Source organism: Chiloscyllium punctatum, chromosome 9 (genome assembly GCF_047496795.1).
Source record: "Chiloscyllium punctatum isolate Juve2018m chromosome 9, sChiPun1.3, whole genome shotgun sequence".
In the NCBI taxonomy this organism is placed as follows: domain Eukaryota; kingdom Metazoa; phylum Chordata; class Chondrichthyes; order Orectolobiformes; family Hemiscylliidae; genus Chiloscyllium; species Chiloscyllium punctatum.
The window spans coordinates 127,260,006-127,379,900 of NC_092747.1; the positions used below are offsets into that span (position 1 = coordinate 127,260,006).

Genomic DNA, 119,895 nt, shown 5'->3' on the forward strand with positions numbered 1-119,895 from the left:
TTAAACTCTTCCAAAACAGACATCCAAGAAACTGTCATACTAACATTATCCTTAAACTTATAGATCAACAAACAACTCCTTTGGGACCTGATTTTCTATTCTGTACTTCTCTCATCTACAATATGGGAGATGAGTTAGTGGATTGTTAGGTTTTAGTTACAAAAGGAATTACACAATTTGATAGAAGTTGCAATATTAAGGAAAATACATTTAAAATTAGACAAAATATAAAAAATTAAACAGCAATCACATATCAATTAATATTCAAAACTGAGTTTGTATAATTTCGCAAATATATTACAAACGTAAGTACACTAGAAATGAGGTTACAATCATAACACAAATTTGATCATTCAAAATCTGGTAAGCAGGATCAATATTTTGATCCTTACTACAACGTTGTAACAAAATAAATCCAAGCTTACATGTTTCAATATGCATGTACATGTAAATTTGATGTTTTTGGCTGTGCCACAATATTCAATTATAATGGTTACATCTATAATAAAATAGAAGTCTTTTTTAACAAAGCATATTGAAGGATATATTTAATTTCAGTGTGTGATTACAAAAATTAAGCTTTTTCATGAATGCACATATTAGCCTGTTTCACAAAATATATTTCAGAGACTTTTACTCTCTTGTACACCATTCTATCAGCCAAAAACTTTTGAATTAGTTTCTAATATGTCAAGGTAATTATATCTTTGTTGCTCCTAGGTTTACAGTTCAAAGATTTTGGAATGTTTGCGATCACAGGTGAGAACCAGCTATTTGATATTGCATATGGCAGTTCTTGATAGTTTTATACTGACAGACAGAGAGAGAGAGATTGAAAGAGAGATAGAAAGTAAGAGTGAGAGAGAGAAAGAGAAAGAACATGAGAAAGATAGAGAGAGAGAGATACACAACACAAAAAGACACAGGTGTCAGGACAAGGACAGGGAAAAGAATCTGCAGTCATGTTATTCAACCTCCATGTGCTTTTTTCCAAAATTAAAGCTAAAAAGTTTGCAATTTTTCCTAGCAATATTTATGATTCATCCAGATGTCAATGTCAACAGTCATTCCTTATTGTATATTATTTGCAAGAAAAAAATATCAAAACCTATTAGAAGAGATTGTTGTCTCTCAAAACTATGATTAATAACCATTATTTCCTTTCCAACAGAACAATTAGCATTATAAAGTGTTTCAAACAGATACCAACCAGAGTAAAAAAAAATCCCTTTTAAAAACAGCTTCTCTGCATTACTCAATTGGCTTTCATGTCTTTGAATGGACTGTCATCTCCAGTTTCCCAACCTGATTGCTATTCAGTAATTGTACTGGAAATATCAACATTTGGATGTCAGATAAGAACAATGGTTCAATATGATGGTCCCATAATGCTCACATGTTAACACTAACTCCCTCACATGGTTTGTAAATAAGCATAGATCACATTGATGAGATACAGGAAGGCAACTTGTGCTCACTGAATTTCAATGCAGCCAGCATTTATAGCATCTACTGAAGTAAGCAAAAACTGGAAACAAAATTGTTGGAAAAATATTATTTGCAAATTCCGAAACATCTTCATGGTCACTGGTCACACCAGTTAGTAAGATAACAGGGAAGTTGATAACTCTCAATGTTATTTATCCACAGCAGTATAGCAATTTCATACAAGAGGTAAATGTGTTGTTAAGTTCAAATATCCAAACGTCGGTGTCTGCAAAGCCTTTAGCTCTACATAAACAGTAGCTTGTTCTCTGCTTCACTGTTGAAATGCATAGAATAGTGTGAGGCTGAAATATTTCCATGATAAATGCAAACTAAACACATTTGCAGAAAGTTAGATCTTGTTAGACTAAACAGACTATGTTTAAGATTGTTTTAAATGTTAGTTACTTCCATTCAATCTGTCTGATGCCCTATGAAAAATTTAAAAACCTAAACATCCAGGAACAAGTCTAACAAGTGGCTGACATCACCTGCACAACAAATTATAGTCCACTATGTATTTTGATGCTAGTGTCAGGACGATAAGGTTTTGTTGTTGATCTGTGAGAGGGTGCCAGAAGTATTAAGTTTCTTAGAGAGGAATGAATAAGGTAATTGATCAAAGGGACAAATCGCCTTGCTTGGATCAAATTTAATATGCAATGTTGCACATAATTCTGAACACCAAATCTCTATATGATTTTGTTCTTATTTTCTCAAGGCTATGACTATGTTTACTAGTTACTAATTCGATCAGTCAAGGAAACAAATGTAAGTGAGACTGTGACAAATCTGTAAGTTGGAAACTGTTTGCAAGATCCTCACTCCTTATTGTTTCTTTGGAATAGCCACAATTATGTCTATCAGTTCTTCATTTATGATACTATATTTAAACTAATCATTGTACTTGTACAAGAAAAACAAAGTCTGCATTATCCTTAAGTCACATGTGAAAATTATTTCCTGTCCTCTGCCTAACCTGAGGAACAAACACAGAAGGAACTACATATAAGAAAATATTTTACTGTCTTATTGATCAGATAGATTTTTCAGACACTTTTAGTTGATATTTTCAATGGGGATACAGAGGAATATGATAGTAGACACTTCTAGTTCTTAGTATTAATAATGAGTTTAAAAGTTAATTAGAACGGGCAGAAAGGTGAAGTTGAGGCTAAGATGAGATCAACCACGATTGTATTAAAACGACAGAGCTTTGCTTATTCCTGCTCTTAGTTTTCATGTTCTTACGGTAGTTAAAAGTTAACAAAGTTAACTTTACTACCTTTAGTCATTGAGGTAATAACTTTCAAAAAGTGAAATTGGTTTGAGCTAAAGTGCATTGCAAACCTAAAAAAATTTTTTCAAAATTTTCACCTCAAAATAAAGTCTACACTATACAATAAGTTGCAAGTAGAATTTCATGGTCATCAGCTGGTCTTGTTTCTTCAGTATTTTCCTTGAAATTGTCCGTAATGATCAGGAGTAAGGCTCTGATCCTTCTGTGTGCCACAAAGAGCTTGTCCTGGTTTGGTACTTGAGTTGGAAACACCATTTGATATGACCTAGAAAACAACAGACAAGGATATTCACTGTACCATACAGTCATAGAGCCTTACAGTATGGAACTCAAAGTTTGGTAGAAGATTTGTAGCTCGGGTGCTCGTTGTTGTGGTTCTGTTCGCCGAGCTGGGAATTTGTCTTGCAAACGTTTCGTCTCCTGTCTAGGTGACATTGTCAGTGCTTGCTCCCAAGCACTGAGGATGTCACCTAGACAGGGGACGAAATGTTTGCAAGACAAATTCCCAGCTCGGCGAACAGAACCACAACAGTATGGAACTCACCCTGCGGTCAACCAGTTCATGTCTAATATAATCCCAATCTAAACCAGTCCCACCTGCCTGCTCCTGCCCCAAATCCCTCCAAACCCTTCCTGTTCATATGTTTATCTAAATATGTTCTAAATGTTATAATTGTACCCACATCCACCACTTCCTCAGGAAATCCATTCCACACACAAATCACACTCTGTGTAAAATATTTGCCTCTCATGTCTTTTTAAAAATCTTTTCCTCTCATCTTAAAATTGTGCCCCCTTGTCTTGAAATCCCTCCTCGGAAAAAGACAACTATCATTAACTCTATCTATACCTCTCATTATTTTATACACTTCTTTCAACCTCCTATGTTCCAGTGAAAAATGTCTCAGCCTCTCCTGTCTTTCTTTATAACTCAAACATTTCATACCTGGCAATATCCTGACAAATCTCTTCCGAAACCTCTCCAGCTTGATAATATCCATCCCATAACTGGGTGACCAGAACTGGTAACACTATTCCAGAAGACGCCTCATCAATGTCCTGTACAACCTTAATATGACTTTCCAACTCCTATACTTAAAGGACTGAGCAATGAAGGCAAGCGTGCCATATGCCTTTTTAAGCATCCTGTCTATATGTGACACAAACTTCAAGAATTATGTACCTGCACCCCTAGGTCCATCTGTTCTACAACACTTCCCAAAACAATACCATTAATTATATAAGCCCTACCCTTGTCTGTTATATGAAAATGCAATATCTCGCATTTATCATTGTAAATGAATAACCAATGTGCTGGATGATAATGAGCTAAACCACTATATTCAGGGCAGCAGATTGGAAGAAGTTATTTCTGCTAGTTGGAAAATCTAGGACTAGGAGTGGAGTCAAAAAACTACAACCCAGTAACTCCTCATGTGGCTTTGCAGCATCTTTAAACACAGGTGAGATGCCAGAGGACTGGAGGGTTGCTCACATAGTCGCCCTGTACAAGAAGGATAGTAGGGATATTCCAATAACTACAGACCAGTGAGTCTGACGTCAGTGGTGGGAAAGTTGCTGGAGAAGGTACCAAAGGATAAAATCTATTTATATTTGGAAAAGAATGGGCTTATCAGTGATAAGCAACATGGTTTTGTGCAGGGGAGATCGTGCCTTACCAACTTAATAGAGTTCTTTGAGGAAGTGATCAAGTTGATAGATGAAGGAAGGGCTGTTGATGTCATATACATGGACTTTAGTAAGGCATTTGATAAGGTTCCCCATTGTAGACTAATGGAGAAAGTGAAGTCACATGGTGTGCAGGGTGGTAAAAACAATAACTGCAGATGCTGGAAACCAGATTCTGGATTAGTGCTGCTGGAAGAGCACAGCAGTTCAGGCAGCATCCAACAAGCAGCGAAATCGACGTTTCGGGCAAAAGCCCCGCAGGGTGTTTTAGTTAAGTGGATAAAGAACTGGTTGAGCAACAGGAGACAGAGAGTAGTAGTTGAAGGGAGTTTCTCGAAATGGAGAAAGGTCACCAGTGGTGTTCCACAGGGATCAGTGTTGGGGCCAATGTTGTTTGTGATATACATAACTGATCTGGAAGAGGGCACTGTTGGTCTGATCAGTAAGTTTGCAGATGACACGAAGATTGGTGGAGTAGCAGAAAGCATAAAGGACTGTCAAAGAATACAGGAGAATATAGATAGACTGGAGAGTTGGGTGGAGAAGTGGTAGATGGAATTCAATCCAGGCAAATGTGAGGTGATGCATTTTGGGAAGTCTAATTCGAGAGCAAATTATACAGCAAATGGAAGAGCCTTGGGAAAAGTTGATGAGCAGAGAGATCTGGGAGTTCAAGTCCATTGTACCCTGAAGGTTGCTGCACAGGTGGATAGAATGGTCAAGAAGGCATATGGTATGCCTGCCTTCATAGGACGGGGTATTGAGTACAAGAGCTGGCAGGTTATGTTAAAATTGTACATGACATTGGTTCGGCCGCATTTAGAATACTGTGTACAGTTCTAGTTGCCACATTACCAAAAGGATGTGGATGCTTTGGATAGGGTACAGAAAAGGTTGACGAGGATGTTGCCTGTAAGGAAGGTGCTATCTATGAAGAGAGGTTGAGTAGGTTAGGATTGTTTTCATTAGAGAAAAGGAGATTGAGGGGGGACCTGATTGAGGTCTACAAAATCATGAAGGGCATAGACAGGGTGCATAGAGATAAGCTTTTTCCCAGAGTGAAGGATTCAATAATGAGAGGTCACACTTTTCAAGGTGAGAGGTGAAAAGTTTAGGGGGGATACACATGGCAAGTACTTCACACAGAGGGTGGTGGGCACTTGGAATGCTTTGCCAGCAGAGGTATTAGGGCCAGGCACGGTAGATTCATACAAGGAGCATCTGGACAGATGCATGAGTAGGTGGGGAGCAGAGGGGTACAGACGCTTAGGAATTGGGCGATAGGTTTAGACAGTGGATTTGGGTCGGCTCAGGTATGGAGAGACCAACGGCTTGTTCCTGGGCTGTTAGTTTTCTTTGTTCTTTGTTTTATTTTATAAACTGAGAGAATTGGTACAATTGTGATATTAAAGTATAAAATTGAAATGTGGATAAGTGAGGAAAGTGTTGCATCTAAAAATAAAAGTGACTACAGGAAAACTAAAGTATTGTTACTCGGTTGTCCAGCTCTTTTCCACTGCATCATTTTCCCTTCATTGTTACTCCCATTAAAAATAAGTCTAACCACATTATAATTTGGCTCAATGACTAGGTAAAGTGCAAAGAAACCATCCAGTACAGCTAATTAGACCCAGATATATGTGATGGTGATGCTTCATAGAACTAGATACAATAATAGCACCTGGAAGATTAGCCTATGAATCATTTGGAAGAAATGATCTGGAGTAAGAGAAACACTTTACTCACAAAAGGAGATGGAATTTGTAGCAGGCCATTCGATGGACTTGTCTGGACTATTTCTTTGATATCTAAATTATGTTGGAGAAGAAAAGCAGTTTTAAAATTTTTAAAAGATATTTCAGCATGGATTTTCTATAAGTAATCAAGCATCAATGTAAGCTAAACTAATATTTTGAGATTATAATGAGCATTACAAAGAGATCTGGGTGTTCTTGTACACCAGTCAATGAAGGTAAGCATGCAGGTAGTGAAGAAAGCTAATAGCATGCTGGCCTTCATAACAAGAGGGATTGAGTATAGAAGCAAAGAGGTTCTTCTGCAGCTGTACAGGGCCCTGGTGAGACCGCACCTGGAGTACTGTGTGCAGTTCTGGTCTCCAAATTTGAGGAAAGACATTCTGGCTATTGAGGGAGTGTAGCGTATGTTCACGAGGTCAAATCCTGGAATGGCAGGACTACCTTAAGCTGAAAGACTGGAGCGACTGGGCTTGTATACCCTTGAGTTTAGAAGACTGAGAGGGGATCTGATTGAGACATATAAGATTATTAAAGGATTGGACACTCTGGAGGCAGGAAACATGTTTCCGCTGATGGTTGAGTGCCGAACCAGAGGACACAGTTTAAAAATACGGGGTAGACCATGTAGGACAGAGATGAGGAGAAACTTCTTCACCCAGAGAGTGGTGGCTGTGTGGAATGCTCTGCCCCAGAGGGCAGTGGAGGCTCAGTCTCTGGATTCATTTAAGAAAGAGTTGGATAGAGCTCTCAAGGATAGTGGAAACAAAGGTTAATGGAGATAAGGCAGGAACAGGATACTGATTAAGGATGATCAGCCATGATCATATTGAATGGTGGTGCAGGCTCGAAGGGCTGAATGGCCTGCTCCTGCACCTATTGTCTATTGTCTATTAATTATCAGGTGTGGTTACCTGAATACCATAATTTATGCCTATGATCCCATCCCAACCCCAATATTCCCATCACTACCACAGCTCCACTTTTGCCTCAAAGTCCTGGAGGAACAACTCAGAAATTGAATACACGGACCTCCCAGTAGCACAGTGAATACATGTACCATATTACTCAGTAGCATCCTTACACAGGACTCAACACATAAATGCAATGGCTACAAGAGCAGGTCAGAGGCTAGGAATACTGCAGCAAGTAACTCACCTCCTTACTCCCCAAAGCCTGTCCACCATCTACAAGGCACAAGTCAGGAGTGTGATGGAATACACCTCACTTGCCTGGATGGGTGCAGCTCCAACAACACTCAAGAAGTTTGTTGCCATCCCTTGATTGGCACCACATTGGTACCACATCTACTTCCTCCACCACCGATTTTCAGTAGCAACAGTGTGTACTATCTACAACGTTCACTGCAGAAATTCACCAAAGATCCTTAGACAGCACCTTCCAAACCCACAACCACTTCCAATTAGAAAGACAAGGGCAGCAGATACATGGGAACACCACTCACCATCCTGACTTGGAAATATAATGCTGTTTCTACAGTGTCGATAGGTCAAAATTCTTGAATTCCCTCCCTAATGCCATTGTGGGTGAATCCACAGCAAGTGGGCTGCAGTGGTTCAAAAAGGCAGCTCACCACCACCTTCTCAAGGGCATCTAAGGACAGGCAATAAATGCTGGCCAGTCAGCAACACCCACATCCCAAAAAATGGATAAATAGAAAAAAGTACATCAGGGTGTTCCACATGTCAAATGTTAGAATAGGTCGGCTAGTCTCAGACAAAGCATAAGTTCTGTAAATATGGTAATCCTCACCTCATTTGGGTTGGCAAAGTGGGGCAAATTGATTAGAGCTCCCAATTTTGATGGCCATTGAGAATGGTCAGGATTAGAACAGCTTAAATACATTTCATTGATGAAACTCTTGGTAACATACAACTTCAGGTGACAACCCCAGCCAGTGTCACAGCCTTCAGAGAAGGAGGGTTAAAATAAACAAGTATTTCAGCTGCTGTGTCAGTAACCGGTATTGTTTTTTGCATGATTCATTGAAAATAACATTTGTTAAATCTATATTCCTTATCATTTCACCATTACCAATTGAATTCCATATAGACACCAGGAATTTTGGGACAGTCTTATGATCTTTCTATTCCAGTATTAGTCCTTAATCAAAGTGCACTTGATCAATGTGGATAAAATTAATGTAAGCCTCATCATAGTATAAGCAATTTATTCTTCCTTTTCAGATAACCCAATTAACTTCCACACTAACAGTCTCAAGAGGAAATCATAGCCAATTTGGTAATTTAAGTTTAAGGTTAACTCTAAGTTCAATGCTGAATGAATGGGCTAAATATAGTAATTATGCAAAGTTCATAAGGACTACCATTAATATCTGTCAATATTAATACTTAGGATTATCTCCATTATAGAGATTCTGGATGTATGAGTCCATGTTCTCTTCATTTCTCACACTATTCACCATATCCCCATAAACTACTTGAACCTCAGTAATTCTTTCTCTAAAATTATCCACCCCCAACTGCATTTATTAACTTTAAATCATTATATTGATTACATATAGCTTGGGGCAAGGTGATGAGGCAGACCTCATAACTACCACAGTCTTTAACGGGAGCTGATGGTGTCATTCTACATCACACACTAGCTATCTGATGACCCCACAACTATATGTAGTAGCATCCCTATTTCTCAGCAGGACATAGATTACTGACTAACTTGCCTGTCGATAGAGGCATTCAAAACATAATTATGCAGTTTTTAAAGAAAAGAAGGACAATGTGCAGGCTTGTGGGGATGAAGCAGGAAAATGGCACTAAATAGCTGTCTGTTCCAGGCACGGCGGGCTGTATGGCCTCCGCCTCTGTTGTAACAGTTCGGTGATTCTGTGGTTCCCCCCTCCAGACAAGCACTGCTGTAAGTGACTGGAAGCAACTATCAATAAGGTTGAATGCTAAGCCATTGTGCAAGGATTTGGATCTGATCACTGAAAGCTTGGTTGACAAGATAAGTTTTGAGTTTTAAGTTAATAAATGCAGTTGGAGGTCAATAATTTAGATAAAGAATTACAGAGGTTCAAGTAGTTTATGGGGATATAGTGAACAGTGTGGGAAATGAAGAGAACACAGACTCATACATCCAGAATCTAGAAAGGATCCTCCAATCTTGAATTTGAAGATATAGTGAAATGATGTTATGGACAGATTGGATGATGAAGACTTTAAATTCAAAGGGCTGAGAGACACTGCTTCATTAATTTTAATTGTATGTTAAAGTGCAACTAATTGTTATGCTATCTATAAATATTTATTATAATGACAATTGACATTTTACAGCAAAGTCAGTCAACAAAGTCTATTTAAAAAAAGCTTCTACAAACTACAGTGACCAGAACATATCATCAAAATGATTGTTATGTCTCCCAATCAAAGCAGGATGACTTTTTCCATTTAAATGCGCTGAGTGGATGACAATTACATCTCCAAATCATGAGTGAATGACAGTTACGTAAAACAAGCTAATACATTTTGTGGCAAAATATCACAAACGGGATATTTACAGATAAACTGTATGTGAAATCAATTCCAGTCACTTTCAATAATGCAATCTCCAGATGGAAGTAACAGGGGATCTTTCCAAAAATCTCCACTCTGGTAGCTGATTGGTTGTGCCAAAGCCGGAAGAGTTGGGGCAATTATACTGGACATGCAGAGAAAAGCTCCAGCTCATGTTACTGCAAGTTTCATACACAAGCTTTAAACAACAGCATGCATCCACAATATTGGGAAACAGCTAAAAAAAATAACAAAAATATTTCATCAAAGTTCAAACAATTTTGGGAACTTTAACTCATTACACCTTAATTTAGGTTTGAGTTGTATATGTGTGAGTGCAAACATTTTAACTGAAGAGTTAAATGGGATTAATTTACTTACACTGCAATCTTTGATTGAGACGGTCTAATGACTGAAGCAGCTGTTGTTCTTCAAATGACAGTGCACTGAGACCTAATTGTTGAACTTTGTTTTGAAGAAAACTGTATCGTTGAGTCTCTATTGTCTCCATTGCCGAAAGGATGTCACTGTCTAGAGCAGATGTTTCAACCATGTTTTCTGCCAGCATAAATTGTTCAGTGCTTTGTGAAACTGCTGAGAAGATAAGAGAAAAACAATTAATCTGTTAGGCTTTTTAAATTCTAGCTTTCTACCAAGTACTTTTAAACAACATGCTCAGATGCATTACAACTCCTCTGGATTAGATGGGATTTAAACCCAGGACCTTCTGGATCAGAGGTAGCGCCACTACTCTGCACCACGAAAGTACCTAGCTTTCATGCTACTAATACATAAGTTGAAAGTTAGGAAACCTGGTCACAAATAACAGTTAAACAGAAGATTAGTGTAAAGTGATACTTTAAATTCCTTTACTAAGCAAACTTTACATAGAAATTAAACTTTATAATTGTTTATTAATCTTGTAAACAAACGGCTTGTAAAGGAGGAAGCAAGACCTGGTCAATCAGTCCAGTCCAGTTCAGCACGGGCAGTGCAATACCCTTTCTTTGACCTCCTTCCTGACATTTTCAAGTTAAAAGTGATTCGCTTGTACTTCTTTCAATCTGGTATACTGCATTTGCTGTTCACAATGTTTACAATGGTGAGACAAAGCACAGATTCAGTGATAATTTTGTGGAACAACTCCATTCATTCCCCAAGCACAACCCTGGGCTTGTCATTTTAAATTCTTAGCACCAATCTGAAAGACCTCTCTCCTCAGCAACTCAAACAAATATCTTCCCCTTTTTGCTCTTACTTGATCTCTTAACTCCCAGTCAATATATCCTGCCTTTGCACTTGCTTAAAATCTGTTACATTGATAGCTCTTTCAATTAAAAGACTTTCTAATATTAACATGATTTTTCTCTCTTTAGAGATGCTGGTCGACTTACTGAGTATTTCCAATGTTTCCTGATTTTATTTAATGTTATATTTAATCCTAGTCTCTACCTTCTATCTCATAACTAATTATCAAGCTTTACCACAAGTTCAATTCCATTCACAAATGATAACATTTGTGGATAACTTAATCAAATCTCATCTGAAATATACAGACACAAAATCTACAGCTGTTTCTTTATCCATAATGTCAGTGAACACCTCAAAATGTTAATAAACTATTCATATTTGATCTACCCGTTACAAATCCAAGCACTGTTGAAATCACTAAAATAAGCACACAAATCTTAAAGGAATGAACTCGAAACTTCAAAACCCACATTAAAGTAATAGTGCATTGAATTTTTAAAAAATAGTATTTTAGATTTACTTGCTGGACAGAAAAAAGGACAGTCAGTTCCCTTCCACTAAATAAAGCTGGTTTTTGATTGGTCAGATAAACCAATGTGTAGACAATACCAGACACTATATCTATGAAACATTATTATCTTTGTACTTGTAAGCACTCAGAGTGTGTGGTATTAGTGAAAGAATGCAAATGTTCAAAATAGTCTGCACTTGATAAGCCAACATCTGTTTTCTTTTTGTAAAATATAAATGGCACCTTCTTCAGTGTTTTGAGCAGCATTTATTGTTAGGACTGGATCAAAAGTACTTGGAAATGGACTAATCTGGATGTTCTGTAAAACAAAATTAATTTATAACATTAGTAAGTTATGGTAGAAACTAAAGTAACAGTAATTGTATCAAATTACCAGCAATTTTATTCAATAAGATTCTCTTTCATAAATCTTTCAAATAGTTAATGTTGATGAGCTACCAGAGAATTCAAAAATTGACTACAACAACCATAATTAATTTACTTTTTAGACTATGGAGATTATGTGGCTTCTCATATTGCACCCAATTCAGTTTTTAATCTAATTGTTTTAAATATATTACTGATGTAGTTTTGCACTGCATTGTGAATGTTGTAAAGGGCATCAGAGGATATAATTATATGTGCAGCAGAAAATTTAAAAGAACAAAATAATTCCACCAATAGTTCAAAGGCTTCTGTGAATCCACTTTGGTTAGGGTCGCAAAAGTATTTAAGTTATGCATCTCTCTATGTGCAGATTATTTTCATCTCCTCGGCTGTTTTGTCTCTCTGTATTGCAAATCATGAAATGGCTTTAGAGATGCAGGAACTACTGTTGTGGAGTTGAGGCTTGGCAGCAGGTGTGGAAGTGGTCAAGTAGTACTTAGGCACAGTGGGTTGGCATTTCTTACGTGATTACATGATTGCCAGTACTTTACAAATGCATACATGAGATAACAGTGAATTTTGTAGCAGGATTGGGCAGGAGGTCAGGGTAAGCATTCTGGATATTTACAGGATACACAGACAGGCAGTAATTTTCCTTAGATCTCAAGCACCACCTGTGTTCTCAGTATGAACATTTACAGCAAAAGATTCTGGCCTTTCCACCTTTAACCAGCTAGACCTCCACCCTTGGCCAGTTCTTTGCCCTATGTCCACTGAACTGCAGTCATCACTCTGGTCATCTCCCATCTAACTTAAGACCACTGCCATCGCAATCATGGCATGGATGAATGCTCCCGAAAAGGACAAAGCAGTGGTTACTCATTCCAAAGTTCACAAATATGGCTACTTCCCCTGGTGAAGCCACTTTCATACAATCATTAATCTGAAAGCATGTATTTCTGGTCCATTGGGAACTTAGAAGTGGAACTAAATTCTGATGAACTGGCGTGTTAATGACCATGTAAGACACTGATGATTTCTGTTGGTAAGCTCAGTGCACCTTGACAGGTCAGAAAACCTCAATACAAACTTTCATCCTGACATTGGCCATTTGCCCAGTTAAAATCTCTTTGCTTCCTCCTCCAGAGGGCAGGACGATATTCCATCTATGGTGATGGTATGGGTTTTATATCTTGATCACATATATCTTTACATCTTTGATTTCTTACCATACTCCTCTAGCACCTCCTTGCAACACCTCACCTTAATTAACCTCTCATTTAATATTCTTATGCTCTATTGTCCTCCAAGTCCCAGCTTGAGTTTCTCCCCAAGATGTCCTTCCTCTTTTCCTTGACTTTTGTCCTGTCTGAGTTCTTCTCCTCCATGATTTCAATTTCCTTCATATATTATCTTGTCCTTCCTCCTCTAAGTTCATTACACTTCAATAAAGGCAAAATGCTGTGGATGTTAGAAATCTGAAGCAAACACAGAGAATGGATTTGGATGTGAGCTTAAGAAGTATAGTTCGTAAATTTGCAGATTACACCAAATTGGAGGCGTAGTGGACAGCAAAGAAGGTTGCCTCGGATTACAACAGGACCATGATCAGATGGGCCAATGGGCTGAGGAGGGGCAGATGGAATTTAATTCAGATAAATGCGAGGTGTTGCATTTCGGGAAATCAAATCTTAGCAGGACTTATATGCTTAATGGTAAGGTCTTGAGGAGTGTTGCTGAACAAAGAGACCTTGGAGTGCGGGTTCATAGCTCCTTGAAAGTAGAGTCGCAGGTAGATAGGATAGTGAAGAAGGTATGCTTTCCTTTATTGGTCAGAGTATTGAGTACAAGAGTTTGGAGGTCATGTTGCGGGTGCACAGGAAGTTGGTTAGGCCACTGTTGGATTATTGCATGCAATTCTGGTCTCCTTCCTATTGGAAGGATGTTGTGAAACTTGAAAGGGTTCAGAAACAATTTATAAGGATGTTGCCAGGGTTGGGGGATTTGAGCTACTGGGAGAGGTTGAATAGGCTGGGGCTGTTTTCCCTGGAGTGTTGGAGGCTGAGGGGTGACTTTATAGAGGTTTATAAAATCATGAGGGGCATGGATAAGGTAAATACACAAGGTCTTTTCCCTGGGGAGGGGGAGTCCAGAAATAAAGCGAATAGGTTTAGGGTGAGAGGGGAAAGATATAAAAGAGACCTAAGGGGCAACTTTTTCACACAGAGAGTGGTGCATGTGTGGAATGGGCTGCCAGAGGAAGTGGTGGAGGCTGGTACAATTGCAACATTTAAAAGGCATTTGGATGGGTATATGAATAGGAAGGGTTTGGAGGTATATGGGCCGGGTGCTGGTAGGTGGGACTAGATTGGGTTGGGATATCCGGTTAGCATGGATGAGTTGGACCAAAGGGTCTGTCTCCATTCTGTACATCTCTATGACTCTATCTGGCAGCATCTGTGGAGAGAAAAACTGAAGAACAGTCACAGTAGACACTATTTCTCACTCCACGGATACTGCCAGACCTGCTGAGTTTCTCCAGCTTTCTCTGTGTTTGTTTCATTACACACTTCAATCCTCCCAAATAATTACTTCCACGTTAATTTGATCATACCCATAACTCATTTCCAATGGACTCTCTAATCCCATGTATGTTTTACTCCCTTGAATTCCAGTCACTCCCTGGCACAGCACATATCAATGTATGCTCACTTCCATCCAAGGATCACAAACTTCAGCATATCATAAAATCACTACAGCATGGGAAAAGGCCATTCAGCCCATCAATCCACTGATGCCTGTAAAAAAGCATCCCACCCACACCCAAACTCCCACCCCATCGTTGTAACTCTGCATTTTTCATGGCTAGCCCACCTAGCCTGCATATCCGTGGACAATGCAGGGCAATTTACCATAGCCAATCTATCTAAACTGCACATCTTTGGATTGATCTGATCTGATCAATACCAAGTGTAGCTGACTATTAGCAAATCTGACAGGATTGCATCAGGTTCCATCAGCCTCAATCCTCCTTTAAAATTGACTTGAGGTTTAATTAGCTAAATTTCTCAAGGAAGCCCCAGAATTCAACGTGGTGGACTAAAACTCATATTTATACTTAGTCAGTCTTGCTAACATTTGGTGTTCTTTCAATTTATTAACGGCACATCTTTATTTGGTTAAAACTATATCCAATACTAAATTCTGTTGTTTCCATCATTGTGAACTCTTAAAAATTATTTATTTGATGCAGCTTTCTGTTATTCAGTCAAAGCAGCATTAAATTTATTCATTTTATGGAACAGCATAGTGATAAAGTTGTTGGTCTAGTCCCAATGAGCCAAATAAGGTTCTGGAGACAGGAGTTAAAATACTTGAAGGCAGCTAGGGGAAATTAATTTTGGAAATGAATCCATTGAATGAAATACTTTTTTCATTAATAGAGTTCATGCAACAACCAGATTGTGATAAAATCCATCTGGTTCATTAATGTAGTTTTGGAGAGAAAATCTTCTGTCTTTACCTGGTCTGACCAACGTGTTACTATAGAAGCACAGCAATGTGATTGATACTTAAATCCCCATTGAAGTGGTCTGCTAAGCCATTTAGACAATGAAAACAAAACTCAGATAGAAATGTTGAAACAGAATGAAACCAGAGTACACTCGATAAACCAGAGTAAACAATCCAAACAACAAACACAGACCCTAGGAGAGCCACTGTACAAATACCTGGGAACCATCCAGCATCAATCACAGAATGGTAACAGTACAGAAGGAGGCTATTTGACCCATGATGTCTCTGCCAGAGCTATTCAATTAGTCCCATCTCAATCTTTAACAGACCACATAACTGAGCCTCCACAGTCCCTGAGACAGATTCATTGCCCCCTGAGTGAAGAACTATGCCCTGATCTCAGTTTTAAAAGGTCTGCCCCTTATTTGGAGAACTATGTCTCCCAGTTCTAGACCCTTGGCCATCCTGCATCTTTCCTGCTCGTCCATGTAGGAATTTTGTATCAAATACTGAGAATGCTGAAGAAACGACTCTTTGTGTGGAGTATGCACATTCTCCCCGTGTCTGCGTGGGTTTCCTCCGGATGCTCCGGTTTCCTCCCACAATCCAAAAATGTGCAGGTTAGGTGAATTGGCCATGTTAAATTGCCCGTAGTGTAGGGGAATGGGTCTGGGTGGGTTACGCTTCGGTGGGTCGGTGTGGACTTGTTGGGCCGAATGGCCTGTTTCCACACTGTAAGTAATCTAATCTAACTTGAGAAGCCCGATGGGAAGGCAGGAGTAGACTTTAAAAACTTACCTCAGGAGTTCAGCGTTCTTCATTTTCTCAGCATAAGTTGCAGTGGGAGGAGTGACAGCAAGAATCAGAGGCCCAACAGAAGGTAGGAGTAAAGATTAAAATCATACCTCATGCTCAGGCAGAGCTCACACTGAGCAGGAGTGGACAAGGGACTGCTGGGTAAGTGAGGCTTTATATTTGGGTGGTTGCTTTACCAGAAACACTACTCGGTAAGCATCTCCCACCCATCCTCCTCCTCTAACCCCAAAAACAGGTTCAGTGTGTCAGCATTGATAAGGTGACTAGTCTTTTTTTCCCTCTCTTTTAGTTTGTTAGTAGGCCCATTGGGTATTCAGAACAGTGGGAATGGAGATTAGGGCAGCTGAGTGTTCCTCCTGCAGAATGTGGAAGGCAAGGGTCACCACAAGTGTCCTTACCAACTTCATCTGCGGGAAGTGCACCCAACTCCAGGTCCTCGAAAACAGCGTTAGGGAACTGGAGTTGGAACTGGATAAACTTCTGCCAGTATCAGTGGTAGAATCTCCCTCTTTATCGTCATTTAAGCGGGCATTGGATAAGCATATGGAGGTTATTGGGCTAGTGTCGGTTAGGTAGGCTTCAGTCAGCGCAACATCGAGGGCCGAAGGGCCTGTACTGCGCTGTATTTTTCTATGTTCTATGACTTACGGTTTGTGTGTTGCCTCCCAGGTGCAAGGATTCGTGGCTCTGATCGTGTTTTTGAGATCCTTGCTGGGGAAAGAGAGCAACCCCAACTCGTGGTCCACAAAGGCACCAACGACATAGATTGGAAGAGAAATGGGGACTTAAGGTAGAAATTCAGGGAGCTAGCGTGGAAGCTCAGAGCTAGAACAAACAGAGTTGTTATCTCTGGTTTGTTACGTGCCACGTGCTAGCGAGGCGAGGAATAGGGAGAGGGAGGAGTTGAACATGTGGCTGCAGGGATGGTGCAGGAGGGAAGGTTTCGGATACCTGGATAATTAGGGCTCATTCTGGGGAAGGTGGGACCTCTACAAACAGGATGGTCTTCACCTGACAAGAGGGGTACCAATATCCTGAGGGGAAATTTCCTAATGGTCTTCGGGTGGGTTTAAATAAATTCAGCAGGGGAGTGGGAATCGAAATTGTAGTTCGAGTATAGAGAAGGTTGAAAGTAGGGAGGTCGAAAGTAAAGTTTGCAAGACGCCACTGGCAAGCAGGAAGTTGGTTTGAAGTGTGTCTACTTTAACGCTAGGAGCATCTGGAATAAGGTAGTTGAACTTGCAGCATGGGTTGCTACCTGGGAATTTGATGTTGTGGCCATTTCAGAGACATGGATAGAACAGGGACAGGAATTGTTGTTGCAATTTCTGGGACTCAGGTGCTTCAGTAAGAACAGAGAAGATGGTAAAAGAGGTTGGGGTGTGACATTGTTAGTCAAGGACACAATTAGAACTGCAGAAAGGATGTTCGAGGATTCCTCTACTGAGGTAGTATGGGCTGAGATTAGAAACAGGAAAGGAGCGGTCACCCTATTGGGAGTTTTCTATAGGCCTCCGAATAGTTCCAGAGATGTAGAGGAAAGGACAGCAAAAATGATTCTCGATAGCAGGGAGAGTAACAGGATAGTTGTTATGAGGACTTCAACTTCCAAATATTGGCTGGGAATACTATGGTTAAAGTACTTTAGATGGGTCCGTTTTTGTCCAATGTGTGCAGGAGGGTTTTCTGACACAGTATGCCAACAAGGGGCGAGGCCACATTGGATTTGGTACTGGGTAATGAAACCGGTCAGGTGTTAGATTTGGAGGTAGGTGAGCAGTTTGGTGATAGTGACCACAATTCAGTTATGTTTACTTTAGTGATGGAAAGGAATGGGTATACACCAGAAGGCAACAGCTATTGCCAGGGGAAAGGCAATTACGATGCAATTAGACAAGATTTAGGATCGGGAAAGAAACTGCAGGGAATGGGCACAATAGAAATGTGGAATTTATTCAAGGAATAGCTACTGGGTGTCAGACAGGGAGGATGTTGTCGAGCGCAGGAGCCATGGTTTACTAAGGAAGTTGAATCTCTTGTCAAGAGGAAGAAGGAGGCTTATGTTAGGATGAGATGTGATGGCTCAGTTAGGGCGCTTGAGAGTTACAAGGTAGCTTGGAAAGACCTAAAGAGAGAGTTAAGATGAGCGAGGAGGGGACATCAGAAGTTGTTGGTGGATAGGATCAGGGAAAACCCTAAAGCTTTCTATAGGTATAAAAGAGATAAAAGAATGACTAGGGAAAGATTAGGGCCAATCAAGTATAGTAGTGGGACGTTGTGCGTGGATTCAGAGGAGATAGGGGAAGCACTAAATTAATATTTTTCATCAGTATTCACACTGGAAAAAGTATTAATGTTATTGAGATTAATACTGAGAAACAGGTTACTAGACAAGATGGGTTTGAGTTTCACAAGGAGGAGGTGTTAGAAATTCTGGGAAGTGTGAAAATAGATAAGTCCCCTGGGCTGGATGGGATCTATCCTAGGATTCCCTGGGAAGCCAGGGAGCAGATTGCTGAGCCTTTGGCTTTGATCTTTATGTCGTCATTGCTTACAGGAATAGTGTCAGAAGACTGGAAGATAGCAAATGTTGTCCCCTTGTTCAAGAAGGGGAGTAGAGACAACCCTAGTAATTATAGATCAGTGAGCCTTACTTTGATTGTGGGTAAAGTGTTGGAAACGTTTGTAAGAGATAGAATTTATAATCATCTAGAAAGGAAAAAGTTGATCAGGGATAGACAACACGGTTTCGTGAAGGGTAGGTAGTGTCTCACAAACAAAGAACAAAGAAAACTAACAGCCCAGGAACAAGCCGTTGGTCTCTCCATACCTGAGCCAACCCAAATCCACTGTCTAAACCTATCGCCCAATTCCTAAGCGTCTGTACCCCTCTGCTCCCCACCTACTCATGCATCTGTCCAGATGCTCCTTGTATGAATCTACCGTGCCTGGCCCTAATACCTCTGCTGGCAAAGCATTCCAAGTGCCCACCACCCTCTGTGTGAAGTACTTGCCATGTGTATCCCCCCTAAACTTTTCACCTCTCACCTTGAAAAGTGTGACCTCTCATTATTGAATCCTTCACTCTGGGAAAAAGCTTATCTCTATGCACCCTGTCTATGCCCTTCATGATTTTGTAGACCTCAATCAGGTCCCCCCTCAATCTCCTTCTCTAATGAAAACAATCCTAACCTACTCAACCTCTCTTCATAGATAGCACCTTCCTTACAGGCAACATCCTCATCAACCTTTTCTGTACCCTCTCCAATGTGACCACATCCTTTTGGTAATATGGCAACTAGAACTGTACACAGTATTCTAAATGCAGCCGAACCAATGTCATGTACAATTTTAACATAACCTGCCAGCTCTTATACTCAATACCCCGTCCTATGAAGGCAGGCATACCATATGCCTTCTTGACCACTCTATACACCTGTGCAGCAACCTTCAGGGTACAATGGACTTGAACTCCCAGATCTCTCTGCACATCAACTTTTCCCAAGGCTCTTCCATTTGCTGTATAATTTGCTCTCGAATTAGACTTCCCAAAATGCATCACCGCACATTTGCCTGGATTGAACACCATCTGCCACTTCTCCGCCCAACTCTCCAGTCTATCTATATTCTCCTGTATTCTTTGACAGTCCCCTATGCTTTCTGCTACTGCACCAATCTTCGTGCCATCTGCAAACTTACTGATCACACTAACAATGCTCTCTTCCAGATCATTTATGTATATTAGAGAGAAAAGTGGCCCCAGCACTGACCCCTGTGGAACACCACTGGTCACCTTTCTCCATTTTGAGAAACTCCCTTCAAACTACTACTCTCTGTCTCCTGTTGTTCAACCGGTTCTTTATCCACCTAGCTAGAACACCCTGCACACCATGTGACTTCATCTTCTCCATTAATCTACAATGGGGAACCTTATCAAACGCTTTACTGAAGTCCATGTATATGACATCTACAGCTCTTCCTTCACCTATCAACTTGGTCACTTCCTCAAAGAACTCTATTAAGTTGGTAAGGCATGATCTCCCCTGCACAAAACCATGTTGCCTATCACTGATAAGTCCATTCTTTTCCAAATATAAATAGATTTTATCCCTCAGTACCTTCTCCAGCAACTTTCCCACCAGGCTCACTGGTCTGGAATAACCTGGAATATCCCTACTACCCTTCTTATACAGGGACAGCATGAGCAACCCTCCAGTCCTCCGGCACCTCACCTGTGTATAAGGATGCCACAAAGATATCAGTCAGGGCCCCAGCTATTTCCTCTCTTGCCTCCCTCAGCAACCTGGAATAGATCCCATCCTGTCCTGGGGATTTATCCACCTTAATAACCTTTAGCCTACCCAGCACATCTTCTCTCCTTATGTCAACCCGATCCAGAGTAAACAAACTTCTATCTCTAATCTCAGCATTCATCACCTCCCGTTCCTCAGTGAATACTGATGCAAAGTAATCATTGAGATTCTTACCCGTTTTCACAGGTTTGACACACAACCTTCCTTCCTTACCCTTTAGTGGACCAACCCTTTCTCTGGTTACCCTCTTTTTTTCTTATATAAGAATAAAAGGCCTTGGGATTCTCATTAGTTCTGCTCGCTAAAGTTATTTCATCACCCTTTTTAGTCCACTTGATTCCTCATTTAAGAGTGGTCCTACTCTCCTGATATTCGTTCAGGGCCTGCTGAGTCCTTAGCTGCCTGGACCTTATATACGCTTCCCTTTTCCTCTTGGCTAGTTGCATGATTTCTCCTGTCATCCATGGTTCACGAAGCTTGCCTTTCCTATCCCTTGTTTTCAAAGGGACATGGCTATCCTATGCTATTTTCAACCTATCTTTGAAAGCCTCCCACATATCAAATGTGGACTTTCCTTCAAATAGATGTGTTCAATGTACATTTCCCAGTTCCTGCCTAATTTTGATATAATTCGCCTTGGCCTAGTTTTGTACTCTCCTCTTAGGACCACTCTCAACTTTGTCTACAAGTATTCTAAAGCTTACAGAATTGTGGTCACCATTCCCAAAGAAATCCCCCACTGTAACTTCTACCACCTGGGCTGGCTCACGCCAGGTCCAATATGGCCCCTTCCCTTGTTGCATTATTGACATACTGCTCTAGAAAACTTTCCTGGACCATCTTCACAAATTCTGCCCCATCCAGACCTCTTGACACTAAGCATATCCCAGTCAATGTTGGGAAAATTAAAATCTCCCATCACCACCACCCTGTTGCCTCTACATCTTTCTATAATCTATTTACCTATTTGTTCTTCTATCTCACGCTCACTGTTTGGAAGCCTGTAATACAGCCCCAACAATGTAACTGCACCCTTCTCATTTCTTAAACTTTATTGAGTTCTTTGAGAAGATGACCAAACAGGTGGATGAGGGTAAAGCCATTAATGTGGTGTATATGGGTTTCAGCAAGGTGTTTGATAACGTTCCCCATGGTAGGCTACTGGACAAAATATGGAGGCATGGGATTGAGGGTGATTTAGCGGTTTGGATCAGAAATGGGCTCGCTGTATAAAGACAGAGAGTGCTGTTAGATGGGAAATGTTCATCCTGGAGTTCAGTTACTGGTGGTGTACTGCAAGGATCTGTTTTAGGTCCACTGCTGTTTGTCATTTTTATAAACAACTTGAATGAGGGCATAGAAGGATGGGTTAATAAATTTGCGGAGACACTAAGGTTGGTAGAGTTGTGGATAGTGCAGAAGGATGTTGTAGGTTACAGAGGGACATAGATAAGCTGCAGAGCTGTGCTGAGAGGTGGCTGATGGAGTTTAATGCTGAAAAGTGTGAGGTGATTCACTTTGGAGGGAGCAACAGGAATGCAGAGCACTGGGCGAATGGTGAGATTCTTTGTAGTGTAGCTGAGCAGTGAGATCTCGGTGTCCATGTATATAGAATCCTCAAAGTTACCACCCAGGTTGATGGGGTTGTTAAGAAGGCATATGGTCTGTTAGCTTTAGTAGAGGGATCGAGTTTCGGAACCATGAGGTCATGCTGCTGCTGTACAAAACACTGGTGTGGCCACACTTGGAGTATTGTGTACAGTTCAGGTCACTGCATTATAGGAAGGATGTGGAAGCTTTGGATAGGGTTCAGAGGAGATTTACTAAGATGTTTCCGGGTATGGAGGGAAGGACTTACGAGGAAAGATTGAGGGACTTGAGGCTGTTTTCGCTCAAGAGAAGGTTGAGAGGTGACTTAATTGAGATCTATAAGATAATCAGAGGGTTAGATCAAGTGGACAGTGAGAGCCTTTTTCTGAGGATGGTGATGGCTAACATGAGGGGGCATAGCTTCAAATGTAGGGGTGATAGATATAGGACAGATTTCAGACGTAGTTTCTTTATTCAGAGAGTAGTAGGGACGTGGAACGCACTGCCTGCAACAGTTGTAGACTTGCCAACTTTATTGGCATTTAAATAGTCATCAGGTAGGCATATGGACGAGAATGAATAGTGTAGGCTAGATTGGCTTCAGATTGGTTTCACAGGGCGGCTCAACATCATAGGCTGAAGGGACTGTAGTGAACTGTAATGTTCTACATTCTATGTAAACTCAGCAGATCTGGAAGCATGTCAGAGAGAGAAACAGGATTAATGTTTTGAGTCTGGTATGACTCTTCTTCAGAATAGAATTTTGTCTGTTTGAATGAGATTACCTTTCATTCTTTTCAAATTTAGAGAATACAGGCTCAGTTTAGTTTACTGTTCCCTAAAGAACTCTCAACTCCAGGATGGACCTTTATTGCATAATTTCTGTGACAAGGATGTCTTTCCTTAGGTATGGTGACCAAAATGGCACAGTGTACACTATATGTTGTTGTCTCATGAAGGGTCTATATAAATGTATTAAGACATCTTTACTGCTATACTCAAGTCCTCTTGTTATGAAGGCCAACATATCATTTGCCTTCTTTTAGCTTGCTGTATCTACATGGTAACTTTCAGTGACTTAAGAAAATTCACATCCAAGTTCAACACTTCCCATTTTAAAAAAAACTTACATTTCTGTTTTTCTTACCAAAGTGGATAACCTCACATTTCTCCCCAACGTATTCCTCCTGCCAAATTCTTTCCTCAGCCACTTATCTTCTCCAAATCCCCTTGAAGCATCTTTGCATTCTCCTCACATTTCCCACTCCCACCTACATTTTTGTCTCTGCAGACATGAGAATATTGCATTAAATACCCACATGTAAACTATTGATATCGGTGGTGAATAGATGGGGCCCAAACAGCTCTGTACTCCACCGGTGGCACATTGGCTCAGTGGTTAGCACTGCTGCCTCACAGCGCCAGTGACCTGGGTTTAAATCCTGCCTCGGGTGACTGTGTGGTGTTTGCACATTCTCCCCGTGTCTGCGTGGGTTTCCTCCCACAGTCCAAAGATGTGTAAGTTAGGTGAATTGGCCATGCTAAATTGCCCATAGTGTTAGGTGCATTAGTCAGAAGGAAATGGGTTTGGGCGGGTTACTCTTCGGAGGGTCGGAGTAGTCTTGTTGGGTCGAAGGGCCTGTTTCCACACTGTTGGGAATCTAATCCTAATCCTAGTTACAGGCCACCAATCTGAAAATCATCAATTTAGTCTTGCATTCTGTCTGTTAACCAGTTCTCAATTCATGCCTGTATTCCTTCCCAATCCCAATGCTTTAAGTTTGTTTAGCAATCTCTCCTCTTTATCAAAAACCTTGTGAAAATCTAAATCTACCATATCCACCAGCTCACCTTTATCTGGTCTGCTAGTTGTATCCTCAGAAAAACTCTAAAAGGCTTGCCAAACACAAATTTTCTTTCACAAACCCATTTTGACTCTGCACAATCTTTTTTTTTTAAGCATTCTCTTACTGGATCTTTTAGTATAGATTCTAGCATTCTTCCTGTGACTAATTTTAGGCTGACAGGTCAGTAGCTCCTTGTTTGCTCTCTTTTGCCCCTTTTCTTAATTGCACATTCCTGCTTACCCCCAATAACCACTGACTCCCTTGTGAGTCAAGAATCTATTTACCTCTGCCTTAAATGTATTCTGTGACCCCACCTCCATCACTTCTGAGTCAAAGAGTTCGAAAGATTACATTTGTCACTTTCCAAACTGTAGGGATGATTCAGGAGTGTAAAGAATTTTGGAAGTTTGCCATTAATGCAACTAGAAAGAAACCACTTGCAATATTCTGAGATGCAGATTATCAGGTCGACAGGCATTTTTAAAATTAATTGAATATGGGCATTACCGGTTAGGCTAATGCCTTTGCCCAAAGGGCAGTTAAGAATCAACCAGTAGAACATACAGTTTGGAGAGTCTGCTCTGCCATTCAATATGACCATTGGCTTCAACTTCCTGCCTGTGTCTTATAACCTTTGGAAACCAAACTCATAAGTCTTTTGAACTCTTTGACTCAGAAGTGATGGAGCTGGGGGTCACAGAATACATTTAAGGCAGAGGTAAATAGATTCTTGACTCACAAGGGAGTCAGTGGTTACTGGGGGTAAGCAGGAATGTGCATTTGAGGCCACAATCAGATTAGCTATGAACTTATTGAATGATGGAGCAGGTTAGAGGGATTGATTGGCCTATTCCTGACTCCAATTTCTATGTATGCTTATACGTTCACTACTCTGTTTTTTTGTAAAGAGGAGCAGGGTTAGACTATTTGCTGCCCTTACTCTCCTAGGTGGTACTGGTTCTGGGTTTGGAAGTCTCGATGAGTTGCTGCAGTATCTTTTGTAAATGGTACACACTGCTGCTTCTGTGAGCTGCTGCTGGAGGAAGTCAAATTTAAGTTGGTGAATGGGGTGGCAATCAGGTGAAGCTCTTTGTCTTGGATAGTGAGAAACCTCCTGTGTATTCTTGGAGCAGACTTCATCCAGACAAGTCATCGAGATGTACAGCATGGAAGCAGACCCTTTAGTCCAACTCGTCCATGCCGACCAGATATCCTAATCTAATCAAATTCATTCCATACACACACCACGCTCTGTGTGAAAATGTTGCTCCTTTGGTCCCTTTTACATCTTTCCCCTCTTACCCTAAACCTATGCCCTCTAGTTCTGGACTCCCCCACCCCAGGGAAAAGAACTTGCCTATATATCCTATCCATGTCTTTTATTATTTTATAAACCTCTGTAAGGTCTGTGGAGGCTTTCCCTTCAGAGAGCTGACATGCACCTTTTTATGGTAGATAGGGTTGGAGGTGTAAGGAAATGAGTTGCTTGCCACTGAATTCCCAATTTGTTCCCTGCTCTTGCAGCCACAAATTTACATGGCTAGTCCAATCAAGATTCTGGTCAATGGTAACCAGCAAAATGTTGATAATGCGGGATTCAGAATGGTAATGTCACTGAATGTCAAGAGGGACAGTTAGATTCTCCTGTGTTGGAACTAATCATTGCTTATCTCTTCTGTGGTGGTTCTCCTTTCTGAGGAGTTGTGAGTGGTACTGAACATTGCACACTCATCACTGACCATCTCTACTTATGCTGGAGTGAAGATAATCCTTTAATTAGCAAATGAAAATGGTTAGGCCTGGGACTTAATGCTGAGGATCTTCTGCAGGAATGTTGTTTCCCTGTGACACGGGGCACAGTCTCAGGATAAGGCCCTTACAATACAGAGCTGAGCTGAGGATAAAATTCATCACACAGATGGTTGTAGATGTTCAGATTTTGGTTAATAGAGATGGAAGAGGCAAACTTTTTTAAGCACATTAATAGATGTGGGAGTGGGTAGGAAGTGGGGTACAGACTGTAGATCAAGCATGACTATGGTGAATGACCAAGTAAGCTCTACTCCTCCTATTTCATATATTCCACTGTTTAAATCAAGGTTATTATTTCTGATGATAGAAACTTAGAAAATTAAAGCATGAGGAGCCCATTTGGCCCTTTGACTTTGCTCTCCCAATCAATATGAGCATGGCTAATCATTCTATCTGGTGTTCCTGTTCCCCTTCCTCCCTGTACACTTTGATCTTTTTAGTCTAAAAAAACTATATCTAACCCCTTCTTGAAAATATTCAATGATTTGGTCTCAATCTCTTCTGTGACAAAGAATTTCACAGGCTCGTCACTCTCTGGGTGAAGAAATTTCTCCTCATTTCAGTTCTAAATGACGTACCCTTCCACTGTGAGCTCTGGTTTTGGACTCTCCAGAATCAGATAGACATTTTCATGGGTTCGGCCATCCTATCATTAATTGTACATTCAAGCAGTTCCTTGACAACAGGCTAAGTGATCTTTAGTACCTTAGTTTTAAACTTCATTTTTCTTAAATAGCTTAGTATCATGTACAGATTTCCAATCTAAAGGAATGGTTCCAGAATAGATAAGGCATTGGACGATTATATTCGAAGCATTTGCAATGTTTTCACCTACTTGCTTGAAACCATGCGGTTCTGGAAATATGTTAGTCTTTAGTGCCATTATTTTTTGCATTATTGGTATTCTACTTATGTTAATTTTGGTCAGTTTCTGCCCCTGACTTAACACTCTCCCTGGGATGTCAGGCATACTGGCATCTGCTGCTATAAATATATTCCCCAAAATAAATTTTCCTCAATGTCTCTTCATGTAATAATTTTAAAATTGAAGGATTCTTTTCACAGATTTAATGACATATAAATATTATTATTTATAATCATTTAATTATCATATAATATGTTTACCTATTAAATATATTCAACCATCCCTAACCCATCGAAAATATGCCAAGTTTCTTAGTAGCTTTGGATCTCTACTCTGGTATCAAGGGTTAATACTGAGAAGAGCTTGGAGTAACGATAGCCACAGCTTCCATCTATACACATGGTTGGAACAGAAAAAATTCAAAATAAATTGTTACCTTTTCCACTGTTACATTGTCATCAGTTTCATTATTAACTGTTTTACAGCAGTATTTTGGAAGTGATATTTGTTTTACAGTCCTCCCTCAGAACCAAATTTTAACGACAAAAAGATACCTCAATAGAGCACCTTTAATTAATGTGGGAAAATTTTACACAGTAATATTATGAAGGTACCTGTCTTATTTGTTCAGATTTATGTGTGGTCGAACCAATATTCATTCTTCTCTGCTGAAGAAGAGCTCGATGTTTTATTCCATTGCTATATGTATCAATGGGGTGATTTCTTCCAGAAAATGCTTCAGGAAGTAAAAATATAACAATCATTAATAGTGGAAAATGCAAGATATACTTCACCCAAATCTCCCAATCCATCAGTTTGACACATTCTGGTGTACTAAACATTTGGCATGACAATTCTCAACATTAGAACATTTCTCAATTTCTTTTCTGCATCAATTGATATTTCCTTGTTTCATCTTTAAGTTTATATTCTGGAAGTGAACTTGAAGTTAGCATGATTCTAGAACATCAAATGGACTAACAAAAACCAATGTCTACCCAGTACAATCAATTCTCTTAACTCACTGCTTTGAGTTAAATTTTAATGTCATGTTTCCAAGATAAACATCAAAATGAGCATTTTTCTCAGTGTCTTTTTCAATCCTGCTTTTTCAATCTTGCTTTTTCAATCCTGTTATGTTCTTTGTACAATACTGGGTGCAACATTTTATTTTCCAACTCCATATTTTAAGCAATCTTAATTATCATGCATCTTAATTTATAACAGCTTGCTAATTAGAGAAACAACAGATCTTCAGTATGTGACCCAACGTCGATCAATAGCACAGTCATGCCAAATATATTGAAGGGACACAATCTGTCAAAGGTGAAAATTTTCCAAGCATCTTACAGATGCTTTAAGTATTTATATCATTATTCCATATCATTTGCACAGATTTATGTGCTCTATAAGATTAATATTATTAAACTAATGTCACTCTATGTAGCAATTTCCCAGAGCTTTTGCACAGCTTCCACTAAAGCTGCAATAGAACATTCATTGTTAAGTTCAATAGATCATTAATTGTTAAATTAATATTTTAAGCTTTTTTATTATTTATCTCTGGGTTTCTGGTGCAAAGTGTCATAAGGACAAACAGATTAGTTGGTTAAATGTGTGGCTTAAAAATTCCAGGGAAAGGCAGGCAACTTATGGAAAGAGACAAGGAACAACCTCCTTTTATGCAAATACAAAAGTGATCGGCAGGCTGGAGGTGTGTGTGTTGTTTATGAAGGTGTAGGTGTGTACTGTACCTTTAAGAGAGCGAGGTAGCTAGCAAGGACTGACTGAAAGTACAGAATGTGCTGAACAATCTAAAAGTGTAACATTTGGTTGAAACAAATAGCTGGAGTTGTGTTGCCATGGAACAAAAAACAAATTCAAATTTGGCCAATCTGTTTAAATTATGCCCCAGATATCAAACTCCAATCAAATTTGAATTTTATTGATTTGGATGACATCAACCCAATGAAATGATCCAATGTTTTGGGGTATAAACATGGACATTTTGAACAGAGGGAGAACAGCAAAGAACTGCCAAGCACCGATTACCAGTTGAGTAGCTCTCTGAAAGGTGTCTGTCCATAAGAAACCTGTGCAGCAGAACATTGAAGCCAACCTAGAGAAACTTACAGAGAAAGTTCAACATCTGAAGATGACAACTGGGTTGAAAGTGATTTGCTGTAAATTTCAGAGGGAATTTATCAGACTAGTATTGTAGAGTGGGAGGTAAAAGATAGGTTTAAGAGAAAGGAGTTGTAAATAGCTGTTGATCTGAGAAAATTGTGACATACAGTCAGTTTAAACTAACCTAAAAATAATGAGAGAGAAGACATATGTGAGTGTAGTTTATAAGATTCCAACTGTAGTTTTAGTCTCAAGCAGAGAATAAGTCAGAAAACTAAAGGTATATGTAACAGGATTAACACAGGCATAATTTTTGTTTGTGGTTTAGGGAAGGGTGGGAGGTGTGGGGGAGAGAGGGGAAGTAGAAATGGTGTCTAATCTTGATATTGACTGAAAACCAAGTCCTGTGAAGCAAAGACTAAGATGGCAGTAATTTTTTTTAAAGTTTCATAAGATGTCACTCTCACTGGCAAGGCTCAAATGGCATGTTGGCATTCAATTTAAGGGCATTTGAGAATATAAGTAAAGATATCTTGTTGCAGTTGTATAGAACCTTGCTTGAGATCACAGCTGAAGACTGTACAGTTTTGGTCTCCTTATTTAAGGAACGATGTATTTGCCATAAAAAAACTTGCTGCTTGCTTCAAATGACCTCCATGTCTGTTACTTGGCAACAATCTCTCAGGACATACTCCACATCTCCCTCTGTGCACCATCATGATACATCTCTGGTCGGCATATAGTTCGCTGCTGCATCGCAATGCTACACTTTGGAGCACACCAGCAACTAGCAGTGAAAAGCTAATGCAAGGACACTTTGCACTCAGTGACAAGCACCAGCTCACAGATTGGACCAGGCTGTATCTCAGGGTTGCTCACTTACTTTCTGCACAATCAAACACATAGTGCTTAACTGAGTGCTCCCAATATCCCTGGTCTGCCTCGTCTTGCCTAAAAAGGGATTCTTTATTTCCCCTGATAACAGGCACACAATATTTTTGTATTAATTTGTCTCTTAGCATAGACACAAGCCAGGAGGTCTATGATAGTTGTCAGCAGTTCTCCATCAAGTCAAGGGAGGTAGATTCGGTCACAGAGTTCCCAGCAAAATATGTCAAGGGCAGCTCTGATCCCAGTCCACAGCTTGAACATGGTCAGTCAGCCATTCAGGACAGTCAGAATCAGTATCCTCTCCTCATAAGAGATGAACGGTCAAATATCAGCAGCCTTCCACCTGCCTTGACTCTTTCTGCCCAACTTGGGGCTGTTTTCCTGCTGAAATGAGAGACAGGCCGGTGTTAAGGGAGATGAAAGTAGGTGGCATAGCTCCCGGTGCAGGTTGGGAGGTGTTCCGAGTGAGTGAATAGGCAATGTAGAGGGCAGGCAGAGTTAGTGGTGTTGGAGATAGGGATTGAGAAGCTGTTATAGCCTATAGTAAGAGTATTAGCGCACGAGCATGGTGGGAGGTCGGTACAGTTGCAGAATGTGAATTATCAGGGAGATGTTGGCAGCACTTATGCTGGCAGAGTGGAGAAGGACAGTGACCTTTTTCCCACATTACTGCACGTTCCTCCAGACAGCTGAGACTGCACTGACCTGGGTGAGAACCTCACAGCTGGCTGGCATGGTCTGGTATTGTGACCTCCACTGCAGGTGCTCAGGGAACATGATGTCTCATCAATGCAGCTGCTCATCTGCCAGGAGCTCCAGGTCCCAGCCTGCAAAGCACGGTGTGAAACTCCCCATTTCTGTCTGGGGCAAATGTCCTATAATTGTCCAGATATACAACAGCCTCTATTCCTGCTATGCTGGCAATGACTATTTGTTCCTGGTATGGCCCGTTATAGGATGGGGATAGATGAAAGTGTTGACAAAAGGGAATTTTAAGTAGTTAGGAGGTGAGTTTGGTAATATGGGGTGAGATAACTCACCAGGCTTCACGGAGAGAAACCCTCCATGAAACTCATCGACACTGACAGCCAAAGTACAGGAGATGCAGCCCGTGGCATGTTTTTTACATATTTAATGGACACCTCTCACATATCCACATTATACTGTACCTGCTGTGCGTTTGCCCACTTGGTCAACTTTTCAAAATTTCCTTAAGATTCTTTACATCTTTCACAATCTCACAATCTCTCTTAGTCCTAAATCATCAGCTAACTTTAAAATACTATATTTGATCTCCTCATCCGAATCATTCATGCATATTGTGAATAGCCGGAAGCATAGCACCTTTCTCTGACGTTGCCCGTTAGTCACCACGTTCTCTCTGAAAAAATCTAATCTATTCCAATTCTCTGTTTTGGATCTGCTATCCAATTCTGAATCCTTGCCAGTTTATCACCACCAGTCTCAGGTTTTTGATTTTGCACACTAACCTCTTATGTGCAACTTCATCAAAACCTTTGTGGAAATCCAAGTACACTATATTCTCTTGTGCTCCTTCATCTATCCCATTGGTTGTATCCTCAAAAATCTCTAGGTTTGTCAAACATGATTTCTCTTTCATAATCCATGTTGACTTTGAGTTATCCCACTGAAATTTTCTAACTGTCCTGTTTATACATCCTTTATAATAGACTCCAACATTTTCCCGAGCACTGATATTAGGCCAATTGGTCTGTAACTCCTATATTTCTCTCCTCTTCCTTTTTATATTGTGGGTTTCTATTTGCCACTCTTGTTCCAGAATCTACTGAATTTTTTAAGATGACAATCAACACATCTGCAATGTCCATGATCACCTCCTTTAGTTCCCTGGGATGTGTATTATCATGCCTTTGGGATTTATCAGATTGCAGACCCATTAATGTCTCCAGCACTATTCTTCTAGTAATCCTCATCTCCGTCAATTCCTCCTCCCCAATAGCCCATTCTTCCTTCATATTTTTGAGAAGTTATTCATGCCTTCTTCAGTGAAAACAAAACTAAAGTAGTTGTTTCAATGCTTTGCCACTTGTTCGTACTTTCAATTGTCCCATTTAAGGCTGAAGGGGCTGACTTTTGTCCTCACTATTTGTTTTCTTTTGATATACATTTTGATGCTCTTACAGGCTGCATTTATGTTTCTTGCAAGTTTATCCTCATGCTGTATTTTTGCCCTCTTAGTCAATTTCTTGGTCCTTTTTTGATGAATCTTAAACTGCTCTCGCTGTTCAGACAGACTCATTCCTTTAGAAACTTTACATGACTCCTGTTTAGATTTAATATTATCTGTAATTTCCTTTGTTGGCCATAGTCTGGTAGGGGGATGGGAATCTAATAGTAGGCTTAGGTGGGTCCGATTCAGATCTGGAAACAGGAGGTAGAACATTAGTTAGTGATGCAGTCAGCAACTCGGAAAGATAAAAGAAACAAGGATTAAAGTGTCCAGCAAAAGTAATTGATGGGGTTAAGCTGGTTATAGAGTTTTAGAAGCGTACAGCATGGAAACAGACTTTTCAGTCCAACCAGTCCATGCTGAACATAGTCCCAAACTAAACTAGACCCACCTGTGGGAATTGGTTTAGCTCAATTGGTTAGATTGTTGGCATAGGTTCAATTCCTATCACTGGCTTGAAGCTCCCATGAAGAGCTCTCCTTCTCAACCTCTTCCCTCACCTGGTGGCCCTCAGGTTAAATCACCACCAGTTGCTTCTATCTAACAAGACAGCAACCCCCTATGGTCTGGTTAGACCATGGTGACACAACAACTCCTACATGCCTGCTCCAGGCCCATATCCCTCCAAATTTTCTTATTCATGGATGTAGGCTAATGTCTTTTAAACATTGTAAATGTACCTACATCCACCACTTCCTCAGGAAGTTCATTTCACATGGGAATCACCCTCTGTGTAAAAAAAATTTACCTCATGCCTTTTTTAAATGTCTGTCTCTCACTTTAAAGATGTGCCCCCCTAGGCTTGAAATCCTCTATCCTTGGGAAAAGACAACTACCATTAACTCTATCTATACCGTTCATTATTTTATACACTTCTCTCAGGTCGCTTCTCAACCTCCTACTCTCCAGTGAAAAAAGTCCCAGCCTATTCAACCCTTCTTTATAAGTCAAACCTTCCATACTTGGCAACATCCTGGTAAATCTCTTCTGAATCCTCTCCAGTTTAATAATATCCTTCCCATAACTGGTTGACCAGAACTGGACACAGTATTCCAGAAGAGGCCTCACCAATGTCCTGTACAACCTCAACATTACATCCCAACTCCTTTACTCAAAGGACCACACAATAAAGGCAAGCATGCCAAACGCCATTATAACCACCTTGTCTATATGTGATGCAAACTTCAAAGAATTATGTACATGCACCCCAAGGTCCCTCGATCCTACAACACTACCTAGGGCCCTACCATTAATTGTATAAGCCTGACCCTTGTTTGCTGTATCAAAATGCTATATCTCTCATTTATCCAGATTGAATTCCATCTGCCATTTTCAACCTGTTTGATCAAGATTCCTTTTCAATCTTAGATAACCTTCTTTATCTACTATGCCATCAATTTTGGTGTCATCCGCAAACTTACTAACCAAGCCTTCTATATTCTCATTTGAATCATTTATATAAATGACAAACAAAAGAGCATCCAGAATCGATCTCTGTGGAACAGTGCTGGTGACAGGTCTCCAAACTGAAGAGCAACCCTCCACCACCACTATGTTATCTGCCGCTAAGCCAATTTTGTATCCAATTAGCCAGCTCACCCTGAATCCAATGTGAGCTAACTTTACTAATTAGTCTACCAGGCAGAATCTTGCCAAAGGCTTTACTAATCTTTTTGGTTAATTCCTCAAAAAATTCAATTAAGTTTGTGGGACACAATTTTCCTCATTCAAAACCATGTTGACTATCCCGAGTGCATTTTTACCTCTCTAAATATCCATAAATCCTATTTATTATAATCACTTCCAATAATTTACCCACAGCTGATGTCAGACTCATAGATGTATAGTTCCTTGGTTTCTCCTTACAACTGACAAGGGGGCGGCACGGTGGGTCAGTGGTCAGCACTGCTGCCTCACAGTGCCAGGGACCCCGGTGTGATTCCTGCCTCAGGTGAATGTCTGTGTGGAGTTTGCACATTCTCCCCATGGCTGCATGTGTTTTTCCGGGTGGTCTGGTTTCCTCCCATAATCCAAAGATGTGCAGGTCAGGTGAATTGGCCATGCTAAATACTCATAGTGTTAGGTGCATTCGTCAGGGGTAAATATAGGTTAGGGAATGGATCTGAGTGGGTTACTCTTCAGAGGGTCAGTGTGGACTTGTTGGGTCGAAGGGCCTGTGTCTATACCAATCTAATCTAATCTACAAAAAAACCTTCCATAAACAAAGGTACAACATTAACCACCCTCCAGTCATCAGGCACTTCAATGCAAGGAGTATTACAAACAAAACAGATTAATTAAGGGCATAAATAGACACATTCTGGAAACCTGACTAAGGAAGGGCAGAATCGGCAGCTCAATATCCTTGGACATAGAGTTTTCAGGCAGGATACAGTCGGTGACAAAAAAGAAAGGGGGAGGGGTAGCAGTATTGGTTAAAGAATCAATTACAGTTGTGAGAAGGGATGATATACCAAATGGATTAACAAATAAGGCTTTATGGGTTGACTTTAGGAATAAAAAAGGGGCAGTCACACTACTAGGAGTTTACTACAGACTCCCAAACAGTGGCAGAGAGATAGAAGAACATACATGTAGACAAATGTTTGCCTGCAGGAATAGGAGGGCATTAATGTTAGGAAACTTTGACTATCCCAATATCAACTGGGTTTCACACAAAACAAGGGGCACTGAAGGTGAAAATTTGATGTTTCTGGCTGGTGTCTCTAGGACCAGAGGACATACTACCAGGATAACCTATATATCATTTCATATCATTGATGAAGCACAAGAATTTGTTTACTCAGAGGCTGGTGAATGTCTCAAACTCTTTTTCTCAGAGAACACTGGAGACTCAATGATTGAGCATAATCCAATGCTATTAAGGGATGTGGACAGAGATTGGGAGAGTGACACTGAGGTAGAAAGTCAGCTATGGTGTAACTGAATAGCAGGGCTGGTTCGATGAACTGAATGGCCCACTCCTTTCCCTGTGTTCCTCTGTCTGTCAGCTGTCCCATCTGATATTCAAGGTGAAAGAGGCAGGAGAGTAGTCAGGTTGCTGGCCACCAACACCCTGCATGATTTCATAGCCACGACTACCAGAGTTGTGTTAGAGGCTAAAAAATTCAACCCAATGTTTCAGTTTAATTACCCTTCATCAGAGTGAGAAAAAGAGATTTAACAGATTTAAAACCAATGCAGAGACTAGCAAAGAGGTTTGGGAAATAACAAGACAATCTGTGACAGGATTGAAGACATCTGAAAGATTAAATGGCAAAAAGGGACAAAGAAAAAAATAAAATTTGCCTTGAAGAGTTTTATAAGATCATAAGAAATTGGTGTACAGCGAGATCTGGGCGTTCAGGTCCATTGTACCCTGAAGGTGGCAACACAGGTCAATAGAGCGGTCAAGAAGGCATACAACATGCTTTCTTTCATCGGATGGGGTATTGAGTACAAGAGTTGGCAGGTCACGTTATACTTGAATAGGACTTTGGTTCGGCCACACTTGGAATACTGCGTACAATTTTGGTCGCCACATTACCAAAAGGACGTGGATGTTTTGGAGAGGGTGCAGAGGAGGTTCACCAGGATGTTGCCTGGTATGGAGGGCACTACCTATGAAGAGAGGTTGAGTAGATTAGGATTGTTTTCATTAGAAAGATGGAGGTTGAGGGGGGTCTACAAAATCATGAGAGGTATAGACAGGGTGCATAGCAAGAAGCTGTTTCCCAGAGTAGGGGACTCAATTACTAGGGGTCACGAGTTCAAGGTGAGAGGGGAAACATTTAAGCGAGATATGAGTGGGAAGTTCTTTATGCAGAGGGTAGTGGGTGCCTGGAACACGCTGCAAGCAGACGTGATAGAGGTGGGCAAGATAGCGTCATTTAAGATGTATCCTGTCAGACACATGAATGGGCAAGGAGCAGAGGGAAACAGACCCTTAGAAAATAGACGACAGGTTTAGATAGAGGATCTGGATTGGCGCAGGCTTGGTGGGCCGTAGGGCCTGTTCCTGGGCTATAATTTTCTTTGTTCTTTGGAACAGAAATAGGCAGTTTGATTCCTCAATCCTGCTTGACCATTCAATAAAACATGAAATCCAGAGATCTAGTCAATTGGATACAAAATTGGCTTGAAGGTAGGAGACAGAGGCTGGTAGTGGAGGGTTGTTGTTTGGACTGAAGGCCTGTGACCAGTGGTGTGCTGCAAGGATCAGTGCTGGGTCCACTGCTTTTTGTCATTTATATAAATTATTTGGATGTGGTGGGTATGGTTAATATGTTTGCAGATGACACCAAAGTTGGGGATGTAATGGACAATGAAAGTTATCTCAAGAGTACAACCTTGATCAGATGGGTCCACGTACTGAGCAGTGACAGATGGAGTTTAGATAAATAATTTAGATAAATGAGAGATATTGCACTTTGGTAAGGCAAACCAGGGCGGGACTTATAAAGTTAATGGTAGTGCACTGGGGAGTGCTGCTGAACAGAGATCTGAGATGCAGGTACATAGTCCCTTGAAGGATAGTGTTGCATAATAGTGAAGAAGGCGTTTGGTATGCTTGACTTTATTGGTCAGTGCATGGAATTTAGGAGTTGAAATGTCATGTTGCGGCTGTACAAGATGTTGGTGAGGTAACCTTTTGAGTGCCGTGTTCAAATCTGATCTCCCTGCTATAGAAACTTGAAACTGTTGTGAAACTTGAAAAGGTTCAAAAAAGATTTACAAGGACATTGCTGGGATTGGAGGGTTTGGCATACAGGGAGAGGCTGAATAGGCTGGGGCTGTTTTCCCTGGAGTGATGGACACTGAGGGGTGGCCTTATAGAGGTTTATAAAATCATGAAGGGCATGGATAGGATAAATAGACAAGGTCTTTTCCCTGGGGTGGAGGAGTCCAAAACTAGAGGGTATACTACAAGGTGAGATGGGAAACATTTATAATGGACCTGAGGAGCAATTGTCTTATGCAGAGGGTGGTGCATGTATGGAATGAGCTGCCAGAGGAAATAGTGGAGGATGGTACAATTACTACATTTAAAAGGCATCTGGATGAGTATTTGAATAGGAAGGAATTAGAGGGATATGGACCAAATACTGGCAAATGGGACTAGATCAGTTTAGGATATTTAGTCGATGTGAATTGGACCGAAGGGTCTGTTTCCATTCTCTACAACTCTATAATTCTGAGGATCATGGCTGATCTGATATTCCTACATCCATTTTCCTGCCCTTTCCTCCCATCCCTTGTGACTACTGCCCAAAATCTTAAATTTGTGCATCCTCCTCCATGTACTGTTAGCTAACAGAAACTGCTTTTTACCACCTACTCTACTTGAACCTGTCATATTCGTGTTCACACTTATCAAATGTCTCCTGGTTCATTTTTCTCCAAGGTGGATAGTTACTTCAACCTAATTTTGTGGTTACACTTCCTCATCAATGGAGTTATCCCAGTAAATCTCCTTTGCACCCTCTTAAGGATCTCCCTAAGGTGTGATGAGAACTAGGTGTGTGTGTGACCCAACTAGATTTAGCATAACCTCCCTGTACCCCTATTTATGAAGTTCAGATACCATATGCTTTGCTAGTTATTTTTCAATATGTCTTGCCACCTTTAAACAATGATGCACATAATCCTCGTATATCATCTGTCCTTCACAATCTTTAGAATGAGCTATTGAGTCTATATTGCTTCTTCCTATCCCTTCTGTCACAGGTATCATCTCATACCTACCTGTAAATAATTCCATCTATACTTGCTTGCCCACTCTGTCCTTTAGCAGTTGTTTATCACACCTTCAGGTTGGGTATCATCAGGAAATTATGGAATATACTCTGTATTCTTACATCGAAATTATTTATTAAAAAAAGGCATTGGTCTCATCACTGATACCCAGGGAATATCATTGTCTACCATCCTCCAATCTGAAAGACACAATTTCCCTCAACTTAGTTTTCTCTGCTTAAGCCGTTTTAAAAAAAAGGTTCTCCTGTTCTATAAACGTTAATTTTATTAACCTTCTGTGGTACTGTATCAAAACTTCTCTTTATTTACTTCTTTAATTTCTGCAAACCTCTCAAAGTGCCTGTTCATTTTCCTCATGATTATTGTTACTAAAACCCTGCCTGCAACTGATGTTAAACGAACTGGGCTATAGGTACCCAAAGTGCTTTTTTGAATTAATTCTCAGGATGTGGGTATCGCTGGCATTTACTGTTCATCTGTAATTGTCCAGAGGGCAGTTAAGAGTCAACTACATTGCTGTGGGCCTGGAGTCACATTCAGGCTGGACCAGATAAGAAAAGTAATTTCCTTCCCTAAAGGACATTAGTGAACCAGATGGGTTTATCAACAATAGATTCATAGCCATCATTAAACTTTGATTTGATTCGATTTATTGTTGTCACATGTATCTGAGTACAGTGAAAAGTTTTGTTCTGCGAGCAGTACAGGCAGATCATAACATATACGGAACAGCTTTCTCAGTCAGTTGTATAATACATTACACAGCACCATTTCCTATTAGGAGAGCTTGGTCGATCATGGTTAGCCCTTATATCATCTCCATCCCCATTTCTCTGAACAACGTGGGACATAAGCCATCCAGACAAGGTGACTTATTCATTCTATGCATGGCCAGACGTCCCTGTGTATCTTGCTGATTAATTACTGACAAATATATCTCTACCAAATAAAAGCAAAGTACTCTGGATGCTGGAGACTGACATTAAACAGAAAGGACTGGAGAAACTCAGCACATCTAGCAGCTTCTATGGAAAAAGAAACAGAGTGAACATTTTGACTCCTATATGACCCTCCTTCAGGTTCTGATCATATTACATAATTGTATTGATGAACTAGTATCAAAGTATTCTGATTTCTAATAGACAGTGGAATTAAATGATATAATAACTAACATTACACAACTATTTACAGCCAAACAACCATGGGTCACCTTAAAGCACAACAAAATGCATGTTCAATGAGAAAGACATACATTGTTGTTTTTGTGACAACTGCCTTGTGCCTAGGCTCCTTTCTGCACCTGAGTTGCCTAAGGCACTTGATTCTGAACATTAATGGATCCTGTTTGTATTGACATTTTACTAAATTATTCTTACCACCTGAAGGAGCAGAAAGTAATCGGCCTAGTCTGGAAACTGATCGCACACCACTCAGTAAGTTGCCTCCATCAATATTCAATTGGGAAACATTCGTTCGATGAGGTTGCAAATTTGTTTTATGCCCACTGTTCCGAGATGATAAGTAGTTTCGAGAGTAACCTTAAAAAGGAAATTTAAATTTTGTGTCACTACTTCCAGAGGTCTGATTTTTACATGCTTTAAGACCAGAGTTACATTATGTTTATTCTTTATGACTCAATCTCTTCATATATTTAAGAGCATTATTTGGTTTTAGTTAGCTGATATAAAGCTAAGGCTTACAATAGCAGGGAACCTCATACCCATGGCATGTGCTTCTTGCTTGATGAGGGAGCTCAGGAACATGGCTGACTTTCCTGACTCTTACACTTACAATAAGTGTGTCCAGCTGCAGCTGTTGTTTGACCGCATAATGGCTCTGGAGCTGCGGATGGACTCACTGTGGAGCATCCGCGATGCTGAGGAGGTCGTGGATAGCACGTTTAGTGAACTGGTCACACCGCAGAATTGCTGAGGGAGACAGTGAATGGGTGACCAAAAGGCAGAGAAAGAGCAGGAAGGCAGTGCAGGTGTCCCCTGCAAAACAGGTATACAGTTTTGGATACTGTTGCAGGAGGTGGCTCACCAGGAGAGGGTAGCAGTTGCCAAGATCATGGCACCGTGGCGGGCACTGCTGTTCAGAAGGTCGGGAAAAAGACTCATAGGGTCATAGTCATAGGGGATTCTATCGTGAGGGGAGTAGATAGGCGGATCTGTGGCCGAAAACGGGACTCCCGGATGGAATGCTGCCTCCCAGGTGCTTGGGTCAGGGATGTCACCGATCGGCTGCAGAGCATTCTAAAAGGGGAGGGTGAACAGCCAGTTGTCTTGGCGCATATAGGCACCAACGATCTAAATAAAAAACGAAATGAGGTCCTGAAAGCAGAATTCAGGGAGCTAGGAGAGAAGTTAAAAAGGAGGACCTCAAAGGTAGTGATCTCGAGATTACTACCAGTGCCGCGTGCTAGCCAGGGTAAAAATTAAAAAATAGGCAGGATGAACATGTGACTTGAGGCATAGGAGGGAGGGGTTCAGATTTGTTGGACATTGGGACCGGTTCGGTGGGACTATAACAAATTGGATGGCCTACATCTGAACCAGACTGGAACTAATGTCCTTGGGAGCTTTTGTTACTGCTATTGGGGAGGTTTTAAACTAACGCGGCAGGGGGCTGGGAACTAGGAGAGAAGACAAGTAGGCAGCGAGGTGGAGACTGGAGACTGTAACAATCATGAAAATAGCATTAATGAAAGGGAAGAGTAGGCAGAGAGCAGATGAACACAAAAGAACTGGTGGCCTGAAGTGCAAAGAGTATAGTGGGTAAGGCAGATGAACTTAGGACTTGGATTGGTGCCTGGGGGTCTGACTTTATTGCAATCACAGAAACTTGGTTGAAGGAAGGGCATGATTGGCAACTAATTGTTCCAGGATATAGACACTTCAGACAGGACAGGGAGGGAAGTAAAAGGGGAGGAGTTGCATTGCTGGTCAGGGATGATATCACAGCTGTGCTAAAGGAGGGCTTGAGTAGTGAGGCATTATAGGTGGACCTGAGAAATGAGAAGGGTGCAGTTACATTGTTTGGGCCGTATTACAGGCCTCTCAACAGTGAGCGTGAGGCAGAAGAACAAGTAGATAAACAGATTATGGAAAGATGAGTCTAGATTAGAGTGGTGCTGGAAAAGCACAGCAGGTCAGGCAACATCCGAGGAGCAGGAAAATCGACATTTCGGGCAAAAGCCCTTCATCAGGAATGCCCCTGCTCCTTGGATGGGGTAGAATTTGTAAGAAGCGTCCAGGAGAGTTTTCTAGAGCAGTATGTCAATAGTCAGGTGAAGGAAGGGGCCATATTGGACCTGATACTGGGGAACGAGCCAGGCCAGGTGGTAGAAGTTGCAGTGGGGGATTTCTTTGGGAACAGTGACCACAATCCTGTAAGTTTTGGAATACTCATAGCCAAAGATGAGAGTGGTCCTAAGGGAAGAGTACTAAACTGGGCCAAGGCCAATTATATCAAAATTAGCCAGGAGCTGGGAAATGTGGAGTGGACACAGCTATTTGAAGGGAAGTCCACATTTGAGATATGGAGGCTTTCAAAGATAGGTTAAAGATAGTGCAGGATAGGCATGTCCTGTTGAAAGCAAAGGATAGGAAGGGCAAGATTCATGAACCGTGGATGACAGGAGAAATCGTACGACTAGCCATGAGGAAAAGTGTACATAAGGTCCAGGCAGCTAAGAACAGAACGGGTCCTGGAGGAATATCGGAAGAATAGGAGCAGTCTTAAATGAGGAATCAAATGGGCTAAAAGGGATCATGAAATAGCACTAGCGAGCAGAATTAAGGAGAATCCCGAGGCCTTTTATTCTTATATAAGAAGCAGGTAACTAGAGAAAGGATTAGTCCACTAAAGGATAATGAAAGAAGGTTGTGTGTTGAACCTGAGAGAATGGGTGAGATTCTGAATGATTACTTTGCATCAACGTTCACTGAGGAGAGGGACCTGATGAATGTTGAGATTAGGGATAGGAGTTTGATTACTCTGGATCACATTGGCATAAATAGGAAAGATGCGCTGGGTAGGCTAGAGGTTATTAAAGTGGACAAATCCCCAGGACCAGATAGGATCTATCCCAGGCTGCTGAGGGAGGCGAGAGAGGAAATAGCTGGGGCCCTGACAGATATCTTTGTAGCATCCTTAAATACAGGTGACGTGCCAGTGGACTGGAGGGTCGCTCATGTTGTCCACCTGTACAAGAAGGGTTGTAGGGATATTCCGGGTAACTGCAGCCCTGTGAGCTTGACGTCAGTGGTAGGAAAGTTGCTGGGGAAGGTACTGAGCACCACTGCCTCACACCACCAGGGACCTGAGTTTGACTCCAGCCTCGGGTCTCTGTCTGTGTGAAGTTTACACATTCTCCCCATTTCTGTATGGGTTTTCTCTGGGTGCTCTGGTTTCCTCCTGTAGTCAAAAGATGTGCAGGTTAGGTGAATTGGCCATGCTAAATTGCCCAGAGTGTTCAGGGATGTGTAGGTTAGGTGCATTAGTCAGGGATAAATATAGGGTAGGGGAATGGGTCTAGGTGGGTTATTCTTTGGAGGGTTGGTCTAGACTTGTTGGGCTGAAGGGCCTGTTTCCACACTGTAGGGATTCTATATTCTCCCACCTGATGTACCAGATTCAATGCTCTCATGTGGGCCACTTTGCTGCTGCCCCACCTCCTGTATCAGCTAAGGTTACCGTGAAGATCCTGGCTTCTTGAACTCAGTCCTCACCTGACAGCCTCAGGTTAAATTCACCTTCAGTCACCTCCCTTTCAAGAGTGAGCAGTCTCATTGTTCTCTGGGACCATGACAACTTTACTGTTACACTCTATACAGTCACCCTTGCAGCCTGGAGAAGGAATGTCTTTGGACTCCCCAGCAGCTAATCTCCACGACACTCTCACACTGGCTACTTTGGCTCAGGTGGGAAAGTCTCCACCTGAAAGAGAATGTCAAGGGAGACAGTGCAAAACATGGTGTGTTGCATTGGCTGCACTGAGACATGGATGAATGTGGTTCAGTTTTAAGATTAAGGCTGGGTTTGGAAATACACTGAAAACAAACGAGAGCTCGGTATCTAAGGTGAAGACAGAACTTGAGGGCCAAGTAGAGAATGTTGTGATCTGTACATGGTGGAACAGATGCTGCTAGATTGTGGACAAGTTATACATGTTTGGCTGCTGTTTAACAATAACCTTCAACCCCATTAGCTGCTGGTATGCTTGTCAACTTTCTCCCTGCCCCTGCTGTGTTATTGGCCAGGCCCTCATCTTCTGCATATCTAATTGGCTAGCTGCTGGGTAATCACAAATGGCCAAACTTCCCTATTATGAGCGGCAGTTCTGTTTACTTCTGGGTTTACTGGCAGGATCTGCCTCTGATGCATTAAATGAGAAAGTGTGACTCAGCAGCAAGATTGTAGAATCCGTCACTAAAAACATGCTATCAGATAACAGTTTGCATTGTTTACTACAGTTCCAGAAATTTACAACTATGAGTCAAGATTAGAGTGGTGTTGGAAAAACACAGAAGGTCAGGCAGTATCCAAGGAGCAGGAGAATCGACGTGTCGGGCATAAGCCCTTCACCAGGAATGAGGTTTGTGGCTTGGGGGGAGGGGGAGGGGGGTGGGGTTGTGGGGGAAGGTAGCTGAGAAAGCAATAGGTAGATGGAGATGAAGGATAATTTGATAGGTCAGAGAGGAGGGTGGAGCAGATAGATTGGAAAGGTGATGGACAGGTCAAGAGGACGATGCCAAGTTGGAGGCTTGGGACTCGGGGGGGGGGGAATGAGGAAACTGTTAACATCCACATTGATCCCGTGTAGTTGCAGGGTCCTGAGTGGTTGCAGGGCCAATTTTATACCACGTTATTATCTGGAATGCACAGTCATTAATGTTGGTGGAAACAGATTTGGCAGGAACTTTCAAGAGGTCACTGAATGTATATTTCAAAAAGGTGATGAAGAAACAGAAGGAGAACAGGCCTAAACGAAGACCTTTTTCAAAGCTAGGCTTAATGGCTTCATTCCGTACAATTCTTTGATTCTATTTAGAGATTAGATAGTACTGATACATTTAATAGATTTGTAAGCACCACTCATTTATTTCTCAGTTCAGAAGACAGATATGATTAGATTCCCTACAGTGTGGAAACAGGCCCTTCAGCCCAACCAGTCCACACCGACCCTCTGAAGAGTAATCCACCCAGACCCATTCCCCTAACCTATATTTACCCCTCACTAATGCACCTGTCACTATGGGCAATTTAGCACGGCCAATTCACCTGACCTGCACATCTTTGGATTATAGGAGGAAACAGGAGCACCCAGAGGAAACCCACACAGACACAGGGAGAATGTGCAAACTCCACACAGACAGTCACCCAAGGCTGGAATTGAACCTGGGACCCTGCTGCTGTGAGGCAACAGTGCTAACCACTTTGCCATCGTGCCACCCTGAGAGTGGCATATCAAGAGCTTTGAAGTTGATCTGCCTTCAAGTACCTCTTGAAATCGTCATTTGTTGTATTGGAAATAGAGGAGGAAACTGTGATTTCACGTATTGGTGCCTTGTTAGCTATTGTTCATATGAGGTTAAATAGCATTGAAAGATTATTCAGGTAATAATCACGGCCACATCTAATATTACCCTCACTAATGGCACTTGTCAACGGCAACAGTATTGTCTTTTCCTATTCTTTGAACCAAGGATGGATGAATCCAATACCATAAGACCTGAAGATATTGGAGCAGAATTAGCCCATTCAGTCCATTGAGTCTGCTCTGCCTTTCAATCATGGCTGATATAACACTCAACTCTACTCTCCTGCCTTCTCCCCTTAACCCTTTGATCTCATTACTAATCAGGAACCTACCCCTGCCTTAAATATAGTCAATGACATGCCCTTCGCAGCCTTCTGTGGCAACGAGTTTCACAGATTCCCTGTGGCTTAAGAAATTCCTTCTCATCGCAGTTCTTCACTCTGAGGCTGTGCTATCGGGTTCTAGTCTCTCCTACTATTGAAAACATCTTTATGTCCACTCTTCTACACACCTACTCCATCCAGGCCTATCAACATTCTGTAAATTCCAATGAGATCTTCCCTCATCCTTCTGAATTCCATAGAGTACAGACCTGGAATCCTGAACTGCTCCCCGTGTGACAAGCCCTTCACCCCTCGGATCATTCTTGTAAATCTCCTATGGCTGTGTCCAATACACATCCTTCCTTAGATATGGGGCCCAGAACTGCTGTCACTATTCCAAAGGTGATCTGACCAGAGCCTTATACAGCCTCAGCAGTACATCCCTGTGTCTTGTATCCTAGCCCTCTTGAAATGAATGCTAACACTGCATTTACCTTCTTAACTATCAACTGAAACTGCATGTTAACCTTAAGAGAATCCTGAACTCGGACTCCCACATTTTCCCACAAAGTTTCCCACAAGTTTCTTTGACTTGCTTTCCAACTCGAGCAACAATGCCCTTAGTTCTGTCTTCCTGATCATTGATGTGTTAATGTGAATATTTGTGGTCCCAACACTGATCCCATTAGTCACTGGTTGCCATCCTGAAATAGATTACTTTATTCATACTCTTTGCCTTTTATCAGTTAGCCAATCCTCTATCCATGCTGGAACTTTGCCCCAAACACCATGGACACTTAGCATGTGCGGCACCTTGAGAAAGGCCTTCTAGAAAGCCAAATAGATCATGCCGACTGGCTGTCCTTCACCTAACTTGCTCGTTACCTCCTCAAAGAATTCAAACAGGTTTGTCAGGCATGACCTTCCCTAATGAAGCTGTGCTGACTTAGCCCTATTTTACCATGCACTTTCAACTACCCCAAATGTCGATTCTCCTTCTCCTTGGATGCTGCCTGACCTGCTGCGCTTTTCCAGCAACACATTTTCAGCTCTGATCTCCAGCATCTACAGTCCTCACTTTCTCCTTTCAACTATGGTACTCCACAATCTCACCCATAATAATGGAATCTAAATCTCCCCAGTGACTGAAGTCAAACTAAACAGCCTACTGTTTCCTGATTCAGCCTCCCTCCCTTCTGAAACAGGGTGTTACATTCGCTATTTTCCAGTCTTCTAGGACCCTCCCTGATTCCAGAGATTCTTCAAAGATCACCATCAAAGACTTTACAATCTACTCAGCTATCTCTTTCAGAGCTCTGGGGGTGTAGTCTATCTGTTCCGGGTGATTTAACCACCTTCGTACCTTCCAGCTTCCCCATTACCTTCTCTTTAGTGATGGCCACTACATTCACCTCTGCCCCCTCTCTTTAAATTCTGGTTGGCTGCTGGAGTCTTCCAATGAGAAATCTGATGCAAAGTACTTATTCAGTTCCTCCACCACTTCTTTCTTCCTCAATATAATTAACAACTTGTAGGTACAGATGGATATCCTGAGATGTTCCTCCAATTTTACGTACTAACTTATTGAAGAACAAACATTTGTATTCATACAGCACCTTTCACATGCCCAGAAATTTTTGAATTATTTAGAACAAACAAAGAACAAAGAAAATTTACAGCTCAGGATCAGGGCCTTCGGCCCTCCAAGCCTGAGCCGATCCAAATCCACTGTCTAAACCTGTCATCCAATTCGTAAGCATCTGTATCCCTCTGCTCCCTACTTACTCATGCATCTGTCCAGATGCATCTTAAATGAATTTACCGTACCTGCCTCTACCACCTCTGCTGGCAATGCGTTCCTGACACCCACCACCCTCTGGGTGAAATACTTGCCGCGTGTATCCCCCTTAAACTTTCCACCTCTCACCTTGAAAGTGTGACCTCTCATTACTGAATCCCTCACTCTGGGAAAAAGCTTGTCTCTATCCACCCTGTCTATATCCTTCATGATTTTGTAAACCTCAATCAGGTCCCCCCTCAATCTCCTTTTTCCTAATCGAAATAATCCTAACCTACTCAACCTCTCTTCATAGCTAGCACTTTCCATACCAGGCAACATCCTCGTAAACCTTCTCTGCACCCTCTCCAAAGTGTCCACAGTCTTTTGGTAATGTGGTGACCAGAATTGTACGCAGTATTCTAAATGCAGCCAAACCAATGTCGTGCACAATTTTAACATGACCTGTCAGCTCTTATACTCAATACCCCATCCGATGAAGGCAAGCATACCATATGCCTTCTTGACCACTCTATCCACCTGTGCGGAAGCCATAAGGGTACAATGGACCTGAACGCCCAGATCTCTCTGTTCATCAACTTTTTCCAAGATTCTTCTGTTTACTGTATAATTCGCTCTAAAATTAGATTTCCCAAAATGCATCACCGCACATTTGCCTGGATTGAACTCCATCTGCCACTTCTCTGCCCAACTCTCCAGTCTATCTATATTCTCCTGTATTCTTTGACAATCCCCTATGCTTTCTGCTACTCCACCAATTTTGTGCCATTTGTAAACTTACTGATCATACCAACAGTGCCCTCTTCTAGATCATTTATGTAAGTTACAAACAACAGTGGCCCCAGCTCTGAACACCACTGGTCACCTTTCTCCATTCCGAGAAACTCCCTTCAACTACCACTCTCTGTCTCCTGTTGCTCAACCAGTTCTTTATCCACCGTGCTAGAACACCCTGCACACTATGTGACTTCACTTTCTCCATTAGTCTACAATAGGGAACCTTATCAAATGCCTTACTAAATTCCATGTATATGACATCTACAGCCCTTCCTTCATCTATCAACTTGGTCACTTCCTCAAAGAACTCTATTAAGTTGGTACTCATGATCTTCCTTGCACAAAACCATGGTACCTATCACTAATAAAGCCCATTCTTTTCCAAATATAGAACATAAAACATTACAGCGCAGTACAGGCCCTTCAGCCCTCGATGTTGCACCGACCTGTCATACCAATCTGAAGTCCATCTAACCTACACTATTCCATGTACATCCATATGCTTGTCTAATGACGACTTAAATGTATTTAAAGTTGGCGAATCTACTACTGTTGCAGGCAAAGCATTCCACGCCCTTACTACTCTCTGAGTAAAGAAACTACCTCTGACATCTGTCCAATATCTATCACCCCTCAATTTAAAGCTATGCCCCTTGTGCTCGCTGTCACCATTCTTGGAAAAAGGCTCTCCCTGTCCACCCTAAATAACCCTCCGATTATCTTATATGTCTCTATTAAGTCACCTCTCAACCTTCTTATCTCAAACGAAAACAGCCTCAACTCCCTCAGACTTTCCTCGTAAGACCTTCCCTCCATACCAGGCAACATCCTAGTAAATCTCCTCTGCACCCTTTCCAAAGATTCCACATCCTTCTTATAATGCGGTGACCAGAACTGTACACAATACTCCAAGTGCGGCCGCACCAGAGTTTTGTACAGCTGCAGCATAACCTCATGGTTCCGGAACTCAATCCCTCTACTAATAAAAGCTAAAACACTGTTTGCCTTCTTAAAAAACTGTCAACCTGGGTGGCAACTTTTAAGGATCTGTGTACCTGGACACCGAGATCTCTCTGCTCATCTACACTACCAAGAATATTACCATTAGCCCAGTACTTTGCATTCCGGTTACTCCGACCAAAGTGAATCACCTCACACTTGTCCACATTAAACTCCATTTGCCACCTCTCAGCCCAGCTCTGCATCCTATCTATGTCTCTCTGTAACCTACTACATCCTTTGTCAGTATCCACAACTCCACTGACCTTAGTGTCGTCTGCAAATTTACTAATCCACCCTTCTACGCCCTCATCCAGGTCGTTTGTAAAAATGACGAACAGCAGTGGACCCAACACTGACCCTTTCGGTAACTGGACTCCAGGATGAACATTTCCCATTAACCACCACCCTCTGTCTTTTTTCAGCCTACTGTGGGGAACCTTATCGAACGCCTTGCTGAAATCCATATACACCACATCAACTGGTTTACTCTCATCTACCTGTTTGGTCACCTTCTCAAAGAACTCAATAAAGTTTGTGAGGCACGACCTACCCTTCACAAAACCATGCTGACTATACCTAATCAAATTATTCCTTTATAGATTATTATAAATCCTATCTCTTATAACTTTTTCCAACACTTTACCAACAACTGAAGAGAGGCTCATTGGTCTATAATGACCAGGATTGTCTCTACTCCCCTTCTTGAACAGGGGAACCACATTTGCTATCCTCCAGTCTTCTGGCACTATTCCTGTAGACAATGGCGATTTAAAGATCAATGCCAAAAGCTCGGCAATCTCCTCCATGGCTTCCCAGAGGATCCTAGGATAAATCCCAATTGGCCCAGGGGACTTATCTATTTTCACACTCTGCAGGATTTCTAATACCTCCTCCTTGTGAACCTTAATCACACCTAGTCTAATAGCCTGTATCTCAGTAATCTCCTCAACAACATTGTTATTTTCTAGAGTGAATACTGTTGAAAAGTATTCATTTAGTGCTTCCCCTTTCTCCTCTGACTCCACACACAACTTCCCACTACTATTCTTGATTGGCCCTAATCTTACTCTCATTATTCCTTAAATACCTATAGAAAGCCTTAGGGTTTACCCTGATCCTATCCGCCAACAACTTCTCATGTCTCCTCCTGGCTCTTCTGAGCTCTCTCTTTAGGTCTTTCCTGGCTACCTTGTAACCCTCAAGTGCCCTAACTGAGTCTTCACATCTCATCCTAACATAAGCCGCCTTCTTCACCTTGACCAGAGATTCCACTTCCTTCGTAAGCCACAGCTCCCGCGCTGTACAGCTTCCTCCCTGCCTGACAGGTACATACTTATCGAGGACACACAGGAGCTTTTCCTTGAATAAGCTCCACATTTCTAATGTGCCCACCCCCTGCAGTTTCCTTCCCCATCCTATGCTTCCTAAATCTTGCCTAATCGCATCGTAATTGCCTTTCCCCCAGCTGTAACTCTTGCCCAGTGGTATACACCTATCCCCTTCTATAACTAAAATAAACATAACAGAATTGTGGTCGCTACTACCAAAGTGCTCACCTACTTCCAAGTCTAACACCTGGCCGGGCTCATTACCCAGTACCAAATCTAATGTGGCTTCGCCCCTTGCTGGCCTGTCTACATACTGTGTCAGGAAACCCTCCTGCACACACTGGACAAAAACTGACCCATCTATAGTACTCATACTATAGTGTTCCCAGTCAATATTTGCAAAGTGAAATCCCCCATGACAACTACCCTGTCTCTCTCACTCCTATTGAGAATCATCTTTGCTATCCTTTCCTCTACATCTCTGGAGGTATTCGGAGGCCTATAGAAAACTCCCAACAGGGTGACCTCTCCTTTCCTATTTCTAACTTCAGCCCATACTACCTCAGTTGACGAGTCCCCAAACATCCTTTCTGTAATTGTAATATTGTCCCTGATCAACAATGCCACACCTCCCCCTCTTTTACCATCTTCTCTGTTCTTACTGAAACATCTAAATTCTGGAACCTGCAACAACCATTCCTGTCCCTGCTCTATCCATGTCCCCGGTACCAACCCATGCTGCAAGTTCACCCACCTTCTTCTGGATGCTCCTGGTGTTGAAGTAGACACACTTCAAACCAACTTCTTGCTTGCTGGTGCCATCTTGCATCCCTGAAACTTGATTTCAGACTTCCCTACTCTCAACCTTTTCTAGACTCGAACTACAATTTTGGTTCCCTCCCCCTACTGGATTAGTTTAAACCCACCCCAATAGCCTTAGCGAATTTCCCTCCCAGGATGTTGGTACTGCTCTGGTTCAGATGAAGACCATTCTGCTTGTCGAGGTCCCACCTACCCCAGAAAGAGCCCCAATTATCCAGGAATCCAAAACCCTCCCTCCTGCACCATCCCTGTAGCCACGTGTTCAACTCCTCTCTCTCCCTAAAATATGAATAGATTTTATCCCTCAGCACCTTCTCCAGCAACTTTCTGACCACTGACTGTAGTCACACTGGTCTGTAGTTAACTGGAATATCCCTACCACCCTTCTTTACAGGGGACAACGTGAGCAACCCTCCAGTCCTCTGGCACCTCACCTGTGTTTAAGGATGTCACAAAGACATCTGTCAGGGCCCCAGCTATTTCCTCTCTCGCCTCCCTCAGCAACCTGGAATAAATCCCATCCGGTCCGGGATTTGTCCATCTTAATAACCTGTAATAACCAACGTATTTTCCCTACTTATGTCAACGTGATTCAGAATAATCAAACTTCTATCCCTAATCCCAACATTTATTTTGTCCCTCTCCTCAGTGAACATTGATGCAAAAAAGTCATTCAGAATCTCACTCATTTTCTCAGGTTCGACACAGAGCCTTCCTTCCTTCCTTAACCTTTAGTGGACCAATCCTTTCTCTAGTTACCTGCTTGCTTCTTATATAAGAATAAAACGTATAACATTTGAAATATATCAATGTTGTTTTGTAGACAAGCATAGCATTATGTGCACACAAAAATTGCATGAATATCAATAACATTAATAACTCAATAACGTTTGGTGGTTGAGAGTGTGGTGCTGGAAATGCACAGCAGGTCAGGCACTTATGCCTGAAACGTTGATTCTCCTGCTCCTCGGATGCTGCCTGACCTGCTGAGCTTTTCCAGCAACACACACATGACTCTGATCTCCAGCATCTGCAGTCCTCACCTTCTCCATCTTTTTTGGTGGTGTTAACTGAAACATGAAGGGCCATATCTTAGAAATCTCTGATGTTTTAAGGATCCTATGGAGCAGTGTTAGTGTCTCTATCTCAGAACCAGGAGGTCAGGACCACCTCTGCCCTGGAGATGGGTCACTGTGTGTACAAACAGGTTGATTAAAATAACTGCAATCTCTGATGTACAAATGAAGTTATGTGCCAGGATCCTGCAGAGGCCCTGATGCACACCTCTGCAGGAATTGCCTGCGAAGTTTAAACTTCGCACGGGCTGATTCCTTGCTGCCTGAGACTCTGCAAGAGCATTTCGGATTCGGAGCAAGAGTCAGAGACTTTAAATAGCTCCATGATATTTAGCTGGAGAGTTAGTCCGGAAATGTGAGACTGATTAAACCCATTCTAACGCCTGGCTAACTCTGCAACTGGCCCCCAAAGATGCCTCATGCACCAGACTGCACTCCACCAAAATGATCAGAATACCCAGGGCCAGACCTGGCACCACCTGATTTAGCTGAATACGCTGACCATCTGACACCATCCCAACAGCACCTGCTCACCACTTGACCAGATCTCATTCTCCTCCTGAATAGGCCTGACCAGGCCCTGACCTGACTATCTCCCACTCCCAGAACACCCTAATAGTGCCGTCCTGTCTTCACAGTCCCCTCAATCACTCATTCACTTCCATTAATGGGACCCGTAAACTCACCTGAATACAGCAGCCTTTAGTGTAAAATATTGCCTATTGCTAACTGCCCCGGAGGTTATGTTGTGAGCTGCCTTCTTGATTGCTGATTGTTTAAAACCACAAATACATTCTCAAAAAAATTCTCATTCCATAAATTTAATATAATATTGTGAACATGGTAATCTGGTCATCATTAGTACAGTGGGCATCAAATCCTACTGGACAAGATTGTTTTAACACAGAGACAGCTGGAAACAAAACTGCTAGTGAGAAAGAATAAATTAAAGTTTGAAAGGGCCTGAATTGCCTTTTTAGTTGCCACAGCTATTTTTCTGAGAGACCAAAGTGGGTCCTCTGCTGGATTTTGAACCTGCCCCTGAGGGAAGTCATAAGTGGCTATTCTGATTATGTCAGAATCCTAGCAAAGTTCATTATCCTGCATATCCTGGCTCCCCTTTCACTTGGCATGGAAAACTCTATCCCGTCTGTATTGAAATGCGTCTCTTGAAATCAGATATAAATGATTTAGCTTAAGTAATGTATGTTATTAGAAGGAATTAACTGACGAGAGAAATTACTTAAACCAGTGCCTTTGAGTTCAGAAAATATACAGCCTAGACTTCACCAATACAAGAGTGCAGCTTAGAACTGAAAGCAACATATAACTGCTAAAATAATAAACACTGGGATACTTTATTCCCTATCAGGCATTTAAAAATCCTTCTTAAGAGATTAGTAAATATGATATTTAATAAGCTAGTGTTACATAGAATTATAAGGTACATTGTTTTAAAATATAGTGTACTCAAGATTAAAATTAATTTATCTTCGATATCTGTACTTAAAGTTCAAACATAATGAAAATGCACTGAATATTCCTCGCTTCTGTCGGTTGCCTTCTGTATGATAAAAGTTCACTAGCACAGATTTACAACAAATCCCCAAAGATATCACAAAACTGGTGCAGTCTGCTGAGTCTGCTTGAAGTAGTGCTATAGAAACTGATTGGCCCCTTGTAAAGTTTTTGAACACAAGACAATGAACGAACGGATACACAATCTATCAAACATCAAATGCATCCTCTCTTCGTTACAGCAATTTTCTTTTCCTTTTACAATTCTCTTTCAGTTTCCTCCCTTGTATGCCTCTTGGCATCACATACAATACGCTGGTTGAGAGAATAAAACAAACTGGGCCTGCTGAGTTTCTCAAACAATTTCTGTTTTTGTTTGTCTTCAATAACATCTGCTAGGTGCACAGGAATACCTAGCTAGCTGTCCCTTGTTTTTTAAAACTTTGTGGGACTGTTCCTAGATTTCAGGTCACCATCCAGATCATTGTCCTGGTCTCAACATACAATATTGAGAGTAATAAGTTCACTTTTAGAGTGATATTATTTATATTAATATGCAGCTTGTTTTTATTCAGAACCATTTATTCATTCCCACACATCATTTGATGTACCTGTAAGAGTCCTCAGGTAAAGTTCCTATTAGTCTAGTTCCTTTCCCCACTAAACATATAACTGCTTTGATTTTCTCCCATAGGAATAAGAGTCTACTTGCAGTTTTGCTGTACTTTGCGTTTGAAACATTCCTGACAAATCAATAATTAACTTTATCACAGAATTATAGAAATGTCCGGGTGTAGAAGGGGTTATTTGGCCCACCTTGTTAGATGGCTTTAGTGGCAGTCCTGTTAACTAGACACCCCAAAACCAGGGAAAAAAATTAAAATCTGAAACATCTATCGGATCTTGCTATCATGATGCTTACCTAACTTGGCTTCCATTGGGAAACGATTTGCTGAAATTTGTAAGGATGCAGGGGAGGAATGTGAAGTGTGGTAGTAAAAAGGAAACTGGCAAATCCTGAAAATGGTGGAGAAGGGAGGAAAAGATTAGACTTTGAGTTGGTCAGCTAATCATGATGTTAAGGAGAGACCATGATTGACAGAAGAGGAACAGGAGGCTTCCTCGAGGGGCTGAAAGAACCACTCCTGTTTCTCCTGGTGCAAAAGGAAGTGAGCTAATCCTATAGCTTTGCTGCCAGATATGCCAATTCCTGATAGCACTGGTGGCATCCGTAAAATTTAAATCAAGTTCACTCAGTTTGGCAACTTTAAATATGATGATAAACATCTCATGGATCTCGTTTACATCTCATAGAACTTGTCATTGAATGAGGGATTTTACTCCACGCCCACCTGTTGTGGAGGCATTAATATTGATCCCAAAGTACGTATCACATCCACGGAAGTTATTAATTACCAGAACAATATTAAAAATGTTGTGTATCTCTGCCTTTTATTGCTATCCAAGAACAAAAATGGTGATTTGTATTTCCATCTGGAGTGCATCAAGTGATACCAAATCAAGTCCAGCCCCAACATTTTCCTGGACAATGATCCACTAACCATAAGGATACTGTGAAATGCATTGAAGTCAGTATGATATATGATTTAGAGAAACTTGGAGATGGAAATGCATCTGCTGTCCTTTTTATTTTATTTGGTGTGCTGCTTGTACAGTACAACCTGCTGTTACTGTATGTGAGCAGTGGAGGAGTTGGATGTTTAGACTGGTGATAAAATGTTGAACAAATGGACTGCTTTGACTTGGACACAAGCACAGTTTTATTTCTTTTTGTACGTATTCAAGGAAATAGAGAATTTTCCATCATACTCCTGACTTGGATATTGTAAATGGTGGGAATGTTTTGAGGCAGGTTCAGAAGTGAATGGATTGCTGAAATTATTCAGCTTTTGATGTGCTGTAATAGTAACAAATCTTGTGTATATGTGTCTGTACATTGTGGCTGAGAGTTATTCTCTTTTGAAGTGACAAAAATGGCAAAATGCTTTCTGAAGGGCAACTAGAGATTAGCATTAAACGTAGCTGAAATTATAATGAGTATTACCTTAACATAAACTGTGGCTTTACATTAAAAAAAAACTTTTTGTGAAGAATTATTTGAAAAAACTGGAAGAAGTTTAAAAAAAATTCTATTTGCATGTTTTCTTACCATTTGTTGCATCCTTTTGTGCTGAGTCACTGTGCACTCTGTGCCAAAGCAGTGCAACTTCTTCATCAGTTGGTGTGCAATCCAAATGCAATCTGTTCTCTCCACATTTAGGGTCTTGTTTGGTGTCATTACTTACATCATCTTGCTGAAGCACAGACTTGGTAGTATTTACTGAACAGGTTGCTTTAGTAACAGTTTCATATGGGGACACTAGATAGGATGAAGGAAGTGTAGTGATGGTGACAGTTGCCTTATTTGAAAAATCTCTCTGAGGCCAAAGGCGTGAGACTGCAGTCTTATCTGCATTATCTTCACTAGAGGTATACTGAACATCTGGTATAAATTCCTTTGATTTGGTGGAAGAATTGTCAATGACATTAGCAGGCTGCACTTGTGACTGACAACTGGTGTTGAAATTGCCTGTTGATCTTTGACATCGCTTGCTGTCAATAGCAGTTCTGGGTGGAGGATATGGTACCAACATTTTACCCTGAGATTTCATTGCTTCATTAGCTGACTGGGGCCTGATTATGGTCCCTTTCCTGCAGTTGCCTCCTCTACAAAAATACATTTTAGCAGAATGGGTTCTTTTAATCACTTTGGTATGTCCTTTCCTTACCATGGGTTTCTCAGTTATTTTCTGGTCTATGTTTCTAGTTCTTGTAGCTGCCCAGGCTTGTTTAGTTAAATGATATTGAGGCGGTACAGCTGGTGTTATTCCATTGGTCATAGGAGCTGCTTCTAAAATGACAGGATCTGTCACTGTGATTGCTCCCCTGGTTTCAGTCTGCTGGTGTCCAGAAAGGCTGCAATCTACAGCAGTCTTGTGACTGGTTTTTAATGTGGTCCATTTTGATTCTTTATCCCTGTCCACAATTGAATTACCATTGGAGAAACTGACATTACTTTCCAAACAAGGTGACTGTAATTGACTCTGACTAGTTGATCCTGAATATTCACCATCTATTATATCTTCCAGTACTTTTCCAGTATCTTCATTTGGTTCCTTTGTAAATTGATTGGTTTGTTCAATCTCATCAAACCATCTTAACTTTTTCTTTGTTGGATTTTTGACAGATTCTGCTTCTTTCAATTTTATCAGCTCCACGCTGTCCCTGATAGAGGATGCCATTTGAATCCCAAGTACACCAGTTGCAGACAGTAAAGATTTGGGATAACAATTTTCATACTTTGATACTTTCTTTAGTATTCCCTTCAGTAGGGTGAAATTACTCTTTTCATAGAAATATTTTTTGTTGCCTTTTAATCTTGTAGTAGACACTGCCGAATGTGCTGCTAGTTTATTTTCTTTTCCTCCTGTCACGTTCTTTTCAGAATCAGGTCCTGAAGAATTAAATTTTACTTGAGAAGGCTCAAGTTTCTGACTAGCTCCTTCAGAGTCATGTCTACTTTTGATGCTCAGGTTATATTTGTTGGGAGAAGTGTCTTCACTTTCACTGGAATTGTCAGCATTTTGGTTCATTTGATTAGCTGCACCAATGCATGCCAGGAGATGGTTTTGTTGGACTATCTTCTGACTCCCTTTAATACTGTCTGTTTTCGTTCTGTCACTGAACAGTTGGGACTTTGGACTCAAGGTTAAAAAGAAGGGTGTTGCTAAAGGCAGTTTCAAAGAATGCAATGTTGCAGGTTCATTTTGTTGCACAGATTCTAATCTGTCATTCACATCTGAAACTTGTGTTGCTTCCCTAGGTGTTGGATCTGGTGTAGACCAGGCACTGCAAAGCCTGGTTGCTGAATGTTCGATGGGGCCAAAGGAACATTTAGAAGAAGGTTGGGATGTTGGTTGACTTTCTATTGAGTGGGAGTTATTTTCTACAATCTTACATTGATTTTTATTGTAAAATTTGGTTGAGCATTCATTTTGATACCTTTCAACAGAAAAAAGAGAACTTGAGTCAAAACATTCAGATTTAATGTTTGCAGAAGCTAATGTATGTAGCTTATCACTCAAATCTTCGTTTGTAGTTGGAGCTTCAGTTTCATTTGTTTTTGCAACCACTGAAGAGACAGAAGTTTTGCTACTATCCAAGTTGTTGATCCAGGAACTTGTGTGTGTTTTTTTGAGAGGATAAAAATCTCTTCTAAAAGAGTTAAAAGAATGGTTTACAGGTGGATGTGGCTTCATTGTATTATTGGAAGTATGATGATTCTGAACATTGGGAGAATGTGATTCATTTGGTTCAGCTTGGTGGGCAGTGTTTTGCTCCACAGTTTCTAAGCTGTCAAGACTTGATAAGCTTTCAGACTGATAAAGCTGGTCAATTTCATGTCGGAATTCCTGTGAAATTCAAACATAAAATTTATTGTTTACTCAGTTATAATAAAAAGAACATAATCAAAATACATAACCATAATACTTGATCAGGAGAAAGTGAGGATTGCAGATGCTGGAGATCAGGGTTGAAAAGTGTGGTGCTGGAAAAGCACAGCAGGCCAGGCAGCATCCACGGAGCAGGAGAATTGACTTTTTGGGCATAAGCCCGTCATCAGGAATGAGGCTTGTGGGCTAGGGGGCTGAGAGATAAATGGGAGAGTGGGGTGGGGTGGGGTAGGGATGGGGGGGGCGAAGGTGATAGGTAGTTGGAGGTGGGGGTGATGGTGATAGGTCAGAGGGGAAGGTGGAGCAGATAGGTGGGAAGGAAGGTGGACAGGTAGGACAGTTCAAGAGGGCAGTGCTGAGTTGGAGGATTGGATCTGAGATGAGGTGGGAGAAGAAGAGATGAGGAAACTGGTGAAATCCACATTGATCCCATGTGGTTGGAGGATCCCAAGGCGAAAGATGAGGCGCTCTTCCTCCAGGCGTCGGATGGCTTGGATTTGGCAGTGGAGGAGGCCTGGGACTTGCATGCCTTGGAGGAGTTGGGGGGATGACCTCACTAAACCTATCTAATCTTGTCAATTTCACAATAATATCACTAAATTGTTAAACAGAATTGGGTGCTACTGAAGCAGTAACAGATTGTAAGACATGTTGTCTTTCCAATCTTACATTAAAGCAAGGTTCCACATGGCCAGGTGGTCAAAAAGATTAAAGAAATGAATAGAATCTCTAATAGAGCACCAAACATTAATAAGATTATTAATTAATTTGCCATTTATAGTAACTTCATGTTTGCAAATTGGTAGCTACATCTAGCTTCGTAACACTCACAGCCCTTTGGCAACTGATTCATTGCAAAGGACTTTGGGACATCCAAAGGACATACTGGGTGCTATATATATGCAAGGAATCAAGACCTAAAAGTGTTTTCTATTAAAATCACCATTCTTGACAACTTTAGCAGTGCGATCTATATCCTATTGTTGCATCAGCATTAACTCAGAGTTCTTTGTTTACCATGAATAGTCTTAAGCAACTCATTAATCTAGCACTACATTGCAACAACTCACCCACGGCTCTGTAGACAGCACCTTCCAAACCTGCAGTTTCTACAGATACATGGGAACACTTTCACCTGCAAGTTCCCTTCCAATTCACACTTTCTCTGCATGTGCTGAATAGTGAGTTTCTCATTAGCCAGCAGCAAGATGCAACTTAAGGGAAGTTACAGCTTGTTAAATGACTTATTAATGGTACAATGCACCTCATTAACATTCAGTTTCCCATCTTACCAAATGCACTGAACGAGATAGACATCATGAATTCTCAACACTGAAGGCAGAGACAGTACCTGACAACTAGCTTCCTAACATGGAAATATATCACCATCCCTTCACTATCATTGAGTCAAAATTCTGGAACTCCTGCCCTGACTGCACTGGGGGTGTACCTACAGCACATGCACTGTAGCAGTTCAACTGGACTGCTGATCACCACCTTCTCAAGAGCAATTAGGGATGGGCAATAAATGCTGAATGAATGCAAAATAAACTTGACAATTAACACAAGAATTCTGTGCCAAGTCCATGATACAAATGGTCCTTGCAGCAGCTCAATTTAAAGATAACAAGTGTAAATTTTGAGAAAATTCCTATAACTTTTAATTCTCTTTTTCCAGGTCAGGTGTAGTATTTCATGCAAATAGGCACAAATGTCTTCAAGTTAACGTAGTTCTTGGATTATGCACAACAGTGAAAACAAGTTTGTGCTTAAAGAGGAGAGTTCACTTCAGAATGAACTTTGTATAAATAGGTTATGTTGCAGTATATTACTTAAACACATATTCATTTTAACATACAACTTGAGAAATATGTGATTTATAGATGTTTTTATAAAGTACACCTCACCCTCGAGCATTATGATCTATTACTAAAACAAGGCTCTTGCTTCAACTCATGTTATGTATCAGTGTGTTTTTTAAATCTCAGATTTTCCCTTTCAAACACAACAGGGAACATTTAGAGAAACAGGTAAGGCACACACCCCTTTTGATATTCTTAGAATTTCTTGTTTTCCTGACACATAATGATGAGATCATAAATAAGGAAAAAAAACAATTTTACCAAAAAGAAAGTATGACTGTGACTAGTCATAATAAATAAAGCAGACAAAAGGCAACTGTTGACAGATGTATTGTACACAGAGGGCACTACCCAAGAAAGAGTTGCCTGATACTCTGTAATGCAGGTTAGATTAGGATCAGCTGTCTCGAAATAGACTTTTTAAGGTTTACAAAACTACTGGCTCCTATCAGGAAACCTGATGTTTAAAAAGCTGAGATTATGGCAGGCCTATACAAGTAGGTACATTGATTTTTGATTAGGTGTTCTTACATTCAGACAAGAAAACACATGCAGCCAAGCTGCTAAAGGCATTAAAACATACAGTATGGCATTGTAGACAGCACATCGAACTATGTCTATGAATGTTAAACAAATGGAGCTTTTTCATTGCTTATTCACAACAGTAAGATTATCCTAACATAAAATTTAAATTTTCTTGCATTTATAAGCATTATCATGAGTTGATTTGCATTTGTGAAAAATAAACAGGGTTATTTGTTCATCCTTAAAGATTCAGGAACATTTGTTATCCTATTGGATATAAACTGACGGTCCAATTGATGGAACAACACGTGTGTTTCCATTGGAGAATCTTGATGATACAATATAAAGCATGACTAAAAGACTTACTTATGGCTCGCTACATTATATACACATTCAAGACACATAATATCTAACACAGTTAAAACATTTCATAAAAAAAACAAAAGAATTGTGGATGCTATAAATCAGGAAAAAAAACAGAAACTGCTGGATAATCTCAGCAGGTCTGGCAGTATCTGTGGAGAGAAGTAAGAGTTAACATTTCTGGTCCAGTGACTCCTGCTCAGTTCTGAAGAAGGGTCACTAGACCTGAAATGTTAACACTGATCTCTCTCCACAGGTGCGACCGGACCTACTGAGGTTTTCCAGCAACTTCTGTTTTTGATTAGATTACTTACAGTGTGGAAACAGGCTCTTCAGCCCAACAAGTCCACAACGACCTGCAACCCACCCAGACACATTCCCCTACATTTACCCCTTCATCTAACACTATGGGCAATTTAGCATGGCCAATTCACCTGACCTGCGGGACTGTGGGAGGAAACCAGAGCACCTGGAGGAAACCTGGAGGAAACCCACGCAGACACAAGGAGAATAAGCAAACTCCACACAGAGAGTGGCCTGAGGCGGGATTTGAACCTGGGTCTCTGGTGCTGTGAGGCAGCAGTGCTAACCACTGAGCCACTGTGCCGCCCACACATTTTTGGAAAATAGTTCATAAGCACATGGTCAATGTTTGGTTGTAATATTATAGGGACCTGAACCATGTGTGCTATGATGAGATTTGTGTTAGAATCATGACAGAACTATGGCGAGGTCTTTCTCAATATCAGAAGCAACTTGCTACATTTGTTCAATGGTGAGGTGAGATTCTCATGAGGCAGTAGTGTGTTGCCAGTTATAGGGGATTATAGCTTATTAACTCCTTATTAACAGAGCAAACTGCGTCATTAATATTCACCTTCTTATCCTGGAAAATGCACTGAACAAGCCAGACATTAAGAATTCTCAACATTGAAGACAGAGGGGGTACGTGGCAACTTCAACTCGCCACTTGCTCCAAATGACCTGTGTTCGACATAGGACATTGACATCTCAGGGGTCAGTTCACTGGGCCAACTATATGCACACCATTTCACAATGTGGCATTTGAAATGTGCCAGTCTCTATGAACCTTCACGGTACAATTGCAGGGTGCACCAATAACAATCATTACAATGCTGCAGCAAGAGACTGTGTTCTCTAGGACATACACCCAGCTCATGGACAGGACCCAGCTGCATCTCTGGCCTGTTCATTTGGTGTCATCACACTCAATCACTTTGAGCCTATCTGAATGCTCACAGCATCTCTCCCTTACATCGCCTCACCTTGCCTTTCTGTGCTTTGACCCCTTAGCCAGAGATACCAGTCTTATGTCACAGCTGTACTGTTGTGCTGTTTAGTGCAGACACAAAGCCAGGAAGCTTATCATGGTTGTCAGCAGTCCTCAATCACATCAAGGGAGACAGTCTTCAGTCAGGTCCCCACAAAGTAAGTTAAAGACACCTTCTACTACCAGTTCAGGGGCTTTGACATGGTCAGTCAGTCATGATTCTCTCTACATAAGGGATGAGAAACTGAATGTCGAGCAGCTGACCAGTAATTTTGACTCTGTCTGCCTTGTTGTGGGGTGCTTTTCTCTTGCAAAGAGAGAGGCAGATATTAATGGAGATGAAAGTGAGTGGCACAACTGTTATGTTTGATAAAAGTGAGGAGATGTCCCAAGTGAGTGAGTAGGCAGCTCAGAGGGCATGGTGGTTGGGGTAGATGAAAGTGAGTGAGGGACAATGTTGCAGTTAATGGGGAGAGTGACAGAGCATGAGTGTTGGACGATGAGTACAATCACAAACAAAGAGTAAGTAAGCTTTGTAGGCTGGACAGCTGGCTGGTGATACTAACAGCATAGGTTCAATTCCAGTACCAGCTGAGGTATTACCATGAAGGTCCCATCTTCTCAACCTTACTCCTTGCCTGAAGTGTGGTGGCACTCAGGGTAAACCACCACCAGTCATCTCTCTCTAAAGAGAAAACAGCCCTGTAATCTACTGGAATTCTTGCAAATTTACTTTTTAACCTTAGTTTTTATGCAACACAGGGCTTATGCAGGTATTTTATTTCTTACTGTTTAGACATTGGAAAATAAAGAGTACTCACCATTAAACATTGAGCTGACAATGAGACCTGAGAATGGAAATGGATCTGGATGGATGCAGGAATACTGTAACAGAGCAACAATTTGCACTAATAGTTCTCACTTCCTCAGTCACTAATGGGACCCAGCATACACTGGTAGAGCTATTGCCTGTAGAGACTTGAAAATGGGATCATAACCTGAATAAGCTCGTTTTTTAATGCTTTTTAAATTTCAATGTTTTAAAAAGACATTATCAAGTCTCAGCTGTAGCTGTTGAATAATGACAAAAAACTTTAACAAGTAAAATATTAGGAAATTTTTGAATTACCGATTGTTCAACTGTTGCAGGCAGAATTGTTAAAGCTTTCAAGATGCCAACTTCGACAAAATTAAAACATTAAACTGCAAATATGCACTTGCATGAAGGAACTGCATCACCCACCATTGTCTATACAGTATTACACAGGGAAACACTTTCCATCCTACCTCAGCCAGCATTTAATTCTATCTATCATCTAGGATATGAAGGAATTGATATGTTTTTAAATAATGTGAATCGTTTATTCCAAATGATTTGATATGTTTTGAAAGCTGCAAGGAACAATGCATACTGACACTGATTCCCTTTGCCATAAAGGAAATAAGCAGACAAGTTTAGATGAAATGCTTGGATGGACTATTGTATTCAATTCTCCAAATAATTGTTTGTAAAGAGTTTTGAGAAGATTTGTAGCTCAAGTTGAGGGTCTGGATGGAGGTTTGCTCACTCAACTGGAAGGTTAATTTATAAACATTTCATCACAATACTAGATAACACCTTCAGTGAGCCTCTGGATGAAGCCTACTGGTGGTGTAGGCTGCTTTCTATTTATATGTTTGGGTTTCCTTGGGTTGGTGATATCATTTCGTGTGGTAATGTCATTTCCTGTTCTTTTTCTCAAGGGGTGGTAAATGGGATCCAAGTCAATGTATTTGTTGATAGAGTTCGCTTGGAATGCCATGCTTCGAGGAATTCTCATGCGTGTCTCTGTTTGGCTTGTCCTAGGATGGATGTTTTGTCCCAGTCGAAATGGTGTCCTTCCACATATGTAAGGATACTAGTGAGAGAGGGTCATGCCTTTTTTGTGGCTCGTTGATGTTCATGTATCCTGGTGGCTAATTTTCTGCCTATTTGTCCAATGTAGTGTTTGTTACAGTTCTCACACGGTATTTTGTAAATGACATTAGTTTTGCTTGTTGTCTGTATAGGGTCTTTCAAGTTCATTAGCTGCTGTTCTAGTGTGTTGCTGGGTTTGTGGGCTACCATGATGCCAAGGGGTTTGAGTAGGCTGGCAGTCAATTCCAAGTTGTCTTTGACATAGGGGAAAGTGGCTAGGGTTTGTGGACGTGTTTTGTCTGTTTGTTTGCGTTTGTTGCTGTGTTCATTGAGTACCCATTCTTTTTGAATACACTGTATAGGCGATTTTTCTCTGCTTTGCATAGTTCCTTTGTTCTGTAGTGTGTGGTGGCTCATTGAAATAATGTTCTAATGCAGCTTCGATTGTGGGTGTTGGGATATTGTTTCTGTAGTTCAGTATTTGGTCGGTAAGTATTGTATTCCTGTAGACGCTGGTTTGGAGTTCCATTGGCTGTTCACTCGACTGTGACATCTAGGAATGGCGGTTTGTTGTTGTTTTCCTCCTCTTTAGTGAATTTTATGCCAGTAAGGGTATTATTGATGGTCTTGATGGTTTCATCGCATTTGAGGATTAGAGGAAGATTAGAGGAAACCTTCAAGACCATCAATAATCCCCTTACTGGCATAAAATTCACTAAAGAGGAGGAAAACAACAACAAACTGCCATTCCTAGATGTCACAGTCGAGCGAACAGCCAATGGAGCTTCAAACCAGCGTCTACAGGAAAACAACACATACAGACCAAATACTGAACTACAGAAACAATCATCTCAACATCCACAAATGAAGCTGCATTAGAATATTATTTCAAAAAGCCACCACACACTGCAGCACAGAGGAACTACACAGAACAGAGGAAAATCACCTATTGTATTCAAAAAGAACGGGTACCCAATGAACACAGTCCGCCGAATTCTCAGCAACAAACCCAGACAAGCAAACAAAACACATCCAGAAACCCTAGCCAATCGCCCCTACATCAAAGACATCTCGGAAATGACTGCCAGCCTACTCAGACCTCTTGGTATCATGGTAGCCCACAAACCCAGCAACACACTAAGACAGCAGCTAATGAACTTGAAAGACCCTATGCAGACAAAAAAATAAAACTAATGTATTTTACAAAATACCTTGCAAGAATTGTAACAAACACTATATTGGCCTTTCCTGAAGAAGGGCTGATGCCCGAAATGTCGATTCTCCTGTTCCTTGGATGCTGCCTGACCTGCTGCGCTTTTCCAGCAACACATTTTCAGCTCTGATCTCCAGCATCTGCAGTCCTCACCTTCTCCACTATATTGGATAAACAGGCAGAAGATGAGCCACCAGGATACATGACATCAACTAGCCACAACTGGCATTAGATTAGATTACTTACAGTGTGGAAACAGGCCCTTCAGCCCAACAAGTCCACACCGCCCCGCCGAAGCGAAACCCACCCATACCCCTACATCTACATCTACCCCTTACCTAACACTATGGGCAATTTAGCATGGCCAATTCACCTGGCATGATCCTCTCTCACTAGTAGCCTTACATCCGGATGAGGAAGGACACCACCTTGACTGGGACAATACATCCATCCTAGGACAAGCCAACAGAGACACTTCAGAGAATCCTAGAAGCATGGCTTTCCAACCGGAACTCCCACAACAAACACATTGACTGGGATCCCATTTGCTAGCTGCTGAGAAAAAGAACAAGAAATGACATTACCACAGGAAATGACATCATCAACCCAAGGAAACCCAAGCATATAAACAGAAAGCGGGCTACACACCACCAGTATTTCATCTGGAGGCACACTGATGTTGTTACCTAGTATGGTGATGAAACATTCGAAAATTAACTTTCCAGCTCAGTGAGCAAACCTACATCCAGTTTGTAAAGAGTCAGAAATTAAAGAGAATTGAATTGTGTTATTTTCTATTATAATTAATATTTGAGTGTGTCAGGAATGAAGGACTGACAAAGATCGTGTATCAGCCACATTGAAGGTTGTTGTAAGAGGTTTTAAACATATGTGCTGGAATATTATAGGGGTCTGAGCGACATGGACTATGGTGAAACGTATGGCAGGATTGCACAAGGAATCCAACGTGACCCACCTCGACATTGGCAGCAACTCGCTCCATCTTTTACACTTTTCACAAGCGGTGTGGTGAGTTTCTTACGAGGCCAATTACTGCTTAACAAAGCACAGTGCTCTCGTCCTAACTCATCATGTTAATGTTTAGCTTTGTTTCTGAACAAACTTACCAAACAAGTTAAGACGTTGAGAAAATTTGATATGGAAACCAGAGACAGTGCCTGGTGGATTGAGCTTGCTGTTTGCTCTGAATGACTGCTAAGGTAAGTACAACCAACTGCTGCCCAAAGCAAGAACCACAGGTGCCAGCTATAAACACTCCTCATCCATGGACACAGGAATCCAGCATTCCCCAACTTCTCTTGATTATCATGGCACTTCTCCACTGTCAGTGCGCTCTGGAAGAACATATATGCATTGCAGGGTACATCGGAAATGAGTTTGAAATTCTCCTACCAGGAGACTTTGTGAGCATAATCAGGCACCCTACTGATGGACTGAGATCCAGGTGGAATCTGAAGGCTATTTGCTTGTTCTCCTAACGTTTGCTCACTTTGCACCTTCCTGGATGTTCACAGCATCCATACACTGCTTCACTGTGTCAGTTAGCACAGTCAAATACCAGGCAGCTTGCTTTGCTGATAAATTGTTCTCAGTCAAGGGGTGTACCTTTTGTTGTAAAACAGTGCGTTATGCTAATACATTATCTCTTCCACATGCCAACACATACTTCCCAGACACACTGCAGTTCAACCCCCCAGACACACTGCAGCTCACCTCCCCCCCCAGACACACTGCAGCTCACCACCCCCCCCCCAACCCTTGACACACTGCAGCTCACCCCCGCAGACACACTGCAATTCAACCCCCCTAGACACACTGCTGCTTACAGTAAATAACTGCATGTGTAGCAACCAGACAGCCACAGCTCAAACTCTGAGAGCAGTATTTCCCACTGAAGTCCATGGTGGCCTGTGAGTCAGAGTCCCAGCACAGTACGGGTCATTCTGCTATAAAGCGACAGTTGTGTTCTAGTACGACCTCGCACTATAGAAAATCATGCAATGGAAAACAGCTGGAGAAAATTGCACTGTTGATTAGATTAGATTAGATTACTTACTGTGTGGAAACAGGCCCTTCGGCCCAACAAGTCGACACCGCTGAAGCGCAACCCACCCATACCCCTACATCTACCCCTTACCTAACACCACGGGCAATTTAGCATGGCCAATTCACCTGACCTGCACATCTTTGGACTGTGGGAGGAAACCGGAGCACCCGGAGGAAACCCACGCAGATACAGGGAGAACGTGCAAACTCCACACAGTCAGTCGCCTGAGGCGGGAATTGAACCCGGGTCTCTGGCGCTGTGAGGCAACAGTGCTAACCACTGTGCCACCGTGCCGCCCACAAAAGTCCCTCATAGAAAATCACTTGACCCATTCAGTTGAAAATTTGCATTAATATAATGACATTCACAATTTGGCCAATCTAATTATAGCCAATTTGCACTGACGAAATGTGCGTTATAGCTGAAGGATCTGTAAGACAAAGGCAGCTTCCATATCAGTGCAGGTGATTGGTTGTGATCAGGCATCCATCAGGATGATTTTGGTCTGGGACTCCATGCCCCTACTGTTTGTGAAGTGTGTCATGATCAGTTCTGTGCTCCCACAGCAGCCTGTCCTGGACGTGTAAGTCTAAAGTGGAAATGTACACTGCCCAGTCAGTCAAGGGTCTGGACACTTCTCATGTAGGACTGCCTGGTTAGGTCACTCAAGGGGACGCGTTACAATCTGTCAGATCTGTCAACAAAAACTAGGAGACAAGTAATTGGACAGGGAGTAAGTGCAAGGATAGCAGTTGTCATGGGAAGAAAACATAATAAGTTAGTCTTTGAGAGTGGGGGTTGACTGAAGGCTGGGGCAAAGTGGGTGGGTGACAATTGTGAAGTGGGGAGGATACAGTAAAGCACTGGCTTGGGCAGAGGCTGCAAACCACTGGCTGAGGAGAGCTCATTGTCATATTACATTAAGTTGAAAATTCGAAAGTGGGGTTGGGGTGGGGATAAATGATTTGACCTGTGAGGGAGGGGCTGCAGTATCCACTCATGATAGGGTTTCTAAAAGGAAAGAATGTTGCATACAGAATCATGTAGTGTACATGACAGAGAGCTGCAAGGTCCCTATTCCCTGGCCAGCCTATAGCATTACCCCGTGTTACATTTTCCTGCCCTAGATACTGCTGGGTAACTCATTGATAACTCCATTTTTGGGCACTAAGGCTGCAAAACAATAGGCATATATTATAGTGGGTACACTGTATTTTTAATCCGTATTTCTACCAACCAAACAAAGCTGTTAGTGTTAAATTTAAATTTTGAGTGTTGCCTTTGCATTTCTCATAACTCTTGTGTTCAAACTGTAATCTATCCTATCCAGGGTAAAAGATTACACATGTCAAGTGCTGGAGATTAATCACAGTGTTTTATATGAAATAAACTCTCTGTCAATAAATGAGTGGAATGTGGTCCACTGATTCACTGTAAAAGTAAAACAATTTAACCACTGCTTCACAGATCTTTCAATTAAATGACGGTCCAACTCCCCTCATTCAACATCATGAGGGGTTTGTTAGGGGAGATGGGGAAGAAGATGTTTAAGTGACAGAAAATTCCAAAACCAGAGGGCACAGATTTAAGATACTTGGGCTATTGGGAGTTTATTTTTACACAATGCATTCTTAGGGTCTGGAATCTACCAACTGGAAGGGTAGTGGGAGGAGATTTTAAAAAAAGAGATCTACAGCCTGGCAATCTTAAAATGACCCATTTATTCCTGTTCTCTTTCTGATTAACCAGTTCTTATTCCATGCTAATAAATTTTCCTCAATCCCTAATTTTGTGCAAAAACCTCTTTAGGGTAATGTTTTGTTTGCTATTTGAAAATCCAAGTACACGACTGCTACTTGCTTCCCTTATTTACACCTGCTAGTTACAACCTGAAAGCCATTTTGACATATCCAAATCAAACTGTGATTCTTCAAGTGCACTGTCACCATGTTGCATGTAACAGACCCTGTCAGTTAGTGACTTGATGGCAAGGCTAGTCCCATTTCAGGTCCACAATGAAACCCTTTCCTTCAATACACAAAAACTGTAATGAGGTCTGGAGCAGCGTGCTCCTGGAAACATCAAAATGGAGTCTTGATAAGTAGTTTATTAGTAACTATCACCTGACTATGATTCCTTCAATTAGTTGAGAATAGTGATGGAATGGGAACTGGTCAATTGGACTAGTTTTGCTTTTATTAAATGGGGCATGTTTGGGCAATTTTTCACTTTTTCAAGATGATACTAGTCTTGCAGCTGTAGTATATTAGCTTAGCTAGAGGAGGACTACTTCTTTTGGGAAAACAAGACTTCAGTGTTAGAACTGGGCTGTTATCAGGACATGTTAAATCCAGCGTGTTTAACAATTCCTTGACATTATGTAGAGTGAATCAAAAAATCTGAAGACTTTGGAATGCTGAATGTTGCAATATCAATTTAAGAAAATATGCAATTAGTGTACATGTCATTGCAGAACTAGGATATGGCCAGCAGGTGGGGGCTGTTCGGTGTTTTGTATCCCTCGACCACATATTTATTGAACTCTCCTGTAATGTGTGTAATATGATTTCTAGACTTCAAATAATTTCAATTTTCACAGCACCATACCAGGCTTTTCCTCAGAGTGGTATGTAAACTAAGAGTTTGCACAAGTTCCTTTGTAGTCACCTTTGAAATTTGTGTTTCAGTTTTAAAATAACCAGCATTACTTTGTGTTTTTGACAAAATAAAAGGTAAATTTATTAGCTGAAAGATAATCTGTTGGTAATCTAAGCTAAATATATAGATGAAAATAAGATGAGACTCAAATTTGTTGCAGGCCTGGCTAGATTGAAAGTTATCTTTCTGAAGTGAAGTAATCAAGATATGAAGTCAGGTTGAGCCCTAACAATCATTTCTGTAATTGAATGGTTGGAGGTTGCTCCCAAAGGTGGTTCCATCAGAATAGATTCTGGAAGTGAGTGAAAGCTCTTATGTTCCACTTTTATAAAACTGCAGGTTCCGGTTATTGGTAGCCTGGTTCATTACAATAGTTCCTCAATTGGTTTGCTCTGGTTGCCTCCCTTTGGCTCCTTGTTATAAGTACTTCTGTTTCAAGATCTCTCTTTCATGAAGTTCAGATCGTTTCTGTCCCCAGCCAGCTTTTACAGTAATCACACAAAATAGCTGCAAATGTTAACTATGATGAATTATTGTTTCACAAAGCAAAGTCAATTGTGCTGAAATTCCTATTCTTATTGCCTATTTCACACTACGGCAGCTTTAAGTCCCCACATCTTTTTGAGGGGTTAATGAACAGGTGGAATCCTTGGATACTTAATGACACTTTTTGATATGCTTCGGCTGCAGTTAAATCCACAAGAGAAGTCATGTCGCTTTTGGAAACCATTTTACCAGACTGCATTCCTTGCATCCATTTCAAAAACAGAGTAGGTTTCTTTACACTGTCTAAATACACGGATTGGACAAACAAATCTCAATTTGTTGGAAATTGGGGTCTCTTTTAAAAACTTAATTTTTCAAGTATTTCCTGTGTAGAATGAAACCTCCTGTAACTGCTTGCCTTACAGCAGTTACTTGCCTTCCCAAACATAAAAAAATTTAAACAAGGATAAAAAAAGTATGATAAAGGTTACAAGAAGGTTGGGAGTAGTATTACTGAGGTCAGATTTAGCTGGCATAACATGTCCCCTATAATGTGTAGTGTTTAGAAAATAAAAGTATTTGCCAAAAGGAAAAATTAAAATAGACTTGTCAAAGTCAAAGTCGGGGGGGGGGTGGTTATTATTCTGATGTCATAAGTAGCTGTTCCCTACTCATTATATAAACAAAGATTCAAACTAGTGATTGGCACAGCCTGTATTGCTTACCCAAAAAGATAGGGTTTATCAACAAGTGTTCAGAATCACAAGATCATTCTCGTTCAGGAGGATTCAATCTCTGTTACCATTCAAGTACTTTTCTCTCTAATTAAGTAATATCCCATATCTAAACTGCTTCCTAACAAATTTAATAAACTACCTACCAGTTCTTTACAAATGGCTGACTGCCTATGTTTGGTAACATTGGTCCTGAAGCCCAAAATATAACAAAACCTGCGTATGATTGGAGAATTTGAGTTAAGAGTTTCAGAGAGTTGACTGAAGAGATTTATAAGAACGGTTCTAGGGATAAGAACCGTTTTTATTGTGAGGATAGACTGGAGAGATTAGGACTGCTCTCCTTCGACTGGAGAAGGCTAAGGGAAGCTCTGATGAAAGTTTCCATAATCACGAGAGATCTGGATACAGTGGATAGGGAGAAACTGTTCTGTTCTGAGAATGAAAAGACACAGATTTAAAAGGATTAATAAAGATAGCAAATTTGATATGTGAATTTTTTTTCACACAATAAGTGGCTTAGAACCTGGAATGCACTGCCTGGAAGTGTAGTGCAGGCAACTTTAATTGAGGTATTCAAGACAGCATTGGATGACTGAATAGAAACAGTGTGAAGGGGTATGTAGAAGTGGAAGGAGAATTGCACAAAGTCATCGTGTTCATTTGGAGAACTAGTGAAGGCATAACGAGTCAGTAGCCCCCTCTTCATATAACATCTGTGTTTCTGTAACGAAGCTAGAAACCCAATGGCAGTAGCATGAGTCTAAAGACAAGTGTTGGAGAACAGAGGGACCTAGGGGTGCAGGTACATAATTCTTTGATGTTTGCGTCACATATAAACAGGGTGGTTAAAAAGGCGCTTGGCATGCTTGCCTTCATTGCTCAGTCCTTTGAGTATTGATGCAGTAATGCATCAGCTAAAAACTCTATAATCATCTTTGATTCAGACAGCAAACATCCAGGGTTATTATTGTATGTACACTTATTTAAGCATGAATTTAATAAATTTTATCCATCTTTTTAAAAACCAGAATACACAGAAGATGCTTATATCTTTCAACTCATTTTTCAACCCTTACTTGGTCGGCCAAATATTCCATCTCCCACATTATGTTGAAAAAAGGTCTCTGGAATATGTTGAACCTTGTCCCTACTTTGCCAATGACATCTCCCAAATGGTCACCATTAATGAGAAGATCCAACAATCTATCAGCTGCACTAGCTCAGCTTTCCACAGCCTGCTGTAACCAATGTTTGGTAACAAAGATCTCCAGATGTCAACTGAAGTCCCAATGCACAAAGCAGTTGTTGTCACCACAGTGCCTGGCTGCAAAGAGGCACAGGCTGTGTCAGTCATGCAGAAAAGTACAAACAAAATTCTATCACTTATTCTCCTGCCACATCCACATCAAGAGGTCTGTCAAAGAGGGGCGAGTGTCCTTTCTGGAGCATAGCCCACAAGCATGTAGGCAAGACTCTGCAAAATTAACTTTAATGAGCTGGTTAATTCGGCTAAATCACCTTGGCTGCCAAGTCTTGTTCTCTCAATTCTTAAATGGTCAATGGTCCAGAAAAAGAACTTCAAAGACACTTGGAATTTCAAATTAAAGTGTGGTAGCATTGACATTAACAACTGCTCTAAGTGGTCAATGCAACAAGTTGGATAGAGCTCTTAAGGATAGTGGAATCAAGGATTATGGGGATAAGGCAGGAGTAGAATACTGATTGAGGATGATCAGCCATGATCATAATGAATGGTGGTGCTGGTTCGAAGGGCAGAATGGCCTACTCCTGCACCTACTGTCTATTGTCTATTAACTTATCCATCAAACTGCACCATTTTTTGGGTTCCAATGTCACAATGATAAGGCAGAGTGACCACAGAGAAGAAAGAAAAGAAAGTGAATCCTGCCCCATGGGAAATCATATTCCCAAAGATCTGTGAAGTTGACAAACAGTCTGCTCAGTTACATGAAGTTCTACGACAGAACCTTGTAACCTCGAGTAGACGTCATCCTTGAATTGAGGGACAGGTGATGTCAGGCAGGTACAAGCTGGGAACCAGTTAAGATGTGAAGTTAGATAGAAAGGACTGAATAGAGGGAGAGAGGATGATTAGGATGCAACATTTATGATTAAAATGTTATTGCGTGCATTCAAAGGCTAAAGTTTCTTCAGATACAACCAACATTCTGTCCAAGTTGTGCAGCTGTGCCTGCAGCTGTTCCAAGTTTCTACACCTGACGATCAGTGTTGGCACATTGATCCCTGCATTGCCATCCAGTTGTGTAAGTTCAAGTTGAGCATGGTAAGGAACTTAGAGGCAATGCTGGATGTGACTACTCTTCCAAGTTTCTGGTTATCCTTATACCCCTTTGTGAAGACCTCACTCCTTCTACCATTGTGAAGAAAGTTCCCAAAATCCCTACAACACTGTAATTTTTTTGACGATTGTTAAAAGCACTTGATTGTGTTCTTACATACCCGTGACTTATTTCACTCTTCTTTCCCTTGACCCCTTTATTCTTACATATAGAGGAAGCCACAAGTATCTTGTTCTTAACATGAAGTTATATACATTTACAATCATTAATTATTGTTCATATCTAAATCCACTTTATAATATAAACAAATAGACAATAAAAAACCTAATAAAATGCATATAAAACAGAAGTTTTATTATTTTATGTTTGGATAAAATAGCATTTATTCTGGAAGACGCTGATTTTAGAATTCCTAATTCATATGTAAAAACGCTGACTAGAGAAAATGAGAAAGGTTGTTGTAACTTTTACACCACCTGTACACTATTCAGTTGTTGCTCTCCCAGGAGACGTTGTGTCTCTTCCAACTCCTGCTGGAAGCGTAAGCGGCTATTTTGCAGATCTGCCCCACTCCTCTCTTGCATAAGCTTGGCATAAGCTTTAGCTTCTGAAAGTTGTTGTTGATAGCGTGAACCGTTTCTGGTCTCATGAGTTGATAGATTCAGAAGTGAATCAGTGGTCCTGAGAATGCAATTCCAAAAAATAATGTCCAATTATCAGTGATTTTTTTTTATTGTGTGAAGGATCTGCCTTATTCACAACACCACATCAAAGTTTTAGTTAAACATATAAGACAAAAGTATTCAATACTGTCGACAAAACCTTAGTAGAAATGGATACAATCAATTAAAATAAACTCACTAAATGTTGTGGTAACACATTCCTAACTTATCAAAACAAATGAGATATTTAAGCAGCCCTGATGAAATTATACCACACTCTTTAAATCTGCTCCTACTGACAAAAACATATGGCCTCATACACTGTACTGATCAGTGAGAAACTGACTAGCATTATAGATGTGTTGTACAGCAAAAACAAAAATTCTATAACATAGCGAAAATACTTTAAAAGATTCAAAGAGCAAAAGGAAAGATAGTTTCCACTACCCAAATAGACAAAAACTACATGTAACATGTAGCTAAGTCTACCTTTTTTAAAAAACACACTTAGGTAAGAAGGGAACTGAAAGAGTAAATTACTGGGATTAGAGTTTCCTAAAGGAAAAATTCATTAACAGAGACATTTTCGCTAAATAGTCTACGTCTGTGGAGTAACTGTGAGTCTACTTCTATAACACGTGAAAATTTAATGGAGAAACACTAAATTTAAACTATATTTAAAAACTGAAAGCTGCAGAGAAACCATTAAGCTTCACAGACTAAAGGAATATAAATATTTAAATGTGTCCTTATAATCTTTATTTCCAATATAAGCCACATATTCACCAATTTAACTTTTTACCACTAAACCAAACTCATTAAAGGCATTGGATGGGACTCTGGTTTATATTGATAGGCTGTAGGTAAACCTAGTAATAAAATTATTTCTTAACCTGATCTTAAATTACTTTCTTTAATTGGCATTTATAATTTATGTATTTTGATGTATTTAGAACTTGGAATATGTGTTCTACTTAATAAGGAACACTCAAGATCTTACCATTTGTTATCTTACCATTTATTAACTGTGGGTTTTGTAACAACAGGTGATAAAGATGCTGACCCACAAGATGAACCTTGAATCTGTTCAAGAGCTTCCTCTAATCGAGTGGCACGTTTTCTTTGACCTGAACAAATAAAAAAAAGAGCCAATTAATGTAAATTTATAAATATATTTATACTTTTATAAATAGAATTACAAGCATGCTCAAGGTAAATTTGAGGATGTGTTGCTTGCTAAAAGGGTGTCAGGATCATTGATTAAATGTGACTGAATAAAGGAAATGTCATTTTCATTACATAGAAATCTTGGATTTTACTGATTTGAGGACTGAATTCCACAACTCTATCAATTGTTTTGTGAGAAGATAAACTCTTAACTTTATTTTAAGCATAAGTCCCTCAGCTAACTGTATTGCATTTTTCCCTCAATAGTATTAACGCTAGAATTTAAGAGGGACAGTATGCAAGATATGTCAGATGGAGAATAACGTTTAAAACTTCTGGATGTATCGGATGTGATTGGCTATACTCGAGACAATCTGTGCTTTGACAGCAGAGTGTGCAATCCTGAACTGTGCAATTCCAGGAGGTCGCTCAATACATGTGTGTGGGGGTGCTGGGATGAACTGGGATGGACAAAGTCAGGAGTCATATGACACTGAACGATAGTCCAAAATGTTTATTTGAAATCACAACCTTTTGGAGCGCTGCTCCATCGTCAGGTGGAGGTGATGTAACTTCACCTGATGAAGGAGCAGTGCTCAGAAAGCTTGTGATTTCAAACAAAACTGTTGGCTTATAACCTGGTGTTGTGAGACTTCTGACTTGATTCAACACCTTTGTAGCAGAGGGAACTATTTGGATTTTGTAGCAATGGATCTTGGTTTTGGAAATATTGGTTTTGGAGGTCTGGTGCCTCTGCTGCATGTGGAGGGTACCCTATCATCTAGTTCTACTATGGAAGAGGAATCTGGATTTCATAGCAATGGAATGGACTCATTATTATCAGCAAGGCACACACAGGCAACATTGGTGAAGTGGGGCATTGGGGACACTCCCAGATTTGGCAAACATTGGTTAGTAATTTCTATGAGATTATTAGCAAATAATAAATAATAGCAAATGATTGGCTTCTGTATCTCTCTCTCTCTCTCTGCCCCATAGGATTCATAAAATTAGAATCTTTACATATTTTATCTGCAAAACAAAGATGAAAGCAAAGTTATTTTGTATGGTTCCAAAATTATACATTATTTATCTAAAACAATGATTGCATTGGGGTGAGGAAATAAATCCTGTGTTTTCTTTCTCATGTGAATAGGATGCTTGAGTTTACAGAATATTTTATGGTTCAAATAGCAATGGTTCAAGTACCAACAAATGTAAAATCAGTACTGTATAACAATTTTCCTGTTTTAACTGAAACATACTGTTGTTTAAAAAGACATACATTAAACTTTGCTTCAATAATTCTTCTAAAATTGAAGTTGTTCCTATTTTCAAATAATTTTTCAATGTCATAAATTTAAATTGTTACAGTTTAGGTGTGAAACACTTCGTTTTTGCAATCTGGGAGATTCTGTGCTGAAAATAGAATGCACCTTCAGCTTGCTCAGTGCTCTTTTTAATTGCAAGCCTGGGCTTTCAGGATGAGCAAAAACCTTCAAAATACAAACTTAATAAAATATATAAACCAATGCAAAACAGCTCCACTAATCAGTTTAGTAGTATATTTCAAAACAAGTACTTTATTAACATTAAAACTTAATTTTTGGATGTTAGAGATTTCCATTTCTAAGAAAATTACTTTTTTTTTTACTTTGGAAAGGATTCATTAAGAAAGATTGTGCTCAAAGAATATCTTAAAGAACTGTGAGGAGGTAGCTGACTTGATGTATGGGGCAAGTTCAGTGGACGTGAAAGCTTAATTGAAGATACCATCCAGCAATACCATCAGGAAACTGCTGAAAAAAATTAAGTTAAAAAGCACACAACAAAACACCAGATTATAGTCCAACAGGTTTATTTCGAAGCATTAGCATTTGGAGCGCTGCTCCTTCATCAGGCAGCTGCCATAATTGAAACCTGCATCCCCATTCTTAACAGCAATCGAGGTTTGTTCAATACATCGCATCAGTTGTATGGCGCTAAGATCTTTAACTATAAATTCTGTGTCCTATGGTCCCGTCCCACTAACTATTTGATGAGGGAGCAGTGCTCCGAAAGCTTGTATTTCCAAATAAACCTGTTGGACTATAAGCTGGTGTTATGAGATTTTTAACTTTGTCTACCTCATAAGTGTTACATAAGTCTGGATTGCCACAAAATGAAAACAAAAAGTGACAGGAGCAATGAACATTCCGAAATGAAATCCCCTTTCCAATACCACTGCAGGATTACGTACACCAGGTGGATTGCAACAGCTCAGGAACATTGTTGACCAGCACTTTGGGCAATTAAAGTCTGGAACAAATACTGGTCTTACCTGCACCACTCATGAAAGAATAGTAAAAAAATCTTTTGCTAAAAAAAAGGTGTATTTCATCATGATTACAACAGGATCTTGATCAGATGGGCCAAAGGGCTGAGAAGTGGCAGATGGAGTTTAATTCAGATAAATGCAAGGTGCTGCATTTTGGGAAAGTAAATCTTAGCAGGACTTATACACTTAACGGTAAGGTCCTAGAGAGTGTTGCTGAACAAAGAGACCTTGGAGTGCAGGTTCATAGCTCCTTCAAAGTGGAGTCCCAGGTAGATAGGATAGTGAAGAAGGCGTTTGGTATGCTTTCTTTTATTAGTCAGAATATTGAGTACAGGAGTCGGGAGGTCATGTTGCGGGTGTACAGCAAGTTGGTTAGGCCACTGTTGGAATATTGCGTGCAATTCTGGTCTCCTTCCCATTGGAAAGATGTTGTGAAACTTAAAAGGGTTCAGAAAAGACTTACAAGGATGTTGCCAGGGTTGGAGGATTTGAGCTACAGGGAGAGGCTGAACAGGCTGGACTTGTTTTCCCTGGAATGTCGGAGGGTGAGGGGTGACCTTATAGAGGTTTACAAAATTATGAGGGGCATGGATAGGATAAATAGACAAAGTCTTTTCCCTGGGGTCGGGAAGTCCAGAACTAGAGGGCATAAGTTTAGGATGAGAGGGGAAAGATATAAAAGGGACCTGAGGGGCAACTTTTTCACACAGAGGGTGGTACATGGATGGACTGAGCTGCTGGAGGGTGTGTGGAGGCTGGTACAATTGCAACATTTAAAAGGCATCTGGATGGGTACACAAATAGGAAGGGTTTGGAGAGATATGGGCCAGTGCTGGCAGGTGGGACTAGATTGGGTTGGGATATCTGGTCAGCATGGATGGGTTGGACTGAAGGGTCTGTTTCCATGCTGTATATCTCTATGACTCTATGAAATATATGCTTAAATGAAGCAACTTATGATTATGGCCATAAAAGAAGACAATAGAATATTGAGTTTTATAGAAAGGGTATAGCAAATAAAAATTGAAAAATAATGGTGAATCTATATGAGACTTGCATAAGTCCACATTTGGAAAACTCTTTGTGCAATTATAAGCTCTGATGTGTAGGATGGATGTGAGGCACGGCGAGGGTTCAGCAAAAATTCTCTGCAATACTGTCTGGATTGAATAAATACAACTACAAAGAAAGACTTGAACTTAATTCTTCCAGAACTCCAACAGGATAAAGGAGTAGTTTCCGAACATTAGAAGTAAAAGCAGGAGCAGGCCATGTGGCCCATCGAGCCTGCTCTGCCATTCAATAAGATCATGGCTGATTTGTTTTTGTGGACTCAGCCCCAGTTACCCACCCACTCACCTTCATTCTTTTGCTGTTGAAACATCTGTCTTTGTCTTAAAAACATTCAACAAGGTAGCCTCAACTGCTTCACTGGGCAGGGAATTCCATAGATCCACAACCCTCTGGGTGAAGAAGTTCCTCCTCAACTCATTCCTAAATCTGCTCCCCTTATTTTGAGGCTCTGCCCCCTAGTTCTAGTTTCACCCACCAGTGAATACAACCTCCCTGCTTCTAAGTTATCTGTTCCCTTCATATGTTTGACAGAAATGTTTAAAATTTAGAGAGACAGAGTAATGAGAAACAGATTATTTACACCATAGAAAAATCTAAATCAAAAGACATAATATTAAAGATAGGAAACTGAAAAAAAATGAGTTAATGGTTAAAGCAGAGACCATTTTAAAAGTTGAGAATAGGATAAAACAGGCAGTTGAAAAAAAAAGGAAAGTTAGAAATGTGGAAACAGGACAGGCATGTGAGATAAGATTTTAATTCTTGTGGAAGATGCAAACCAAATCACTGGGCTTCATCTTTCTGTGCTCTAATTTTTATTTGCTGATGTCTGGAATAGTTCATTAGGAATGCAAGTTGTGACTACCTGCATGTTGTAGCCTGGAGCTATGGATAGTGATGGTAGAGGCTCTAACTTCCATTCCACCACATGATGACCTAGAATCTTTCCTGCTCTTACTGCAGTAGGCGGATCTTGGAAGGTAAAAACAATGACTGCAGATGCTGGAAACCAGATTCTGGATTAGTGGTGCTGGAAGAGCACAGCAGTTCAGGCAGCATCCAAGGAGCTTCGAAATCGACGTTTCAGGCAAAAGCCCTTCATCAGGAAACGGTGACACTCACCTATTTGGCTGCATTTTTAACACTCCTTACTTGACCATTGCATCCTGGGGTGGACTTAAACCAGGAGCTTCTGGCTCAGAGGCAGGAATGCCTCACATTGCCTCACACCTTTTCCTCCAATTTCTAAACTCCATGCAACATGACTGCAGACACTAATTTATTATATGGCTCCACCTGCTGGTAACTGTGTTTTGGATTAAAATGATCTACAGTAGTGGGGTTCTTGTGGTGCACTGGTAGCCTCCCTACCTTGAAGCCAGGAGACCTAGGTTCAATTCCCACTTGCTCTGGGGATGTGCAGTAACACCTCTGAACAGTTTGATCAGGAAATATCCTAAAATGACTATGATTGGCACTGTATTCTTACACAAACTAAAAATGAACAAGCAAGTTAAAAAGGATGCTGACATAACTACTGAATGGAACAAATTTTACCATTTCTCATTTAAAGGTGGCAAGGCAGGTTAAGATACTGGATTCTATAAATAGAAGCATAGAGTATGTAAACAAAGAAGTCATGATGCATCTTTATAAACCACTGGTTTGACCATAATTTGGATATTTGTCCAATTCAGGATACCACACTTCAAGAAGGATGTAAAGGCCAGAGAGCCATACACAACATGATGACCTGTCACCATTTTCCCATTGCTGTTGGGTCAAGATTCTGGAACTCCCTTCTTAACAACAATGTTACCAGGTGGACTGCAGCAGTTCAAGATGACAGTTCACCATAACCTTCTCAAGAGCAATCAGGGAGAACCAATGCTAGGCTTTACAGCAATGCTCACATCCGTGAAAGAATAAAAAGGAGATTTATTGGAATGATCCAGAAATAAGGGCCTTCAATTGAGCATAAATTGGAGAAGCCGGAGTTCTGTTCTCTAGAGAAGATGTAAACATTGACAGACTTGTATGAGTGATCGAGACAAAGTAAATTGAGAAAAACAATTCCAGTCGTGGAAAGGCCAAGGACAACCGTGTCATAATTACCCCAATGTAGGGAAAATCTTACTTACATAGCAAGTGTTTAGGATCTGGAATTTCTTCCTTTGATGTAATTGTGGAGGTAGGCTGAATTATGGCTTTTAAAAGAGAATTGGATACACACTTGAACAGAAACAAAATTACAGGGATACAGGGAAAGGACTGGACAAAGGGATTTTGATCTTAGAGAGCCTCCTTCTGTTTCTGAACCATCATAAACACAAAATATTACTTCCAGTGTTTTCCTTTCTCTTCTGATAACTATTGTTACTGATTCGTTCTTTTTGAGTCACAAAAAGTGCTGTTTTTAGCTTTTGCTTCTCCCTCCCTCTCTCTTGAATTTGCAAATTTTGATCATCTCACTTCAGTGAAGGGTTTGAGTTATAAACTCAGCGGCAGCAGCAACTCGAAGGGCGGGACCTTGGAGCAGGGGCCTGCCGGGAGCGGTAAGTCACTGATTGTGCTTTTAAATTTGAAGTCAGAGAGATTAGATTTCTGGGAAAGGAGGGACTTCTTATTTTTATTTCCGTCCTGCTATATAAGTCAGTGTCTTCTCAACCCGAGACCCTACCTTTGCAGGACCTCCCACCTAACCACCTCCTCTAACCTTAAAGACCAGGGACATATCAGATAAGCATCTCTTTTTTACTTTGTGACTGGGGGACTTGCAGGGATGGCAGCGCAGGGAGAGCAATGTTCCTCCTGCAGGATGTTTGAGATCATGGATGCCATTAGTATTCCACCCAAGTACATCTGCAGGAAGTGCACCCAACTCCCACTGCTCCAAGACCGTGTTAGGGAACTGGAGCAGGAGCTGGATGAACTTCGGATCATTCAGGAGGCAGAGGCTGTGATAGATAGGAGTTACAGGGAAGTAGTTACTCTGAAGCAAGAAGAAAGCTGGGTGACCGTTCGAAAGGGGGAAAAACAGTCAGTGGAGGGATCCCCTGTGGTCGTTCCCCTGAAAAACATGTATACCGTTTTGGATACTGTTGAGGGGGATGACTTACCAGGGGCAAGCAGTGGGGCCTAGGTCTCTGGCACAGAGCCTATCCCTGTTGCACAGAAGGGAAGGAGGGAAAGGAGAAGAGTGTTAGTCATTGGGGACACAATAGTTAGAGGCTCAGATAGAAGGTTTGTTGGGAACGAACGAGACTCGCGGTTGGTGTGTTGCCTCCCAGGTGCCAGGATCAGAGATGTCTCAGATCGTACCTTTGGGGTCCTGAAGGGAGAGGGTGACCAGCCTCAAATCGTTGTCCATGTAGGTACCAACAACATAGGTAAAAAGAGGGATAGGGATGTAAGGCAGGATTTCTGGGAGCAAGGGTGGAAGCTAAGAGCTAGAACAAACAAAGTTGTTATCTCTGGATTGTTACCCGTGCCACGTGATAGTGAGGCAAGGAATAAGGAGAGATAGCAGATAAACACATGGCTGCAAGGATGGTGCAGGAGGGAGGGTTTCAGGTACTTGGATAATTGGGGGTCATTCTGGGGAAGGTGGGACCTGTACAAACAGCACGGTCTTCACTTGAACCAGAGGGGTACTAATATCCTGGGTGAGAAATTTGCTGGTGCTATTCGGGTGGGTTTAAACTAGCTCAGCAGGGGGATGGGAACTGGAGGTGTAGTTCCAGTGCACAGGAGGATGAGAGTAGGAAGGATAGGGACAGGATTTCAGGGTCACAGGAATGTGCTGGCAGCGAAGTGGTTTGAAGTGTGTCTACTTCAACTCCAGAAGTATCAGAAATAAGGTAGGTGAGCTTGCAGCATGGATAGGTACCTGGGACTTCGATGTTGTGGCCATTTTGGAGACATGGATACAAGCAGGGTGAGGAATGGATGTTGCAGGTTCCAGGGTTTAGATCTTTCATTAAAAACAGGCAAGGTGGTAAAAGAGGGGGGAGGCGTGGCCTTGCTAGTCAAAGATAGTATAAAGGTGGCTGAGAGAATTTTCGAGGAGGACTCGTTGACTGAGGTAGTGTGGGCTGAGGTTAGAAACAGGAGAGGAGAGGTCACACTGCTTCGAGTTTTTTATAGGCCTTCACAGAGCTCCACGGAGGTGGAGGAGAGGATTAGCAAAATTATTCTGAGTAGGAGTGAAAGGAACAGCGTGGTCATTATGGGGGACTTTAACTTCTCCAACATTGACTGGAAATGTAATAGTTCTAGTACATTGGATGGATCAGTTTTTGTCCAATGTGTACAGGAGGGTTTCCTGACACAGTATGTCAAAGGGCCGACAAGAGGGGAGGCCACACTGGATCTGGTGCTTGGTAATGAACCAGGCCAGGTGTTTGATTGAGTTGCAGGTGAGCGTTTTGGAGAGAGTGACCATAATTCAGTTACATTTAGTTTAGTGATGGAAAGAGATAGGTACATGCCACAGCTCAAGAGTTATTGATGGGGCAAGGGCAATTATAATGCAATTAGGCAAGAATTAGGATGCATAGAATGGGGTAGCAAAATGCAAAGGATGCAGACAATCGAAATGTGGAGCTGGTTTAAGGAACAGATATTGCGTGTCCTTGATAGGTATGTCCCTGTCAGGCAGGGAGGAAGTGATAAGGTAAGGGAACCGTGGTTTACAACAGAAATTACATCTCTTGTTAAGAAGAAGAAGGAGGCTTATATGTTGATGAGACAAGATGGTTCAGATGAGGCGATGGAGAGTTACAGATCAGCTAGGAAGGATTTAAAGAGAGAGTTAAGAAGAGCAAAGAGAGGACACGAACAGTCTTTAGCAAATAGAATAAAGGAGAACCCTAAAAGCTTTCTATAGGTATGTGAGGAATAAAAGGATGATTAGGATAGGAATAGAGCCAGTCAAAGACAGAAGCGGGAAGTTGAGTGTGGACCCTGTAGAGATTGCAGAGATGCTAAACGAACATTTCTCATCGGTTTTCACTCAGGAAAAGGAGAATATGGTAGAGGAGAAGAATGAGGTACGAGATATTAGACTAGAAAGTATTGAGGTTAGTTACGCACAGGTGTTATCAATTCTAGGAGGAGTGAAAGTAGACAAGTCCCCTAGGCCGGATGGGATTTATCTGAGGATTCTCTGGGAAGCTAGGGAGGAGATAGCAGAGCCTTTGGCTTTGATATTTGAGTCATTATTGTCTACAGGTTTAGTACCTGAGGACTGGAGGATTGCAAATGTTGTGCCATTGTTCAAGAAGGGCAGCAGAGATGACCCAGGTAATTATTGCCCAGTGAGCCTTACTTCTGTTGTACGAAAGGATTATAAGAGATAAGATTTATAATCATCTAGCAAGCAACAATTTGATTTCAGATAGTCAACATGGTTTCATCAAGGGCAGGTCGTATCTCACAAACCTGAGTTTTTTGAGAATGTGGATGAGGGTAGGGCAGTTGTGGTGTACATGGACTTCAGTAAAACCTTTGATAAGGTTCCACATGGTAGGCTGATGGAGAAAATGCAGAGGCATGGAATTGAGGGTGATTTAGCAGTTTGGATTAGAAACTGGCTTTCTGAAAGAAGGCAGTGAGTGGTGGTTGATGGAAAATATTGCCTGGAGTCCAGTTACTAGTGGTGTGCCACAAGGATCTGTTTTGGGACCACTGCTGTTTGTCATTTTTATCAATGACTTAGACGCAGGCATAGGTGGATGGATTAGTAAATTTGCAGATGACACTAAAGTCGGTGGAGTAATGGACAGTTTGGAAGAATGTTACAGGTTGCAGGGGGACTTGGATAAACTGCAGAATTGGGCAGTGAGGTGGCAAATGGAGTTCAATGCAGCTAAATGTGAGGTGATGCACTTCGGGAAGAATAACAGGAAGGCAGAGTACTGGGTCAATGGAAAGATTCTTGGTAGTGTGGATGTGCAGAGGGATCTTGGAGTCCATGTGCATAGACCCCTGAAAGTTGTCACCCAAATGGATAGTGCTGTTAAGAAGGTATACGGTGTGTTAGGTTTCATTAGTAGAGGGATTGATTTCTGGAGCTGCAATATCATGCTGCAACTATACAAAACGCTGGTGCGGCCACACTTGGAAGATTGTGTACAGCTCTGGTCGCCCCATTAGAGGAAGGATGTGGAAGCATTGGAAAAGGTGCAGAGGGGATTTACCAGGATGTTGCCTGGTCTTGGAGGAAAGGTCTTATGAGGAAAGGCTGGGAGACTTGGGTCTGTTCTCATTGGAAAGAATAAGGCTAAGGGGGGATTTGATAGAGACATACAAGATGATCAAAGGATTAGATAGGGTAGACAGTGAAAGTCTTTTTCCTAAGATGATGATGTCAGCTTGTACGAGAGGGCATAACTACAAATTGATAGACTTAAGACAGATGTCAGAGGAAAGTTCTTTATGCAGAGAGTGGTAAGGGCGTGGAATGCCCTACCTGCTAATGTCGTCAACTCAGCCGAATTAGGGAGATTTAAACAATTGTTAGATAAGCACATGGATGATTTTGGGATAGCGTAGAGGGACGAGCTGAGAATAGTTCACAGGTCGGCGTAACATCGAGGGCCGAAAGGCCTGTTCTGCACTGTATCGTTTTATGTTGCTCTATGTTCTAAACAGAGACTGGGTAGGCTGGGACTTTTTTCACTTGAGTGTAGGAGGTGGAGGGCTGACTTTATAGAGGTTTATATAATCATCAGGGGTGTAGATAATGTGAATAGCAAAGTTCTTTTCCTAGGGTGGGGAATTTAAAATGAGAAGGATATTAAAGGAACCTGATTTTAAAGGAACCTGAGGGCAACTTTTTCACAGAGGGGGTGGTTTGTATATGGAATGAACTGCCAGAGGAAGTGGTAGAAGCAGATACAGTTGCAACATTTAGATAGATACATGAATAGTAAAAGGTTTAGGGAGATATGGGTCAAACACAGGCAACAGGATCTAGTTTAGTTTGGGAAATTTGGTCAGCATTTATGAATTGGACTGAAGGGTCTGTTTCCATTCTGTATGTCTCTATGACCCTAATAGGCAAAAATGGGTACTGCAGATGCTGGAGATTAGAGTCAAGATTAGAGTAGTGCTGGAAAAGCACAGCAGGTCAGGCAGCATCTGAGGGGCAGAAGAATCAACATTTCAGGCAAAGGTCTGATGAAGAGCTTTTGTCCGAAACATCGATTTTCCTGCTCTAGTATCATTACCGCCCAAATGATGTCTCGGTGATATAATTTTAGCTGCTGCATGCTGCAGACAGAATTCTTGTTCTACAGTCCTATGTGACTTTTATTATTTTCTGGAGGGACAGATAGTGTTGAGAAGCAGGGAAGATGCAGAAGAACTTGGTCAGGCTAGGAGTTTGGGCAAAGAAGTGGCAGATGGAGAACAATGTGGAAAAGTGTGAGGTTATATATTTTGGTAGGGAGAATAGAGGCCAAGACTGGTTAATTAATGGGGGAAGGCTTTGGAATTCTGAAGCATAGAGGAACTCAGAGTCTTAATTCAGGATTCTAAGGTTAACTTGCAGGGTCAGTTAGCAGTTAGGAAGACAAATGCAATGTTGGCATTCATTTCAAGATGGCTAGAATATGAGAGCAGATATGTGGGGTCAGGGACCCCAGAACTAGAGGGCATAGGTTTAGGGTGAGGGGGAAAGATATAAAAGAGACCTACGGAGCAACTTTTTCACATGGAGGGTGGTACGTGTATGGAATGAGCTGCCAGAGGAAGTGGTGGAGGCTGGTAAATTGCAACATTTAAGAGGTATTTGGATGTGTATATGAATAGGAAGGGTTTGGAGGGATATGGGCCAGGTGCTGGCAGATGGGACTAGATTGGGTTGGGATATCTGGTCGGCATGGACGGGTTGGACTGAAGGGTCTGTTTCCATGCTGTACATCTTTATGGCTCTATGTACTGCTGAGGCTGTATCAGGCTCGGGTCAAACTGCATTTGGAATATTGTGAGCAGTTTTAGGTCCTGAAAGGAAGGATGTGTTGACATTTGAGCAGGTCCATAGGAAATTTACAAAAATGATCCCAGGAATGAAGAGCTTGTTAGCTACTTTTGAGAAGACTTGTAGCTCAGGTTGAGGAGCTGGATATAGGTTTGCTCGCTGAGCTGAAAGGTTCATGTTCAAATATATCGTCACCATACTAGGTAACATCATCAGTGAGTCTCCGGATGAAGCACTGGTGGTACCGCCCACTCTCTATTTGTGTGTTTCAGTTTCCTTGGGTTAGTGATGTCATTTCTTGTGGTGATGTCATTTCCTGTTCTTTTTCTCAGGTTGTGGTAAATGGGATCCAAGTCAATGTGTTTGTTGATAGAGTTCCGGTTGAAATGCCATGCTTCTAGGAATTCTCATGCATGTCTCTGTTTGGCTTGTCCTAGGATGGATGTGTTGTCCCAGTCAAAGTGGTGTCCTTCCACATCTGTATGTAAAGATACTAGTGAGAGAGGGTCATGCCTTTTTGTGGCTAGTTGGTGTTCATGTATCCTGGTGGCTAGATTTCTGCCTGTTTGTCCGATGTAGTGTTTGTTACAGTTCTCACACGGTATTTTGTAAATGACATTAGTTTTGTTTGTTGTCTGCACAGGGTCTTTCAGGTTCATTAGTTGCTGTTTGAGTGTGTTGGTGGGTTTGTGGGCTACCATGGTGCCAAGGGGTCTGAGTAGGCTGGCAGTCATTTCCGAGATGTCTTTGATGTAGGGGATAGTGGCTAGGGTTTCTGGATGTGTTTGCTTGTTGGTGTTTGTTTCTGAGAATTCAGCGGACTGTGTTCATTGGGTACCTGTTCTTTTTGAATACACCGTATAAGTGATTTTCCTCTGCTCTGCGTAGTTCCTCTGTGCTGCAGTGCGTGGTGGCTTGTTGAAATAATGTTTTAATACAGCTTCATTTGTGGGTGCTGGGATGATTGTTTCTGTAGTTCAGCATTTGGTCCGTATGTGTTGTTTTCCTGTAGACGCTGGTTTGAAGCTCCCCATTGGCTGTTCGCTTGACTCCGACATCTAGGAATGGCAATTTGTTGTTGCTTTCCCCCTCTTTAGTGAATTTTATGCCAGTAAGGGTATTATTGATGGTCTTGAAGGTTTTCTCCAATTTGTTTTGCTTAGTGATGACAAAGGTGTCATTATCCATACAGCAGACCCAAAGTTTGGGTTGGATGTTGGCAGAGCTGTTTGTTCAAGTCTCTGCATTACTGCCTCTGCTAAGAACCCTGATATTGGAGATCCCATGGGTGTTCCATTGGTTTGTCTGTAGGTTTTGTTGTTGAAGGTGAAGTGGGTGGTAAGGATAGGTCCACTAGCTTGATGATACTGTCCTTGCTGATGTAATTGGTGGTGTTTGGTGTACATGTCTGTGGTTCTTCCAATAGTCAGTGTTTCCTTGGCCAGGTTGACGTTGATGGATGTGAACAGTGCGGCTACGTCAAAGGAGACCACTATTTCATCTTCTTCTATCTTGGTGTCTTTGATGGTCTTCAAGAATTCTTGTGTGGAGTGGATGGAGTGGCATGAGTCTTCTACTAAGCGTTCTAGTCTTTGGTGTAGCTCCTTGGCTAATCTATAAGTTGGTGTTCCAGGTAGCGAGACTATGAGTCTGAGGGGGTTTGTGAATTTTGGGTAATCCGTAGAAGCGTGGTGTGTTGGATCCATCAGGTTTCATTTTCTGGAAGTCAGTCTTATTTATTTCTCAAGATTTCTGAAGTCTTTTGGGTAGGGCTGTGATTTGGTTCTCTAGTTTACTACCTGCAAAGGACACTTGGCAGTCATTTTAAATCAAATAGACTACATTGAGAAAGCAAATGCACTACTTACAGATACCAACACTTACCAACAAGTGGCGATTGACCCGAACCCACAGCTAGAGAACTGAATCACAGCCCTACTCAAAACACTTCAGACATCTGGAGAAATAAATAAGACTGACTTCCAAAAAATGAAACCAGACAGATCCACAACTCGCCATACAAAGCTATGACCCACTCTCACTAGTATCCTTACATACCGATGAAGGTCACCACTTTGACTGGGACAACACATCCATCCTAGGACAAGCTAAACACAGAGATGCAGGAGAATTCCTGGAAGCATGGCATTCCAACCGGAACCCTGTCAACAAACACATTGACTTGCATCCCATTTACCACCCCCTGAGAAAAAGAACAGGGAATGACATCACCGCAGGAAAAGACATCACTAACCCAAGGAAACCCAAACATATAAACAGAAAGCGGACCATGCCACCAGTGCTTCATCTGGAGGCTCACTATGATGTTACCTAGTATGGTGACGAAACGTCTGAAAACGAACCTTCCAGCTCAGTGAACAAACCTACATCCACGAAGAGCTTGTCATATGAAAAACAGTTGAAGACTCTGGGTCTGTACTCAATGTAGTTTAGAAGGATGAAAGATGGATCTCATTGAAACTTACAGAATACTGAGAGGCCAGGATAGAGTAGATGTGGAGAAGATACTTCCACTTGTGGGAGAGACTAGGACCCGAGGGCACAGCCTCAGAGTGAAGGGACAACCCTTTAGAACTAAGATGCAAAGAGATTTCTTCAGGCTCAAGGTGGTTAACCTGTCAAACTCATGTGGAAGAAGTCTGCGGAGGCCAAACCATTGAGTGTACTTAGGACGGAAATAGATAGGTTCTTGACTGGTAAGAGATTATGGGGAGAAGGCAGGAGAATGAGGTTGAGAAACATAGCAACCATGATCAAAAGGTAAAGCAGATTCAATGGGTCAAATAGCCTAATTCTTTACCAATACCTTATGGTCTTATGATCTAAACTACAGGTAGTAATTATGTTGCAAAACTGTGCATGGTCCTTGTTGGCTTATATCTGTCAACCTAAAGTTCCCCTGAAACCCTAACTCTCCTACACCTCTTAAACCTATTGAGGATGTAAATAATATGCAGATAAATAGAAAAGGCCCCCTGTCAAAAGGTTTAATGAAGAATTTTCATTCCAACCGATTCGGTTTTGCCTGCGCTGTGATGGTGGCAGATGGGCTCTCTGAAATCTCTCAGTTGCATCCTGTTGCTTCAGTTTTCGTTCTTGAAGCACTTCCTCTCTCAACTTCTGTTCCTTCTCTGCATTATCTCTGCGCTTCTCCTCAAGGGCCCTGTAAACAATACAAAATTCTGTTTGAATAACTGAGCAGTGATTTATAAAGAACTTCCAGTCTCTTATTTAAGTATCATAATATATCTTAGATACCAGGTGAGAAAACACATGATGTAATTTCTTAGGACAAAGATCAACAAGTTGCTTCCTGGAATAGGCAATTCATCCTGGAAGGTAGTTTCCTCCCACACTCCTGACTTTTGTCTTGTAGATGGTAGACAGGTGTTGGGAGACAGAAGTGAATTGTTTTCCACAGAATTCCTAACCTCTGACCTGCTCTTGTAGCCACAGTATTAATATGGCTCGTTTAGTTCAGTTCTGGTCAATTGTAACTCCAAGGATGTTTTATTGGGGAACCCAAACTTGGCAAAGCCATTGAATAGCAAGGGAAGATGGTTAGATTCTCTTGTGCTCGAGGTAGTCATTGCCTGGCATTTGTATGGAGCAAATAAGGTGCAAATTCCACTAATGGGAGAGGATCTGCTTTTCTATAAATTCTAAATTCTTGCTTTATTATTTAAGTTAAAAAAAACACAATATAAAGAATTATCTAATGTTCTGATTCTGTTTTCAGTTTCATTCTGCATCAGTCAGACTGTATCTCCATCCAGGTCTCTTCTCAGGAATCTGTCAGTTATCTAAATTAATTAGGACTCAACAGTGAGTTCTCCAATTTCAAATAACCTCCCACCCGACCCCCCAACTCCTTTTCCAGCCCCTTCCCCTCACTGCCACTGCTCCCTATCACCAACTGGATTCATTCCTTCCACTGACCAACCAGCTCTTCACCTATCCCCACTTCATCACCCTGCCCCCACCCTCCCCCTTTATCTCCAGCTCCCCCTACACCCACCCCAGTCCTGAAGAAGGGTTACACCCAAAACATCATCTTCTCCACCTCCTGATGCTGCCTGTCATGCTGTGTTCTTCCAGCCTTCTGTCTCTCTAGCTGTCTATAATCGCCAATCAGTGGAAATAGTTTTTCACCATTCACTTTTTTTGTGTGTTTTTGGGCTAAAGGCAAGGATACGTTATGTTTTATTTACTGAAAATAAAATGATGGATTTTCTCCTGAAAGTGAATGCTTTCACAATAGGTGCAGGATTCCAAAGCATTGATGGAGCAGTGAGAAGGAATGACAAATCAGGATGCTGCTTGTTTTGCAGAGCCACTTAGATTTACAAACACTAGGCAATGAATATCTCCAACAGCAGAGTATCTAACCATCTTTCCTTACATGCAATTACTTTACAATCACTGAGTCCCCTATTAAAAACATCCTTGGAATTATCATCGACCAGAACCTGAACCAAACCAGCCAGATTAACATTATGGCTGCAAGAGCAGGTCAGAGGATAGGAATTCTGTGATTCCGCAACAACATTGCTTTTGCACTTTGCAGAGGTCGAGGTTTTTAGGGAAGGTTGTCCTGTTGAAAGTAACTTTACTAAGTTGAGGCAAAATATTCACTAAATTGTACAGAACTGCAGCCACAGTTCATCAGTATCAGAAGGTACCAATAATCCACTGGCTCTGACATTCATCAAGCAAATACTCTCCCTTGGATGTGGTTATGCTATTTTATGTTGAAGCAGCTGTATTAATTCAGGCAAACAAGGAAGATTCCATGACAGTCCAAGTATAGGCGCTGAAGATGATAAATTTTAATGGGGTGAGGTGAGTCATTTGTCGTGCAACACACAGCTGTGTTCTTGCTTTTTACAACACGGCTTGTTTAGTTATGTTTAGAGGTCAATGATGATCTCTAAAATATCAAAGCTGGCTATTTAGCAACAATGCTACCAGTTTAGAGTGAAGAATGATTGCAGCATGAATGCTCTCTGTCATCGTAAACTAAAATGTTAATGATGTCCTTTTATAGACCAGCATTGAATATACCATTATCAGAAGGGTTGCGAATGGAACTGAGCATAGTTCCCTACAATGAACTGAAGCCTCTATTTCCTTTGGAAGATTAGTGACAGTGACTTTGAAATGAATGGCAGGTCACAGCAGCCAGTGCTGGGATGTATGCAGTCTTCAGCAATTAGGGCACAGATGTCTGTGATACCTGCCTGGACAGCATTAGTCTCTTGCAAAAATAGCTCTTGATCATTTTCAGGTAGCTCTGCCTTTGCTTATGGATCCTATGCCAAGGGTATGACCTGATTCTGCCTGCTCCCTGCCATCTGCTTGGCATGTCTGATGGCAGCAGCTCTGCCCTTCTCATAGAAGTTGATGCTCTGTGAGCCATTCAGTCCAATGGGTTCTTATCTTCACTATCAGTCTCCCACGTGGGACCTTATCAAAAGCCTTGCTGAACTCCAAGTAGATTACATCAAAAGCATTGCTCTCATCTACACATCTGGTCACCCCACTGAGAGGTTTAATCAAACTGATCAGACATGACCTCTCCTTAACAAAACCACACTGATTGTTCTTGATGAATCCCTACCTCTCCAAATGCAAATTAATTCTGTCCCTTAGAATTGCTTCTAATAGTTTCTGACTGGCTTGTAGCATCCTGGTCTATCCCTCGTTCCCTTCTTGAATATTCTTACCACATTGGTTTTCCTCTAGTTCTCGGACACTGTTCCTGTGAACTGAAAATGTTTCATCCACCCCTGCTATTTCCTCCCTTGCCTTACTCAACAACCTATTAGGATTTCCCTAATATTTTGACAGCAAAATAGGAACAGTAGAAAGGTATCATTCATAACTCTTTATTATTCATTCAAGAGATGTGGATGTCACAGGCCGGGTAAGCATTTATTGTTCATCCCAATTGCCCTTAGGAAGGTGAAGGGGAACTGCCTCCTTGAAACATTACAGTCTATTTGGTGTAGGTATACCCAGAGCACTGTTAGGGAAGGAGCTCCCACAACTCGTAATGTCTGTTTATTATTTGTTTTCTTAATTAAATTCCATGTACTTTCTGCATCAAGTATTTATCCCAATATATTCAATATTAATCACTTTAATATTATGATGTTAGGTTTTAGCATGTATTTTCTTTCCCATGTCTTTACTCCAAGAGTAAAATTGAAAAGAACTTATACAAGTGTTAAGTCATTTTAGTCGCATTTTATAACATATAAGAATGAAAACGAAGAACCAGCAATAAAACAGAGACTGAGCAATTGCAGGATCAAAACTACCATTGTGTGTATTAACTATAGCATTTGTATAAGCTTTGTAGCTTCACAGCTACTTAACCGAATTCTGAACAAACTTGTAAACTTCAGATTTAGTTTTATTTAAATGCAGTTACCAAACCAAAGAAAGCAACCAACTTTATGACATAGTTACACTTCGTTTTACTAATAGGATTTTAAGAGTAGAGCCAAATAATTCCACAGAGCAGTGAAAGGAATGACATATTCGGCTGACCTGGAGAGGATGCGTGATGCCAGGCGGTGTACTCGGTGGCATCTTCCGCCAGGATCAACTGGGCCAAATGTTCCAGACTACTGGTCGGTCCGTGGTGGGTAGACTCTCTGCCGGAGGAGTTACGGGGGTTCAGCTGGAATACCACCCATCTCCTCTGTCGAGGGGGTCTACCTCGGCCCAGCTGAGGAGTTCTGGCCGGCCAATTGGCAGGATTAGCCCTCCCCAAGTGTCCATGACTTGCACATAACTGCATCAAGCGTTGGGTCTCCTTCCCTCCGATTTGTTAGTTATTGCACCTGTTTGATTGTTACTTTTCTTACTGGTGACGAACTCCTGATTAAAAGTGCATGTATTGGCTCTGGTAACTGCAAATTTTGAATGAGGGCGTGCGTGTGGTGGCAATAGGCATGGCTGTAAAACAAAGACAGCCTGAACTGAAATTAACGTTTTATCAAAAGTGAAGAAAGTTTTATCAATGCTGTTTTATCCAGTGTGAAGAATCCTTTTCACTAAGAATTCAAGTTCTCGATAAATGTCGACAGCTTTCGAGTATAAGAGTCTAGATTAGAGTGGTGCTGGAAAAACACAGCAGGTCAGGCAGCATCCGAGAAGCAGGAAAATCGACGGTTCAGGCAAAAGCCCTACATCAGGAATGGGGCATTCCTGATGAATGGCTTTTGCCCAAAACGTTGATTTTCCTGCTCCTCGGATGCTGCCTGACCTGCTGTGCTTTTCCAGCACCACTCTAATCTAGACTCTGATCTCCAGCATCTGCAGTCCTCACTTTTGACCAGCATTCGAATATAAGGCATCAGCTGAACAGCTGTTGTCTCACCTTCATATAACCACTCAAGGAATCTAAGAACTTCAAACTGCTGATTCTCGATCTTCCTTTTCATAATATACATTCTCTTTATACCTGTATTTGATGCTGCATTTTATTATTTTTCTTGGGATAAGTAAGTAAATAAGATTCCTCTTCTTGCATTTGAGAAAACCTCGTAACTGTTTCTTTAATTTTGAATAATACTACAATTAATGAAATGTTACATAGCTGTGTGTTAAAAGAATTGAATGTATTTATTGTGACGGTTTGAGGGGATACAAAGGGAGAGCCAACTCACTCTTCTTCAACTGGTTGTTAATAGTTCAGAGGTTTACAAACACAAAGTGGAATCTCCAAGTGATCGGGTAACCTACAGACCTGTTACTGTGCAGAAGGAGGATATTCAGCACATCTTGCCTGCACTGGTAACAGGTACAGAGATTGAAAGGATACGACTAGCAATCAGATGAATACCTGCAAATATAGACATATGGTCATACAGCTGTACAGCATGGAAACAGACACTTTGGTCAAACTCACTCATGCCGACTAGATATCCTAAATAAATCTAGTCTCATTTGCCAACATCTGGCCCATATCCCCCTGAAGTGAGATTTGACACAGGGCATGCTGACACAGGGCACACAGACACAAGATGGCCACTGAGTCATTACATGGAAAAGTACAGCTAAGCACACACAGATACTGCCTGAGGCCAACAGGATACCAGCACAATAGACACAGAATATAGATAATTAGTTTAAAGTGGGTGGGGGAAAGAATACACATCAATAACATCTACTGCCACCAAAGTGTCTTAGCCCAGTTACCATCTTCAATAGAAATGTTAACTACCTGATACTGCTTGTGTACAAGCGTTAATACATGGAAAATTATAGGCCAATTAGCCTAACCTCGGTTGTTGGTAAAATTCTAGAATCCATCATTAAGGATGAGGTTTCTAAATTCTTAGAAGAGCAGAGTCTGATTAGAACAAGTCAACATGGATTTACTAAGGGGAGGTCATGCCTGACAAACCTGTTGGTATTCTTTGAAGAGGTGACAAGTAGGTTAGACCAGGGAAACCCAGTGGATGTGGTCTATCTAGACTTCCAAAAGGCCTTTGATAAGGTGCCACACAGGAGGCTGCTGAGCAAGGTAAGGGCTCATGGTGTTCGAGGTGAGCTACTGGGATGGATTGAGGATTGGCTGTCTGACAGAAGGGCAGAGAGTTGGGATAAAAGGTTCTTTTTCAGAATGGCAGCCGGTGACGAGCGATGTCCAGCAGGGTTCAGTGTTGGGGCCACAGCTGTTCGCATTATATATTAATGATCTGGATGAAGGGACTGGGGGCATTCTAGCGAAGTTTGCCGATGATACGAAGATAGGTGGACAGGCAGGTAGTACTGAGGAAGTGGGGAGGCTGCAGAAGGATCTAGACAGTTTGGGAGAGTGGTCCAGGAAATGGCTGATGGAATTCAACGTGAACAAATGCGAGGTCTTGCACTTTGGCAAAAAGAATAAAAGCACAGACTACTTTCTAAACGGTGAGAAAATTCGTAAAGCCAAAGTACAAAGGGATCTGGGAGTGCTAGTCGAGATTCTCTAAAGGTCAACATGCAGGTTGAGTCTTTGATTAAGAAAGCGAATGCAATGTTGTCACTTATCTCAAGAGGGTTGGAATATAAAAGCACCATTGTGCTACTGATACTTTATAAAGCTCTGGTTAGGCCCCATTTGGAGTACTGTGTCCAGTTTTGGTCCCCACACCTCAGGAAGGACATACTGGCACTGGAGCATGTCCAGCGGAGAGTCACACGGATGATCCCTGGAATAGTAGGTCTAACATATGAGGAACGGCTGAGGATCCTGGGATTGTATTCATTGGAGTTTAGAAGATTAAGGGGAGACTTAATAGAGACGTACAAGATAATACATGGCTTGGAAAGGGTGGACGCTAGGAAATTGTTTCCGTTAGGTGAGGAGACTAGGACCCGTGGACACAACCTTAGAATTAGAGGGGGTCATTTCAGAACAGAAATGCGGAGACATTTCTTCAGCCAGAGAGTGGTGGGCCTGTGGAATTCATTGCCGCAGAGTGCAGTGAAGGCCGGGACGCTAAATGTCTTCAAGGCAGAGATTGATAGATTCTTGTTGTCTCGGGGAATTAAGGGCTACGGGGAGAATGCGGGTAAGTGGAGTTGAAGTGCCCAGCAGCCATGATTGAATGGCGGAGTGGACTCGATGGGCCACGACCAATTACTGCAGCAATGGACTTCTTCGTAGCCGCTGGAACTGACAATGACTCGGTAACATTCCTCTGAAACTGACAATGATTCTGTAATGTTTTCTGTAAACAGACCATGCTGCACCAACAAAGACCCGATACCTGGACCATTATACCATGAAATATATAAAACATTGTGGCATGTGCTCCGAGGGGGAGAGAAGGCTCGTAGCTGCCAGCCGTGCTGCCAGACGTCCCTCTCTCTCCCTGGAGCTCTGGGTTCTTTGTACAATAAACTCCGTCATTGAATCCCAATTCTGACTCCAAGACTGGTGATTTCCCCACAACAACTGGCATAGTCGGCAGGATCACTTATTCCAGGTGCTCTGGTCAAAGGCCACGATCGGGGAGCTGGGGTAAGAGACATTTTGATTCTGCAAACAGGAAGAGTTAGACCAGGCCAAAGACACAGTTTAAAAGGGTATACCATTGTCACGTGTAACTTGTGCGATAGTAATGGGTTGAGTATAAGTGCATGTCTGTGGAGTGTCACTGGGAAAGTGTGCTAACTGGTGTGATAACCAGCTGCTTATGCTGAAACGACCCAAGGACAAGGTAATGCCTGCCTCAAAAACCCTGCCCTAAGCCGGCTGTTGAGAGGGGTAGCCCTTCCCATGTGATGGTTGGGATTTGGAGTAGGCATTGAGGTGCCAAGGGCACTAGGAGTTGTGAAGTAAAAGTGGCAAAGTCAGGTAACATTGGACTCTGTAGGGGCGAGCAATGCAGAGTCCGTTTAGAGCCTGGTCGAAGGTTGGCTGCTGTCCGTTATTGTGTTTTAAATTGAAGTGGTGAGGAAAAGGAGCTGATCACTCTGACCAAGAGTCAAACTCCAGTGGAGCAGCATGTTACTGAGGTGGGGAGCATGGACTCTGTGAGTAACCGTGATATCCTGTCAGTCCACAGTAAAATGACAGAGCTTGAATAGTGGCAGTGGCTGGGAGGGTAATAAGACCCCCGGTAGACAGTACAGCAGGCTAGAGGTAGGTTTCTGGGCCTCGTCAGTGGTGTTGGAACAGAAGAGATGGCCGGGAAGTAGAAGAGTCCGGGTAAAGAGCGTACCCTATTCAGCCAACATTCCCAGCTAACCCATCAATACCGACTTGTACTGGTGGTCGGGAGGGTAGAGAAGTTTCACCAATAGGGAGCCCACCTTTTTAGGAGGCTGCTATGGCCATATGCACAGAGCTGGGACAGTATTAGTGGCCAGGGGGTAGAGAAGTCCCACTGGTTAAGAACACTTTTCTGTTGGTGGTATCGGGGGTGGGGGGGGGGACACAATCTGTGAGGTGGCAGATCAGGGTTTTAAAGGGGATACTGCAGACTCCCTTATTGAGAAATACAAGACAGACAGACTAGCGCTGACAGAACAGATGAAGAAAGGGGGTTGAGACCCATCCCTGACATTAGTACAGCAGCGGAATTGGATTGACAAAGAAAAATGAAGTAAAACTAAAAAGATAGGGGTAATGTTAGAGCACCAATTTGCGGGCCTAATTGAACAAGAATGAATTAATGAGCTGGAAGATAGGATAAAGGAGCTAGAGCAAGGATTAGAAAAAGTACAGGAGGAAAGGGAGATTCTCCCCTCCTACAAAACTGTACAGCAGGGACCAACTGCTCCCTCAGCACAGCAGAAAGTGCAAGAATATAATCTAGCGCCAATCACTTGAGGGGGAACAGAGTTTGCAGCCAAAAGCAAACAATAAACCCTTTATCCAGGGGGAATGGCAACAGATCATGGCCTTCCTGGGCAAATTACAGCCCCAAGTACAAACATGAGGTTCTGGGAAGAACTAGATAGTATATGGGTAGGGCACCAACTGCACGTGAGGGATAGATACCAGCTGGTCTGGGCAGCTTGCCCAGCGGACAACTGGAGATGGGTAGCTGGCAGACCCGAAGAGATCCAGCGGGTGTAAGGAAATGCTCCCATGAATTGGAGCAAAATCACGACCACTAAACAGCTGAAAGGGGAAGGAGCCTCTGAGTATGGGGATACCAGGAGTGCTCTCTAGTGCCCATCAATCCATCCTGAAAATGGGAGTGATAATGTCCCAAAATTATGATAACCTGGTAGAGGTGGCTAGCAGGGTGCAGGAGGCAGAAGCTCCCGCAATAAAAACAAAACCCGACAGAGCAGCCTACCGGAACGGAGATGAAGGCAGAAGCAAATTATCCTGTCACAGGGACACTACCAGAGACTGTAGAGCCCCACAGGCAGAGAATAGGATAAGGAACAACGTAAAGTACTGCAGCCACTGCAACAGAGCAGGGCATACAGAGGCAGGGTGCTGGGAAAAGCATGGAGTCTCCCAAACACCAGCCAGAATACCGCGGAAACACGGGACTTCCAAGGTCCACAGAGGTGACAACCAGCTACCCCTGTTCATAAGGGAAAGAGAGAGGGGAGGATTTACATGCCCGCAGTAGTTGGAGGTGGAAAGTGTGAAAGGTTGGTAGACACAGGAATAGCCATATCTATCACCAACTTACCGTTACCCCACACAAACAAAATGATCCACCTTACCAGGGTAGGAGGAGATAATACATTGCTTACTTAAGCGAGACTACCCTCGTGGAAATCAACGACATATATTTCCCTGTGAGATTTTATGTACGCCATAATAATGAAGGCACCATAATGGGTAACAATCTCATGAAGGAATACGAAGTCTTAACTGACTGTGCAAAAGGAAAATTTGATCTGGCCGAAACAGGATGGTCAAAAGATCGAGACCAGGAGCCTTACAAGTCACCTGAAGACGATTAAAGTAGATACAGCCACCAGTAGGGACTGTCACCTCGAAAAGGGGGGACTCGGAGCCATCTGCACCTCCATCCCTGAGGCATAGGCAGAGACAAAGTGAGACACAGGTTTAGTCAAGATAGACCCTACAATGGTGCCCAGATCTGAGCATAAGCCCCACCAGGAGTATCTAATCAAGCCTGAAGCAGAGAAAGCAGTTGTGGAGATAGTGAAAGGACTAGTGAAACAGGGAATCCTGAGAGAAACCACAAGTACAGCCAATTCCCCAACATGGCCAGTAATAAAGCCTGATGGGAGCGACAGACTCACCATTGACTATACAAGGCTAAACAAGGTCACCTCCAAATTTCATCCTATTGGAGCAGACTCCTCCACAATTCTAAATGAATTGGCCCTTGAGCACAAAAGTTTCACAGAATTAGACATAGCCAATGGATTCTGGTCCATCCCACTATAACCTGCATCCCTGAATAAATTCACCTTTACAGTAAGGGACTGGCAGTACACATGGACTCACCTACCACAAAGGTTCCACAACAGCCCCACTATTTATTACAGAGTGATGAGGGACATCCTCAACAAAATAGATGTACCAGAAGGAAGCAATGCCATACCCCAATATGTGGACGATATCCTTACTGCTTCAGTGTCTGAATCAGGACACCAGGAAGCTTTATACCCCGTGTTGCACGAGCTGGCAGCTGCAGGGTTAAAGTCAGCCCTACATAAGCACAAATTGGACAAGCACAAGTCCTATACCTGGGACACCTTATATCCCAGGGACTCAAGGAAATGCCAAGTGATTGAATGAAGGCAATTCAGAAAATACTATGATCCGTTACTGTAAGGAGAGTCAAAAAGGTCTTGGGGTTATTTAACTATAGCCGGAGCTTTATACCAGAGTTCACAAAATTGGCTGAACTGATTCAAAAACTAACCAAAGGGGCAAGCCCATCCTGGAAAGTGTGACCTGGGGACCAGAACAGGAAGAGGTTTACAGTGAGCGAAAAGCTCGGTTAATATCAGCCCCCAGGCTGCCAGATCTCAGTAAGGTCTTCCACATACATTGCAATAGTGAGGGAGGATTTCACTCTGCAGTGGTCACACAGGGCCACCGTGGCAGGAGAAGACCCAGAGGGCATCCCTCTACCACAGAAGGGCCAGTAGTCACTGGGCTGCCCAGATGCAGAGCCGCCTTAGACTGTGCTGCTTGGGTTGTGAGGGTCAGCGAACCCATAGTAATGGCAGGGAATGTCATCCTCCAAACCAAACACACCTGAGTGGAAATGTTAAACACTGGAAAGCTGAGGGCCTTTTCCAATATAAGAAGGGCAAAGTGGAAGGCAGCTCTCCTACCACCAAGTCAGTCCGTGGTACTAGTTAGGGATACGGGAGAAAACCCACCCGAGAGAATTCAGGACACAGGGGAACCACACAATTACTGACACTGTATGGAGATGAAGATAGGGGTAGGGTAAAGGATACCCCCCGAGACAAAGCCAAGGTGATCCTCTTCATGTATGGGTCACGGAAATATATAGTGGGGTTGCCCTGCACAGGATGGGCTGTGGTAAACAATAAACTAGAGGCAGATATGTCAGCAAGGATTGATGGACGTCAGTCCGCATAAGTAGTAGAGATAGTAGTACTAACCAAAGCATTTGAGCTGTCGAAGGGGAGAATTGTGAACATTTATATAGATAGGCAATATGCCTCTGGGGCTGTACATGACTACATGGTTGCATGGGGGAGAAGAGGGTTCACCACCGCTGGGGGAACCCCCATCAAACACCAGTCAAGAATCCAAGCACTGCTGAGCACCAGCGAACAGCCAAAAGAGGCTGCAGTAATAAAAATCAAAGTGTACCTAAAGGAGCCAGGGAAAGAGAGTCCAGGCTGGCTGCAATGTAAAGGGAACCAAGCCGCAAACCGAGCAGCCCAGCAAGCCTTATAGCAGGAAATCGTCGATGAGGTTCCAATAATAACAACAGAACTAATGGAAGATGCCATTCACATACAGCAGCTGTAGGAGGACACCCCGCAGGAAGGGGAAAGAGAGATGGAAACTGCAAGGAGCACTTAAAGGGGAGGACGGTGTCTGGAGGCAAGTGCACAAGGTGGTAGCACCAGCGTGCAGACAAAACACCTTGCTCAAACTGCACCACGGGCTCTTACATACAGGCAGGGAAGCTATGATAGCAAGTCAAGGGAATGGGAAGGGATATAGCCAAACATTGCCACAGATGCGTGGTTTGCACACAGCACAACCCAGGTAGACACATAAAAGTTAGGATGGGTCACCGACCAAGGCCGGGGAGCCTGGGAACACCTCCAAATGGATTTCACAGGGCTACTACCACCTTCTGTGGGAAAATATACTGCCTGGTCATCAGGGGTTCACCTTGTGATTAGAGGCATTCCCCACCGAAAACTATACTGTTACTGCTGTAGCCTGGTAATCCCGAGGTGGGAGGGGGAGGAATACCCCCACAGATCGACTCTGATCAAGGGACACATTTCACAGGCAAAGTTATGAAAATTGTATGCTGGTATTAGGGATAAAACAAAACGTTCATATCTCCTTTCACCCCCAGAGCTCAGGGATGGTAGAGGGAATGAACAAAACCCTTAAAAAATGCTTTAGCTAAGGCCGTACAGACACCAGAGAGGACACGGGCCAAAGTGCTGCCAGCCACACTAATGAAATTAAGAGCCATCACGAATCAGGCAACTGGACTAACACCTTACAAATTAATGACCGGATGAGCAATGCATTACCAGAGACCATGATAAAAGGTAGAACCAATGTAGGTTTGCTAAAAGACAAAATTTGGAGATATGTACTGGAATTAAGCACCCAACTAAAAGGGATGCAAACATTGGTAACTGAGAGACAAGAGCAAAAGGACAAGACAGGGGAATTCGAAACCTTCCGTGAGGTGCCAGCAGCTGGGAGCCATGTCCTCGTACGAATTCTGCCTGACAAACCAGGTTTTGCCCCAAAATGGAATGGGCCATACGAAGTTATAATCAGTGGGGACACCTGTGCCTGTACTGGACCCAATTTAAATCGTATAAGGACTCCTGCAAATGAACTAATTATGATTGACCAAGCCTCCAGGCACAGACAGGAACTGCGAGCAAGACAATAACTAAGGGGAGAGCACTGAGACCACAACAAAGCAAACCACCTAGAGGCACGGATCAAACTGCTGACAAGACACAGAAATCACCTACTGTTGCCGACTTCAAGGTACCATTGTAAAAAAAAGGGACACTGACTATTAACCTCATTTAACTTTAATCATGTACATACTCAAGTATATATTACTGTTTCTAAATGTTGTGATAGCCGGAAGCCTGTCAGGATTTGAGGATAACCCCTTTTACAAAACCCACCTAAGTTTACATGGGAACCGAACTGTCTGTTACCCACTGGTGCAACCAGTCGAATCCCTATTTGTGGCCACCCCTGTGTGCATCCCTCGCGACTTATACACAATAGATACCTTGGGCGCGCCATGTAAGGTACAGCTAGGAAAATAAATAAGGAGACTCCAGGGTAGGTCTGTGGAATTGGTCATGTCCACTGGCCCATAGGGTCAGGCACCCCAACAGAGGGAGGGGAAGACCTATTTAAACATCCCTGATTACCCACTCTGTTTCATGGGGTAGGGATGGAGATGTATTTATGCCTTGGTATCTAGAAACAGTTCATGCATGCAGACAAAATGTACTCACCAGCACTGTACAATCACCCGAAGATAACTTACCTGCACCTGCAGCGAATGGGCATGCTTGAACGCGACCACGGGAAGACAGTTTATATGTGGACAGTGCAATGGCACTCACATATCTTTGGTGGGGAGGGCAGCAGGGGTCGTCAGCGCTAAAAACCAAAACGACATTGAGTGTGGATTGACAAGCTTAGGGAACAATACACCAAAGGCTCTACAAGCAACCAATGGTGAATTGGTTGAACTCAGATTTTACGCACAGCAGACACATTACATGGTGGATTATCAGTCAGCCCAGTAAAGGGGAGTATGTACAAATCATTTGTGACAGTGTATAACCCATGTCATTAAAGATACTTACAATATTACACAGGCGATCAAAAATATTAGGGACCAGCTAGGTGACTTCAGACAAGGAGCAGCAGGAGGAGAGAGCTGGCTAGAATGTCTGATAGGCAAATCCTGGGGACCCTATTTGGCACACGGGATTACTCTCCTTATATCACTCATACTGGTATTCTGCCGAGGCCTTGGGTGTATAACCTTTGCCGTAAGGTGCTCCTGAAGCGGGCCGTGCCAGGAGCAAGTGTCACCACAGAAGAGCCCCCAGCGAAACTCACACTCCTTGACACCCCTCAATCTGGGGAGACCTTAGAAAAGGTCTACCTCCATATGTGAGTTGGGTGGCCTGCGGGAGATCTCTGAAGTCACCTCTTTGACCACAAAAGGGAGAGTGAAGTGGGAGTTGACACAGGGCATGCTGACATGGGGCACACAGACACAAGATGGCCACTGCAAAGCACACACAGATACTGCCTGAGGCCAACAGGATACCAGCACAATAGACACAGAACATAGATAATTAGTTTAAGGTGGGTGGAGGAAAGAATACACATCAGTAACATCTACTGCCCACCGAAGTGTCTGAGCCCAGTCACCACCTTCAATAGAAATGTTAACTACCTGATACGGCTTGTGTACAAGTGTTAATACCTTAGATTTGTAAAACGATCTTCCTTCTCAGGAAGAACGATCACGACCAATTACTGCAGCAATGGACTTCTGTGTAGCCGCTGGAACTGACAATGACTCGGTAACATTCCTCTGAAACTGACAATGATTCTGTAATGTTTTCTGTAAACAGACCATGCTGCACCAACAAAGACCCGATACCTGGACCATTATACCATGAAATGTATAAAACATTGTGACATGTGCTCCAAGGGGGAGAGAAGGCTCATAGCTGCCAGCCGTGCTGCCAGACGTCCCTCTCTCTCCCTGGAGCTCCGGTTTCTTTATACAATAAACTCCGTCATTGAATCCCAATTCTGACTCCGAGACTGGTGATTTCCCCACAACACCTCTAAATCCTTCCTATTCATATACCCATCCAGTTGTCTTTTAGATGTTGTAATTGTATCAGCCTCCACCACTTTCTCTGGCAGCTCATTTCGTACATGCACCATCCTGTGTGTGAAAAAATTGTCCCTTAGGTCCCTTTTAAATCATTCCCCTCTCACCTGAAATCTATGCTGTCAACTTCTGGACTCCCCCACCCCAGGGAAAATCCTGTGGCTATTCACCCTATTAATGCCCCTCATGATTTTATAAACCTCTATAAGTTCATTCGTCAGCCTCCGAGACTCTAGGGGAAATAGCCCCAATCTATTCAGTCTCTCCCTATAGTTCAAACCCTCCAACTCTGGCAACATCCTTGTAAATCATTTCTGAACCCTTCAATTTTTACAATGTCCTTCCTATAGGAAAGAGACCAAAATTACACACAGTATTCCAGAAGTGGCCTAACCAATGTCCTGTACAGCTGCAACATGAACTCCCAACTCCTGTACTCAATACTCTGAACAAATGCCTTCTTCACCAACCTATCTACCTTGAGACTCTACTTTCAAGGAACTATGAAGCTGCACTCCAAGGTCTCTTTGTTCAGCAACACTCCCCGGAACTTTACGATGAAGTGTTAAGTCCTGCCTGGTTTGCTTTTCCGAAGTGCAGCGCCTCATATTTACCTAAATTAAACTCCATCTGCCACTCCTCAACATATTGGCCCATCTGATCAAGATCCCATTGTAATTTGAGGTAACCTTCTGCACTATCCACTACACCTCCAATTTTGGTGTCATGCAAACTTACTAATTATCCCTCCTATGTTCATATCTGAGGCATTTATATAAATGACAAAACGTAGTGGACTCAGCACCGATCCTTATGGCACACCACTGGTCACAAGCCTCCAGTCTGAAAAGCAATCCTCCACCATCACCCTTTGTCCAGAGCTAGTTCTCTATCCAAATGGCCAGTTCTCTCTGTATTCCATGTGACCTAACCCTGCTAACCAGAGAACCACGAGGAACCTTGTCGAACATATTGCTGAAGTCCATATAGGTCACATTCACTGCTCTGCCCTCATCACTCCTCTTCAAAAACCTCAGTCATGGAATAGTGGAATAATGGAAAAGGAGAATTGGATGAAACCAAGTTAAAATGGGATTGGAGGGGGAATCTAAGATGGCTGCAATCTGAGAGGATCTCATTGCAGAGCTTCGCATCGCAGCAGGAGCGGGACAGTCCTTTAAGCCACCCAACCCAGGTCATCAGGATTTCTTGCAGCGTTGGAAAGATCGTGGAGCCCCAAGAAACATTTAAAGATTGACTTACCTGTATTTTCAGCTGTCCAGAAATGCCTAAAAAGGGAGGAGGAGCATCTGAGACCGGGCCTGCAGCTCAGCCTGCAGCAGCCTCGGAGCAGATTACTCTCCAGGACCTGGTGAACCAGCTCTCGAAATCTCGCGAGATGTTGGGGAAACAGATTGAAGAGAAGCTGGCTCCAGTCTCTCTCATGCTGCAGAAGCATGAGCAGCAGCTGGGAGACCTGGAGAAGAGGACGGATGAGGTGGAGCACAGGGTCACAGTGGTGGAAGCTGATGCCAGTTCATTCAAAGAAGAGATGCAAGCCCTGAAGACACAGGTTTGTAATTTGCGTGACCAAGTGAATGATCTTGAAAACAGGGGCAGGAGAAAAAACATTTGGATCATCGATCTGCCTGAGGGTAAGGAAGGTGAGCTGCCCACGGAATTTGTTGAAGATTAGCTTCCGAAATTCCTTGACTTAGAGACTGACATGAGAGGATTGAAGATAGAGAGGGCTCACCGGGTCGCAGCACGGAGGTCAGGTCTGGGTCAACGCCCTCATCCTTTCCTGGTGTGGTTCCATCATTACTGGGATAAGGAGAGAGTCATGGAGGCTTCCAGACTCCAGGGGAAGGATCCAAAGGCCCTAATTTATGAGGGGTCTAAGATCATGTTTTCTCAGGACTTTTCAGCGGCAGTGATCCAGAAACAAAAATCGTATGATGGTGTCAAGAGAAGATTGAAGGAGCTTGGGATTCAGTACTCCCTGAGATATCCGGCAGTGCTTCGGATCACCTTAGATGGATCCATGCATCTCTTTGACACATCGGAGAAGGCAAGAGATTTTGTGGACAAACCAACCTAATTTAAACAATTGTAGTATGTATAAATATTGTTGCTTGGGTATGCGTTTATCATTCTGTAAAAGAAATGGAGGAAATCCGGTTGGAGCTTTGTTTTTCCCCTTTTTTTTCCTCTATTGATAATAATTTGGTTCACACTATGTCTGGCGGTGATTAAGATGTACATTTTAAATTTCTAAGTTAGGACATACCTAAGGATGGGTGGGGTATTTATTCCACCTTTTTTTTAATAAAAGAATGTTTTTTTATTCATATTGATATTCTATGGGGTGTTTATTCTTTTTAGCTTGTGCTTGCGATGCGGCTCTAGCTGGGAGAAGTGAAGGTGGTTGAGATGGTTAGATGCCTATTTATGGGCAGTTTGGGACGGGTAGTTGCCCCGTCCGAGCAGGGGGTGAGTTCCCCTACTCAGCGCTATTGGCGCTTTATATGTTGATTTGTTTTCTGGTTTTTGTTGTTTTTTATTTTTAATAATTTTGTATGTTTGTTAAATGTAGTGGTTTTAGTTTATGTAGTTTTTATATTTGGTGGACCATGCGACACTAAGGCTCAGCAATTTGTGGTTCGGGTTCCTCCTCTCTGGAATTTAAATGTAATTGCAGAAGATTATGGCTAATGATTTGATTAAATGGTGTATCTGGAATATCAAGGGAAGTCACTCACCAATTAAGAGGAAGAAGGTACTCTTGAGTCTTAGAAAGAGGTGGATATCGCTTTGTTACAGGAGACACATTTGGAAGACAAAGAGCATCTGAAATTACAGCAGAATGGCTTTGACCGAGTTTATTTTTCATCATTTAATACCAGAAGTAGGGGAGTGGCTATATTGGTAAGGAAAAATCTCTCATTTAAATTGTTGGAATGTGTTAAAGACACATACGGGAGGTTTATAATTCTTAAAGCCTTAATAAATGGGGAAGAATATGGCATTTTAAATGTTTATTGTCCCCCAGCTCATCCTCTTAAATTCTTGGTAGCTGCTTTTTCTAAACTGATAAGTCTCAAGTCTCGGCACATCATTATAGGGGGAGATTTTAACTGCCTCATGGACCCCACAGTAGACAGGTTGCCTAAAGGCCCTTTGATACCCACTGTATAAACTAAACAGTTATTGGGTTTGTGTGGGGAATTAGGATTGGTGGACGTCTGGAGTTGTCTCCACCCTACAGGTAGGGATTTCATGTTTTTCTCCAATCCGCACAAATGTCACACGAGGATTGATTTTTTTCTGACCCGTGCGGTAACCCTGGATCTGGTGGCATCCTGTACGATTGGTAATATTGCCATCTCTGATCATGCTCCAGTGTACCTCCTGGTTAAAATTAAGGATGTTACAGTGGATTCAAGGTACTGGCGAATGGACCCCTTTATTCTCATGGACAGCAAGTTTGTGGAGTATTTCTCTAGGGAATTTCAGGCATTCCTAGACATCAACATAGGTTCGGTTGATAGCTCATCCGTTCTCTGGGAAACTGCCAAAGCTTATGCCAGGGGGTTAGTTATTTCATATTCTACAAGTAGGAAGTGGCAGAAGGGTGAGCAGCAACATCTCCTTGAAGCACGGTTGGAGGCAGCCGAGAAGGCCTATTTTGACAGACCCTCGTTGGTCAAACTACAGATAATTACGGCACTGCAGTCTACACTAAATTCCGTGCTCACACAGACAGCAAGGAAGGAGCTGGCTTTTGCAAAGCAAAGGTTATACGAGCATGGTGACAAGCCAGGCAAATACTTAGCATACCTTGCCAGAAAGAGAAGTGCCCCACAAACCATTACAGTGATTTAGGAAAGGGTCTGGGAACCTAACGTGATTCTAAAAAGATTAATGTGGCGTTCCAGAGATTCTACTCTAAGTTATATCAGTCTGAGAATTGTGAGGAGGGGCAGGCCAAAATGGAATCCTTTTTTAGAGATCTGAAGTTCCCGGGTGTGACTCCCGAACAACAGTCCTTTCTCAATGCCCCATTATCAGAACAAGAAGTGCAGGAAGCTGTGAGGCAGCTTCAGAGTGGAAAGGTGCCCGGTCCTGATGGACCTCCCAGTGAATTCTATAAGGAATTTATAAGTATACTGTCAGGTCCGATGCTGAATATGTTTAATGATTCATACAGTCATGTTTGTCTCCCACCATCTCTGAGAGAGGCCAATATTTCACTTATCCTTAAAAAAGGGAAGGATACGGAAGACTGTGCTTCATACAGGCCCATCTCGCTCTTAAATGTGGACTTTAAGATCCTCTCTAAGGCTCTCGCGTTAAGGCTGGAGACTGTGTTACCCTTATTACTAAAGAGGATCAGACGGGCTTCATAAAGGGTCGCAGATCCTCCAATAACGATAGGAGGCTGCTTAACGCAATTCAAGAATGCCAACACCAGTCAATACAGGGATTGGTGATTTCTTTAGATGCAGAGAAGGCCTTTGACCGAGTTAAGTGGCTGTACCTTTTCTATACTCTAGACCGGTTTGGTCTGGGCGAAGTTTTCATAAGATGGGTAAAGGTTCTCTACAGTGTACCTCTCACAGCGGTCATTACCAACGGGGTACGATCAAACAATTTTGATATTTCTAGGGGCAGCTGGCAGGGCTGTCCCCTTTCACCATTACTTTTTACGTTGGTGATTGAACCGTTGGCAGAGGCCATTCGTGGGGATCTCAATGTATCAGCTCCAGAAGTGGGCTCAAAATTACATAAGATCTCGCTGTATGCAGATGATGTTCTAATTTTCTTGACAAATCCAGCAGTCTCAGTGCCTTGCCTGATACAATGCATTCACGCGTTGGCGCTTTTTCAGGGTATAAGATTAATTTTGCTAAATCAGAGGCTATGCCTATGGGTGGTCTTACGAAAGAGTTGGCTAATGAGAGTGACTATAAATTCCCATTTAGGTGGCCACAGGGGGGGTTTTGTGTATTTGGGCATATTCGTCACTCCAGTTCTGGATTGGCTGTTCAAAGCCAATTTTACTCAATTATTTGAAAAAATTAAACAAGATCTCCAAAGATGGGAGGCACTTCCAGTCTCATGGTTGGGTCGGATAGCACTTATTAAGATGAATATTCTCCCTTGTTTGCTATACCCTACACGGATGCTCCCTCTGATTTTCAATAAACAAACACTCAGGAGACTGAACAGTTGGTTCAGCTCCTTTATCTGGCACCGTAAACAGCCCCTCATTAAATTAGCCAAACTGCAGTTGCCTCACAGATTAGGGGGAGTAGACCTTCCGGACATTAAAAATTACCAATTAAGCTCGCTTTTGACCTACATAAGTGATTGGGTTTGTGGGGACCCTCCTTCAATATGGCTAGATATCGAAGTCTCCCAGACAAGGTGCCCCCTTACCAGTTTGCTGTTTTTGGACAAGGTGAGGACAGTTAGGGAATATTGCCATAACCCAATAGTCATCAATAGTGTTAAAGCATGGAGGGCAATTCGGCAGAGGGAAGGTAATATTGGCAAAACATCTTTGTTTACACCTTTAGTGGGTATGCTGAGTTTTCAACCAGGTATGATAGATTTAGGATCTAAACATTGGGCAGCTACGGGTATATCTTGCACGGGTGATTTATTTGAGGGAGATGTAATGATGTCCTTCGATCAGTTAGTACAGAAGTACGAGTTACCTAATAGAGACCTCTTTCGTTTTTTTCAAGTTAGGGATTTTATTCAAAAAAAGACCACACTTTTGACTGATCCCTACAAATCTGACATAGAAAGAGGGGCTAAGAGTACACTCTCTGTCAGTACTCTATATCACCAATTGGGGGGTGCCACCTCAGATGAGTCTGATCGACTGTGCAAGATGTGGGAAAGAGAGCTAGGTGTTGAAGTTTCTTCAGAGGCATGGGAGGATATTTGGGAGAATGCAAAGAAGATATCAATTTCAAAGTTTAGGAGAAGATTTGTAGCTCGGGTGCTCGTTGTTGGGTTCTGTTCGCCGAGTTGGGAATTTGTCTTGCAAACGTTTTGTCCCCTGTCTAGGTGACATCCTCAGTGCTTGGGAGCCTCCTGTGAAGCGCTTCTGTGCTGTTTCCTCCGGCATTTATAGTGGCCTGTCTCTGCTGCTTCTGGTTGTCAGTTCCAGCTGTCCGCTGTAGTGGCTGGTATATTGGATCCAGGTCGATGTGTTTGTTGATAGAGTCTGTGGATGAGTGCCATGCCTCTAGGAATTCCCTGGCTGTTCTCTGTTTGGCTTGCCCTATAATGGTAGTGTTGTCCCAGTCGAATTCATGTTGCTTGTCATCTGTGTGTGTGGCTACTAAGGATAGCTGGTCGTGTCATTTTGTGGCTAATTGGTGTTCATGGATACGGATCGTTAACTGTCTTCCTGTTTGTCCTATGTAGTGTTTTGTGCAGTCCTTGCATGGGATTTTGTACACTACATTGGTTTTGCTCATATTGGGTATCGGGTCCTTCGTTCTGGTGAGTTGTTGTCTGAGAGTGGCAACAACTCACCAGAACGAAGGACCCGATACCCAGCATAAGCAAAACCAACATGGTGTACAAAATCCCATGCAAGGACTGCACAAAACACTACATAGGACAAACAGGAAGACAGCTAACAATCCGTATCCATGAACACCAACTAGCCACGAAACGACACGACCAGCTATCCTTAGTAGCCACACACACAGATGACAAGCAACATGAATTCGACTGGGACAACACTACCATTATAGGGCAAGCCAAACAGAGAACAGCCAGGGAATTCCTAGAGGCATGGCACTCAGTCACAGACTCTATCAACAAACACATCGACCTGGACCCAATATACCAGCCACTACAGCGGACAGCTGGAACTGACAACCGGAAGCGGCAGACAGGCCACTATAAATGCCGGAGGAAACAGCACAGAAGCGCTCCACAGGAGGCTCCCAAGCACTGAGGATGTCACCTATTCAGGGGACGCAACGTTTGCAAGACAAATTCCTAGCTCGGCGAACAGAACCACAACAAGATATCAATTTGCTATAGGACCCATGCTTTACAGCTGAAGATTCTCCACAGGGTCCACTTAGCCCCAGACCGTTTGTCAAAATTTAAACCAGGGGTATCTTCAGCATGTCCCAAGTGCAAGGTCTGGATGGGTACTCTTACCCATTGTCTTTGGACTTGTGACAGGCTTCAAACATATTGGAGCGCTATGGTGGGTGCAATGGAGAGGATTTTAGGTGTAGGGGTGGAGATGGACCCTATTTTGCTCCTTTTGGGCCTACCCATTGTATTTCCTGCAGACTCACATAAGGAAACACTTTTCAATATTCTTACATTCTGTGCAAGGAAGAATATCTTGCTAGGTTGGATATCCGAAAACCCCCCAGGCTGTCGGGTTGGCGGAAGATTGTTATGGAGCTTATTCCCCTGGATTTTCTCACAAATATGGTACGCCACAAAACTGAGAACTTTTACAAGACATGACAACCATTTTTGAAATACCTGGACACAGATTTATCTGCCACACTAACAAGGGCTTTTATATAGCCGGAACGATTGTGTTTCATGAGTCCAATATCCAGGGAGGAGGTACTGTGAATGTATGAGTGTTTCGTTTGGCTGGGCTGAGTTATTACTATTTATTTGTTTGTTGGTAGGTATTTATTTATTTAGTTAAATAGCGAGTTTAGGTTTTTCTTTAATTTTATACTTCTCTATATATGTTTATAGATTCGTATAGGAGGGTGGGTTAGGGAATTTTTTTTATTATTTGAGTTTAGTTTTGCACTATTTTTGTACTGTTTTGAATTGCATTGTTTTGTATTTGTTGTAATATTTTAAAATCTATTTTTTCTTAATAAAAATATATTATTAAAAAAAGCACAAACTGGAATTCGGGACAATCCAAGTGTTGAAAATAGTGCACTTCATAAATTAAAGCATCAAACTGAAAAAAAAAAGGGGGTTGGAGGCAAATGTAGCAATGTGAAGTAGAACTGACAATTATGAAGAAAGGTCACTGGACCAGAAACATTAACTGATTTATCTCCACAGATGCTGCTAGACTTGCTGAGATTTTTCCAGTAATTTCTGTTTTTGTTTCCTGAACTTAGCATGCAGGTAGGAAAAGCATGTCGAACAAGCGATGCAGGAAAATTCAACGGGAATTCCAGAAGTTAGCAAGGCTTTCTGCCCATATCATGCTGGCCTGGAAGCAGCATGTAATACACAAAGAAAGGTGAATTTGACAACAAAATCTAGCAAAATTTGACAAATGGTATTTATCTGCAAAAAGTGTAAAACCCCCAAGTAGCTTTATTCCTGAAGATCAAACGGCATTCATCTTGTAGTTGTGGATTCTTTATACTGTACTTACTTGCGTCTTCTGATTGTCTGCAAAGAAAGTTTACGAACTTTGGCTCGGTTTAGTTTTTGTTCCTCTGATAATCTTTGTCGTTCTTCATCCAGTCCTTCCAGCTGTGTTATTATATTTCTACCATAAATGGGAGTTAAGAATAAAACAGGAATAACAGCCAGTGCATATTTGTCAAAATGATATACCTAGCTAAGATATTGAACATGTTTCTTTAAGTCAAGAATTAGAATGCTGTTTTTCCCAATGTTTCCATTTTGCTATCACCTTGTTTGAAAGAGGTGCTTTGCAGGTCTAACTGAAATATACTTTTTATTCTCCAATTTTCTTAACTGTAGACACAGGGGTTTCAGTTTGGATTTGATCATGAGCTGGGAGCACTTACAATGAACATAAAAGGAACTGTCTTCCAGTCTTAGGTAAGATTCAGAGAAAATGCTTAACCCAAAGTTTGGAAGGAAAGACGGTGAAAAGGAAAAATGTCAAGTAAAACAAAGGTTCAAGTATTAGTGTGCAGGCAATTGACAGAGTAACTCAATACCTGTGACCAGTTTAGTGTTGGTTATGAAAAGATAGTGCTGCAATTGAAATTTGAGGACATTTACGATCCAAGCCTCTTGACAGCATCATCCGTATAGGTCAGCACTGCAGCATGTCTCGGACGAAGCGCAGTCACGTTTTTGGCCGCAGCAGATCATTACTGTCTCTATACTCTGGGTTTTCCCATTTCTAGATTTGTTACTTTTGAAGGGGGTTTCATGCTTGATGTCCCATCGTGACCATTCCCTGAAGATCGCATCACTATCAGAATCTGCCGGTGTTCTGTTTAAAGCCTGGGGCACAACAGTTCAGATGCCTCAAGCCAGAAGCTACCTTGTATACTGTCCTCTTGGAAATTTTCAGTAAGAGAAGTTGACCCTGCTTTCCAGATAACAACCTGGAGGCCCTGGCCAACAGAGTGATCAAAGTAAGGGCCATCAGAAGGGGAGGCCAAGGCACCAAAGACAGTTATCCTGTCACAGATACCAGCCTCAGGTCAGTGCTGTTTCCAGGGCCAGATGGAATGTATAGCAGGGCAGACAAAGGACCTTCTGCATCCACCTTGTTTCTGCACACAAACCTCTACTGACTCTACGACAAACCTTTCCAATGCTCATGAACTGCCAAGCTTACTATTGCATGCAGCATCTTCAGTCAATGGCTCTTACCTATCTCATCCTTCACCACTGCGAATTTGTCCTGCCCTGTGGCAAAATAGTGATCAAGTTCACAGAGATTAGCAGCCTCCAAGTGAGAGGAAAGTGAATGAGTACTAAGAAATTAATCGAAGCACCATAAGATGCATCCTTGTGAAGATGCACTGGATGGTTGTCCCTGTACACAAAGCAACCCAGTCAGAGTAGGCAAGTCAAAGATGTCCCTGAGCTCTAAAATGAAGTCCTGAAGTGGATTCTGAATTGGTCCAAGATCAGCCAGAAAAATATGATGAGGCTAGTAATTTCCCAATGCCAACCTCAGTGGATGGAAGGTGGATGTTGGTGAAGCAAAATGGAGGCCAGATGAAGCAAATCAGATTAGATTCCCTACAGGAAGTAAATAGGCTATTTGGTCCATCAAGTTCTCACTGACCGTCCAAAGAGTAATCCACCCAGATCCATTCCCTAACCTATATTTACCTCTGACTAATGCACCTAACACTATGGGCAATTCAGCATGACCAATTCACCTGACCTGCACATCTTTGGACTGTGGGAGGAAACCGGAGCACCCAGAGGAAATCCACGCAGACACTGGAAGAATGTGCAAACTCCACGCAGCCAGTTGCCTGAGGTGGGAATTGAACCCAGGTCCCTGGTGCTGTGAGGCAGCAGTGCTAACCACTGAGCCACCAAGCCACCCTCATGGTGAGTTGCATCTGCCAGGAAACTGCTGTGACTTTCAAATCAGGAATTGGTGCTGTCCAGTTTCTTGAGAGAGGGGAGAGTTGCAGGCTACAGAAAATAATAATGCTAATAATGAGATGCAAATGAGAAATAAAGTGTCTTCTGCTTATTAGCAAGGATCAGAACTTGCTGCTGAGACTCCAAGGGGAAAACTGGAACATGTTTTCATCAATGAGATTCTGATTTATTCCAATTTCACCCTTCTTCCTACATTTCTCACCATTGCTGACACCATTCAAGGGTTGGGTAAATTCCACCTGACCGCATTCGTTCTTTTATGGGATGTAGGGATCATTGGTTTTGCCTGCAGTTGTTGTCCAATCCCTGAATTTCTCAGCCATTTCCAAGGGTCAACCGCATGGCTGTGGATCTGGAGTCATACAAAGGCCAGACTAGATAAGGAGGCAGATTTCTATCCCTAAAGGACACGAGTCAATCCAAAGAGTCTTGAAAATAATTGATAATAGGAAGGAACAGAAGTAGACCGCTCAGTCAACTGTACTGGCTTCACCATTCAATTAATCATGGGTAATCATCTACCTCAATGCCACTTTTCATAACCCTTGATGTCATTCATCTCCAGAAATCCATTGATTTCTGTGTTGAACCTGTTCAATGATTGAGTTTCCACAACTCTTTTGGTTAGAAACTTCCAAGATCTATGTTTACCTGTAGACATAGGTCTGGTGAGGACTGGTGATGAATGAAGTGCACAAAATTTCTTATGCAGCCTTCCTTGCTTTGCTGTCTTTCATTAATCTTCCTTCCACATACTTCATTCAAGAAAATTCTCATTTCACCCGTTGCAATGAAGGACAAAATAATACGATTGGCACAAAAAGCCAATGAAAACTTGGAAAGAAAATTGTGAAAACAAATTCTTTAAACTGTAAAAATTAATTAATTTATAGTATCATTTAAATCAAATACTGCTTCCTTAGAAACACTGGGAGTTAATTTCATGGGAGCATAATTTTAAATCAATACTTATACAACCAAACATTTGTAAGCAGTTTGCATTCACCCACCTGTACTAAAAATGTTCAGTTACCCTGTCTCCGATGAATGGGCCTTTAATTAAATTGTCCAATAGGTCCTGAGTCCAGTACTGGACTACTGACCTTCAGCTACAATTTCCAGGTACCATGGTCTCCAGCCAGGGGTCACTGATTCTGTCCAATATTACAATGGCCAGATGCTCTGGTATCAGATTCTGGAGTCAATTACATATTCTAGAAATGTCCAGGGGTCCTGTTTCAAGCCTTAGTGTTAGTGAACCCTTTGCCACAATTGTCAGGAATTTACAGGGTCAGAGTTGTACAGACAAGAACAGACCCTTCTGTTCAACCACTCTATGCTGACCACAATCCCAAAATAAACTAGTCTCACCCGACTGCTCCTGGCCCACATCTCTCCAAACCTTTCCTATTCATGTACTTATTCAAATGTCTTTTAAACATTGTAATTGTACCCATGTCCACCACTTCCTCAGGAAGTTCATTCCACATGTGAACCACCATCCATGTAAAATTTTTGCCCATGTATTTTTTAAGTCTTCTCTTGCCTTAAAAATGTACTGCCGGGTCTTAAAATCCCACATCCTTGGGGTGAGACAACTACCACTGACTATCTATATTCCTCACTATTTTAAAAACTTCTGTCAGATTGCCTCTCAACCTCCTATGCTCATGAAAAAAAAAACTCAGACTATTTAGCCTTTCCTGATAACTCAAATCTTCTGTACCTGGCAACATTTTGGTAACTTGGTTCTGAACCCTCTCCGGGTTAATAATATCCTTGCTATAACTGGGTGACCAGAGGTGGACACAGTAGTCCAGAACAGCCTCACCAATGTCCTTTACAACCTCAGCATGATGTCCCAACTCCTATACTCAAAGGACTGAGAAACTTTCTGGGCTTTTATAGCATAAATCTTTGAAGCTGGCAGGATATGTGGAAAATTAGTTAGCAAAGTGTTGTGTCTTATCTCACAGTTATGCATGTCAGTACATATAACTTTGAGAGATATAGTAATGTCAGTGCATCTTTAAAAGACATGATCATATGATTACTACAACATGTCATTGAACTTACTGATATAAAGGTCTCAGACTTAACTTGGTTCACTTGAAGCATGATACATTGATTGAATGCTACTCTTTATAACTGAATAACTTAACATTTACCCAGACATGGATGTACCTGTAAATGTTAATATTTGTACGTATTAGTTATGAAATGTTTCAATGCTATATTAATCATTAACTTGCTTCTTATGCCACACCAGGCAAAGTAACTGATTAGATTAATTAGATTAGATTTCTATAGTGTGTAAACAGACCCTTCTACCCAAAAAGTCCACACTGACCCTCCGAAGAGTAACCCACCCAGACCCAACTCCCTCTGACTAATGCACCTATGGACAATATAGCTTGGCCAATTCACCTCACCTGCACATTGTTGGATTGCTGGAAGCAAAATGCACACTGCAAAGTGTATGGGATCTTGAGCTTCATAAAGACAGAGATGAGGTGTCAAAGACTTGAATTTCAATAAAACTCTGGTTAGGTAATAATTTAAATGTTGTGTGCACAGTTCTGATCATCAGGAAGAACCTGAGAGTCCTCAAAAAAAGCAAAGAAGATTAACCAGAATGATGAAATTTAACAAAGTTGAGTTGAAGAGGCTGAAGTTCTACTTGAAAGTAAAGAGGTTGAGGGAGATCTGATGGTGTTTAAAGTTCAGATGCAGAGAAGGTATTCTTACCGTTGATTAATCTCAGTGTAATTCTCACAAACAACAGCAATTCCACGAATTATGGATTAAACATATAAATGTTAAACATATAATGACTCCCCGCCCCCATCACAGAGGGATACAGCGATGACTGAGGCCGCTCTCTCCACATGGCGACGCCGCCTCACACAGCCCTGCACCGGACAGCGGCCTCACTCCGGCCTCTGCTCCACTCAGCACCGGGCTGACGGGCTGAACGGTCTCCACCAGCTCACACACGGCTGGGCCTGAGTCCCACTCTCTCCACCCGGGGAGAGACCGAAAGAGCGCGGAGAGATCCCCAGGCCCGGCCCGAGCCGTGTTGAGGGTGAACAGGAACCGGCTTCCCCTAGCAACCGGCCGTCACTGCCTCCTCACAGCAGCGGGGGGGGGGGGGGGGGAAAGAGAGGGAGAGAGAAATAGAGAGGGGGGAGGGGAGAGGGAGCGGGGGGGGTGGGAGGGGGAAGGGGGGGGAGATGAAGGGGGAGAGGGGGAAGAGGGTAAAGGGAGGGGGGGGAAGGGGGAGAGGGAGGAAGGGAAGGGGGGAAGGGAGGGGAGGAGGGGGGAAGGGGGGGGAAGGGAGGGAGGGGAGTGGGGGGGGGAAGGGAAGGGGGGAGGGAGGGGAGGAGGGGGGAAGGGGGAGGGGGGAAGGGGGAGGGAGGGGAGGAGGGGGGAAGGACGGGAGAGGGTAGAGGGAGCAATGGAGGGAGGGGGGAGAGGGAGGGGGTGGAAATGGAGGGGGGAGATGGAGGGGGGAAATGGAGGGGGGAGATGGAGGGAGAGGGGAAATGGAGGGGGGAAATGGAGGGGGAGATGAGGGGGGAGAGGGATGGGGGGAAATGGAGGGAGGAAGGGGAGAGAGGGAGGGAGGGGAGAGAGGGAAGGAGGGGGGGGAGATGGAAGGAGGGGGGAGAGGGAGGGAGGGGGAGGGGGAGAGGGAGAGAGGAGGGCGAAGAGAGCCAGCCTCTGCATTCAATGGATCATTCTCCACCATTTCAGACAACTCCAGCACACCAACACCAAACACCATCTTCCTCTCACTCTCCCGTCTCATTTTGCAGGGATTGTTCCCTCCGAGACATCCTAATCCATTCCACAATCAACACCACCACCACCTTCCCATGTAACCACAGAAGATGCAACGCCTGACCCTTCATTTCTTCCCTGCTCACCAACCAAGGACCTAAACAGTCTTTTCAGCTGAAGCAGCATTTCATCTGTATCTCCTCCAATCTTGTGCACCCAATGTGGCCTCTACATTGGATAAACCAAATGCAGACTGGGTGACCACTTTGTGGGAACACCTGTGGTCTGTGCAATACCCCGACCTTCCCGTAGCTGGTCTTTTTAACACAGCATCCTGCTCAGAAGCCCATGTCTGTTCTTGGCTTGCTAAATGCAATGTTCCAGTGAATCACAGCACAAACCTTAAGAACAATATGTCATCTTCAGACCAGATGCTTTACAACATTCTGGACTTAATATTGAGTTCAACACTTACGAATTGTGAACCAACTCCCATTTCTTCCCTTTCTTTCAACTTTACTTGTTACATCCTCTGTCAACGTGTCCTCTCTCCCCACCTCCCACACCAGGGGATTACCTGCACCTTTCAAGTCTGGCAGTTAGACACATCGTTGTTCTGCCATTCTTACGTTCCAATGACTTAATCTGAACTATCAAAATTTTTTTCTCCACCAAAACTTAGGTAAATGCTGTCCCCTCTACACTTCACTTCAGCACTGAAGAAGATTCAAAACGTTAGTTTGCTCCCTCTCCATGGATGCTGTCTGAACCGCTGTGATTACCAGCATTTGTTTTCAGTAGATTCGAGCATTTGCAGTAATTTGCTCCTAACAAATATCAAGTTGCAGTTTTTGGTTATCTAAAGGAAGAAAAGTGCAATTATGTTCTGCTGTGTAAATTTTGTGGAGGCTGGGGAGTAAATATATAGAGCAGCAAACATCTTTATACATGACCTTCTTCAACCTCACAAAAACCTTTGAATTTGTCAACCATAGGGGATTATGGAACAGCCTCCTAAAATTTGGTTGCAACAGAAACTTGTCACTATTCTTTGCCTGATGCATGACACTATGCAAGTTGCGTTACTTGTGAACAAATCCACTACAGACCCAATATGAACACTGGGATCTTCAGAACTGTTCTGAAGAATGGGGTCACTGGACTGAAATATTAACCCTGCTTTCTTTCCACAGATGCTGCCATACCTGCTGAGTTTTCACATCAATTTCTGTTTTTGGTTACGAGACCATTTCAGAGGGCAATTAATAATCAACTTCATTGTTGTAAATTTTTTATTCACTTAGGCAACAGACAATAGGTACAGGAGTAGGCCATTCTGCCCTTCGAGCCAGCACCACCATTCATTATGATCATGGCTAATCATCCTCAATCAGTATCCTGTTCCTGCCTTATCCCTATAACCCTTGATTCCACTATCCTTAAGAGCTCTATCCAACTCTTTCTTGAAAGTATCCAGAGACTTGGCCTCCACAGCCTTCTGGGGCAGAGCATTCCATACACCCACCGCTCTCTGGGTGAAGAGGTTTCTCCTCAACTCTGCTATAAGTGGCCTCACCCATCAGTGGAAACATGCTTCCTGCCTCCAGAGAGTCCAATCCTTTAATAATCTTATATGTCTCAATCAGATCCCCTCTCAGTCTTCTAAACTCAAGCGTATACAAGCCCAGTCGCTCCAATCTTTCAACATAAAATAGTCCCGCCATTCCAGGAATTGACCTCGTGAACCTACGCTGCGCTCCCTCAATAGCCAGAATGTCTTTCCCCAAATTTGGAGACCAAACTGTGCACAGTATTCCAGGTGTGGTCTCACCGGGCCCTGTACAGCTGCAGAAGAACCTCTTTGCTTCTATACACAATTCATGCTTACCTTCATTGACTGATACTTGTGGGATGTGGGCATCGTTGGATGGGCAGTATTTATTGCCCACCCCTAATTACTCTTCAGAAATGGCGGTGAGCAGCATTTTTGAACTACTGTAGTTCACCTGTAGTAGGTAGACCCACAACAGAATCATACATTTACAAAATAGTATAATCATATCAGATTTCCTTCCCTGAAGAACATTAATGTAGTAATGGGTTTTTATGATAGTCCAGTAGTGGTTAACATCACACTACTAGCTTTTTAATC

General features: G+C 42.1%; 1 protein-coding gene across 4 annotated transcripts; it reads right to left on the reverse strand.

The window, feature by feature from the left end:
• Positions 1–253: 253 nt before the first annotated feature.
• On the reverse strand, positions 254–117,081 carry cep126 (centrosomal protein 126). Of its 4 annotated transcripts, none has more exons than XM_072578242.1 (12): positions 116,822–117,081; positions 112,003–112,119; positions 89,019–89,170; positions 74,460–74,571; positions 73,259–73,463; positions 55,018–57,319; positions 39,036–39,197; positions 27,287–27,408; positions 11,770–11,845; positions 10,146–10,355; positions 6,221–6,282; positions 254–3,050 (listed from the first exon to the last, which is right to left on the reverse strand). In XM_072578242.1, the coding sequence occupies exons 1-12, from the start codon at positions 116,848–116,850 to the stop codon at positions 2,934–2,936; spliced, it is 3,666 nt and encodes a 1,221-aa protein (XP_072434343.1). In that variant the 5' UTR covers positions 116,851–117,081; the 3' UTR covers positions 254–2,933. The 4 variants fall into 4 exon arrangements, with proteins under 4 accessions (XP_072434343.1, XP_072434342.1, XP_072434345.1 ...); XM_072578241.1 differs by having other exon boundaries at positions 10,146–10,358; XM_072578244.1 differs by lacking the exon at positions 39,036–39,197 and having other exon boundaries at positions 10,146–10,358.
• Between the last annotated feature and the right edge of the window lie 2,814 nt (positions 117,082–119,895).

What these genes read in the sequence shown, in the direction of transcription:
- cep126 (XM_072578241.1), bottom strand. Translation starts at nt 116,850, where the DNA reads ATGTGGAGAGAGCGGCCTCAGTCATCGCT. An exon ending in CAGACAATCAGAAGACGCAA is followed by an intron (nt 89,171 to 112,002) that starts GTAAGTACAGTA and finishes TATTGTTTACAG; the next exon opens with GGCCCTTGAGGAGAAGCGCA. An exon ending in ACAAAAGGATGCAACAAATG is followed by an intron (nt 39,198 to 55,017) that starts GTAAGAAAACAT and finishes TTCCTTTTTAAG; the next exon opens with GTTACTCTCGAAACTACTTA.